General features: G+C 43.2%; 3 protein-coding genes across 3 annotated transcripts; 2 read left to right on the forward strand and 1 right to left on the reverse strand.

The window, feature by feature from the left end:
• The first annotated feature begins 18079 nt into the window (after positions 1-18079).
• Positions 18080-91004, forward strand: LOC120020682 (adenylate cyclase type 1-like). The gene is made up of 20 exons (XM_038964385.1): positions 18080-18688; positions 25877-26026; positions 26351-26469; positions 34222-34333; positions 49596-49723; positions 53920-54078; positions 54244-54385; positions 76241-76396; positions 78237-78431; positions 78619-78716; positions 79127-79211; positions 80319-80408; positions 80576-80841; positions 83594-84343; positions 84901-85030; positions 86431-86547; positions 88599-88745; positions 88836-88934; positions 89071-89310; positions 90597-91004. Exons 1-20 carry the CDS (start codon positions 18080-18082, stop codon positions 91002-91004), a joined length of 4200 nt encoding a protein of 1399 aa, XP_038820313.1.
• A 5915-nt stretch (positions 91005-96919) lies between these two features.
• On the forward strand, positions 96920-99925 carry LOC120020299 (insulin-like growth factor-binding protein 1). Its single transcript, XM_038963864.1, has 4 exons — positions 96920-97415; positions 97752-97891; positions 98448-98576; positions 98803-99925. The coding sequence occupies exons 1-4, from the start codon at positions 97067-97069 to the stop codon at positions 98926-98928; spliced, it is 744 nt and encodes a 247-aa protein (XP_038819792.1). The 5' UTR covers positions 96920-97066; the 3' UTR covers positions 98929-99925.
• Positions 99926-106399: 6474 nt separating this feature from the next.
• LOC120020194 (insulin-like growth factor-binding protein 3) lies at positions 106400-118284 on the reverse strand. Its single transcript, XM_038963692.1, has 4 exons — positions 117907-118284; positions 116147-116403; positions 114659-114778; positions 106400-106703 (listed from the first exon to the last, which is right to left on the reverse strand). The coding sequence occupies exons 1-4, from the start codon at positions 118268-118270 to the stop codon at positions 106578-106580; spliced, it is 867 nt and encodes a 288-aa protein (XP_038819620.1). The 5' UTR covers positions 118271-118284; the 3' UTR covers positions 106400-106577.
• Positions 118285-139635: the final 21351 nt, after the last annotated feature.

Consider the following 139635-nt stretch of genomic DNA (forward strand, 5'->3'; position numbering starts at 1 on the left):
ATGGCTGAATCATGTTGCTTTTCCTCTGCCTTTGTGAAATATTGTGCTCGCTCTGTGTTCGTATTGGACATTCACGCACTAATATGACAGATAGAACCAAAACAAAAGTAGTTTTACTCACCACCTTCTAACAGCTGCCATCAGCTGATTTGCACTATGCTTCAGGCTCTCTCTCTCTCTCTCTCTCTCTCTCTCTCTCTCTCTCTCTCTCTCTCTCTCTCTCTCTCTCTCTCTCTCTCTCTCTCTCTCTCTCTCTCTCTCTCTCTCTCTCTCTCTCTCTCTCTCTCTCTCTCTCTCTCTCTCTCTCTCTCTCTCTCTCTCTCTCTCTCTCTCTCTCTCTCTCTCTCTCTCTCTCTCTCAAGCATGGCTTTTCTGTTTCATTAGGATGATGTTGACACAAACTGTCTCAGATTATACCAGAGCTGTGTTCCAAATGGCATCCTATACCCTACAGTGCATTACTTTCAACTAGAGCCATTTGGGCCCTAGTCAAAGGTACTAGGTAAGGAATAGGTTGCTATTTTGGACATAACCCAGCTCTGCTTCTATCACGCCCGGACACCAATGGGACCTGCATGCACCTCTATAATCACTGATGATCACTTGATGACAGATAGTATAAACACAGATTTAGCCTAGGGTAAAATGTACAGTGCATTCGGAAAGTATTCAGACCCGTTGACCTTTTCCACATTTTGTCACGTTACATCCTTATTCTAAAATCGATTAAATCGTTTTCCCCCCCTCATCAATCTACACACAATACGCCATAATGAAAAAGCTAATTTATAGAAAAAAATAACCCGGAAATATTACATTTACATAAGACCTTTTATTCAGTACTTTGTTGAAGCACCTTTGGCAGCGATTACATCCTCGAGTCTTCTCGGGGATGATGCTTCGCACTGTATTTGGGGGGTTTCGCACATTCTTCTCTGCAGATCCTCTCAAGCTCTGTCAGGTTGGATAGGGAGCATCGCTGCACAGATATTTTCAGGTCTCTCCAGAGATGTTCGATCAGGTTCAAGTCCGGGCTAGGTTTTGGCTAGGCCACTCAAAGACATTCAGAGTCTTGTCTAGAAGCCACTACTGCGTTCTCTTGGCTGTGTGCTTAGGGTCGTTGTCTTATTGGAAGGTGGACCTTCGCCCCAGTATGAGTTTCTGAGCTCTCTGCAGACGGTTCTCCCATCTCCACAGAGAAACTCTGGAGCTTTTTCAGAGTGACTATCGGGCACTTGGTCACCTCCCCTGATTTATCAGTTTGGCTGGGCGGCCAGCTGTAGGAAGAGTCTTGGTGGTCCCAAACTTCTTCCATTTAAGAATGATGGAGGCCACTGTGTTCTTAAGGACCTTCAATGCTGAAGAAATTTTTTGGTGCACTTCCCCAGATCTGTGCCTCGACACAATCCTGTCCCAGAGCTCTACGGACAATTCCTTTGACCTCATGGCTTGGTTTTTGCTCTGACATACACTGCCAACTGTGGGACCTTATATAGACAGGTGTATGCCTTTCCAAATCATGTCCAGCCAATTGAATTGACCACAGGTGGACTCCATCAAAGTTGTAAACACATCTCAAGGATCATCAATGGAAACAGGACGCACTTGAGCTCAATTTCGAGTCTCATAGCAACAGGTCTGAATACTTATGTAAATAAGGTATTTCTGTTTTTTATTTGAGATACATTTGCAAACATTTTTAAAAACCTGTTTTTGCTTTGTTATTAGGGTGTATTGTGTGTAGATTGATGAAGAAAAACAATTATTTCATCAATTTTAGAATAAGTAATGAATTAGGAAAAAGTCAAGGGGTCTGAATACTTTCCAAATGCAAGATTCTGACCATAGCTTTCTGCTTGGTTTTTTGTTGCCTTGTTTATTCCCACCTTTGTGTGCGTGCGTCCATGTGTGAGCCTACCCTAGTGCGGGGGATGTTTTTAGTCAGCTTGAGGGACTGTGACAGGCAGCTCAGACAACCAGTCTGTCAAAAAGATTTTCTCAGAAGGAGTTTCTCATGTATGTCTCTATCCACTTGCCAATCTCAAATGCTAAACTGACACCAGAAGCAACCAGGTAAATCGTCTGGTAAACATATTTTATTTTTTCGGACATCTTTTTTTTCCAGATACTTCTCTCCCAGTCAGAAACCATTTTTACACCCATCTACTGAACACATGGGGATTGTAATACAGAGTCTTTTTTCAATGTTTATTTAGATTTGTAATCAGCAGCACACGATCCTGGAACCATAAAGGAATGTTATGCTTGTCCCTGATTTTGGACAGTTTTTTGTCATAGTTTGTGACACATACTGTAAAGGAAACCTAAAGTATCAGATCATAGTGAACAAAGATCTTTATTATTGCATGAAACCCATTGAAAAGACAGGAAAGCCATTGATGCAATATTCATCAACTGTATACCAGAGACATCAACAGCAGATTCATCAGATACTGAGAGCTCAACTCTGTCTGTCTGTCTCTCAGTTTTTTTGCTAAACACTGAAGAGAGTGTTTGCCTGGGTGAAATAGTGTTCTGCTTCACGTAGGTGTGCCTATGGTAGAGGAGAGGAGAGAAAGACAGACATGAGTGGTAGGAGAGAAAGAAAGGAGAAGAGAGGAGTCGTCGGTTTGAGGGAGGATAATTGGAGAGAGCGCTGTGTTCTTGGCCCACTTCCCCGGTGGAGAGACAAGTCCAACAGTTGGACAGGTGGTGTGGGGATGGTGTGGGGACCGGCAGGACTGACGAGCTGAGACTCTGCCCGGTGGGCATGTGGCTTCGCCCGCTCCTCATCTGGGACAGGAAGAGACTGTGTGTGTGTGTGTGCCTCTGACAGATGACTAATCTTCTCTTGGTAATGACTGAGGAGGAGCTACCTTCTAAATGCCAAGCGGCTGAATAGGAAGAGGAGATGGAGAGAGAGAAGGAAAGAGGGCGGAGAGAGTGAGAGATGAAGCGAGAGTGAGAGAGAGAGAGACAGGCAGGCAGGCAGGCAGGCAGGGTGGCTGCAACGCTACCAAGCATTGCAAAGATGAGACACGTGTTTCTGATTCCTCTAACTGTGTCTGATTCAGACTGATGTTATCTAGATCTCCTGTTTACAACATGAGCTTTCATATTTAATTACTTTTGACCATGTAATACAATACACACATACAAGGGTGCAATAGCAGAAGGGGCTGCTATAAGGAAATGATTATCTTCAATCAGCTAGCTTAGTGCAGTAACCGGATATGGTGTTTATATCATACTGTATCTACACACTCGCTTAGAGATAAATAATATGTATGTTCACAACCATGTCCAATATGGGAGTTTTTCATCTGGATTCACATTCCACAGTATCTTATGGATTCTCTGTGTGTTCAATGTGTATGATCTAAAGATAACAAAACATTGTAGTGTACTAGAGAGGGAAGAGGGGGAACTGTGGGTTCAGTCTAAAGTGAGCTCTGCAATATTGAGGGTTTTTTTTGTTCAAGAGAGGAGAGAGACAGAGAGGGAGAATGACAAAGCGATATTTTGGATTCACCATCCTCTCATGCGTCTGAACGCTTGGCTTTTTGCTATTTGCTCCACTTGTGGTCTGGAAACAGGTCAGGGTGTTCAGTCTGCCTCTCTTCACATCACAACTTTACTTTAAACTTTAAAGATGACATAGCCTTGAAAGAAAATGCTCTCTCTCTCTCTCTCCCGCCCGCCCTCCCTCTTTCTTTCAAACAAACACACAGGCCTTCAGATACGCACACACACACACACAATAGTTCACACAATGATTCACACATCCGATATTATTCCTGGTATCTTCCAAACAACTCTCTTCACCTGGCAGAGGTGATATGACTGTCTATTTAAAAAGACACCGGTGGTCTCCTCCCTTGTGCATTGCTATTTTGTCCAGCTGCTTACAGATGTGTGAACATGTCACTGTTCCTCTAATTGGGCAATGCACACAGTCTATAAATAGATATCATGTTATACTGCAATACAACCATTATACAGCATTTATTTTACTCATAGGCCTGTAGCTGATACATGTTATACACAGACTTTAATTGTGTTCTGTGCATGGGCCTCTAAGGGCCATACGTGTTGTAATTTGTATACATAAAACTCAGTAAGCTGCTTAAGTTTAAGCAAATTCAATTTTCTAAGATATATTCAAGATACCTATCTTTCTGACTGAAACCTACAGTAAATACAGTATAACCTAGAGAAAGATGTTTGCTGTGTGTGTGGACTGTAGTGCGACCTCTCTATGGAGGACCAAATCTGCCGTAATTAGAAATATATTAATAAATTAATAAATGCACACACAAATGGATAAACGCACACGTAAATAGCTAAATAAATCGATGGACGAATGTACATATAAAAAGATAAATCATTATTTAAATAATTAATCCCACTTGCTTTCTTTAATTTGATTAATTTATATTATTTCTTCATTTATTTATGTATTTCTTCCTCCAATATGATAATGAAGGGGTGTCAAGCAAACGTATGCGGGTGGTAAATCTAACACACCATTGGTTTATCAATGCCACGGCACATTGCTCAATTGCATTTGCCTGGGCTGCGTTCAGTATAGAACGGACAGAACGGTGTTCAACAAAGGCCATGTTTCACATTAGCACCCCCCAAACAATAATGTGTAGCGCATATAGCTACACTACATGACCAAAAGTATGTGGACACTTGCTTGTCGAACATCTCATTCCAAAATCATGGGCATTAATATGGAGTTTGTCAGTCTCCCCTTTGCTGCTATAAAAGCCTCCAAACTCCACTAGATCTTGGAACATTGCTGTGGTGACTTGCTTCCATTCAGCCACAAGAGCATTAGTGAGGTCGGACACTGATGTTGGGCGATTAGGCCTGGCTCGCAGTCGGCGTTCCAATTCATCCCAAAGGTATTCGATGAAGTTGAGGTCAGGGCTCTGTGCAGGCCAGTCAAGTTCTTCCACACCAATCTCGACAAACCATTTCTGTATAGACCTCACTTTGTGCACAGGGGCATTTTCATACTGAAACAGGAAAAAGCTTTCCCCAAACTTTTGCCACAAAGTTGGAAGCACATAATCATCTAGAATGTAATTGTATGCTGTAGCGTTAAGATTTCCCTTCACTGGAACTAAGGGGCCTAGCCCAAACCATGAAAACAGCCCCAGACCATTATTCCTCATCCACCAAACTTTACAGTTGGCACTGCATTCGTGCAAGTAGCGTTCTCCTGGCATCTGCCAAACCCAGATTTATCCATCGGACTGCCAGATGGTGAAGCGTGATTCATCAATCCAGAGAATGTGTTTGCACTGCTCCAGAGTCAATTGCGGCAAGCTTTACACCACTCCAGCCGACGCTTGGCATTGCGCATGGTGACACACAAGCCTTCTGTTTCCTGGTCTTCTTCTAGGTTCAAAACCATTATAGGCAAGAAGGTCTTGACCAGAATTTGCCAGGAAATCATGGTAAACTAACGTTACTGAGTGGGTATCAAGCTAGCTAGCTTGGCTACAACTGATAAAGTAGTGTTGGCTAGCTAGCTGTGTTTTACAGCCAGACTCAGTTTTACACTTAGCTAGCTAGATAATAAACTAAACTGCAATGATCATAAACCATTATTAGCTAGCTAGCTACGATAGAAAAATATCTGTCAGATGGAAAAGAAGCAGGACCATGGCATGTGTCAGAAGCAATGCATGTTGGCTAGCTCATGTTAGCTAAAGTAGATCACCTTTAAGCAAATAGTGGATACTTAATTAATAGGGTTGTCATTTAGCTAGCTTGGCTAATTCTCGACATCATTGATCTTTGAAGCAGTTTGTTTGCATAATTAGGTCTCAACAATCACATGCATCTAAGCTAATAGCTAGCTAACTACAGTCAAATAAGGAGGAGAATGATGTCATTATGTAATAAGTCACCTATGTGAAGCTAGTCACAATATGGATTAGCCATAATAATGGAATTTGCTTTTCGCCTTAGCAATTGTTAGTGAGATGTAACGTGGTGCCATAATATAAATAATAGCTTAGCTAGCTATAAATTCACGTATGCCATGTAATTTGTCATAGTCCTTATCAATTTTAATCAGCTCTATGAATTTAATCAGCTCTATTATTGTCATTTGTGGACATGAGTGTGAAGTAGGCCAACTGATACATGAACGCTAAATACAGCAGTGGTTGTCGGTGCCATTTAAGATGAGGGAAGCCGAAAAGAAAATATGAGCATGGCCTTAGTTCTATTACAGCATATTGGATGACTGCCATTCATATTCCATTTACCCAGCTCAATGTAACATCAATAGGTTTAGGCTACTACAAGAAACACATTTTCCCTATACCCATCATGAGGTTGCTTCAACCTAGCCTTTGAATGAAAGTTTACAATGTAGGCGAACAGGTCGGGAGAAATGACAGACATTGACACATTCAATACTGCCTGCATCTAGCTGATCTATGGTGTAATCATTAGTCCAACAGTTGCAAACGAGAGTTTCTATTGGACAAATTCATTTATGTTTATCCCCATTTCGTTCTATTTGCTTCCGTTTAAGAAACGTTTTTCAACAGAATCAGCAGAATCAGCGGAATTGCTTGTGGACTTTAGTGACAACACATCAGCTGTATGTGAACTAGCAAACAAACTTTCCAAGCCAAACCTTTCTATCATAACCGTTAACCGCTACACACAGCCTACATCGTTGTCACCATATTCACGTCAACATTGCTAGTAGAACTAATGTATTAGTAAACCCACTACAATCATGCAGTACAGTGTACAGTCAGCAGGAATTACACTGGTGGGCCAGGGTGGCAATAAATTAATAAAACCAAAAGCTTACCTTGACTTGGAAGAGTTTCAGTGTTGGATATCCATAGCCAGCTAGCTAACATAGCATCGCTCTCTGTTGAGCCGTGTGTTTCAATAGGCTAAACTAACTAGCTGCATTCACTAGCTAAGTGGGGAACAAATACAACAAAATATAGCTAGCTCTCTCTCTCCATTCCTTCTTCTTAATTTTTTAAGAAATTTATTTGTTCAACACTGTTAAGCTATTGCCTTTCTCTCTCTTTGAGTCAACTACTCACCAACTACTCTGATAGGTTGGAGGACGTCCTCCCGAAGTTGTCATAATTACTGTGTAAGTCTATGGAAGGGGGTGAGAACCATGAGCCTCCTAGGTTTTGTATTGAAATCAATGTACCCTGAGGAGGACTGAAACTAGCTGTCCTCCAGCTACACCCTGGTGCTACGCTACAGAGTGCCGTTGAGGCTACTGTAGACCTTCTTTGCGAAACAGTGTGTTTTAATCAATTATTTGGTGACGTTAATATATTTAGTATAGTTTTATCTAAAAAGGATCACTTTTAATTTTTCACTTTTAATTTTTATGAAATTCACTGAGGACGATGGACCTCCCCTTCCTCCTCTGAGGAGCATCTATTGAAAAACATGTACCATTTTCTTTTGTTAATCTCTGCAAGTTTATCATCTGATCTCTTAGAGCCTGGTGGAGATAGATATGCAACCATACTACAAGTCAGGACATTTCTCTGCATCCAGGTTGAGGCTTGCTACCAGCAAGAACATGGACCACTCCATGTCAGTAAGTCATAAAATGTTTGTTTTCCTTTATATTGCATGATACTAGGCCCTGGGCCAGTAGGAGGTCAGGGCTCTCTTTCTAGCACACTCACTACCTCTCTCCGTCTCTCTCCAGGTGCTACAGAGACCGAATGGTATTCCAGAGCCATCTGACCGACTACCTGCGATCACTCCAGAGCACAGAGATGTAAGCTACACGCATAATAGTATACTTGATGGTCTATGTAAGCCTCCTTCTCTATGGCAGTCTGCCTGTGTGACAACATTGTATATTATCAAGGGTCACTGGTTGGATTGGATTTATTGTATTCGCTCCAAAACTCATGCACTCTCCTCCCTGTAAAAGTCTCCCGGACTTTTATCAAAACGAACATGTCCATCACTCTATCCCCAGGTGAGTCTGCTAGGCTACAGAACTTTAGAGCAGCCCATCAAACCTGCCACCCTGTTGTCAGCTATCTGCAGACAGTTCCCTGAAGAAGGATGCAACTACCAAGGCTTTCAAAGGCTACATTTTGGGAATTACCAAATGCAATAAAATGTTGTATAAACAACTTTTTTATTTTATTATTAGATTACAAAACAATAACTTTTTCATGGCATGTATGTCACATTGGTCTTCACACTAACTTTTACTAACTTCTGTGGTAACTTAAACACAAAGACATCCCTTAGAGCTCATTATTCATCAGGTCTAAAATATGTATTATGTCCAGGGTGAACACTTTTATATTCATGTAAACCAGATACATCACAGAGGTGTCAACTTAAACATATACAGGTGAAGTCGGAAGTTTACATACACTTAGGTTGGAGTCATTAAAACTAGTTTTTCAACCACTTCACAATTTCTTGTTAACAAACTATAGTATTGACAAGTCAGTTAGGACATCTACTTTGTGCAGTGGCGTGCCGTGGGCCTGGGGCCTGGGCCTTCAGTGAGGTATTACACAGTCCCACCCGAATTAATCCACCTCATTATGATGCCATGGCTCTAGACACTATACATTTAGACAGAAACGCAGTATAACCAGGCGTTGCGTCACCTTGAAATTGACAAATTGACATTTTTGGGTAAACAGTGTTTACCCAAAAACATGACACAATCAATGAGTCTTTTCAATATTTCCCTTCACCTTTTCATTGTGCAGCTCCGTTGCCCTGCGCGCGTGTTCTTTGAGCTGTAGATCCACTCCGGTGTCCCCAAAAGTTTTCAAAAGCACCATTGCTTGTTAGTGCCCAGCCGTACTTTGGTGTCTCGTTGCTGCCTTGGTTAGACAACTCAAGTTTGCAAAGCCAGTGTGGCTCCAAACACCAAATCGATCACTTGCAAATAATAGGCATTCCCAGCAGTACAGTTTGCAGTGCTTCTCGGAGCCAAGGAGCCATTGACAGCGCTCGTAGTTGAAACTTTGAAAGTGGCGAGCGAACGAAGCCCTGTGACAGGCTTTGTGGCGTCGGGCGACCTCTCCTTACAATGTCTAACTTTTCTTGAAAAGTTCGTCTTGAGAATGGCGTTATAATTATATCCTCGACCAAATCGATATCTTCTCCTCCTTCCGCCATTGTGGGTTGAAAAAACAGCTTAGTAGTACGCAAATTAATTCGTTTATCAAATTCAGTTTCCTAGATCTCCATAGGACCTGCCTCTCAATATTGGTAATCCAATCAAAAGACGTGCACGCACTACGCCTGCTAGCTGGCTCCTGTGTAACACTGGAGCCAGCCAGCAGGCGTACAATAGCCAACTCTAAAGCTGATTGGTTGACACTAAATTTTCATTTCCATTCACTATAAGCGACAAGCGCCCGCACTGTTGATTCTGAAGGCCTGAGGGCAGATTTTAGACCCCTGGCAACACATGATGGCTGAATATGATTGGATAAAAGATCTAACATAAAAACAAGCCCTCCAAATCTCAACCTGGGGCTGGAAGCAGTGCAACCAAGAGGAAAGCTATGAAATGAAGAGTATAACTCTTACTCTGGGGAATAATTTAATACATATTTGTGGGAAAATATATTTAAAAAAAAATTATATTCTGATGATGTTTAGGCCAGCAGAGAAGGCCTTGCAGGCCCTGACGGCCCACCACTGACTTTGTGCATGACACAAGTAATTTTTCCAACAATTGTTTACAAACAGATTATTTCACTTATAATTCACTGTATCACAATTCCAGTGGGTCAGAAGTTTACATACACTAAGTTGACTGTGCCTTTAAAAAGCTTGGAAAATTCCAGAAAATGATGTATTGGCTTTAGAAGCTTCTGATAGGCTAATTGACATAATTTGAGTCAATTGGAGGTGTACCTGTGGATGTATTTCAAGGCCTACCTTCAAACTCAGTGCCTCTTTGCTTGAATCATGGGAAAATCAAAAGAAATCAGACAAGACCTCAGACAAAAAAATTGTAGACCTCCACAAGTCTGGTTCATCCTTGGGAGCAATTTCCAAATGCCTGAAGGTACCACGTTCATCTGTACAAACAATAGTACGCAAGTATAAACACCATTGGACCACGCAGCCGTCATACCACTCAGGAAGGAGACGTGTTCTGTCTCCTAGAGATGAACGTACTTTTGTGCAAAAGTGCAAATCAATCCCAGAAGAACAGCAAAGGACCTTGTGAAGATGCTGGAGGAAACGGGTACAAAAGTATCTATATCCACAGTAAAACGAGTTCTATATCGACATAACCTGAAAGGCCGCTCAGCAAGGAAGAAGCCACTGCTCCAAAACCGCCATAAAAAAGCCAGACTATGGTAAAATGATGTTGATATATTGAAGCAACATCTCAAGACATCAGTAAGAAAGTTAAAGCTTGGTCGCAAATGGGTCTTCCAAATGGACAATGACCCCAAGCATACTTCCAAAGTTGTGGCAAAGTGGCTTAAGGACAACAAAGTCAAGGTATTGGAGTGGCCATCACAAAGCCCTGACCTCAATCCTATAGTTTGTGGGCAGAACTGAAGAAGCGTGTGCGAGCAAGGAGGCCTACAAACCTGACTCCGTTACACCAGCTCTGTCAGGAGGAATGGGCCAAAATTCACCCAACTTGTTGTGAGAAGCGTGTGGAAGGCTACCCGAAACGTTTGACCCAAGTTAAACAATTTAAAGGCAATGCTACCAACAACTAATTGAGTGTATGTAAACTTCTGACCCACTGCTAATGTGATCAAAGAAATAAATGCTGAAATAAATCATTCTCTCTACTATTATTCTAACTTTTCACATTCTTAAAATAAAGTGGAGATCCTAACTGACCTAAGACAGGGATTTTTTACTAGGATTACATGTCAGGAATTGTGAAAAACTGAGTTTAAATGTACAGTATTTGGCTAAGGTGTATGTAAACTTCCGACTTCAACTGTATATCCCAGATAAGATTGAAAGTAGACAAAATGAATATAAGTCGGTGATTGCATCCTAATCAGTTTGTATACGTTTGTGTGGTTACATACAATACATGTTGACAGAACGGCTGTGAGACAGAGAGTGTTCCTGTACAGTCAGGTAAGGCCCTTGCTTTTGGTACCTCTGAAGGCCACAGTATTCTATCAGGCAACTTTTGACCTTTATTTAACTAGTCAAGTCAGTTAAGAATAAATTCTTATTTACAATGAACAGTGGGTTAACTGCTTTGTTCAGGGGCAGAACGACAGCTTTTTACCTTGTCAGCTCTGGGATTAGATCTAGCAACCTTTTTGGTTACTGGCCCAATACTCTAACCACTAGGCTACCTGCCGCCCCTGAAGATGTCACCATCCAGGCCCATGTCACAGCATGCAGTGGCATGATACCAAATACATTATGTACCTTTCATCACCAAAGCCATGTTAACATTTACTGCACATGTTGAACAATTCAACCCTTTTGTTAGTGTCATTGATGTTTGGAAATTAACATATAAACTCAGCAAAAAAAGAATTGTCCTCTCACTGTCAACTGTGTTTACTTTCAGCAAACTTAACGTGTAAATATTTGTATGAACATAACAAGACTCAACAACTGAGACATAAACTGAACAAGTTCCACAGACATGTGACTAACAAAAATTGAATAATGTGTCCCTGAACAAAGGGAGGAGGGGCGGGGGTCAAAATCAAAAGTAACAGTCAGTATCTGGTGTGGCCACCAGCTGCATTAAGTACTGCAGTGCATCTCCTCCTCATGGACTGCACCAGATTTGCCTGTTCTTGCTGTGAGATGTTACCCCACTCTTCCACCAAGACACTGCAAGTTCCCGGACATTTCTGGGGGGGAATGGCCCTAGCCCTCACCCCTCACTCTCCAATGCAACAGGTCCCAGACGTGCTCAATGGGATTGAGATCCGGGCTCTTCGCTGGCAATGGCAGAACACTGACATTCCTGTCTTGCAGGAAATTACGCACAGAACGAGCAGTATGGCTGGTGGCATTGTCATGCTGGAGGGTCATGTCAGCATGAGCCTGCAGGAAGGATACCACATGAGGGAGGAGGATGTCTTCCCTGTAATGCACAGCATTGAGATTACCTGCAATGACAACAAGCTCAGTCCAATGATGCTGTGACACCGCCCCAGACCATGATGGACCCTCCCCTTCCAAATCGATCCCGCTCCAGTGTACAGGCCTCGATGTAACGCTCATTCCTTCGACGATAAACGCGAATCCGACCATCACCTCTGGTGCGACAAAACCGCGACTCGTCAGTGTAGAGCACTTTTTGCCATTACTGTCTGGTCCAGCGATGGTGGGTTTGTGCCCATAGGTGACGTTGTTGCCGGTGATGTCTGGTGAGGACCTGCCTTACAACAGGCCTACAAGCCCTCAGTCCAGCCTCTCTCAGCCTATTGCGGACAGTCTGAGCACTGATGGAGGGATTGTGCATTCCTGGTGTTACTTGGGCAGTTGTTGTTGCCATCCTGTACCTGTCCCGCAGGTGTGATGTTCGGATGTACCGCTCCTGTGCAGATGTTGTTACACGTGGTCTGCCACTACGAGGGTGATCAGCTGTCCATCTTGTCTCACTGTAGCACTGTCTTAGGTATCTCACAGTACGGACATTGCAATTTATTGCCCTGGCCACATCTGCAGTCCTCATGCCTCCTTGCAGCATGCCTAAGGCACGTTCATGCAGATGAGCAGGGACCCTGGGCATCTTTCTTTTGGTGTTTTTCAGAGTCAGTAGAAAGGCCTCTTTGGTGTCCTAAGTTTTCATAACTGTGACCTTAATTGCCTACCGTCTGTAAGATGTTAGTGTCTTAACGACCATTTCACAGGTGCGTGTTCATTAATTGTTTATGGTTCATTGAACAAGCACGAAGATCTGTGAAGTTATTTAGATTTTTACGAATTATCTTTGAAAGACAGGGTCCTGAAAAAGGGACGTTTATTTTCTTGCTGAGTATAGAATTGGACCATGAATAAAATGCATCCTCCAATTGCAACGTCTTCCTACTGTATGCCCACACATATTGTCAGAAATTGTTTTTCTATTTTTAATACTCTCAAACACGAAGTTAGGCATACCTTATTTCAAAATGGGCCATTATCACTGTCATTCGTGAGGGATAATTCTTGACGTTTTACAGGTGAAATGTCCAAACTACGTGCAAATCATTTGATCTCAATCAGTTCCATGGGACTATGCATTTTTCGATCTTCTTGAATGACTGTTTCGTGAGCGAATTAGAGCAGATGGTGATAACAAACTATAAGTCTTTCTTGTAGGCCTATTTTGTTTCTATCAAAGCATATATCCAGCCTAGTTGCATGCACTGTTACATTTTGGCCGCATGAGAAAATAAATGTGACTATTGAGCTTCAAATAAGAAATAACTGAGGTGTTTTTAGTGTGACAATGTATTATAGGACTGCTATGCTATAGTAGCCTTTATACTATTATATTTAGTTATTTTATGTAAAATACGAATGAATCATTATGTGATCTTGCAAGACATTGATTTAGCTTTGATCTAACTTTACTAAATGAGCACCATTGTGAGGAGTGATACTCTTCTATTTGTATTAATAAGTGATGGGTACGACTATTAGACGTAGACAACAGAGGGGTCCTGTGGAGTTTTATGAACATCAAGGCAGAAACGCTGAGAATTTAGTTCCTAGATCTCGTTGATGTGATAAGGTTCATGAAGTGGATCGGTTTGTCTGCGTTTCTGTAAGCTAAGCAATCAGACACTAGGGCGAGTTCAAGTGTGATTTAGGCCTACATGAGCCCCAATTCCTTAACAAACTGTTATGAGGACAGCTGTTTTAGCAACCTCTGGTAGAGTTTTCTGTCTGTGACTGTTATGTCAGATTTGGCCAGCTCAAAGTGGTCAAGCCTCTGACAGACGGGCCTCAGCACACATGCCAATAGTTATTCATCATTCACGCCACCGCCAGAGAGAGAGGAAATGGAAGAAATCTCTATTTACCTACCTATAGGCAGCCATAGCCTACATATTTATTTAGTTTGTTAATCTATCGTTTTCATGGATTTTTTTTTTTACAGAAATATTTTTACAGCTCCGTGTATTTTCAAATTTTAAAAAAAAGTGAGGGAGCGCTGCTCCACTGCGCTATTGCAGCGCATTTCATGGACCCAAGATCCATAGGCAGACTGTACAATGCAAACAAAGGGCTCCCGAGTGGCCGGTCTAAGGCACTGCGTCTCAGTGCTAGAGGCGTCACTACAAACACCTTGGTTTGAATCCAGGCTATAGCACAACCGGCCGTGATTGGGAGTTCCATAGGGCGGCACACAATTGGCCCGGCGTCGTCCGGGTTTGGCCGGTGTAGGCCGTCATTGTAAATAACAATTTGTTCTTAAATGACTTGCTTAGTTAAATAAAGGTAAAAGAAATATATATATTATAAGAAATATAAAAAGATATATATATATATATATATACATATGCACAGTATGCCCCCAATTCAAATCTGAAGTCTAACGCACCCACAGTGCGATTTCAACTGATTTAAATGTTTTGTCAACTTAACGAATTATTGTCTTTTGTTGAATTTGTATAACAACATTCCAAGCTTGTTAAGCATTTACTAGTCCAAATATGGCATGATTCCACTATTTGTGTTGGTTTGCATCAGTTTCACTGTGGGACTTTTATTTTGAAAGTGAACTGCAAATTCCACAATTGTGGCTAATTGTTATTGTGGCTAGCTTCACCGTGCAATGCTGACATTGATCAACCAATGGTGTGTTAGATACCACCCACAGATGTTTGTTTGACACCCACCCATTATCATGTTAGAGGAAGAAATACAGAAATACATATCTATATATATATATATATATACATATATATACACTACCTGTCAAAAGTTTTAGAACACCTACTCATTCAAGGGTTTTTCTTTACGTTGTAAAACATTTCTACATTGTAGAATAATAGGGAATACATCAAATCTATGAAATAACACATATGGAATCGTGTATTAACCAAAAAAGTGTGAAACAAATCAAAATATATTTTAAATTTGAGATTCTTCAAATAGCCAACCTTTGCCTTGATGACAGCTTGGCAATCTCTCACCAGCTTCATGAGGTAGTCATCTGGAATGCATTTCAATTAACAGGTGTGCTTCTTAAAAGTTAATTTGTGGATGGAGAGTGATAGAGTGCTGTATCAGATGACCTGGCCTCCACAATACCTCAACCTCAACCAAATTGAGATGGTTTGGGATGAGTTGGACCGTAGAGTGAAGGAAAAGTAGCCAACAAGTGCTCAGCATATGTGGGAAGTCCTTCAAGACTGTTGGAAAAGCATTCCAGGTGATGCTGGTTGAGAGAATGCCAAGAGTGTGCAAAGCTGTCATCAAGGCAATGGGTGGCTACTTGAAGAATCTCAAATATAAAATATATTTACTACATGTTTCCATATGTGTTATTTCATAGTGTTGATGTCTTCACTATTATTCTACAATGTAGAAAATAGAAAAAAGAAAGAAAAACCCTTGAATGAGTAGGTGTTCTAAAACTTTTGACCGGTAGTGTGTGTGTGTATATATATATATACAGTGGGGAGAACAAGTATTTGATACACTGCAGATTGTGCAGGTTTTCCTACTTACAAAGCATGTAGAGGTCTGTCATTTTTATCATAGTACACTTCAACTGTGAGAGACGGAATCTAAAACAAAAATCCAGAAAATCACATAGTATGATTTTTAAGTAATTCATTTGCATTTTATTGCATGACATAAGTATTTGATTACCTACCAACCAGTAAGAATTCCAGCTCTCACAGACCTGTTCGTTTTTCTTTAAGAAGCCCTCCTGTTCTCCACTCATTACCTGTATTAACTGCACCTGTTTGAACTCGTTACCTGTATAAAAGACACCTGTCCACACACTCAATCAAACAGACTCCAACCTCTCCACAATGGCCAAGACCAGAGAGCTGTGTAAGGACATCAGGGGTAAAATTGTAGACCTGCACAAGGCTGGGATGGGCTACAGGACAATAGGCAAGCAGCTTGGTGAGAAGGCAACAACTGTTGGCGCAATTATTACAAAATGGAAGAAGTTCAAGATGACAGTCAATCACCCTCGGTCTGGGGCTCTATGCAAGATCTCACCTCGTGGGGCATCAATGATCATGAGGAAGGTGAGGGATCAGCCCAGAACTACACGGCATGACCTGGTCAATGACCTGAAGAGAGCTGGGACCACAGTCTCAAAGAAAACCATTAGTAACACACTACGCCGTCATGGATTAAAATCCTGCAGCGCACGCAAGGTCCCCCTGCTCAAGCCAGCGCATGTCCAGGCCCATTTGAAGTTTTCCAATGACCATCTAGATCACAGGTGTCAAACTCATTCCACGGGGGGCCAAGTGTCTGCGGGTTTTCGCTCCTCCCTTGTACTTGATTGATGAATTAACATCACTAATTAGTTAGGAACTCCCCACACCTGGTTGTCTAGGGCTTTATTGAAAGGAAAAACCAAAAACCTGCAGACACTAGGCCCTCCGTGGAATGAGTTTGACACCCCTGATCTAGATGATCCAGAGGAGGAATGGGAGAAGGTCATGTGGTCTGATGAGACAAAAATAGAGCTTTTTGGTCTAAACTCCACTCGCCGTGTTTGGAGGAAGCAGAAGGATGAGTACAACCCCAAGAACACCATCCCAACCGTGAAGCATGGAGGTGGAAACATCATTCTTTGGGGATGCTTTTCTGCAAAGGGGACAGGACGACTGCACCGTATTGAGGGGAGGATGGATGGGGCCATGTATCACGAGATCTTGGCCAACAACCTCCTTCCCTCAGTAAGCGCATTGAAGATGGGTCGTGGCTGGGTCTTCCAGCATGACAATAACCCGAAACACACAGCCAGGGCAACTACGGAGTGGCTCCGTAAAGAAGCAACTCAAGGTCCTGGAGTGGCCTAGCCAGTCTCCAGACCTGAACCCAATAGAAAATCTTTGGAGGGAGCTGAAAGTCCGTATTGCCCAGTGACAGCCCCGAAACCTGAAGGATCTGGAGAAGGTCTGTATGGAGGAGTGGGCCAAAATCCCTGCTGCAGTGTGTGCAAACCTGGTCAAGAACTACAGGAAACATATGATCTCTGTAATTGCAAACAAAGGTTTCTGTACCAAATATTAAGTTCTGCTTTTCTGATGTATCAAATACTTATGTCATGCAATAAAATGCAAATGAATTACTTAAAAATCATACAATGTGATTTTCTGGATTTTTGTTTTAGATTCCGTCTCACAGTTGAAGTGTACTTTGATAAAAATGACAGACCTCTACATGCTTTGTAAGTAGGAAAACCTGCAAAATCGGCAGTGTATCAAATACTTGTTCTCCCCACTGTATATATATATATATAAATGAATTAAGGTTAGAATGTTTAGATAATACATAGATAAATAATTAAATACATGTAGATATGTAGAGAAAATTAATACATTTTAGTCACTATTTTTCTGTTAACTTGCTCATTTATTTAATTATGTGTGGATTTATTTATTCATTTATTTATCCTTTTATATGTGCATTTATGTATTTCTAATTTTGGCAGGTTTGGTCCTCCATACCTCTCAAGTCTGTTTTGTCTTGTTGTCTGTTGAGTTACTGAGACGTGTCTTATCTCTACCTCATATTGCGCATGCGTGATCCAATCTGAGCCTTGCGAAAAGCTGTTCGATTCAGAACTCGACCGTCGTGTGCGGGACTCTGTTTCCATGATGTTGTCCTTGCCCAAGTGAAACGAAAAATACTTTTTGGAGTCTTGGTCAAGGGGAGAACATGCTTGCACGTTTCCTTGGTGACTGATCTCGACGAACAACGGATTTCAACCTGTGGATAGTGCATGTCGCGCGTCAGGAGATTACAGTGGGAGGCCAGTCCTCCAGCCTTAGTGATCCGGGACGCTCTCCTCTCTAGACTGCTGCGTGCTTGATTGTTTCCCGGCATCGGTCTGTGGCGCGCTGTGTGGTCCAGTGTCTAGTTTATGAATGGCCCTGACATGGAGGAAATTCCGTTTCAGAAAGTCAAAACCCGGCGGAAGAAAAGCCATTGTCCACCAGGCGTCCCTCTGACTACCATCGCATGCGAGGATGAGTTCGACTGCAAGGAGCTGGAGTCTCTGTTCCAGAACTACAACCTAAAGCTGGAGCAGACGTCCACTCTCAAAGCCCTGGCAGTGCTCATCGTCATGGCATCGACGCTGGCGGTGGTGGAGTTGCTGTCCGGCCCCAATCTGACCATCTCCAAGGGGTCCCATCCGGTACACTGTATCGTCTTCGTGTCCCTCTTCATTGTCACCAATGTCAAGTACCTTCAGGTGACCCAGCTCCAGCAGATCGTCAACCTGACCTTGCTCTTCGGCTTCACCTTCTCGTTCCTCTGCTGTCCCTTCTCCCTCGGCGCGGTGGGGCTGGAGCCCCCGACCAACCCGGAGCAGGGCATGTGGCAGCTCATGCTGGTTACATTCGTTGCCTACTCGCTCCTGCCGGTGCGGACTCTGTTAGTAGTAATGTTTGGAATAATGATTGCCATCTCTCATATAATTGTGACAGCCACCTCCGTGACAGTTGAGACGCAGAAATTATGGAGAACGGTAAGTAGTGGGTGCATGTAGGCTATACATAGTTAACCACCAGGCTAGGCTATTCGAAGCATGGATAATGGGGCTTTAATCTAGAACAGATAAGGGAAAAGCGAGAGGAAGCTATGAGCCTGTCAATATGAAGTTCAGCACCATCAAGTGGACAGCGACCGGCGGGGGTCACCGACTGGCGCGCGATTCATACAATGTCTGAGCACTGCTTGTCCGTCTGCTTTGCTTTTGAAAGACATACAAAGAGAACATTCTAAAATGAAATATGTTTCGGTTTTATATCTGTAATGCCCTAGATTTATGTAGAATAGAAACCTCAGTGAAATCAAGGCATGCAGTTTTTTATAACGAGCGCCTGCTGGATGTATGATATAGTAGAAAGTGCAACGCCTTGTGCGATAACGTGCGGCGAGGTGCTCCAGTAGTTCAATCTAAACACGGACTTCAATGACGTGTGGCTGATTGTGATCACAACTACAGACAGGAGAGCAGGGCCTGGAATTTAGGTTTACGAGTGTTTTAACGGTTCATCTTTCCTACAATGGCCGAACATGTAACATGCTTTTCCCAAAACACCACGCAGAGAGAATGGTCGCTAAGTGCGTTGTTGGAGCATGTGTCAATATCCTACTGATAAAATCAAAAGAAAGGGAGAGCTGCTCTCATATAAGCTTTCTCCAATCAAATCTTCCCTCATCATTAACATTGTTTCACAATACCGACGACGGATCAGCTCATGTTACCATCTACGGCTGCAGATATTGAGGCTGCAGATATTGAGGCGGCTTATTCCCACTCGGCACACAATGGTTGAATCAACGTTGTTTTAACGTCATTTCAATGAAATTACATTGAACCGACGTCAAATTGACATCTGTGCCCAGCAATAAATCACCGATTTTAGGCTACACATCATATAATATATTGAGACTAATTACAGACAGTAACCTACAAGTATCAACATATAACTTAATTGATTGAACTTGAAATGTATTTCAATATGATTGAAATAGACCTATAGCCTACTGTTTAGGCTATGTTTTAATGCAGTCATCTCGGTTTTCATTTGAAGTGTATTTTTATACTTTGCTTGTTTGTATCAATTACAAAGACATTGGCAACTTTGTATTTGTAGTCAACTTTGTTCTGAAGTTATCGGCGGTCACAGAGAGACGGACGAACCATGTGATTCTATGTTTAGCAGCGACCTTTCTGTGTATAAAGTGACGCAGGAGGGCAAAAAACGACGCGAGTGGTCTGAGGCAGGCGTTAGATCACGAGTGTTTTCAAGAGCAACGTTAATAACGATGGCTTTGGGGAACTGCTCGGATATTTAACGATTCTCCTACGAAGGAAGGTTCTATCGATGAACTTAGCCTTAAGATGCTTTTGGGAAACCGGGCCCATGTCTGGTCAGTCAAAGTATAAGCAGGATTTCCGTGTTGACATTGCTTCAGATCTAGGCTAATAGTATCATGTTACTGAGGTAGGGGGGACATACAAATAGGCAATAGAGCTGTATCTGTCTCACACCATTGACTTCAAAATAGCCTACGTGACTGATTTGACTTGGGTCCGTGATGTGTGTGCCTAAATGATTGACACCCTTGATAAAGATGAGCAGTAATGACTGTAGGCCTATAAAATAAATAATTAAAATACTAAGCTACAGTATATTGTATGCAAAAAATGGAAAATTATATGATTTATAAATCTCTAAGGTATCTGTTTTTAATTTTTAATAAGTTTGCAAACATTTCTAAAAACCTGTTTTCGCTTTGCCATTATAGGGTATTGTGTGTAGATTGATGAGGGGAAACAATTATTTCATCCATTTTAGAATAAGGCTGTAAAGTAACAAAATGTGGGAAAAAGAAAAGGGTCTGAATACTTTTCGAATGCTCTGTATATCTAATAATATGACCCAACCTCATATCATCCTATACTGCCAACAGAGTGGAACAAAACAAACAGGACCACACAGAGAGACCAGAGAGAAAGTACTCAGACAGGATTCCCATACAGTGTGCCTCTGTTTCATAGGGAATATCTGGTCCATTTAGGCTGAAAGTACTTGATGCAGAAACAAAGTAGGCCGTGGTTGATGACCCCAACCAGATACTAGACAACCAGACAGTTAATAAAAGGTCAAGCAAACCCAGAGAACTTAATACCAAAAATATCTTCACAGTCTCAACAAGTTCTCTCTCTCTCTTGGTCTTGCTCTCGCTCGCTCTCTCTCTCTGTCTGTCATGGAGAGGTTTAGCCCTCAATCATATCAGCTCTAGTTTGCTTTCTTCCTTTAGCATGTGGCATATAATATCTTGCTCGTGTAGCCTATACGTGTGTCAGGAGGACGGTGTGTGAAGGACAGCGCTAGCAGTAGCAGAGTACAGCCTAGGAAGGGAAAGCTAATCCATTAAGCCTGGAGATTAGCTCAGTGGTATGACCGTAAGGGACCTGTGTTTCAACCAACCAACAACCACCAAACAAGCCTATAGGCCCCCTTCCCTTCAGGGTCACAGTGAGGCTATGTGTGGTGTAAACAAACCAAAAATAACCAAACCTCAGTCAGAGAGAGAAGGACATACAATTATTATTTTCCCCCTCCTCATTATCCACTACAGCATTGCTAAATTCTGTTATAAGAGTTCACCAATACACCAATCATGTTTGATCATGATATTTGAGTCTCGTCGTCTGCATTGCAGTCTCATGAGACAATTGATTGCTTGTGCCTTGGAGATCAGGTCAGATCCCAGCTTATGCCATTTGCTATTCATGTTGACAATATAAGCTTGTCCTCATCAAATACAATCACACACCCTACAGTACAGTACAGTATAACTAATTAACTTATTGGATGCTGTTGCCTGTATTGTGTTGTCTAAATGAGCTGCTTGTTCTTACTAGTCTATCATTGATCTATAGTGTACAAAATATAAACGCAACATGCAACAATTTCAAAGATTTTTCTGATTTACAGTTCATAGAAGGAAACAGTCAATTGAAAATTAATTCATTAGGCCCTAATCTATGTATTTCACATGACTGGGCAGGGGCACAGCCATGGGTAGGCCTGGGAGGGCATACACCCACCCACTTGGGAGCCAGGTCCACTCACTGGGGAGCCAGGCCCAGCCAATCTGAATTCATTTTTCCCCACAAAGGGGCATTATTACAGACAGAAATATTCCTCAGCACTCCGCTTCCCATCCTGGAGGTAGAAGCCGGATGTGGAGGTATTGGGCTGGCATGGTTACACGTGATTTGCGGTTGTGAGTAGGGCTGTGGCGGTCACAAAATTTCTTCAGCTGGGGATTTTCTAGCAAATAACTGTCGGTCTCACGGTAATTGACCGTTAATTAAAATAAACACATTTAGCATCTCCTGGCTTCCACACAAAGCCTACACGCCACTGATACTGACCTTTGGAACATCTACATTTTAATAAGTTTAATAAATCCATGTATTATAGCCTACACCTTCACAATATATCCCTTATTCATTTTAGACAGGTCTAAAAAAGCATGATATGAAGAAAATGTAGTCTATTTCAGATGAACAGAATAGCATACTCTGACTTGTCCTGATCATGCTATGCCATATGGCTGTGGGCTACACTAGTTCATTTAGCAGACAAGATTTGCTTAGAATTGCGTCGCATTATTTTATAGTATGAAGAATACAATTGAACATAGCTGAATAAAATAGAAAATATATTTTCTCCAAACGATTTGAGGGAGTGTGCACATGTGGCTACTCTGTGTTGAGCAGTTAACAAAGAAACAGGTACTCCTATATGCTTAATTTAGAGTTATTAATAAAACTTTAGTTGTGATACAAACGTTGGGCTATATGTTTTTATTTTTAAAACATTCTAAGGCTGCATGATGAGACTAATGATGATTTGAAAAAAGTAGCTTGAAAGGCATGAACTCTGCTTTGTTTTTTTGCGCAGGCTGTACACACTACATCAGTTACTCATTCACAATTTGACAAGCACTTGATAATGCCTAGAATTTCACAGTGGCATCCCCTTTGTGTGGCCGTAATGCCCCCTAAAGGCATAGTCAACGTAGTGTATATAAACCTCTGACCCACTGGAATTGTGATACAGTGAAATAATCTGTCTGTAAACAATTGTTGGAAAAATTACTTGTGTCATGCACAAAGTAGATGTCCAAACTGACTTTCCAAAACTATAGTTTGTTAACAAGAAATATGTGGAGTGGTTGAAAAACAAGTTTTAATGACTCCAACCTAAGTGTATGTAAACTTCCAACTGTATTACAGCAGACCTTGTAAACACCAGTGGTGAATCACCAATCAGGGTCTATAGATCAAAATTACTCCTGGTGAGGAAGGCAGGCTGACATACAGTGTGTGTGTCTGTGTTTGGGTGTTAAAGGTCACATCTCCAGGCCCAGTCATGCTCAGCCACATGGAAAACACTCAGTTTACACATCAGGCTCTGTCTATCTGTTGTTCTCTCCTACCTGACCTACACTCAGCTGGAAGCATAGCCGCTCTGTGCTTTTTCTCAAACACACACACACACACACACACACACACACACACACACACACACACACACACACACACACACACACACACACACACACACACACACACACACACACACACACACACACACACACACACACACACACACAGATTGATTGCTTCCAAATGTGTATTGACAAGACAAAGCAAATACTTAATTTTTGGCTTCAAATGAATGGTTGTGAAAGTGCATCTCTTTTCTCTTCCTCTATCTATACTATGCATCAGTCCGTCAATGTGTAATGTGTTTAGGCCAGGTGGTTTCTGATCCCTCAGCTTCACTTGGCACTTTATGCATTAAAGGGGCAATCAGCAGTTCAAAGAATACCAAAGCGGAGCACCCGGCCACTGATTTGGTAAAGAGCTGAGGAATGGGACTGGAAAATGTAACCACTGTAAAATTCATAGACAGAGCTATGGATGCAAGGACTGACCATCCATGAGATACAATTATACTTTTAACCATGTTTTGAGGCTATACAGTGTTTGTTTTCAATTATGTTGTTTACCAACAAAGGGGAAAACAAGCTTATTAGAAAATGGCAGTAATTTGAAAACATATAGGTCCATTATCATTTATTTTATGTTTAACCTTTATTTAACTAGGCAAGTCAGTTAAGAAGAAATTCTTATTTACAATGACGGCCTACACCGGCCAAACCCTAACCAGAACCATGCTGGGCCAATTGTGCGCCGCCCTATGTGACTCCTGATCACAGCCGGTTGTGATACAGCCCGGGATCAAACCAGGGTCTGTAGTGACGCCTCTTGCACTGCGATGCAGTGCCTTAGACCACTGCGCCACTCGGGAGCCCATTTCTCCATACTTTCTATCTTGTCGTAGACGTTTAAGAGTGGCCTGGAGTGTTTTTTTAACCCAAAATAATAATTTCCTATTAACATTACATTTTTTATTCAAACATCCCCTGGGCCAGATTGATTGGGTCCGGCCTGCCAGTCGTTCTGCTAACGGTAGTGAAACTACCTTCAACGTCCTTCAAACTTCACACAGAGACATAAATGGTACCCATGTGTTCATCTGACTCTGGGTAAGTACAAAAAGGGCTTGATTGCAAAAATGTCGCAATGTCCCTTTGAGATCAGAGTGACAAGTTAGGCTACAACATATTGGTAGCAAACAGAGTGAGCAGTGGTGTGAATTAGAGGCACAAGCGCACAGCTTCTTCCTTATCATCCTACCACAGCGCAGTGGCGCGCGTCAGTAAGTCTATATTTCAGATGATGTCAACATAATGGCTTTTTAACACTCGGAGCGCTGGAATTCCATAACTACTAGAATGGCCATGACAGTCATTTTGACCGTTGATATTTCCATATTTCAATTTTGTAGATATTCCATAATAAATAGATAAACTAATTCATTTTTTTAAATGTTCAAATAGCTAACGGCCAACCCAGACCATACCTAAACTACAGTATATTGAAACAAATTTCACACATATAATAATAGATGTGGTCCAAAGACAAGATTAAATAGATACTGGTCTGATGGGTGACAAAATGATTAATTGCCAAATTGAGACTGATGACCAGCGCAGCATACATTGACAGCATCCACTGACAAAGAGCTGACCAAAAAACACCTTTTCAAATCATCCTGCAGAGGTCCATGCAGGCAAGATGTTTTGATTGCTATACCCTATCGGAGAGAGCAGATTCTAAGCTTTCCAAATTCACCTAGTTTTGCCAAACAACTCTCAAAATGGCACAGAATATGGTATATATAACTTTTTCCTAGTATAACCACGGCTCCACTCTTCCTCTTGTGAGTACTGGTGGCAAACAGCAATTAATTGTATTCTGTTATATTCCTTTATATTCTTACTGTAAAATACAGTATATGTGTTGACTGTGGTTGGGCAGGGAAATGAATACAAGCGTGTTATGTATGCTAAATTGACAAGTTGATTTCATTGGCATGGCGAAGCCATATAGCCTCGGCAAATACTGTAAGTACCTATACATAAAACTCAAAACATGCTATTCTGTTCTTTTGAAATAAATTGTCTTAGTATCATGTTTAATATGACCTTCCTAAACTAAATATTAATAATTTCTCTGTGATTGTGGATATTACATTGATTTATTTGGCTGCCGGCTATTCTACTGTTTAATATGCATACGGTCATTTTGACCGTCATGGTGCTTTGAGGTAGAAATGCCCCAAAAGTTTTTGTATTTTATGATATTTATCTCAAAGGACTGCTAGAGTGTTAAAAACAAATCATTTGGTAAAGTCAGAGACAGGTCGGTTCAAGGTTTTTATTGAAAGGAAGTTATTAAAATTCCAAAAATTCAAAACAGTCAGATTGACATCTTGACAGTTGTGGTAATAAAAAATCACCAAAAGTGACCTTCTCGTTCTACAAAAGAAATGTGCCAGTGTTTCCCCTAGGATTTTGGAAAAAGTTGCATCATGTATTTGGTATCTAAGACAGTCTTAACTTGAGAGCGTAGTCCTGTGTAGCTCAGTTGGTGTGAGAGCATGGGACTAGCAATACTAAAGTCACACGTTCAATTTCTGCAGGGATCCTAAGTCACTTTGGATAAAATACTATGAAGTGTATGCTAAGTGGCATTATGTTGTGTTTGTGCTTGCAGCTGGTGGCCAACACAGTGCTGTTTACCAGTGTGAACCTCTCTGGATTGTTTGTGCGCATCCTGACTGAGCGAGCACAGAGGAAGGCTTTCCTACAGGCACGCAACTGCATCGAGGAGAGGCTACGCATGGAGGACGAGAATGAGAAACAGGTATAAACACACACACACACACAAATTCACACGGACACACAAGCATGCAGACACACAAACACACATTAACAGAAGGCATAAGGGTAAAATCAGGCTCCTATATTTCTCTCATATTATTTCTTTAAACACACTTGGTGACTCATTCACACTTTTTTTCAATTCTGTTTGTTCCACCACCTTTTATCTCTCACTTTTCTTATCTGCACCACCACCAACACTCTCTCCTCTCATATTCTCAAGTCTGATTGACTTTTAAGTATACCTCTCTTTCCTTCTCCTCGCGCTGTCCTTCTCTCTCTCTCTCTCTCTCACCCACCCACACAGGAGCGACTTCTGATGAGTTTGTTGCCCAGGAACGTGGCGATGGAGATGAAAGAAGACTTCCTGAAGCCTCCTGAAAGGATCTTCCACAAGATCTACATCCAACGCCATGACAACGTCAGGTAGTACGCCCATCCAAACTCCAAAACTCCCAACCCAGCATCAGGGGTAGAAACTTGGCATTGGTTAGCTCCGATGATCATTTTAACGGAATGGCTGCGTTTTAGAATTCTCTGGAAGTCTCTTGCCGATAGCTTAAAATATGATGATTCTGCGCATGTGCAGGATTCTCTATTTTACATAACAGTGTCTGCTCTACTTGTTCGGCTGCCCAGATAACAAGTTACTTTGGCGAAGGGTGCTTGTTTAATTAGATCAAAGCTGAATTAATGTCTGCAAGATCACATTATGATAGTATTCTACATACAGTTGAAGTCGGAAGTTTACATACACTTAGGTTGGAGTCATTAAAACTAGTTTTTCAACCACTCCACAAATTTCTTGTTAACAAACTATAGTCGGTTAGAACATCTACTTTGTGCATGACACAAGTAATTTTTCCAGCAATTGTTTACAGACAGATTATGTCACTTATAATTCACTGTATCACAATTCCACTGGGTCAGAAGTTTACATACACTAAGTTGACTGTGCCTTTAAACAGCTTGGAAAATTCCAGAAAATTATGTCATGGCTTTAGAAGCTTCTGATAGGCTAATTAACATGATTTGAGTCAATTGGAGGTGTACCTGTGGATGTGTTTCAAGGCCTACCTTCAAACTCAGTCCCGCTTTGTTTGACATCATGAGAAAATCAAAAGAAATCAGCCAAGACCTCAGAAAAAAATTGTAGATCTCCACAAGTCTGGTTCATCCTTGGGAGCAATTTCCAAACGCCTGAAGGTACCCGGTTCATCTGTACAAACAATAGTATGCAAGTATAAACACCATGGGACCACACAGCCTTCATATCGCTCAGGTAGAGACGCGTTCTGTCTCCTAGAGATGAACGTACTTTGGTGCAAAAAGTGCAAATCAATCCCAGAACAACAGCACAGGACCCTGTGAAGATGCTGGAGGAAACGGGTACAAAAGTATCTATATCCACAGTAAAACGAGTCCTATATCGACATAACGTGAAAGGCCGCTCAGCAAGGAAGAAGCCACTGCTCCAAAACCGCCATAAAAAAGCAAGACTACGGTTTGCAACTGCACATGGGGACAAAGATCATACTTTTTGGAGAAATGTCCTCTGGTCTGATGAAACAAAAATAGAACTGTTTGGCTATAATGACCATCATTATGTTTGGAGGAAAAAAAGGTGATGCTTGCAAGCCGAAGAACACCATCCCAACCGTGAAGTACGGGGGTGGCAGCATCATGTTGTGGGGTGTTTTGCAGCTGGAGGGACTGGAAGGAAAATTATGTGGATATATTGAAGCAACATCTCAAGACATCAGTCAGGAAGTTAAAGCTTGGTCGCAAATGGGTCTTCCAAATGGACAATGACCCCAAGCATACTTCCAAAGTTGTGGCAAAATGGCTTAAGGACAACAAAGTCAAGGTATTGGAGTGGCCATCACAAAGCCCTGACCTCAATCCTATAGTAAATTTGTGGGTAGAGCTGAAAAGCGTGTGCAAGCAAGGAGGCCTACAAACCTGACTCAGTTACACCAGCTCTGTCAGGAGGAATGGGCCAAAATTCACCCAACTTATTGTGGGAAGCTTGTGGAAGGCTACCGGAAACATTTGACCCAAGTTAAACAATTTAAAGGCAATGCTACCAAATACTAATTGAGTGTGTGTAAACTTTTGACCCACTGGGAATGTGATGAAAGAAATAAAAGCTGAAATAAATCATTCTCTCTGCTATTATTCTGACATTTCACATTCTTAAAATAAAGTGGTGATCCTAATTGACCTAAGACAGGGAATTTTTACTAGGAATATATGTCAGAAATTGTGAAAAACTGAGTTTAAATGTTTTTGGCTAAGGTGTATGTAAACTTCCGACTTCAACTGTAACTAGCGTTTGGCATATTACTTGAAAATGTGATTACAGTGATTTAAGGTAACCAGTAACGTTATTTCAATTTACATAATATGTACATAAACTTTTCAATTTACATTAGCAACGGAATGTCATGTGCCGAGAGAGGGTTCGGGGGCTTGGCAAAGGATATTCTTGCTATGCAGCTGAAATGTACCATATACAGTGCATTCGGAAAGTTTTCAGACCCCTTGACTTTTTCCACATTTTGTTAAATTACATACTTATTCTAAATTTTAAATAAAAAATCTTCTCATCAATCTACAAAATGGTTTTTAGATTTGTTTGCAAGTGTGTGTGTGTGTGTATATATATACAGTATATATATATCATTGAAATATATAATTTACAGAAGTATTCAGACCCTTTACGCAGTACTTTGTTGATGCACCATTGGAAGCGATTACAGCCTTGAGTCTTCTTGGGTATGACGCAACAAGCTTGGCACACTGGTATTTGTGGAGTTCTCCCATTCTTCTCTGCAGATCCTCTCAAGCTCCGTCAGATTGGATGGGGAGCGTCGCTGCACAGCTATTTTCAGGTCTCTCCAGAGGTGTTTGATCAGGTTCAAGTCCGGGCTCTGGCTGGACCACTTAAAGACATTCACAGACTTGTCCCGAAGCCCCTCCTGCGTTGTCTTGGCTGTGTGGTTAAGGTCGTTGTCCAGTCTGAGGTTCTGAGTGCTCTGGCGCAGGTTTTCAGATCTCTCTGTACTTTGCTCCGTTCACTTTTCCCTCTATCCTGACTAGTCTCCCAGTGCCTGCTGCTGAAAAACATCCCCACAGCATGATGATGGCACCAACATGCTTCACCGTTATGGAACACACCGTAGGGATGGTGCCAGGTTTCCTCCAGATTTGACGCTTGGATTTGCTGTTGTAATAGTTAAATTGGCATTGAGCAAAGCTTCTTGTGAGCTGACAGAGGGGCATTGTGTCTCAGTCAGTGGTTGGTGTTAGTGTTTGCCAGATGGCATTAGCTTGCACAGAATGTTACCGACCAACACACTGGTTTCGCTGGAGGGGGACCAGCGATTTATTCAGTGGGTTGACTGAGTGCTTCTTCGTCAGTAACTCTTCCACTTCCAAAGAGCTTTTTTGGCTCCTTCCCTCACTCCTTTCCTCCCTCTCTCTCTCCACCTTCCTCTCTCCATGCCTCCGTCCCTCCCTCCCTCCCTCTTTCTTTGCAATTGAATTCAAAAGGCTTTATTGGCATGGTAAACATATATTTACATTGCCAAAACAAGTGAAATAGATAATAAACTAAAGTGAAATACACAATCAAAAATGAACAGTAAACATTACATTCACGAAAGTTTCAAAGGAATAGAGACATTTCAAATGTCATATTATGGCTATGTACCGTGTTACATCTCTCTCCCTCTCTCACTCTTTCTCTTTCTCTCTCTCCCTCTCTCTCTCCCCCTCTCCCACCCTCCTGTTGCTACTCTTCACTTGATTATCAACCCCTCTTGTCTTCCTCTCCCCCACTCCATCCTCTCTATCTCTTTCTTCCTCTATCCTCCCTCTACTCTCCTCCTCTTCCTCATTTTCTTTATTTCGCCCTCTTTCACTTTGTGTATTTATTTCCTTCATGTTGTCAGAGGGGTGTTGACGCATGAGGTGGGAAGTTTGCTTAGCCTCGGGATTAAGCCTCTGCAGGAGATTAAATGCAATGGACACTAAACTGTTTAGCGTAAGGCTGTGTGTGTATGTTTGTTTGTGCATTTGTGCGTGTGTGTGTGTGTGTGTGTGTGTGTGTGTGTGTGTGTGTGTGTGTGTGTGTGTGTGTGTGTGTGTGTGTGTGTGTGTGTGTGTGTGTGTGTGTGTGTCTGTGGTTAAATATGGACACGTCTCAGTGGAGTGCTGCTGATTGCTCTGTGCCTCTCACTGCACCGAAGGGCTTTAGGCCTTGTTCACATGCAGTTAGTGCCCACTGACGATCTACTGGAAGAGATCCAAGCCTATTGCAAGGGGTGAATAATATGATTAGGTCGGCTATAATTGAAAAGGTAACAGTGGTACAGTAATTTAGTTAATACTTTGTTATTATGTTCCGCGACTGGATTTGAAATAAATGAAATGATTAAGGTAGCTTGGATTATTATGATACAGTGCTGGTGTGGGAAGTTACTAAACACTTAAATATTATGCCGTACTAATAAACGTCTCTAAATTCAAAAAAATGAAACATCGCCAAAGTTAAGCTAAGAAAAGCCATAATATGTTACAGAGCATTACCTCACATGAAATGCCAGCCATAGAGTATAATGCTCCATGATAAGGGAATCTTCTTTGCAAACTAGATAAGTTAATAGATGTTTTCGATTGTATTCATCTCTCAATTTACATCACATTAATCTGTGTCTGTTTGTGTTGCACTGAGAAGGAAAGAGGGAAAAGGAGGAAGGTAATATGCAATGGTGTGTGCAGAATTATACTGGGAAAAGAAATGGGGGAAACATAGATGGGAAGAGAATTAGAAAAGCAATGCATCAGAGCCTTTAGCTCGTTTGTGTACTAACAATGCAGTAACAGTAAAAAAAAAACTGTGTATCTAAATCTGTCATGCCATACTATTCGCTAGACAGCATCAGATACATGGGCTACATATACAGGACATATCCTCTGCCTCCATGACGATGGCAGTATGATCAGCAGCACCTGTGTTTTTACTCCAGAAATGTGTTGTCTTTCTTTCTTTTTCTTTTCCCTGCCCAGCTCTGAAAGTGCCATAGCAAAGAGGTTGAATACTTACTGACTCAAGACATTTCAGCTTTTCATTTTTCATTAATTAGTAAACATTTCTAAAAACATAATTCCACTTTGACAATATGGGGTATTGTGTGTAGGCCAGTGACCAAAAATATCACAATTTAATACATTTCAAATTCAGGTGGTAACACAACAAAATGTGGAAGAAGTCAAGGGGTGTGAATACTTTCTGAAGGCATTGTAAGACCTGAGCTGGCAACATGCCCAATCCTACTGACAGTCTGCTATTGTTGCGTAACCCCAGACAGACAGGCAGGCAGGTTGCCTCACAGCCATCTCCTGAATCCCACCTGACACATTCTGGTCTGGCTTGACAGGTCTAGATCTCCTAGAGCACGGCCCTCTGGGGACTTTACACCTGTTGATGATGTGCTGTCTCTGTGTGTGTGTGTGTGTGTGTGTGTCACAACACCGCCTGCCTCCCTGTCCTCTCACACAGAGAATCAGCAGAATTATCCATCCAGGAAGTAATTGACCCTCTGCTCAGGGGGGCTTTTATCACTGCGACCCACACGCCATCTCATCAAGCAGGCTCTTTACCACCGCCACCAGTCTCTACAAGAGCCTTGACGTCAACAACTGCTCCTCTCTCTCACACACACACACACACACACACACACACACACACACACACACACACACACACACACACACACACACACACACACACACACACACACACACACACACACACACACACACACACACACACACACCTCTAGCCTTGACTCCCTCTGAGTTGCTTTGCAAGCCTTTTCACACACAACATTACATTTACATTTAAGTCATTTAGCAGACGCTCTTATCCAGAGCGACTTACAAATTGATTACATTCCAATCACGAGCTAGGCTCGCCTGGCTGCTTCAGAAAGGCTAGGCTACATTACGATACAATACAATGTTTATTGGTCCATTATACACTGAATACAACATAAATGTGTTTTGGCAGGTTTTTTTGGGCCGTCACAGCAGTACTCTGCCCCACCACACATTAGTATAATAGGGAGATGGCAGAGATGTCCCCTGGAATGTGATGAGATCTGGCTGGGTGAGATGATGGAGGATTACATGGCGAGGTCAAATACAGTATGTCTGCCTGGCCTGGTGATGCGGTCTTGTGGGTGCAACACAGACTGGGAGACAGCGCTGTCTGAGAGGCTCGGTCCAGGGCTTAAATGCCCCATGAGCCCTGGCGCTGGGGCGCCGGGGGAGGATATTACTCAACACTGGGCTAATAACATCTGCTCACAGTAATTGCTCTAATAGGATGATTTGTTTATTGGGGTCAGGGCTGGAGGGAATACGGCTGATCTGGGATATATTATTGGCACCCTTGATAAAGATGAGAAAAAAATATGGTAGGCCTAAAAAATACATAATAAAATATACCGTAGTTTATTGTATAGCGGTTTATATGCACAGACCGGTTTGGGTTTTTACTTTACCTTCTATAATGGTATTTCAATGTTTGGTTTGTTAAATGTAATGCACCACTCCGTTTTTGTAGTTTACTCCACTACTTGAGTCATCTCTCTCTCGCTGTCTGACTAAGCCCCGCCCCTTGTCACTCAAGGAGCGCAGTTGTTGTTGCTCGACCACTAGATCATATGCCGATTGCTCACTATTGTGAATCCCAAACCACCGCCTCGCCCCTACCAACTCGCTTAGAGGGTTCTCTGTTGTCATGTGTTGCTGACAAAACTCAGAGGGTGACTTCCAGAGAATGGCGAGGATCAAAAAACGTTGGGGCACTTGTGACTTCAATGATGCAATTCATGTTCCACTTTTAAATAATAAAATGAGCATGAAATTCAAATTAACACATCCTCCCCCTGTCGTTTTACAAAATATAATCCTTAACAGTTCAACATTTAATTTGGGAGGTATTTCATATTTTACGTGTCAAGTCTCGACATCAGCCATACAGTAAACAAATGCACGTGTCATAATTAGGCACGCTTCTCCATTCTTTTGTGTGAAATTGCAAACTCAAAAATAATGTGGCATTTATGGCATAAATGATTCCACTTAGGTATGAAGCCGGCAGCGTTGCAGGCTCAGTCGAAGTGCCATTGCAATTGTAATATTTGGTCAAAAATAAGGCCTAGATCTTTTGCACACATTGTGCAGCCCTACGTAGCAGTGTGTAAATTGAAATCACTTATGTTGTGTTGCCACCCTAGGGTCATGCACAACTCGTAAAGCAAATTTAGAACTTATTAAAAAACCTACAATACCGTCATGTAAAAAATGTGAAATATTTTGTGATACGATATTTTGGCCATATACTGTAGGTCAGCCCTATACTGAGCTATATTGTATGCTAAAAAAAAGTTAGAATTATATTATTTTATACTAATACAATTGCTCAGAGAAAGAGATTTTGTTTAATACAGGTTTTTTTTTAAAGAAAAAATATAATCCGAACATAATCCGAAACACAACCAAAACAAACTGCAAATGCATCCAACAATTTTGTAGCTTGATGTAGTCATTAGTGGAATATGGGACCAAATACTCAACTTTTGACTACATTTAATACACTATAGGTGAATGACTTCTTCAAATGGGGGGGACTGGATACATAAAGTGCATTCATTTCTAAATGGTAAAACAGATACTAACTACTTAGGGAGGTGTATGTTGTCTGTCTAACTCCTAACAGGGCATGGCTCTGCTTTGATCCCTATGAGAATGATCTAGGGAAGAACAATCCATGTTGCTATTCTGAGTCCTGCTTGATTTCACTGCCTGTCAGGCAATGGAACAGAACATGGATCATCTCATTGGCTGTCACCGTTCAATCTCATTCTAAACACATTATCAAAAGAGACAATGCTCACGTCAACAATCTGACCTAGCACCCGATGCTCATCTCTATCCCTTGTTGGCACGATCTAACATCTCACGTCTGAGATACTGTTATATCAGGAAGCTTATGCTGTACCTGTCATCTTGGAATGTATTTTAGTATTTCTATGTCTCTCCTCACCCCCAACTCTCTCTTTCTCGCATTTTTCTAATCTCTCATCTCTTCTCACTCTCTTCCAGTATCCTGTTTGCTGACATTGTGGGGTTTACCAGCCTGGCGTCTCAGTGCACAGCCCAGGAGCTGGTCAAACTTCTCAATGAGCTCTTTGGGAAGTTTGATGAGCTGGCCACGGTAAGTCTATTATCTTTCCTGTTCTCACTTTAAGCTTCTACTTTTGACACTTACTGTAGGTCTACTTTTCCTCATGCTCACCCTATTCTAAAGGCTGTCTCCGAGACATGCTAGCATGGGTAATCGGTTGTTTAGTTGTTATACTGTAGCATAGTTTATCGTCATCTACATACTACCCTGGTGCTTGTTGTTGAAGTATGAATACCAAGTCATATACTTTGGTAATTTTTGCTTTGATACATTCATTTAAGTAATTGCTGGTGCATCATTGAGAAAAATGTTATCTGTTTATTTGTCACAGACAATTTTGATCCCCTTCTGACCTACAATTGCCCAATGTTTTCAGTTTGTCTTTGACCAGAGGACTGTCCTTTTGCTCCCTGGTCTGTATAGGCTTTGGGTCTGGTTTTGACCCGTAGCGATATGGATCGTGTTTATCTTCATTTAAGGATGTGAGATACGGTTGACTGGCTCTCACAGCTGTCATTCCAGCTTTCCAGAATGTCATCAGTGGCATCAGGGCCACATATGTTTAATATGATTACACATGCTCTCATCTGAGGAAGAGATGGCGGGACTCTTAATCCATTCCAGATGTCTCGTCTGTGATCGTTTTGAATGATCTGAATGGAGGGGTAAGCGGACTGGTATGAGTTATATCTGTCCCAATGTTTCCATCCAGTGTCAATGGAAACAGATGCTCCTTCTGTCAATATATAGTGTTTCATTCTTAGCAACTCTCTTGCTATGTTGGTGCCGCGAAAGTCCATGCAACTTTTGTCTTGCTTTGGGCAAAAACATTTACATTTTAGTACTTTAGTACTATTTTTGCCGGGTTTTGCTGTTGCAGTTATCGTTAATTAATATATTACAACATTATAGTGTATATGTAACGGATGTGAAATGGCTAGCTAGTTAGCGGGTACGCGCTAGTAGCGTTTCAATCAGTTACGTCACTTGCTCTGAAACCTAGAAGTAGGGTTGCACCTTGCTCTGCAAGGGCCGCGGCCTTTGTGGCGCGATGGGTAACGATGCTTCGTGGGCGACCGTTGTTGATGTGTGCAGAGGGTCCCTGGTTCGCGCCCGAGGTCGGGGCGAGGGGACGGTTTAAAGTTATACTGTTACATTGATGCTGTTGACCCGGATCACTGGTTGCTGCGGAAAAGGAGGAGGTTGAAAGGGGGGTGAGTGTAACGGATGTGAAATGGCTAGCTAGTTAGCGGGTACGCGCTAGTAGCGTTTCAATCAGTTACGTCACTTGCTCTGAAACCTAGAAGTAGAGTTGCACCTTGCTCTGCAAGGGCCGTGGCCTTTGTGGAGCGATGGGTAACGATGCTTCGTGGGTGTCAGTTGTTGATGTGTGCAGAGGGTCCCTGGTTCGCGCCCGGGTCGGGGCGAGGGGACGTACTAAAGTTATACTGTTACATTAGTGTAACGGATGTGAAATGGCTAGCTAGTTAGCGGGTACGCGCTAGTAGCGTTTCAATCAGTTACGTCACTTGCTCTGAAACCTAGATGTAGTGTTGCCCCTTGCTCTGCAAGGGCCGTGGCCTTTGTGGAGCGATGGGTAACGATGCTTCGTGGGTGTCAGTTGTTGATGTGTGCAGAGGGTCCCTGGTTCGCGCCCGGGTCGGGGCGAGGGGACGTACTAAAGTTATACTGTTACATTAGTGTAACGGATGTGAAATGGCTAGCTAGTTAGCGGGTACGCGCTAGTAGCGTTTCAATCAGTTACGTCACTTGCTCTGAAACCTAGATGTAGTGTTGCCCCTTGCTCTGCAAGGGCCGTGGCCTTTGTGGAGCGATGGGTAACGATGCTTCGTGGGTGTCAGTTGTTGATGTGTGCAGAGGGTCCCTGGTTCGCGCCCGTGTCGGGGCGAGGGGACGGTTTAAAGTTAGTACTGTTACATTGATGCTGTTGACCCGGATCACTGGTTGCTGCGGAAAAGGAGGAGGTTGAAAGGGGGGTGAGTGTAACGGATGTGAAATGGCTAGCTAGTTAGCGGGTACGCGCTAGTAGCGTTTCAATCAGTTACGTCACTTGCTCTGAAACCTAGATGTAGTGTTGCCCCTTGCTCTGCAAGGGCCGTGGCCTTTGTGGAGCGATGGGTAACGATGCTTCGTGGGCGACCGTTGTTGATGTGTGCAGAGGGTTCCTGGTTCGCGCCCGTGTCGGGGCGAGGGGACGTACTAAAGTTATACTGTTACATATATTCACCTCTCAACAGGCATGATTGCTGTAGTAGCCTCACCCCACACCTCCCCTTCTACAGGGAATCCCAGATGTTGATATTAGGCTGAAACATATATGTGTTGTGTTGGAGTTAGAGGTGTCGGATCCGTCACCCGTCACCCCTCACCCCTCACCCGTAGCTCTCCAACCCTAACCACACACACCCAGCAGATCATCCTCCCACCTCTCTTAACTACATGTAATCTGGCACCAATTATATACACTGTGCACATGTGCCTGTGCAATCCCTTAATCCACGGGATTACACCCAACCCTTTTCTGCTTTCATAGAACATTTTCTTGGCCATATCGGCCCGGCTATTTTCAGTCTTTGTTTACATGCAATTAAAAACAAAACCAGACAAGACGACTGCAGTTTGTCTAAAGGTGATGAAGGGCGGTCATGATGGTACAGTGTAATTTTCAGATGGAATTTCTAGAAACTGTGACATTGGTAATTTTGTGATTATTCCCAATTGTATGTATTTCCATGCCTTCAATGCTCTTGGCCTACAGTATTCATATAAGAAGGTCATGGCCAGCCTGTCGGCACAGATACAGTCCTACAGCCTAATGCCTCACAAGTCAGAGTAACTGAGAGAGAGAAAGAGAGATTATATACAGTATATAGTAGATGCTGACATGCAAGAACCACATTTCACATCAAGCTTTAAGCTATCTCCCATAAGCTTGATGTGTATTGTGTCACAACTGTCACATTTTCACACTCCTATCTCCCCAGTGGCAGTGTCCCCACAGATCACAGTGACAACTGTCCCCAGACTTTAACTCCCTCACCAGAGGTTCCACCCTGTGTCCTGACCCATAGTCCCAGTCACTGTGATAAGTGGCACCGCAAGTGATTCATTCTGCCTGGCCACAACAGGCTGCACACACTCACACGCACAAGCACACACGCACAAGCACACAAGTTGAGACACACACACACACACTGTCTCTCCCTGTCAAAGACGAGGAGCGGGCGAAGCCACATGTCCACCGGGCAGAGTCTCAGCTCGTCAGTCCTGCCGGTCGCCACACCATCCCCACACCACCTGTCCAACTGTTGAACTTGTCTCTCCACCGGGGAAGTGGGCCAAGAACACAGCGCTCTCTCCAATTATCCTCCCTCAAACCGACTCCTCCTCCCTTTCTCTCCCACTCATATCTTTCTTTCTCTCCTCTACTCTCCTCTCACCCACTACTCATGCTTCTTTCTTTCCCACCACCCCCCATCTCTCTCTCTCTAAGACATGCACAATGCAAATGAGCAATGACTTGGTATCACATTTGACTTTAGGCATGTAAGAAACGAGTTTGATCCCACTTCCCTTTCAGTCTGTTTCTTTGTAAACTGTGCCGACTGTTTCACGCTGGCTTCTCTCACAGCCTCTCTATCACTCCCCTCCCTGCGCCTTAGGGTGTATTGATGTTGCTCTGTGTTTGTGTCAAAATTAAAAGGACAAAAAGAACATTACTGTTGATTTGGTTAAACCCTTCCATCTTAAACTATGGGTTATCCCTTTTATTTAAAGCTGAAATATGTAACTTTTTGGGACGACCCGACCAAATGTACATAGTAATGTGAGTTATAGATCTGTCTCTTGCTTTCTCATTGAAAGCAAGTCTAAGAAGTGGTAGATCTGTTCTATGTGCCCTATTTCTATGCTTCCCGTTCTTAAGTTTTGTTTTTGAGTCTTTTACGTTCGGTTTTGTACACCAGCTTCAAACAGCTGAAAATACAACATATTTTTTTAGATGGTACAATGATTCTCTAAACTATACTTGCTTGTTTTGTCACATAAACTGAAATTAGGCAAACTATTACAATTTTAGCAACCAGGAAATGGTGGAGCGTTTTCTGCATAGTGCACCTTTAAAGGGCATCTAACCTAAATGAGGACTTCATAACACATTCGTAACCCATAGGGCCTTTTGTTTTTCCTTAATCATGTGACCTGATCAGGAAAAACTCCAGGCCCTATCATAGCCCATAACTAGGGCCTTTTCCTAATCAGTCACGTGGTTACAGGAAAAACTTCTGGCCCTAAGACAATTAGTATGTGATGAAGAAACACATTCCACTCATCCCTCTCTTCCTCTAGAACTGTTTAAACAATGTTTCTCTCGGTTTCTCTCTGTCTACCAAGCACCGGAATCAATAGTCTCTGTGCAGAGAGAGATACTCTGCTGATTTATACAGCATTATTATGCAATAACTTTTAATGACTCTGTCTCTGGGTGTGTGCATGTGCATGTGTGATTTTTCAGTTTCCATGGTAGAGTTTACACAGAGCTTTCTTATCCCCCTCTCTCTTCTTTCTCTCTTCCAATCTCCTCTCAATGCCACTTTGCATCTCAGCTCTTAGACCAGCTCCTTGTTTCTGGTCTGTTTAATTGACACACAGCAGCCTGCTTCCCTGAACTGTATATTTCATGCCCCTGTTATATTTCATGTTCCTATCCCTCTGTTCCCTGTACTTATTTGTGGGCTTCCATTTGTAATCGGACTCTTTGATATTTCTTCTTATGTCCTGTTTGATTATTTCAACAAGTCAGAGCTCCGTTTTGGCTCCAGCACGCACGCACGCACGCACGCACGCACGCACGCACGCACGCACGCACGCACGCACGCACGCACGCACCACACACACACACACACACACACACACACACACACACACACACACACACACACACACACACACACACACACACACACACAAACACACAGATCATCATCATTGTGTAAATGAGTGTCAGAGAAGCCAATGGACACAGCTGAGCACAGAAATCCCATGTCTCATAACGTCTTTTGGGAAGGGACTGACGCATACGTCATACGCCTTTTAGTTGATACCATAGTCCCTGTGCCCAAGAATGCCAAGGCAACCTGTCTAAATGAATATCGCCACGTAGCACTCACATCTGTAGCCATGAAATGCTTTGAAAGGCTGGTCATGGCTCACATCAACACCATCATCCCAGACACCCTGGACCCCACTCCTATTCGCATACCACCCCAACAGATCAACAGAGGATGCAAGCTCTATTGCTCTCCACACTGCCCTTTCCCACCTGGACAAAAGGAACACCTACATTAGAATGCTGTTTATTGATTACAGCTCAGCGTTCATCACCGTAGTGTCCTCAAAGCTCATCACTAAACTAAGGACCCTGGGATTAAACACCCCCCTCTGCAACTGGATCCTGCACTTCCTGATAGGCCACCCCATGTGGTGAGGGTCGGCAGCAACATATCCACCACGCTGGGCCCTCAGAGGTGCGTGCTTAGTCCCGTCTTGTAATTCCTGTTCTCCCAAGACTGCGTGGCCGCGCACAACTATTACAACTATCTACCTCAATTACCTCAAACCCCTGCACATCAACACAGTACTGGTACCCCGTGTATATAGCCACGTTATTGTTACTCATTGTGTATTTATTGCTTGTGTTACTATTTTTCAATTCTTCAATTATTTATCTTTTTTTCCCTCTGAATTGCTGGAAAGGGCCTGTAACGAAACGTTTCACTTTTAGTCTATATCCATTGTTTACAAAGCATGTGACAAATACAATTTGTTTTGATTTGATACAATGACAGACCTTAACATAACACAATATTGATGTGCTAGAGCCATGGTCAGGCCGTCTTGTCTGGATGACATTCTCTACTACACCCAGTCACCTTGACGACGGACGGAACACACAACGTTTAGGCAGTGGTGTAAAGTACTTAAGTAAAAATACTTTAAAGCACTACTTAAGTAGTTTTTTGGGGGTATTTGTACTTTACTTTACTATTTATATTTTTGACAACTTTTACTTTTACTTCACTACATTCCTAAACAAAATAATGTACTTTCCCTGACACCCAAAAGTACTAGTTACATGTTGAATGCTTAGCAGAACAGGAAAATGGTCCAATTCATGCACTTATCAAGAGAACATACCTCGTCATCCCTACTGCTTCTGATCTGGCAGACTCACTAAACACACATGCATCATTTGTAAATGATGTCTGAGTGTTGAAGTGTGCCCCTGGCTATCCGTAAATTTAAAAAACAAGAAAATGGTGCTGTCTGTTTTGCTTAATATATAATCTCTCTCTCTCTCTCTCTCTCTCTCTCTCTCTCTCTCTCTCTCTCTCTCTCTCTCTCTCTCTCTCTCTCTCTCTCTCTCTCTCTCTCTCTCTCTCTCTCTCTCTCTCTCTCTCTCTCTCTCTCTCTCTCTCTCTCTCTCTCTCTCTCTCTCTCTCTCTCTCTCTCATATCATGGCCATACAGTTTGCGCATGGGTGGTATGGTAACGTGACAGGGCCAGGGTAATCCTGCATGGCTTGGGTCTGAATCAGCCTCCTAAGCCCTAGCTCACTGGGCAGATCAGATGAACTAACACAGGGACAGGAGAAGAGACGCAGCACAGCACAGAGAGAGGACTGAGAGGAGAGGAGGCTTTCTAAGCACCAGGGCTTTCCTCTCCCTCACGTATCCACAACTCCAGACTCTATCTACTTATTATAGCCTCACTATAGCCAGACTCTAGTGTACAACCCACCATCTGTTATAGCCTCACTGTCTTAACCCACACCATGGATGTTTCACCCTGGTTTCACCCTAGTTTCATCCCTGCTTGCTCACATTTGTTTATATTAAAAAGATAGAGTTTAGGTGTTTATATAGTGGAGTACATTCATAAATACTCACTAGCAGGGAGCCTAGTTGCGCCTCTCCTTTTAACAGAGGGTGTTCATTTTTGGAGCTATATGTGATCTCTGTCTTTCCAGTAGTTTGAACACTCAGGGATCATATTAATGGATTTGTCCTTGTAGGTGGCTTGGTATAGTAGTACAGTACCTCTCCTGTTGTACAGTAAGACGATGTCTTCCCCCAGTTAAACCAGTGCTAGCAGACAGAGTAGCACCTTGGAGTGTTACACTTAAAGAAAACTAATTATTTATTTTCTTTTTAAAGCTAAATCCCAAATGGCTGCCTATTCTCTATGTTATGCACTATGAAGGGAACGGGGTGCCATTTGGAACGTAGACAGAGGGTTACCTGTTAGTGAATAGCTGGCACGTAGCCTACGTTCTTCACGCAGGTGGCTTAACTCTGTGGCTTGCTCCTTTGGCACAGTGTAATTGCTTAAGCTGTCTATTTGAAATGGCTGTGTGAGTAGGAGCCCGAAGGAACAAAGGAAGTGAAGGGGAGTCTCCCAAGTCCTGATGAAAATGTATAACTTCTGTTATTTGTGCATTCACACAGCTATAAAGAACTAGTGAAATAGCTAGAGAACTCAAACAGAACCCAATACTCTAGCTCTCCTCTGAAGTTTCAGAACTTTCATTATGTGTTCCACTCTTTATTATTTGATTTACGGTGTTCATTCTACCTGACTGTGTCTGAGTAGTTAGCCGAGATTACCTTTGGGCTTTGGAGGGTTGATGATGTAAGTTTGAGTGAGTTTTTATTTGTTCTATATGTGGTTCGATTGTTCAATCAACACTACTGTCTTATTAGAAATTAGGTGTCACCTATCTCATTGGCTTGTGTTTACATAGCTAGGTCATAGATTTTCCTGGCATTGTATTTATTAATAAAAAAAATGTTGCGGTGATCTCATCAAATTGTTAAGAAATAGAAATGGTTTATAGCCGAAATGATGGTGGATGATTAGGGCCTATGGAGAATATCTTTTCTGGAATTCCACCTTTTTTTTAATGTTTTTTTTTTAGACAGATTAGAAACAGGAGGAGACAGAAAAAGAGTGAAAGTGGGACAGGTGGAAGCGGGTGTCACGTTCCTGACCTGTTTTCTGTTATTTTTGTATGTGTTTAGTTGGTCAGGGCGTGAGTTGGGGTGGGCATTCTATGTTTTGTGTTTCTATGTTTAGGTCACTTGTAATTAGCCTTATATGGTTCTCAATCAGGGACAGGTGTTTGACGTTTCCTCTGATTGAGAACCATATATAGGTTGGCTGTTCACACTGTTTGTTTGTGGGTGATTGTCTTCCGTGTCTGTGTCTGTGCACCACACGGGACTGTTTCGTTTGTTCGTTCGTTTGTGTCGTCTGTACCAGTTCATGCGTTCTTCGTGTTATGTAAGTTCGTTTGTTCGGGTCTGTTTGACTTCGTTTATTATTTTGTATATTCTCAAGTATGTTTAGTTTTCGTCTTGTTTAATAAATATTCATGTCGTATCACAACGCTGCGTTTTGGTCAAATCCCTACTCCTCCTCTTCGTCTGAAGAGGAGGAGGACACCCGTTACAGCGGGACTTTTTTGCTTACTACATGATTCCATATGTGTTATTTCATACAGTTGAAGTCGGAAGTTTACATACACCTTAGCCAAATACATTTAAACTCAGTTTTTCACAATTCCTGACATTTAAAATGTAAAATTCCCTGTATTAGGTAAGTTAGGATCACCACTTTATTTGAAGAATGTGAAATGTCAGAATAATAGTAGAGAGAATGATTTATTTCAGCTTTTATTTCTTTCATCACATTCCCAGTGGGTCAGAAGTTTACATACACTCAATTAGTATTTGGTAGCATTGCCTTTAAATTGTTTAACTTGGGTCAAACATTTTGGGTAGCCTTCCACAAGCTTCCCACAAAAAGTTGGGTGAATTTTGGCCCATTCCTTCTGACAGAGCTGGTGTAACTGAGTCAGGTTTGTAGGCCTCCTTGCTCGCACATGCTTTTTCAGTTCTGCCCACACATTTTCTATAGGATTGAGGTCAGGGCTTTGTGATGGCCACTCCAATACCTTGACTTTGTTGTCCTTAAGCCACTTTGCCACAACTTTAGAAGTATGCTTGTCCATTTGGAAGACCCATTTGCGACCAAGCTTTAACTTCCTGACTGATGTCTTGGTGTTGCTTCAATATATCCACATAATTTTCCATCCACATGATGCCATCTATTTTGTGAAGTGCACCAGTCCCTCCTGCAACAAAGCACCCCCACAACATGATGCTGCCACCCCTGTTCTTCACGGTTAGGATGGTGTTCTTCGGCTTGCAAGCCTCCCCCTTTTTCCTCCAAACATAATAATGGTCATTATGGCCAAATAGTTCTATTTTTGTTTCATCAGACCAGAGGACATTTCTCCAAAAAGTACGATCTTAGTCCCTATGTGCAGTTGCAATCCGTAGTCTGGCTTTTTTTATAGTGGTTTTGGAGCAGTGGCTTCTTCCTTGCTGAGCGGCCTTTCAGGTTGTGTCGATATAGGACTCGTTTTACTGTGGATATAGATACTTTTGTACCCGTTTCCTCCAGCATCTTCACAAGGTCCTTTGCCATTGTTCTGGGATTGATTCACATTTTTTGCACCAAAGTCCGTTCATCTCTAGGAGACAGAATGCGTCTCCTTCCTGAGCGCTATGACGGCTGCGTGGTCCCATGGTGTTTATACTTGCGTACTATTGTTTGTACAGATGAACGTGGTACCTTCAGGCGTTTGGAAATTGCTCCCAAGGATGAGCCAGACTTGTGGAGGTCTAAATCATTTTTTTTGAGGTCTTGGCTGATTTCTTTTCCCCCATGATATCAATCAGAGAGGCACTGAGTTTGAAGGTAGGCCTTGAAATACATCCACAGGTTCACCTCCAATTGACTCAAATTATGTCAATTAGCCTATCAGAAGCCTCTAAAGCCATGACATAATTTTCTGGAATTTTCCAAGCTGTTTAAAGGCACAGTCAACTTAGTGTATGTAAACTTCTGACCCACTGGAATTGTGATACAGTGAAATAATCTGTCTGAAAACAATTGTTGGAAAAATTACTTGTATCATGCACAAAGTAGATGTCCTAACCGACTTGCCAAAGCTATAGTTTGTTGTGGAGAAGAAAGTTGTGGAGTGGTTGAAAAACAAGTATTAATGACTCCAACCTAAGTGTTTGTAAATTTCCGACTTCAACTGTAGGTTTGATGTCTTCACTATTATTTTACAATGTGGAAAATAGTAAAAATAAAGAAAAACCCTGGAATGAGTAGGTGTGTCCGAACTTTTGACTGGTACTGTATATTTACAAAAAATGATTGCAAGTCATTTCAATTATTTTTTAAACTTAAGTATCCTGCAGTGCTTGCTATATAGCCTCTAGTTACCGCTGGTAGATTGAGCACTGTGCTCAACAATGCCTGCCAAAAATGGGTTAAACTGGAAAGTTATCATATACAGTGCATTCGGAAAGTATTCAGACGCCTTCACTTTCTCCACATTTTGTTACGTTACAGCCTTATTCTAAAATTGATTCAATTGTTTGTTTTTTCTCATCAATCTACACACAATACCACATAATGACAATGCAAAACAGGTTTTACGATTTTTTTGCAAATTTTTTAAAATTTAAAAAACTTGTATTTCCATAAGTATTCAGACCCTTTCCTCAATACTTTGTTGAATCACCTTTGGCAGCGATTACAGCCTTGCATCTTCTTGGGTATGACGCTACAAGATTGGCACACCTGTATTTGGGAAGTTTCTCCCATTCTTCTCTGCAGATCCTCTCAAGCTCTGTCAGGTTGGATGGGGAGCGTCACTGCACAGCTATTTTCAGGTCTCTCCAGAGATATTCTATCAGGTTCAAGTCCGGGCTTTGGCTGGGCCGCTCAAGGAAACTTGTCCCGAAGCCACTCCTGCGTTGTCTTGGCTGTGTGCTTAAGGTCGTTGTCCTGTTGGAAGGTGAAACTTCGCCCCAGTCTGAGGTCCTGAGCACTCTGGAGCAGGTTTTCATCAAGGATCTCTCTGTACTTTGCTCTGTTAATCTTTCCCTCGATCCTGACTAGTCTCCCAGTTCCAACTGCTGAAAAACATCCCCACAGTATGATGCTGCCACCACCATGCTTCACAGTAGGGATGGTGCCAGGTTTCCTCCAGACATGACGCTTCGCATTGAGGCCAAATAGTTCAATCTTGGTTTCATCAGACCTGAGAATCTTGTTTCTCATGGTCTGAGAGTTTTTAGGTGCTTTCAGGCAAACTCCAAGCGGGCTGTCATGTGCCTTTTACTGAGGAGTGGCTACCATAAAGGCCTGATTGGTGGAGTGCTGCAGAGTTGGTTGGCCTACTGGAAGGTTCTCCCATCTCCACAGAGGAACTCTGGAGCTTTTGCGGTGCTCCAAAAATATCTGTCCCCATCAACCTCATTAAATAGATGCTTTGTAAAAGACACATCAGGAAAAAAAGAGAAGTGAGAGAGTGTCCTCAATCAGGAGACCCAGTAAGGGGAGAGTGTGGGGAGCAGAGACCTGAGATAGACATACATCTCCCAGGGTTTCTCAAAGAGTTTCTCCCATCTCCACAGAGGAACTCTGGAGCTCTGCAATAGTGACCATCTGGTTCTTGGTCACCTCCCTGACCAAAGCCCTTCGCCCCCGATTGCTCAGTTTGGCTGGGCGGCCAGCTCTAGGAAGAGTCTTGGAGATTTCAAACTTTTTCCATTTAAGAATGATGGAGGCCAGTGTGTTCTTGGGGCATTCAATGCTGCAGAAATGTTTTGGTGCCCTTCCCCAGATCTGTTCCTCGACACAATCCTGTCTCGGAACTCTACAGACAATTCCTTCGACCTCATGGCTTGGTTTTTGCTCTGACATGCACTGCCAACTGTGGGACCTTATATAGACAGATGTGTGCCTTTCCAAATCATATCCAATCAGTTGAATTTACCACAGGTGGACTCCAGTCACATTGTAGAAACATCTCAAGGATGATCAATGGAAACAGGATGCAACTGAGCTCAATTTCGAGTCTCATAGCAAAGGGCCTGAATACTTATGTAAATAAGGTATTTTTTTCCTTAAAACCATTTTTTTCTTTGTCATTATGGGGTATAGTTTGTAGATAGATGAGGAAATGAAATAATTTAATCCATTTTAGAATAAGGTTGTAATGTAACAAAATGTGGAAAAAGGGTTCTGAATACTTTCCGGATGCACTGTACACAATGTTAAACATGAAAATACACCAGAACAAGTGACCTAATTCTCCACTAGATCGGATTTGAAACAGCATAATAGTGTTTAGGAGCTATAGAGAGAGGAAACGACACCGTAGAAGAAGGTATCTAATTCTGCATTAAACAGAACTCGAAACACCAAAATAGTGTTTTCAACCATTTCCGGTACTGTTCCCAGTCCCTGGCAAGGTGTGGAACAACACTTTATTTAAACCTCTTAATGGTCCGGCCCTTTTTTTCAATTTTCGCCTAAAATGACATATCCTTGCTACAGGCAGTTAGATTTGGGTATGTATATTGTTGATACCATTTGAAAGGAAACACTTTGACGTTTGTGGAAATGTTAAATAACACTACTTTGTATTTTTTTTGTACCATCATCTTTGAAATGCAAGAAAAATGCCATAATATATTATTCCAGCCCAGGCGCAATTTAGATTTTGGCCACTAGATGGCAGCAGTGCATGTGCAAAGTTTTAGACTGATCCAATGAACCATTGCATTTCTGTTCAAAATGTTGTGTCAAGACTGCCTAAATGTGCTTAATTGGTTTATTAATACATTTTCAAGTTCATAACTGTGCACTCTCCTCAAACAATAGCATAGTATTATTTCACTGTAATAGCTACTGTAAATTGGACAGTGCAGTTAGATTAACAAGAATTTAAGCTTTCTGCCAATATCAGATATGTCTATGTCCTGGGAAATGTTGTTGTTACTTACAACCTCATGCTAATCACATTAGCCTACGTCCCGCGGGGGACCCACCGATCCTGTAGAGGTTTTAAGTGGTGTTACCACACACCATATAATGTTTCAAAACATCTCAGGATGATGTGTTTTAATACTCCAGAAAAGTTAAGGTTTCGACTCCTTCGCGTTGGTGGATGCTCAGTTGCCACTATTTTTGGTGTTACAAAGCAGTTCATTTTAACAGTGTAAGACGAATCAGAGTTGTCCCCTTATTATTGTTATCATTCACCATGGCATTTAAGCTCATATCAAAAGACATCATTTCCTTTAAAATTATTATAATATATATTTTTAATTTAAGACAATATCTTTTAATAAATATATATCTGACTTGAAAGAAATATGCCCTCAGTACTATTGAGCAATAACAAAGCGAGTGTAGCCTGTATGTAAAATAATGTGAAGGAAACTGTATTTTATGATGCTAACAAGCTCTCTCTCAACACCAATGGACTTGCACGTTAAAATAGAGCATCTATTACGCACACCGCGAAGCTATGAGTCTTTCAGTTCACATGCTCTGCTCAGCCCACGATCACATCTCTTCCATGAAGTAACAATGGGACCCGGGTGATGTTATCACCCCCTAGCAGCTCAGCCCACCAACCCATAGCTCACTGTGAACTCTGTGGCTCACAGATCCCTAACGATGGGTTACAATTCCACAGCTCCTTTCATCCCAGAGCAGAGCTTCACATCACGCCAGGCAGCGTTACTCACTTCATGGACGTTCACACTTATTTATTGTTGTTGTGTTTTGTATGCTTATTTGATGGAGAGAGAGTGCTGAAAGAGCAGTGGGCTGGATTTGGACCTCGGCTGGCAGTGGTACACATGCTCCACAGGAAGCTGCTTAGACGGCTATACCACCCCGGGCCACACATCTACACACTTCTACAACACTGATCCGATGATATGATGGAGTAGGGGCCGTTATGCTTCTGCACTCAGACACATTTCCTTTTTTAAGTTGGATTTGTACTGTACAGTACATCTTGCAAAGTTCACATTAGTGTGTACAGCTGTAGCCTATAGTAGCCTACAGGATATGTGTAACTGGTGTGAAATGGCTAGCTAGTCAGCGGTGCGTGCTAGTAGCGGTTCAACCGGTGACGTCACTCGTTCTGGGAGCTTGAAGTAGTTGTGTCCCTTGCTTTGCAAGGGTCGTGACTTTAGTGGAGCGATAGGCAACGCTGCGTCGTGGGAGGCAGTTGCTGAGGTGTTCAGAGGGTCCCTGGTTCAAGCCCAGGTTGGGGCAAGGAGAGGGATGGAAGGAAAACTGTTACATACTGTATGTTATAGAGAATTTGCACATTACTGCATGTATGAATGCACAAGACCTAATTCAGATGGGCGGAGTTTCTTGATGTTACAATATGTGCCCTGAATGGTTTAGGCGAATGGATATTGGATAGAGAGGGTTTGAATATGAGGTAGAAAGCACAAGGCAATCTTGTCAGCAATCCCTCGCTGCAATCTAACATCGTAGGTCTGACATACTGCTCTGAATATTGGAAAGTGTATGTGATATTTATGTGTATATACACTCCCCTACGTATTTATTTGGACAGTCAAGCTAAAGCTTTTTTATTTGGCTCTATACTTCAGCATTTGGGATTTGAGATTGAATGTTTTATACGAGGTCACAGTACAGAATGTCACCTTTTTATTTGAGGGTGTTTTCATACATATCTGTTTTACCGTTTAGAAATTAAATGCACTTTGTGTCTAGTTCCCCCACACTGTCTGTGTCAGTCTATCTGTCTCAATATTGCTCTGAATATCAGAAAGCTCTCTCTCCTCTCTCCCTTTCTCTCTCCTCTCTCTCCCTTTCTCTCTCTCTCTCTCTCTCTCTCTCTCTCCCTCCCTGTCTTTCACTTTCTCTCCCTCCCTGTCTTTCACACTCTCTCTCTCTCTCTCTTTCTCTCTCTCTCTCTCTCTCTCTCTCTCTCTCTCTCTCTCTCTCTCTCTCTCTCTCTCTCTCTCTCTCTCTCTCTCTCTCTCTCTCTCTCTCTCTCTCTCTCTCTCTCTCTCTCCCTCCCTGTCTTTCACTTTCTCTCCCTCCCTGTCTTTCACACTCTCTCTCTCTCTCTCTCTCTCTCTCTCTCTCTCTCTCTCTCTCTCTCTCTCTCTCTCTCTCTCTCTCTCTCTCTCTCTCTCTCTCTCTCTCTCTCTCTCTCTCTCTCCCTCCCTGTCTTTCACTTTCTCTCCCTCCCTGTCTTTCACACTCTCTCTCTCTCTCTCTTTCTCTCTCTCTCTCTCTCCTTCCACCCCCCCCCACCCCCCCCCCCCCCCTCTCTGATTGACAGGAGAACCATTGTAGGCGTATAAAGATCCTGGGAGACTGTTACTACTGTGTGTCAGGTCTGACCCAGCCCAAGACTGACCATGCCCACTGCTGTGTGGAGATGGGCCTGGACATGATTGACACCATCACGTGAGTCTATATGTTTATGGTGGACACTCACTCTCTCACTAATCTTTGCTAGCTCCTTGGACATTTGTCTCTCCACGCCGTCCTGTTCTGGGCCAGGTCCCGGACTGATGTGGTGTTATGTTCCAGTTTGTGTAGGTCACACATGGTAAACACGTCACTTGTATATGGTACTGGTTGCCTGATAAACCACATGAATCATCGTGATGTTAGGGCCAGTGTTGGCGCCTGTTGATTTGTGATGGACACCATATCACATATCCTTTTATCTCTGTATCAAATCAAATTTGATTTGTCACATGCGCAGAATACAACAGGTGTAGACCTTACCGTGAAATGCTTACAAGCCCTTAACCAACAATACAGGTTTAAGAAAATAGAGTTCAGAAAATATTTACTAAATAAACTAAAGTAAAAAATCATTCAAAATAAATAAATAACACAATAAAAGAACAGCAATGAGGCTACAGTATATACAGGGGGTACCGAATCAATGTGCGGGGGTACAGGTTAGTCGAAGTCATTTTTACATGTAGGTAGGGGTAAAGTGACTATGCACAGATAATAAACAGTGAGTTTAGCTAGGCAGCAGGAATGAGCCTGCTGCCTAGCTTTCAGCCATTATGTTGAATCATTTGGTTTGACCAGGGATAAGAGTGAGACTGATGACTGGGGATATTGATATTCTCAATTCTTCTAAACCACTGTGGTACAAGTCCAGGCTGAAGGATTCTATGTATACATGACAACACCGCAGATAGATGGGGTTGAGAGGGGTGAAATGTCATTTGAGGGAGAGGGAGTGGAAATGCATTTGGATGCTTCCTCATGAAGCTTGAAAGTGTTTGACTCCTTTGCATGTCCTGCACAATTTGGAGAAAGGAGCTCAACACTTCAATGAGCCTTATCCCGTTCTGTGATAAATGCATGGCCGTTGCCTTGGTGTTATTTAGCTACATTTGCCATATAGGGGTTGTACATACAGGCACCCATATACATATGGTTTTAAGAATGACAGATATAGGGCTACAATGCACAATAAAAACACCTTCTTATGTTAGCGGTAGATTCATATTCATTTTCATTCATATTCATATTGGTGACAAGTGTAGCATTTTGCCCTGTTTATTGAGTGTCTAGACTCTAGATAATGCTCTTAAACCTCACTTTTCTCTCTCGTTACGGGTTGAATTTTCCTCTGTCTGTACTCTCACATTCTCTTTAACTTTACTTTCCTAACAGACAGGAGTAGAGAAAAAACTATTTCGAATCTGAAGTAGCTACCATTTTTTCCTTCTGGCTTATCTCTCCAGAACAGGTGCACTTTTTCTTCCAGACAGAGAGGGAGAGGATGGGAGGCTGGGAGGGAGGTTAGAACTCAGTGCTGCCTGTCCTATCTGTATTATTACGTTTATCATGGCAGAATAAAATGTGTGGAGGCAAGAAATGATTTGTATACAGTAATGCTAGAGTGGACACACTAAGGTTGCAAATGGAGGGTATATTACTGGTAACTTTCAAAGTTTACCACTGAACTGACAGAATTTTGGTAACTTTCAAGGATTTTATGGAATTTTATCACATCTAGTGGCCTTTTCTGGGTACTTCAGATTATCACAGGTGCCTGTAATTATCTCTGGCCCTCTGTGTGGCCTTATCACATGTAACATATATAACATAATCAAATAAGATTATAAAAAAAAAATATATATATATATATAGAATGACAAATCTGTAAAGCATTATACTAAATATAAACCATCAATTTAGTAAATACCATTAGTGTTTAAAGGGACAATCTTCAGTTGCTACATACATTTTTGGACTTATAAATTAATGATATGTACCTATCGGTTCATGAAGAATATAATTTATAAATGCTTCAGAACCCAAAATGTAAGCTTTTTTACCTCAATGCTTGTGAACAAGGTAAATGTAAACAAACAATATATAGTACAGTGCCTTCAGAAAGTAGTCACACCCCTTGACTTTTTCCACATTTTGTTGTGTTACAGCCTGAATTTAGATTTTGTGTCACTGATCTACACACAATACCACATCATGTCAAAGAGGAATTCTGTTTGCAGAAAATATTGGAAAGATGAAATGTCTTGAATCAATAAATATTCAACGCCTTTGTTATGGCAAGCCTAAATAAGTTCAGGAGTACAAATGTGCTGAACAAATCCCATTATAAGTGCATGGACTCATTCCGTGTTCAATAATAGTGGTTAACATGATTTTTTTAATGACTACCCCATGGGTGTACCCCACACATACAATTATCTGTAAGGTCTCTCAATCGAGTAATGAATTTCAAGCACAGATTCAACCACAAAGACCAGGGAGTTTCTTCAATACCTTGCAAAGAAGGGCATCGATTGGTAGCTGTGTAAACTGAGCAGGAAACTGCTCAGGGATTTCACCATTAAGCCAATGGTGATTTTAAAATAGTTGTAGAGTTTAATGGCTGTGATAGGAGACAACTGAGGATGGATCAACAACATTGTAGTTACTCCACAATACTAACCTAAATGACAGAGTGAAAAGAAGGAAGCCTGTACAGAATAAAAATATTCCAAAACATGCAACCTGTTTGCAAAAAGGCACTTAAGTAATACTGCAAGAAATGTGGCAAAGAAATAAACATTATGTCCTGATACAAAGAGGTACGTTTTGGGCAAATCTAACACAACACATCACTGAGTACCGCTCTTCATATTTTTAAGCATGGTGCTGGCTGCATCATGTTATGGTTATGCTTGTAAGTGGCAAGTACTAGGTCGTTTTTTTTAGGATAAAAAGAAACAGAATACAGTTATAAGCACATTCAAAATCCTAGAGGAAAACCTGCTTCAGTCTTCTTTCCACCAGACACTGGGAGACAAATTCACCTTTCAGCAGGACAATAACCTATAACACAAGGCCAAATCGACACCTGGAGTTGCTTACCAAGACGACATTGAATGTTCCTGAGTGGCCTAGTTACAGTTTTGACTTAAATCGGCTTTAAAATCTATGGCAAGAATTGAAAATGACTGTCTAGGAATGATCAATTTTAAAAAGATGAATAGGCAAATATTGTACAATCCAGATGTGCAAAGCTCTTAAAGACTTACCCAGAAAGACTCACAGCTGTAATCGGCGCCAAAGTTGCTTCTACAAAGTGTTGAATCAGGGGTGTCAATACTCATGTAAATGAGATATTTCTGTATTTCATTTTCAATAAATTAGCAACATTTTCTAAAAACATTAGTTAAATTTGTCATTATGGGGTATTGTGTGTAGGAGGGTTAGAAAAATATATATTTAATCAATTTTGAATTCACGCTGTAACACAACAAAATGTGGAATAAGTCAAGTTCTTGCAAGGCATGGTAGCCTCAAAACATAGTTCAAATCATCATTTCGATATCTGGATGGCCAGTCCTTGCATCATAGCTTTGTCTATGAATTTGAGAGTGGTTACATCTCAATTATTATCTCCATTATTATCCATTATTGTTTGCTTTAATATGAGGGTTTAAGCATGAAATATCTTCTTCTTTTTATTTATTTTACTGTGTCAAATTGTCTTTGTTGTAAGTGTTTTGGCACCAAACTGGTGGCAGTTGTGAAAAAGTAAATTGTTGGAAGTTAAATAATGCCATATTTGGTGAGATGCTTTTTTCATTATATAGACTATTTTCACTTAAACCATATATATGGTCTATCCACTAGAATGTAATGGACAATATGGACATAGATACAACAAATGAAAGCTGTATATGAATACATTTTTTAAGAAGTTATTAAAGTATAAACTACCAAAGTTACCATAGATTGCAGTAGGAAATTCAGATAACTTTTGTTGTAAATTAACAGTGGTTTTGCAACCCTAGTATGCACACACACATAAACACATATACACACAGTCACACACACATGCATACAGGGACTTGGCACTGGGCACTGGGCACTGGGCACTGGGCACTGGGCACTGGGCACTGGGCACTGGGCACTGGGCACACACACACACACACACACACACACACACACACACACACACACACACACACACACACACACACACACACACACACACACACACACACACACACACACACACACACACACACACACACACAAACTCTGCCCCACAATCACACGCGTAGTGTCAATGATATAATATTGTAATTACCCTTCTCATGCTCCTGCAGATCAGTAGCGGAGGCCACAGAGGTGAATCTGAACATGCGTGTGGGTCTCCACACGGGCCGGGTGCTGTGTGGGGTCCTGGGACTGAGGAAGTGGCAGTATGACGTGTGGTCCAACGACGTCACACTGGCCAACGTGATGGAGGCAGGGGGACTGCCTGGGTTAGTACGAGTTATCGCCATGCCATGCCATTTGCTTTCACAGTACCCATCCTGACACACAACACAGCCTCTAGAGCAATTATTGGTTAAGTACCTTGCTTGAAGGCACAACGGCGGTAGGCAGCACCACATGATGCTGACTCTGTGTTTCTCCTTCTCCACCAGGAAGGTCCACATCACCAAGGCGACCCTGGACTCCCTGAATGGAGACTATGAGGTAGAACCTGGCAACGGCCACGAGAGAAACGCCTTCCTCCTCAAACACCAGATCGAGACCTTCTTCATTGTACCATCTCACCGACGGAAGGTCAGGGCTGCGTGTTTGTGTATGTGTGTGCACTTGTGTGCAAGCATGTATGTTTGTGTGTGTGTGTGTGCCTGCATGTGTGTGTAAAATATGGGAAATCTTCTGCATTAGAGAGAATGATCAAGAGTTTTTGCATGTGTGTACAGTATATACAGTATGTGTATCCTGCTGAAAGCATAGACATGATGACCTTCGAGGTGTTTTTGCTGGTGACCAGCCTTCATTGTGTTTTTGCTGGTGACCAGCCTTCGTTGTGTTTTTGCTGGTGACCAGCCTTCGTTGTGTTTTTGCTGGTGACTAGCCTTCGTTGTGTTTTGGCTGGTGACCAGCCTTCGTTGTGTTTTGGCTGGTGACCAGCCTTCGTTGTGTTTTGGCTGGTGACCAGCCTTCGTTGTGTTTTGGCTGGTGACCAGCCTTCGTTTTGTTTTCGCTGGTGACTAGCATTCGTTTGGTTTTGAAAACTGCTGACCAATGATTTCTAATTCCTATTAGAATCCAGCCTGAGTGGGGATATCCAACAATTGGAAGTTATATTCACCGACAATTCAGAATGACTGCCAGGGTTTGAAAGATGAATGAATTATACTACTTAACTTCTCTGCGCTATGGAACCCTTTTACGGGATCATTTTCCTAAACAACCGCTGAATTGCAGGGCGCAAAATATTACTAAAAATATTTATAATCATGCAATCACAAGTGAAATATATCAAAACACAGCTTAGCTTGTTGTTAATCCACCTATTGTGTCAGATTTTGTAAATATGCTTTACAGAGAAAGAAATCCAAGCTTTTGTGAGTGTATCAATCAATGCTAGAACAGCTAGCCCCAAATTAGCATGGTCACGAAAGTCAGAAAAGCAATAAAATTAATCGCTTACCTTTGATAATCTTCGGATGTTTGCACTCACGAGACTCCCAGTTACACAATAAATGTTATTTTTGTTCGATAAATATTACTTTTATAACAAAAAAATGCCATTTGGGTTGCGTGTTATGTTCAGAAAACTACAGCCTCGTTCCGGTGCTGAAAGGCAGAAGAAAATTCCCAAACATATCAGATTCATAAATATTACTAAAAATATTTATAATCATGCAATCACAAGTGAAATATACCAAAACACAGCTTAGCTTGTTGTTAACCTGTCTAGGATGAGTGTGCCGCTAGCGGCACTCCCCCCCCCCCCACTGAAAAACCAGTGCCGCGAAATTCAAAAAAAATATTTTTTTAAAATATTTAACTTTCACACATTAAAGTCCAATACAGCTAATGAAAGACACAGATCTTGTGAATCCAGTCAACATGTCCGATTTTTAAAATGTTTTACAGGGAAGACACAATATGTAAAGATGTACATCTATTACCTAAAAACACATTAGCATAATCCACCATCTTTTATTTGTCCACCAACACCAGTAGCCATCACCAATTCGGCTAAACTAAGATATTTATAGCCCCTAACCAACAAAAAAACTCATTAGATGACAGTCTGATAACATATTTATGGTATGGGATAGGTTTTGTTAGAAAAAAGTGCATATTTCAGGTAGATGGCATAGGTTACAATTGCACCCACCGTCACAAATGGAATAGAAAAACTACTTAGAGCAACGTGTTTACCTACTTACTAATCATCAAACATTTCGTAAAAATACACAGCATACACGAATCGAAAGACACAGATCCTGTGAATACAGACAATATTTCAGATTTTCTAAGTGTCTTACAGCGAAAACACAATAAATCGTTATATTAGCATAGCACATACCACATAGCAGCCCAGCATTGATTCTAGCCAAAGTGAGCGATAAAAGTCAACATCGCCAAAAGATATTAATTTTTTCACTAACCTTCTCAGAATTCTTCCGATGACACTCCTGTAACATCACATTACAACATGCATATACAGTTTGATCGCAAATGTTTATATTTAGCCACCAAAATCATGGTTAGACAATGTGAAATGTAGCTCAGCTGGTCAGAAAATGTCCTTGCGCCACTTAGACAGTGATCTACTCTTATACATAAATACTCATAAACGTGACTAAAAAATATAGGGTGGACAGGGATTGATAGACAATTTAATTCTTAATACAATTGCGTTATTACATTTTTTAATTTATCCTTACTTTTCAATACAGTTTGCGCCAAGCGAAGCTACGTCAAAAAACATGGCGTCCTAAGCCACTAAAATGTTTCGACAGAAACACGATTTATCATAATAAAAATGTCCTACCTTGAGCTGTTCTTCCATCAGTATCTTGGGCAAAGGATCCTTTCTTGGGAGAAATCGTCTTTTGGTGGAAAGCTGTCCTCTTGCCATGTGGAAATGCCAACTGCGTTCGGGATGAACTGAAAAGCGTGCCCAACTATTCACATCGTTGCAAAAATAAATGTCCCAAAATCGCACTAAACGGATATAAATTGCTATAAAACGCTTTAAATTAACTACCTTATGATGTTTTTAACTCCCATAACGAGTAGAAACATGACCCGAGTAATATTACCCCCTTCACTAATGCTTGGAAAAGGTGCGGGCCGGTGTCCTCTAGGCGCATGACGCAGCTCCAAAAGAATGACTAGCTTCAGGGTTTTTTCATTTGTAGGGCCTGTGAACGCGCAATCGACCCCATTGGAATCGTCATCACGTAAAGGCATCCAGGGGAAGACGTAAGAAGTGTCCGTATAGTCATAGCAAAATCAGTGCCCTTTTAACTGACTTCAGAACAGTGGCCAACATTTCTGAAATCTGAATCCATGTCAGGGAAATTGCTGTAGAATGGGCTCTGTTCCACTTAGAGACAAAATTTCAACTCCTATAGAAACTATAGACTGTTTTCTATCCAATAATAATAATAATATGCATATTGTACGATCAAGGATTTTGTGGGAAGCCGTTTAAAAAAAGTACCCAATTAGCATAAATAGCCTAAACAGCGCCCTCATCCCCAACAGGTTAATCCACCTATCGTGTCAGATTTTGAAAATATGCTTTGCAACAAAAGCAATCTAAGCTTTTGTGAGTGTATCAATCAATGCTAGAACAGTTAGCCTTATATTAGCTTGGTTAGCTTGGTCACGAAAGTCAGAAAAGCAATAAAATTAATCGCTTACCTTTGATAATCTTCGGATGTTTGCACTCACGAGACTCCCAGTTACACAACAAATGTTCTTTTTGTTCGATAAATATTCCTTTTATAACAAAAAAACGCCATTTGGGTTGCGCGTTATGTTCAGAAAACCAAAGCCTCGTTCCGTTCGACGAAAATTCCAAAAAGTATCCGTAATGGTCGTAGAAACATGTCAAATGTTTTTTATAATCAATCCTCAGGTTGTTTTTAACAAACATAATCGATAATATTTCAACAGGACCGTAACCTATTCAATAAGAGAGAAAAGGAAAATGGAGAGCTACCCCACTCGCGCGCAGGAACTATTCACAGGACACCTGACTACTTTTGAAAAATCTCGCTCATTTTTCAAAATAAAAGCCTGAAACTATGTCTAAAGCCTGATCACAGCCTGAGGAAGCCATTGGAAAAGGAATCTGGTTGATACCCCTTTAAATGGAAGAAAGACGGGCCAGGAAACACAGATAAAAAAAAAAATCACTTCCGGGTTAGATTTTCTCAGGTTTTCGCCTGCAGAATCAGTTTTGTTATACTCACAGACAATATTTTGACAGTTTTGGAAACTTTGGAGTGTTTTCTATCCTAATCTGTAAATTATATGCATATTCTACGATCTGGACCTGAGAAATAGTCCGTTTACCTTGGGAACGTTATTTAAAAAAATAATAATAATAATCTGACCCCAAGCGTCAAGAGGTATCTAAACCATCTAAACTGAAACAGTGATTCCAGTAACGGGTGCAATAAGTCCAACTAACATATTGGATTAGTTTAAGTGTGTTACTTTTTTCCAGACCTCAAGAATTGTCTTCTGATGTGATTTAAGCGTTGACATGCACTCAGAACATGCATTTTTGTTGTATGTCTATTAATAATTGTAATATTGATATTGAACAAAAAATCGTAAACCAAGAAAAATAAAACAGAGAGAACTAATTTTATGGGGCCCCTTTAGAGTTGCTTATTAACCATTATTTTATCAGTTATATTAACAGAAAACACATATCTTGTATACCGAGGATCTGGGGATGAGTTGCAGGGTAGATGAGAGAGATGAATGTGCCTATATAAGTCAAACTAACTTGCAGATGATTGTTGACACATCAACCAGGATCAAAGGGCAGGGCAATTTGTGACTTGTTTTGGTAATCAGTGGTTGTTTTGGAGGGGGAGTGGTTTCTCCTCTCCTAGGCAATCAGCAATTAGTACAGGGAGGTGTGCTCTTCACCTCTGCTAGGCAACTAGCAATTAGTGTTAGTACTTCAGTCTCCCCTGTTTTCTCAACGGCAGTTCAAAGCGGCGGTTGTGTCAGTAAGGCCGTCACCGAAACAAAGAAGTTTCTTAGAGGAAAGAAAGAGAGAAGGCTCCACACTGCGCTCTCACTTGAGTATCTTACCTAGTCATTTTTTCTGATGATCTCATTTTGCTCGTTTGTGTCTTTTGCAACTGTGTGTTTTTCTATACCTGTTCGCACCTCTCCCTGTAGGCTTTACAGATGCTCCCACCCCTTGGCTGCAACCCTTCTAATTTAGTGTACCCTGCGCGCACAACCCATGTGGAATTCTGGGTCTCTAGCAGCATTTGGAACTGCTGATCTGCGGTTAAGAACGCTGAGTTCATTTCAGCCTATATTGCCCTTCAGTCCCATGACTTTTTGGCCCTGGTGGAGACATGGCTCACCCCAGAGAACACTGCTACTCCAGCTGCTCTCTTCATCTGACTACGTTTTCTCTCATAGTCTGAGAGCATCTGGTCGTCGCGGTGGTGGCACAAGGCTACTCATTTGTCCTAACTGGAGATTCTCTTTTCTCCCTCTCACCTGTCCATCTGTTCATTTGAATTCCATGCTGTCACTTGTCCACTCAAGCTTAACATAGTTGTCATCTATCACCCATCAGTTAGCCTTGGAGAGTTCCTCAATGAGCTTGACACCTTGATAAGCTAACTTCCTGATGATGGCTCACCACTCTTTGTACTTGGTGACTTCAACCTCCCTGCCTACTAATTTCACTGCAACCCCACCTCCAGGTCTCTGATCACTACTTTCTTTCCTTTTCTGTCTCCCTTTCCTCCAACCCTCCTCCAACCCTAGCCACTAAGCCCCTAAGATGGTCATATGCCATTGCAATCTTCACCCTCTCTCCCACTACTCTCCTCTTCTATCCTATCATCTCTCCCTTCTGATAAATACTTCTCCCTCCTGTCTCCTGATTCTGCCTCTTCGACCCTACTCTCCTCTCTTTCCGCATCATTTGACTCCTCACACTGTCCCCTTTCCTCCTGGCTGGCTTGGCCCTCCCCTCCTGCTCTGTGGCTGAGTGATTCAATAAAAGCTTACGGAACAGGGCTGCAAGCAGCTGAGTGAAAATGGAGGAAAACTAAACTTCTGGAGGACTTATCATCCTTTCACTTCCTCCTCTCTACCTTCTCTTCCTCAGTATCTGCTGCTAAAGCCACTTTATATCACTCTAAATTTCAATCTTCTGCCTCTAATCCTAGGAAATGCTTTTTTACCTTCTCCCTCCTACCTCTCTGCGGACTACTTTGTCAACCACTATGAAAAGAAGGTTGACGACATCCTCTACTCATTCACTCGGCCTATTGAGTCCACTGGTCCCACTCACACAGAACTACCCTACGCCTTGACCTCCCCCACCCCCCAGATGAAATCCTGCGACTAGTGAGGTCTGGCAGCCCGACAACCTGCCTGCTCGACCCCATCCCCTTCTCCTTCATCCCTGACCACTGGCTGCGTCCCCTCTGACTTCAAAATGGCTCGAGATGGTCCTCTCCACTAGAAACCAAGATTCGACTCATCTGATGTCAAACTATAGACCTGTATCCCTTTATTTTCTTGAGTGTACTGACTCTCGTTATCTCTCTCAGAATGAACCAGTCAGGCTTCAAGACGGGTCACTCAACCTAGACTGCTTTTCTCTGTCACTGAGGCTCTCTGCACTGCCGAAGCTGACTCTCTCTCCTCTGTTCCCATCCTCCTAGATCTATCCGCTGCCTTCAACACCATGAGCTATCAGATCCTCCTCTGGGAGTCTCAGGCTCTGCACACTTTTGGATTGCATCGTACCTGGCAGGCCACTTCTACCAGATGACATGGAGAGGATCTGTGTCTGCACCACGTACTCTCACTACTGGTGTCCCCCAGGGCTCGGTTCTAGGCCATCTCCTCTCATCTCCTCTTCTGTCTATACACCAAGTCACTCGGCTCCGTCATCTCCTATCATTGCTATGCGGATGACACTCAACTACCCCCCCCCCCCCCCCCCCCCTTCTGACACCCAGGTGGTGACACACATCCCTGCGTGCCTGGCAGATATCTCAGCTTGGATGTCGGCCCACTACCTCAAGCTCAACCTCGACAAGATTGAGCTGCTCTTCCTCCCAGGGTATGCCTGTTGGCTCAAGGACCTCTCCATCACGGTTGATAACTCCAGTATTCCCTGCCTATAGTGAAAAGAACCTTGGCATGACAATGCAAACATCAAAGCAGTGACTCGCTCCTGCAGGTTCATGCTCTACAACATCTGTAAAGTACGACCCTACCTCACACAGGAAGCGGCACAGATCCTAATCCAGGCACTTTTCCCACTCAATATTTTGAATATAAGGTACAATCATCAATGCACTTTGAAATATAGGTGGGGGCAATGTACCGGTGGGGTGGTCTAATTGGCATATTTGGTGGCATGATCCAAAAATGTGTATTTGTACCAACTGTCAGTGGAAGTTGTTGATGGCTATGTTGTCAAAGATTGAGCACCTCTTAACACTGTCAGTTCTGCAATCTTTGTAAGGGCATATGAGCTGCACTGTTAAGAGGTTACTGTGCATTTAGCAGTACCTTAATGGAAGTTAGTTGCTGTGAATTTTGCTTTACCTAATTGGCAACCAGCTGTAAAATTCAGTCATGTAAGAGCCAGCAACCGCAAGCAACTCACTGGCAGTAGCTCACTGTACCTTCACTGAACTTTTCTGATAGTGTAACGTCCTGACCAGAGTTCTTATGTGTTGTGCTTGTTTTAGTGTTGGTCAGGACGTGAGCTGGGTGGGCATTCTATGTTGTGTGTCTAGTTTGTCTGTTTCTGTGTTCAGCCTAATATGGTTCTCAATCAGAGGCAGCTGTCAATCGTTGTCCCTGATTGAGAATCATATATAGGTGGCTTGTTTTGTGTTGGGATTTTGTGGGTGGTTGTCTCCTGTGTCAGTGTTTGTGCCACACGGGACTGTGACGGTTAGTACTTTTGTTGTTTTGTATTCTTGTCTAGTTTTCATGTCATTAAATTATGGATACTTACCACGCTGCACATTGGTCCTCCGATCCTTCTCGCCTCTCCTCGTCTGAGGAGGAGGACGACTTAGACTGCCGTTACAGAACCACCCACCTAACCCGGACCAAGCAGCGTGGAAACGGGCAGCAGCGACAGCAGCAGCGGTACAAGGAGGAATGGACATGGGAGGAAATCCTAGACGGTAAAGGACCCTGGGCAGAGCCAGAGGAGTGTCGCCGCCCCAAAGCGGAGCTGGAGGCAGCGAAAGCGGAGAGGCGGCATTATGAGGCGCTAGCAAGGCAGAGCGGCTGGAAGCCCGAGAGGCTCACCCAAAAATTTCTTGGGGGGGGGGGCTAAAGGGGAGTGTGGCGAAGTCAGGTAGGAGACCTGCGCCAACTTCCCGGGCTTACCGTGGAGTGAGAGGGCGTCGTACTGGTCAGACACCGTGTTATGCGGTGGAGCGCACGGTGTCGCCAGTACGCGTGCTTAGCCCAGTGCGGGCTATTCCACCTCGCCGCACTGGCCGGGCTAGAGTGGGCATCGAGCCAGGTGCCATGAAGCCGGCTCAACACATCTGGCCTCCAGTACGTCTCCTCGGGCCGGTGTACATGGCACCAGCCTTACGTAGGGTGTCCCCGGTTCGCCAGCATAGCCCAGTGCGGGCTATTCCACCTCGCCGCACTGGCAGGGCTACGGGGAACACTCAACCTGGTAAGGTTGGGCAGGCTCGGTGTTCACGAGCTCGTGTACTCCTTCACGGTCCGCTATATCCGGCGCCACCTTCCCGCCCCAGCCGAGTACTACCAGTGCCTACACCACGCACCAGGCTTCCAGTGCGTCTCCAGAGCCCTGTTCCTCCTCCACGCACTCTCCCTGTGGTGCGTGTCTCCAGCCCAGTACCTCCAGTTCCGGCACCACGCACTAAGCCTCCTGTGCGTCTCCAGAGCACTGTACGCACTGTTCCTGCTCCCCGCACTAGCCTTGAGGTGCGTGTCTCCAGTCCGGTACCACCAGTTCTGGCACCACGCACCAGGCCTTCTGTGCGCCTCAGCAGGTCAGAGTCGGCCGTCTGCCCAGCGCAGTCTGAGCTGCCTGCTTGCCCAGCGCAGTCTGAGCTGCCTGCCTGCCCAGCGCAGTCTGAGCTGCTTGCCTGCCCAGCGCCGTCTGGGCTGCCTGCCTGCCCAGCGCCGTCTGAGCTGCCTGACTGCCCAGCGCCGTCTGAGCTGCCTGCCTGCCCAGCGCCGTCTGAGCCGTCCGTCTGCCCAGCGCCATCTGAGCCGTCCGTCTGCCCAGCGCCGTCTGAGCCGTCCGTCTGCCCAGCGCCGTCTGAGCCGTCCGTCTGCCCAGCGCCGTCTGAGCCGTCCGTCTGCCCAGCGCCGTCTGAGCCGTCCGTCTGCCCAGCGCCGTCTGAGCCGTCCGTCTGCCCAGCGCCGTCTGAGCCGTCCGTCTGCCCCGAGCCGTCAGAGCCGCCCGTCTGTCCCGAGCCGTCAGAGCCGCCCGTCTGTCCCGAGCCGTCAGAGCCGCCCGTCTGTCCCGAGCCGTCAGAGCCGCCCGTCTGTCCCGAGCCGTCAGAGCCGCCCGTCTGTCCCGAGCCGTCAGAGCCGCCCGTCTGTCCCGAGCCGTCAGAGCCGTCCGTCAGTCAGGAGCCGTCAGAGCCGTCCGTCAGTCAGGAGCCGCCAGAGCCGTCCGTCAGTCAGGAGCCGCCAGAGCCGTCCGTCAGTCAGGAGCCGCCAGAGCCGCCAGCCAGTCAGGAGCCGCCAGAGCCGCCAGCCAGTCAGGAGCCGCCAGAGCCGCCAGCCAGTCATGAGCTGCCCTCCAGTCATGAGCTGCCCTCCAGTCATGAGCTGCCCTCCAGTCATGAGCTGCCCTCCAGTCATGAGCTGCCCCTCAGTCATGAGCTGCCCCTCAGCCCGGAGCTGCCCCTCAGTCCGGAGCTGCCCCTCAGCCCGGAGCTGCCATTAGTCCGGAGCTGCCTCTCTGTCCTGAGCTACCTCTCTGTCCTGAGCTGTCTCCTCTATCTAGGAGGGACCTTTGTGAAGGTTCCTAGACCAGGGTCGGGGGCGAGGGTCGCCACTCAAAGGACGCTAAGGAGGGGGACAAAGACAATGGTGGAGTGGTGTCCTCGTACTGCGCCGGAGCCGCCACCGCGGACAGATGCCCACCCAGACCCTCCTCTTGAGTTTTAGGGGTGCGTTCGGAGTCCGCACCTCAGGAGGGGGGTACTGTAACGTTGGGATTTTGTGGGTGGTTGTCTCCTGTGTCAGTGTTTGTGCCACACGGGACTGTGACGGTTAGTACTTTTGTTGTTTTGTATTCTTGTCTAGTTTTCATGTCATTAAATTATGGAAACTTACCACGCTGCACATTGGTCCTCCGATCCTTCTCGCCTCTCCTCGTCTGAGGAGGAGGACGACTTAGACTGCCGTTACAGATAGCTTATAACAACTACTAAGCTTCCTTTGTGGTGAGCACACTTGGGCTCCAGCCTCACCTGGCCTCAACCTCTTGGTTGGCAACTAACTGATCTTTCTGTCAGGTCAGTGAGCGTGACAGACATCAGCCACAGTCAGTTATTGTGAATTTTACAAAAACTACTCGCAGCAAGCTGACAGTAAATTATTGAAAATTGAACATGAACTTCCCGATGACCAACTACCTTTCAAGTAACTGGAAAATCCACAGTAACATCTTAACAGTGCAGCTCTTGATTGTAGAATTTGGAGTGGAAAAATGAGATGCTAAACATAACAATGAAACCACTTAAACTAGTACAACACTTCCACTAATGGAAGTGTTGGGCATTTAGACCATGCCCCCAAATATGCTAATGATCCCACGCCAGCACATTGCCCCCAATGGCCTTCACAGGAAAGCCAAAAAGAATATCACGGACATCAACCACCCGAGCCACGGCCTGTTCACCCCGCTGTCATTCAGAAGGCGAGGTCAGTATAGGTGCATCAAAGCAGGGACCGAGAGACTGAAAAACAGCTTCTATCAGACTGTTAAATAGCCATCACTAGTCGGCTACCACCCGGTTACTCAACCCTGCACCTTAGAGGCTGCTGCCTTTATATAAACTCAGCAAAAAAAGAAACATCCCTTTTTCAGGACCCTGTCTTTCAAAGATAATTTGTAAAAATCCTAATATCTTCACAGATCTTCATTGTAAAGGGTTTAAACTGTTTTCCATGCTTGTTCAATGAAACATAAACAATTAATGAACATGCACCTGTGGAACGGTCGTGAAGACACTAACAGCTTACAGACGGTAGGCAATTAAGGTCACAGTTATGAAAACTTAGGACACCAAAGAGGCCTTTCTGCTGACTCTGAAAAACACCAAAGAAAGATGCCCAGGGTCCCTGCTCATCTATGTGAACGTGCCTTAGGCATGCTGCAAGGAGGCATGAGGACTGCAGATGTAGCCAGGGAAAGAAATTGCAATGTCCGTACTGTGAGATGCCTAAGACAGCGCTGCAGGGAGATAGGACGGACAGCTGCTCGTCATCACAGTGGCAGACCACGTGTAAGTGTAACAACACCTGCACAGGATCGGTACATCCGAACATCACACCTACAGGATGGCAACATCATCTGCCCGGGTTACACCAGGAACGCACAATCCCTCCATCAGTGCTCAGACTGTCCGCAATAGGCTGAGAGAGGCTGGACTGAGGGCTTGTAGGCATGTTGTAAGGCAGGTCCTCACCAGACATCACCGGCAACAACGTCACCTATGGGCACAAACCCACCATCGCTGGACCAGACAGTAATGGCAAAAAGTGCTCTTCACTGACGAGTCGCGGTTTTGTTGCACCAGGGGTGATGGTCGGATTCGCGTTTATCGTCGAAGGACTGAGCATTACACCGAGGCCTGTACTCTGGAGCGGGATCGATTTGGAGGTGGAGGGTCCATCATGGTCTGGGGCGGTTTGTCACAGCATCATCGGACTGAGCTTGTTGTCATTGCAGGCAATCTCAATGCTGTGCGTTACAGTGAAGACATCCTCCTCCCTCATGTGGTACCCTTCCTGCAGGCTCATCCTGACATGACCCTCCAGCATGACAATGCCACCAGCCATACTGCTCGTTCTGTGCGTGATTTCCTGCAAGACAGGAATGTCAGTGTTTTGCCATGGCCAGCGACGAGCCCGGATCTCAATCCCATTGAGGACGTCTGGGACCTGTTGGATCGGAGGGTGAGGGGTGAGGGCTAGGGCCATTCCCCCCCAGAAATGTCCGGGAACTTGCAGGTGTCTTGGTGGAAGAGTGGGGTAACATCTCACAGCAAGAACAGGCACATCTGGTGCAGTCCATGAGGAGGAGATGCACTGCAGTACTTAATGCAGCTGGTTGCCACACCAGATACTGACTGTTACTTTTGATTTTGACCCCCCCCCCCCCCCCCCCCCCCTTTGTTCAAGGACACATTATTCCATTTTTGTTAGTCACATGTCTGTGGAACTTGTTCAGTTTATGTCTCAGTTGTTGAATCTTGTTATGTTCATACAAATATTTACACATGTTAAGTTTGCTGAAGATATACGCAGTTGACAGTGAGAGGACGTTTCTTTTTTTTTGCTGAGTTTAAATAGACTTGGAATCACTGGCCACTTTAATAATGGAACACTAGTCACTACACCGGAAACTAGTCACTTTAATGTTTACATACTGCTTTACTCATCTTATATGTATGTTCTGTATTCTATTCTACTGTATTTCAGTCAAAGCCACTTCCGACATTGCTTGATCTAATATTTATATATTCCTTAATTCCATTATTTTACTTTTAGATTTGTGTGTATTGCTGTGAATTGTTAGATACTCTTGCACTGTTGGAGCTAGGAACACAAGCATTTCGCTACACCTGCCATAGCATCTGCTAAATATGTTCATGTGACCAATAACTTGATTTGACCTACATTTCAAAGTTCAGTGAAAGTAAGATAAAAAAGTCATTTTTCAACAATGAGACCTTAATTTAACTGTAAAAATACTTTATTTGTACTGCAACTCATTAGCTAGTAACTTACTGTGAAATTACAGGTCATTTTTAACAGCGTGTGTAATAAGCACATCTGAAGTATCCTATAAGTATAACTGTAGAACCTGTCATTGGTTCTTCCTGGAATTAGAGGGTTCTTCAAGAGAGGGTTCTAAATGGGACTCAAAGGGTTCCTATACAGCAGGGTTCCCCAACTGGCGGTCCGGGTGCCGGATTTGGCCCGTGGGTGATTTTATTTGGACTGTCATGTTTTCTGAGCAAATTTGTTTTTTTAATCACATTTTTTGATGGTTGGACATAAGAGACACCAGCAAATCAGCTCCAACTGATTTACATTTTGGAACTCTGTTCCAAAGTATTCCCACGCATAATGGAGATATACAGTATGAGATCATATACAAATGTAAGCAAGGTTTGAAAAGATTGTTGTAGTCAAATATTATATCTGTTTCTTGCTGTCAATTTGCAGTCTACAAATCATTTGTAATTATGTTCTGGACCACTGACCATCTGCTTAAAAAATAATTGTCCCAAGTCTGAATCTAGTTGATGATCTCTGGCCTACCAGTGACAAATTACAGAATGTCTATCGGTTCTAATCTTTTAACAATCTTTATGATACCCACAGAACCAGTGGCGGAGCAGAAAATTCAGGTTGTGGAAACCAAGAGGTTGTGAGTTCAAATCCCAAGCGAGGTTGACTCCCAAGTCATAAGATTTTGCTAGTCTCTCAAACTACGCCCGTCATTATTGTAGTCGGACTTTACATACACTTAGGTTGGAGTCATTAAAACTTGTTTTTCAACCACTCCACAAATTTCTTGTTAACAAACTATAGTTTTGGCAAGTCGGTTACTTTGTGCATGACACAAGTAATTTTTCCAACAATTGTTTACAGACAGATTATTTCACTTATAATTCACTGTATCACAATTCCAGTGGGTCAGAAGTTTACATACACTAAGTTGACTGTGCCTTTAAACAGCTTGGAAAATTCCAGAAAATGATGTCATGGCTTTAGAAGCTTCTGATAGGCTAATTGACATCATTTGAGTCATTTGGAGGTGTACCTGTGGATGTATTTCAAGGCCTACCTTCAAACTCAGTGCCTCTTTGCTTGACATCATGGGAAAATCAAAAGAAATCAGCCAATCACCTCAGAAAAAACATTGTAGACCTCCACAAGTCTGGTTCATCCTTGAGAGCAATTTCCAAACACCTGAAGGTACCACGTTCATCTGTACAAACAATAGTATGCAAATGTAAACACCATGGGACCAAGCAGCCATCATACCGCTCAGGTAGAGAAGCGTTCTGTCTCCTAGAGATGAACGTACTTTGGTGCGAAAAGTGCAAATCAATCCCAGAACAACGGCCAAGGACCTTGTGAAGATGCTGGAGGAAACAGGTATAAAAGTATCTATATCCACAGTAAAACGATTCCAATATCAACATAACCTGAAAGGCCGCTCAGCAAGGAAGAAGCCACTGCTCCAGTACTGCCATAAAAAAGCCAGACTAGGGTTTGCAACTGAACATGGGGACAAAGATCGTACTTCTTGGAGAAATGTCCTCTGGTCTGATGAAACAAAAATAGAACTGTTTGGCCATAATGACCATCGTTATGTTTGGAGGAAAAAGGGGGACGCTTGCAAGCCAAATAACACCATCCCAACAGTGAAGCATGGGGGTGACAGCATCATGTTGTGTGGGTGCTTTGCTGCAGGAGGGACTGGTGCACTTCACAAAATAATGTCAGCATGAGGCAGGAAAATGATGTGGATATATTGAAGCTTGTGGAAGGCTAACTGAAATGTTTGATCCAAGTTAAACAATTTAAAGGCAATGCTACCAAATACTAATTGAGTGTATGTAAACCTCTCACCCACTGGGAATGTGATGAAAGAAATAAAAGCTGAAATAAATCATTCTCTCCAATATTATTCTGACATTTCACATTCTTTTTTACAAGGATTAAATGTCAGGAATTGTTACAAGGATTAAATGTCAGTAATTGTGAAAAACTGAGTTTAAATGTATTTGGCTAAGGTGCATGTAAACTTCCGACTACAACTGCACATTGATTAATTAATCAATCTTATGCTACACAAAGATAAAAAAACATAATTTTTTAGTTGGACTGTTTGGATTATGGCATATCTTTCAAATAGGCACATTCTTCTCTTTTCCTCTACCCTGCAACTCTTCCCCCAGGTCCTTGATGTGAAAGAGATGTGTTTTCTATTAATATGCCTGATAAAATAAAGGTTAATAAACAAACCCTGGTTTCGGGTTTTTTATTCAATATTACATATATTAATAGACAAACAACGGAAATTGATCTTCTGAGTCCATGTCAATGCTTAAATCACATCAGAAGACAATTCTTGAGGTCTGGGGGAAAAAATGTTTTAGATGTTTGAGTGTAATTTCCCTTTAATTGTGCATCCAACAAGAGAGGATGTGTGGTTTCTGCTGGTAGGCCTACTGCTGCAGCGCTTCATGGCAGGGTTTGCTAAACAATCACCACTCAATTTATACAAATAAATAATCATGATGTGGTGTGGTCAGGTAAGCCTACTTTCCCGAAGTCTTTAACTACCCAAAAGACGGTTAACATTAGCAACGCTAACTGGTTACATACAGAGTAGACAAACGCACACACCAGAAGGGAAATATTGCTGGAATTGAATGGGTAGATATTATGGTACATTTGGCCATTTAAATAGAATAGCGGCTAGCCAGGGGTGGGATAATGTCAATGTGACTTTAATTGGATAGTAGCCGGAAGCTTTTCTGTTTATCACAGTTTGCGATGGAACACATGAAAACATTTATGTACACTGAACAAAAATGTAAACTCAACGTGTAAAATGTTGGTCTCATGTTTCATGAGCTGAAATCAAAGATCCCAGAAATGTTCCATACACACAAAAAGCGTATTTCTCTCATTTTGTGCACAAATTTGTTGACATCCTTGTTAGTGAGCATTTCTCCTTTGCCAAGACCTTATGCCTGGGACAATAAAAGGCTACTCTAAAATGTGCAGTTTTGTCAAACAACAAAATGCCACAGATGTCTCAAGTTTTGATGTCTCAAGGAGCGTGCAATTGGCATGCTGACTGCAGGAATGTCACCAGAACGTTTGCTGGAGCATTTAATGTTCATTTCTCTACCATAAGCCGCATCCAACGTCTTTATAGAGAATTTGGCATTATGTCCAACTGGCCTCACAACCGCAGACCACGTGTAACCACGCCAGCCCAGGACCTCCACATCTGGCTTCTTTACCTGCGGGATAGTCTTAGACCAGCCACCCGGACAGCTGATGAAACTGAGGAGAATTTCTATCTGTAATAAAGCCCTTTTGTGGTGAGAAACTCATTCTGATTGGCTGGGCCTGGCTCCCCAGTGGGTGGGCCTCCCCACCCATGGCTGTGCCCCTGACCAGTCATGTGAAATCTATAGATCAGGACCTAATTTATTTATTTCAATTGACTGATTTCCTTATATGAACTGTAACTCAGTAAAATCTTTGAAATTGTTGCTTGCTGCGTTCATATTTTTGTCCTGTATACTTTGAAGGAAAAAGGAAACCGCACAATACTCTTGATAGTATCACCGATATTTAATAAGCTTACGTATCGGCCTATGTATAAGCTTGACGAAGGCCGTGTGGCCGATACGTAAGCTTATTAAATATCGATGATACTATCAAGAGCAGTGTGCGGTTTCCTTTTTCCTTCATCTTGTTCAATTGTTGCCATGCACCTGCAAATAAGATTGCTCAGTGCCTTTTGAATTTTGTCCTGTATACTTTAAAAATCGATTGGTGAATTACTCATACAGTAGGCGAGCTACTCTACCTGTTGGAGACCCCTGAGTTAGACCATGCTGGTAAGACCAGCTAGACCATTCTGGTCAGGCCAGCTTGACTAGCGTCCGACCTGCACTGGCCAGCATAGACCAGCATGGACCAGCTTGAAATTTATGCTGGTCTATGCTGAAGTAACTGATATATAGTACTGGACATGAACTTGGTCATACTGTATGTGGACAGATATAGTTTGACTGCTAGAACATTTACATTTACATTTAAGTCATTTAGCAGACGCTCTTATCCAGAGCGACTTACAAGTTGGTGCATTCACCTTATGATATCCAGTGGAACAACCACTTTACAATAGTGCATCTAACTCTTTTAAGGGGGGGGGGGGGGGGGGGGGGGGGGTTAGAAGGATTACTTTATCCTATCCTAGGTATTCCTTAAAGAGGTGGTGTTTCAGGTGTTTCCGGAAGGTGGTGATTGACTCCGCTGACCTGGCGTCGTGGGGGAGTTTGTTCCACCATTGGGGTGCCAGAGCAGCGAACAGTTTTGACTGGGCTGAGCGGGAGCTGTACTTCCTCAGAGGTAGGGAGGCGAGCAGGCCAGAGGTGGATGAACGCAGTGCCCTTGTTTGGGTGTAGGGCCTGATCAGAGCCTGAAGGTACGGAGGTGCCGTTCCCCTCACAGCTCCGTAGGCAAGCACCATGGTCTTGTAGCGGATGCGAGCTTCAACTGGAAGCCAGTGGAGAGAGCGGAGGAGCGGGGTGACGTGAGAGAACTTGGGAAGGTTGAACACCAGACGGGCTGCGGCGTTCTGGATGAGTTGTAGGGGTTTGATGGCACAGGCAGGGAGCCCAGCCAACAGCGAGTTGCAGTAGTCCAGACGGGAGATGACAAGTGCCTGGATTAGGACCTGCGCCGCTTCCTGTGTGAGGCAGGGTCGTACTCTGCGAATGTTGTAGAGCATGAACCTACAGGAACGGGTCACCGCCTTGATGTTAGTTGAGAACGACAGCGTGTTGTCCAGGATCACGCCAAGGTTCTTAGCACTCTGGGAGGAGGACACAATGGAGTTGTCAACCGTGATGGCGAGATCATGGAACGGGCAGTCCTTCCCCGGGAGGAAGAGCAGCTCCGTCTTGCCGAGGTTCAGCTTGAGGTGGTGATCCGTCATCCACACTGATATGTCTGCCAGACATGCAGAGATGCGATTCGCCACCTGGTTATCAGAAGGGGGAAAGGAGAAGATTAATTGTGTGTCGTCTGCATAGCAATGATAGGAGAGACCATGTGAGGATATGACAGAGCCAAGTGACTTGGTGTATAGCGAGAATAGGAGAGGGCCTAGAACAGAGCCCTGGGGGACACCAGTGGTGAGAGCACGTGGTGCGGAGACAGATTCTCGCCACGCCACCTGGTAGGAGCAACCTGTCAGGTAGGACGCAATCCAAGCGTGGGCCGCGCCGGAGATGCCCAACTCGGAGAGGGTGGAGAGGAGGATCTGATGGTTCACTGTATCAAAGGCAGCCGATAGGTCTAGAAGGATGAGAGCAGAGGAGAGAGAGTTAGCTTTAGCAGTGCGGAGCGCCTCCGTGACACAGAGAAGAGCAGTCTCAGTTGAATGACTAGTCTTGAAACCTGACTGATTTGGATCAAGAAGGTCATTCTGAGAGAGATAGCAGGAGAGCTGGCCAAGGACGGCACGTTCAAGAGTTTTGGAGAGAAAAGAAAGAAGGGATACTGGTCTGTAGTTGTTGACATCGGAGGGATCGAGTGTAGGTTTTTTCAGCAGGGGTGCAACTCTCGCTCTCTTGAAGGCGGAAGGGACGTAGCCAGCGGTCAAGGATGAGTTGATGAGCGAGGTGAGGTAAGGGAGAAGGTCTCCGGAAATGGCCTGGAGAAGAGAGGAGGGGATAGGGTCAAGCGGGCAGGTTGTTGGGCGGCCGGCCGTCACAAGACGCGAGATTTCATCTGGAGAGAGAGGGGAGAAAGAGGTCAAAGCACAGGGTAGGGCAGTGTGAGCAGAACCAGCGGTGTCGTTTGACTTAGCAAACGAGGATCGGATGTCGTCGACCTTCTTTTCAAAATGGTTGACGAAGTCATCCGCAGAGAGGGAGGAGGAGGGGGGAGGGGGAGGAGGATTCAGGAGGGAGGAGAAGGTGGCAAAGAGCTTCCTAGGGTTAGAGGCAGAGGCTTGGAATTTAGAGTGGTAGAAAGTGGCTTTAGCAGCAGAGACAGAAGAGGAGAATGTAGAGAGGAGGGAGTGAAAGGATGCCAGGTCCGCAGGGAGGCGAGTTTTCCTCCATTTCCGCTCGGCTGCCCGGAGCCCTGTTCTGTGAGCTCGCAATGAGTCGTCGAGCCACGGAGCAGGAGGGGAGGACCGAGCCGGCCTGGAGGATAGGGGACATAGAGAGTTAAAGGATGCAGAAAGGGAGGAGAGGAGGGTTGAGGAGGCAGAATCAGGAGATAGGTTGGAGAAGGTTTGAGCAGAGGGAAGAGATGATAGGATGGAAGAGGAGAGAGTAGCGGGGGAGAGAGAGCGAAGGTTGGGACGGCGCGATACCATCCGAGTAGGGGCAGAGTGGGAAGTGTTGGATGAGAGCGAGAGGGAAAAGGATACAAGGTAGTGGTCGGAGACTTGGAGGGGAGTTGCAATGAGATTAGTGGAAGAACAGCATCTAGTAAAGATGAGGTCAAGCGTATTGCCTGCCTTGTGAGTAGGGGGGGAAGGTGAGAGGGTGAGGTCAAAAGAGGAGAGGAGTGGAAAGAAGGAGGCAGAGAGGAATGAGTCAAAGGTAGACGTGGGGAGGTTAAAGTCACCCAGTACTGTGAGAGGTGAGCCATCCTCAGGAAAGGAACTTATCAAGGCGTCAAGCTCATTGATGAACTCTCCAAGGGAACCTGGGGGGCGATAAATGATAAGGATGTTAAGCTTGAAAGGGCTGGTAACTGTGACAGCATGGAATTCAAAGGAGGCGATAGACAGATGGGTCAGGGGAGAAAGAGAGAATGTCCACTTGGGAGAGATGAGGATCCCAGTGCCACCACCCCGCTGACCAGAAGCTCTCGGGGTGTGCGAGAACACGTGGGCAGACGAGGAGAGAGCAGTAGGAGTAGCAGTGTTATCTGTGGTAATCCATGTTTCCGTCAGTGCCAAGAAGTCGATGGACTGGAGGGAAGCATAGGCTGAGATGAACTCTGCCTTGTTGGCCGCAGATCGGCAGTTCCAGAGGCTGCCGGAGACCTGGAACTCCACGTGGGTCGTGCGCGCTGGGACCACCAGGTTAGAGTGGCGGCGGCCACGCGGTGTGAAGCGTTTGTATGGTCTGTGCAGAGAGGAGAGAAGAGGGATAGACAGACACATAGTTGACAGGCTACAGAAGAGGCTACGCTAATGCAAAGGAGATTGGAATGACAAGTGGACTACACGTCTCGAATGTTCAGAAAGTTAAGCTTACGTTGCAAAAAATCTTATTGACTAAAATGATAGTGCTGCTGGCTGGTGGAGTAGGCTAGCTAGCAGTGGCTGCGTTGTTGACTTAGTTTGAAAGTGTAGCTGGCTAGGTAGCCTCGGTAACTGGCTAGGTAACCTTGACAATTACTCTAAACTACACAATTATCTTGGATACAAAGACAGCAAAGACAACTATGTAGCTAGCTAACACTACACTAATCAAGTCGTTCCGTTGTAATGTAATAGTTTCTACAGTGCTGCAATTCGGTAGACGGTAGACGTTGGCTAGCTGCTGGCTTGCTAGCAGTGTTGCCTACGTTAGGACGAAAATAGCTGGCTAGCTAACCTCGGTAATTACGATAATTACTCTAAACTACACAATTACCTTGGATACAAAGACAGCAACGACAACTATGTAGCTAGCTAACACTACACTAATCAAGTCGTTCCGTTGTAATGTAGAAACTAATGTAATAGTTTCTACAGTGCTGCTATTCGGTAGACGGTAGACGTTGGCTAGCTGCTAGCTGCTGGCTAGCTAGCAGTGTTGACTAGGACGAAAATAGCTGACTAGCTAACCTCGGTAATTATAGATAATTACTCTAAACTACACAATTATCTTTGATACAAAGACGGCTATGTAGCTAGCTAAGATCAGACAAGTCAAACCGTTGTACTGTAATGAAATGTAATACTATCTGCGGAGCGAAATGCGACCACTCGCTCCAACAGTGCTGCTATTCGGTAGACGGTAGACGTTGGCTAGCTGCTAGCTGCTGGCTAGCTAGCAGTGTTGACTAGGACGAAAATAGCTGACTAGCTAACCTCGGTAATTACGATAATACTCTAAACTACACAATTATCTTTGATACAAAGACGGCTATGTAGCTAGCTAAGATCAGACAAGTCAAACCGTTGTACTGTAATGAAATGTAACGGACAGATAATACATTTTAAAGGAACTACCTGGTAAAATGTAGTCCAAATTTAAAAAAGACTTAACCTCTCATTAACTTTCGTTTTCAACATAAGGTGAAACCTAATCGATCTGAACAGTATTTTAGTCCTGTACTACTGTAGGCCTACATGTTCAATATGCTGTGTGTATTGTAGAAAGTGTTGGGTATGTTTTTCATTGAGTTGTCACTCAGTCACGGTTGTTCAGATCCGATGGGTTCCCTTACAGTCTCCCTGATGTTTGGCCTCAGCTCTGACACTGTCTTGTCAACAGCCTGTGGCAGCAACACACACACACACACACACACACACACACACACACACACACACACACACACACACACACACACACACACACACACACACACACACACACACACACACACACACGACCCCCCGCCCCATCCCCTTCTAGTCTTCACATCTCCAACAGATGTGCCACTAGCAGCATTCTTACATCCGTGTCAGTTCATAATCATCTCTCCTCTCCTGCTATCCCCTTCTCATACCCTACCCTTGCCCTGCAGACTTTATTCGGTCTGGAGAGGGGGTCTAACTTCCTGATGCCTGTGTATTTATGCAGTGCTGCTTGGCTATTCATCTGGTACACTGTAAAGAAATGCACAATGCACACTCTGGTGAGGTGCTGAAAAACGGAAGATAAACAACCAAGGCTCTGTAGCCGAGACGTTGGTTAATAAATCCACAAGCAAGGAGAGATGAGTGTATGATTTTTTTGTTGTTGCGTTGTTGTCCGTCAGGTTTCAGATTATGTAAGAGCTTTGTGTGATCCTTCACAGTAGTGTCACTATTGTCTCAGGGGGCCGTTCAGCCGCCCAGCCCTCTTCTACTCTCCTCCTCTGTGAGATGTGGGACACTTGACTAAGGTTACGTCCCAAATGGCTCTCTATTTAGAGAATTCCTTTTGAAGTAGTGCACTAAATAGGAAATAGGGTGCCATTTGAAACACATGCTCGGTTAATCCTCTTGATAGACGAGCCGACAGCTCTACTTCATCAAAGAGAAGAGACCGAGAAGAGGCGCCGTAGGGAGAGTTAGTGTTTGTGTGCTGTAATCTGAGATGAAAACGTAGTTATCCGTGAACGTATGAAGTGTATCTACAGTACATTTCCTGTAAGTATGTATCATAGTGTGTATCCTAATCCCTGCTCTCACTGCTTGTTTGTTGACAGATATTCCCAGGATTGATTCTATCGGATATAAAGCCTGCCAAAAAGATGAAGTTTAAGACGGTTTGCTACTTGCTTGTGCAGCTCATGCACTGTAGGAAGATGTTTAAGGCTGAGATCCCCTTCTCAAATGCCATGAACTGTGAGGACGGTGACAAGGTAAGATCTTTGAGTGTCTGTTTGTGTGTGTATGTTTGTGTGTGTTGTCTATGTGTGGGTGAGTTTGTGTGTTTGTGTGCATGCTTGTTTGTGTGTGTGTGTTGTGTAAGGGAATGTAGAGACAGAGAGAGAAGGTATGTGTGTGTATACATGTGAGTACATGTGTGTGTACATGTGTACATCCATGTGTACGTGTGTGTGAGCATGCATGTGCGTGTACTTGTCTGCGTGCAATGTGTGCTTCCCAACCAACCAGACTTTGTTGACCTTCATCAGTTTACTTTCAATTCCTTTGGTAATATGGCTGATTGTCAGTGTGTTACCTTGACCTGCTGTCCCTGTAAAGATATCCTGAAGTCTGTCTTCAGTTCAACTCTGGCTCAGGATATTTAAATCCAGATACTCAGGTCTGTGTGGGTGTGTGTGGGAAAGGAGATGTAACCTAAGAGCCAAAAGAAATCTCGCCCTTTCAGATAAAAACATAAAACTTAGTACAATCATTCCGTAAAGGGCATAAGAATCTCTATGTGGTTACATTTATATAATATGTCATAGAGCTCTGATGCTTCGTGAGAACCCTGGATGAAAGCATGTAAACATAGCTTTCAAAAGAGAGGGGATTGGAGTGAAGTTAAAATATACTCGACACAGACTGAGATATTCAGATTCAGGCCACACACACACTCTCTCCAGGCTGTCGGAAATGACAAATTAACTCCGAGAGAGAGGGAGAGGGAGAGTGGGAGATGGGAGAGTGGGAGATGGGAGAGTGGGAGATGGGAGACGAGGAAGGAGTGAAAGGATGAGTGCGCTCGGAGCAGCCGTGGGTGTATGATGTGATGAGTGTCCAATGCTCCTCGAACCATCTCCAAACAATTGGGTCACATGCAGAGTGGGAGAGACTAAAGAGAGAGACTAGAGGGAAAGTGAGAGGGCGACGGGAGAGGAAAGGGGTGAGAGACAGGCTTACAACACAGCCACAGAAACACTCATTAGCGTAATCAATGCACACACGCCACCAAAGCAACCAAGAGAAAGTGAGGGGTGATGAGGATGAAGTCAGTGGGGAGTGTGTTTGTTAACCTTCCTCAACCGTCCTCATTCGCTCTGTCGCCCCCCCCCCCCCCCCCCCCCCCCCATCCCCATCCCCATTATGAAGCCACTCTTTTCAGCCGCTCCTCGCTTACCCACTGTCTCTCACGCTGTGACACTGATGGGCATCAGTCTGTACAGCTCACTGGCTTTCTTCCTTCATCCAGGAAGACTCAATCAGGCTATATCCCAAATGGCACCCTGTGCCCTATATAGTACACTGCAAGTCAAAAGTAGAACACCACGAAGAGCACCATTTGGGACACGTCCTCATTCTCTCTGGTGTCAAATCACTGCTTTTGCTCTGCTGCTCCACATAGCCTACTGTACAATAATGACGCTTCCAAAGAACTATCAAGACAAGGGGGTTCAGTTGGGGTCAGAGAATCAATGTTAACTGTAGAGGAAATCATTTATGTTTTGTTTGTTGTGTGAAGATGAGCATTTAATATGTTGATGCCCCTTATCAATTCATATGAAGTCAACCACAAGGATTGACTTTGTTTGATTTCCCTTGCTCACATTTAAAGATTTGAGAACTGTTAGAACACACCTCTTCTTACTCCATGGTGAATTTTGGTGTTTGTAGTTAAGTATAAACTTTCTCTCACCCACAATGATACCCAACAGTGGACAGTAGAGGCCCAGCAATCTATTTCCTCCGTGACCCATTGTTTTGAACAGCTGGTATAAAACCCTCTGAACGTAGTTAAGTCAGGATTCCGTTTCCCACAATTCTGTGCCACAGCGGAGGGCCCTGCGGACGGCTCCAGAGAAGCTGCGGAACCGGACGTCGATGTCGGCTAACGTGACCCAGGCCAGCCCGGGAACGCGGGTCAACCGCTACATTGGTCGTCTAATCGAGGCGAGGCAGACAGAGTCAGACACAGCTGACCTCAACTTCCTCACACTCATGTATAAGTGCTCTGAGCGCGAGCAGAGGGTGAGTAACTATACTACACTTACAACATACATGCACAGACATACACACGCAAACATTGCAACGTAAGGAGTGACTTTTGAATCAGACGAGTGACTTTTGAATCAGACGTTTTGATAGAGGTAGCACTCAGAAGATGCTTTAATAATTATTTTATCTGAGACATCCCTCTCTCTGGTTGCTCTGCCAGTACCACCAGCTCCATGATGAGTACTTCACCAGCGCCGTGGTCCTCTCTCTAATTCTAGCTGCCTTGTTCGGCCTTGTCTACCTTCTCATCCTACCACAGTATGTACTAGATTATTATAGGATATCTGAGAGCAGCACATTCTGTACCTCTATCTCTTTCTCTGTGCCTGTCTCTTTATCTCTCTCTCTCTCTCTCTCTCTCTCTCTCTCTCTCTCTCTCTCTCTCTCTCTCTCTCTCTCTCTCTCTCTCTCTCTCTCTCTCTCTCTCTCTCTCATTTTAGTATATGATATCTGACAGCGACACACTGTCTTTCTAGCTCTGTCTCTTTCTCTCTTTCATTTCCCTGTATGATATCTAACAGCAACGTACACTCTCTCTCTCTCTTTTCTTTTGGTCTGCTGCCTCTTGAGTTGACTTCCACAGGCTCTGTCCACTAACTCACTACCTCTTCTTCTTCTCCTCCTCCTGTCTTTCCCCTATTCCTCCTCTCTCCTGCTGCTGTCACCAGGGGAACAGTGGTCCTGGTCCTACTGGTCTTCTGCATCTGTTTCCTAGTAGTTTGTATCATGTACCTGCATGTCACAAAATTACAGGTAAATGCCTGCTTGATGCCTTGGTCCAACTGATTTAACATGTCGTTCTTTTAGTTATTCACTCACTTTTTGTTATGAGAATTTTGTTATCAATGTTCATAAACTTCAAATAATCTACTCAGTCTGCTACCCAGAGTTTGTAAGATTCTGGTTTAAATGAAACAGACACATTTCTCAGCTTACAATAGTCAAAATGTTTATTCACGAGGACGTGAATACAAAGACATCCATTTTATAGCTGCGCACATACTTCCACACAAACAGTAGGTATCCTACGCACATACATACACACAAACAGTAGGTGAGTTTTATCCTTCTCCAGAGTTCTCACCACTGTGTATCACTACCCAGCCGACAGTTCCGTTCCCCTGAGATTAGGGAAACCTTAAGAAGTACTCCCTATGCTATCATAAGTTTCTCAGAGGCCTAGCCAGGTCGGTCCAAACACAGTTGAACTGTTCTCGTTTTTTTTCAAATCCTAAGCTATGCCTTGCTCAGACAGTCTGTGTTTTTCCACTATACAGATACATTGTTTAACCTAATTCTGACTAAAACTACACACATCATCAGATTATAATTTTATGATTCTAATCAATTTCATACAGTTATAAGGTTTCAGAGTGGAATTATTTTATCATTATCTTTCAACATATACATTATTTTATCACTTTTCTGATGGGTTGATTAGCTGTAAGTGATTTTCCATGGGTAGGTCAAACTCTTGGCCCAAGCTATAAGTCACTTTTGATAATTTAGTTAATTTAGCAAATATTACGTTTTTCTGCATATCTGCAAATATGAAATAATATTTTAGTCGGTAGTTGAAAGTAATATTATGTATGAAATTGATGTCAATGGCCTTCAGAAAACTTTTCAAAGTTCACTCAGTTTGTCTTCAAACTCAATGCTAAGTCTATTAATTTCAGCTTTTGTTGAAGTTGACAGATTGACTTTTTCCAACTTCCCCAACCCCCTCAGCTAATATTACATAAATTAAGTTATAATTCTTTTCAAATTCAAATTCTGTGTGGTAAGCTTTTTCTACTCTCCCTCCCTTTTCATCCTTAATCTGTTTCTCTTTGTGTCTATTCTCTCTCTCTCTCTCAGTGTTTTCCAGGCTGCCTCACCATTCAGATCCGTACCGTTCTGTGTGTTCTCATAGTGCTCTTAATCTATGCTGTAGCCCAGGCCTGTGTGGTAAGTAGGGTTAACAACAAGGCACTAAAACAACAATATTCATGATATTCATTGCAATACACTTGAAATCATAAATGTAAATGTCATGCAAATCAAATATGCAAAGAACCAACCTCTGAGTTACTGCTTGAGGGTTTTTGCCATTCTCTCCTCTGTTTCTCTGCCAGGTGGGCTGCATACCATGGCTGTGGGGCAGTGCCCACCACTCTAACAGTTCCATTGTCATCATTGACACGAGCGACGGTGCCAACCGCACCATGATGGAGCTGCCGTGCGACGGCGTCCGCTACGCCTTCCTGTCGTGCATTGTGGGCACGCTGACACTGGCGCTCTTCCTGCGCGTCTCCTGGATGCCAAAGATGGCCCTGTTGCTCCTGCTGGGGGTGCTGTATGTCACCGTGCTGGAGCTCAGCGGATTCAGACGCACCGCCGGGTAAGAGAGAGGACAGAACATACATATATATACACACACACAGGCACACATACACCGCCGGGTGAGGGAGAATACACACACACATTATGTATATAAACAAGCACACACACCAGTGGAGGCTGCTGAGGGGAGGACGGCTCTTAATAATGACTCTAATGGAATAAATGGAATGGTATCAAACACATGTTTGATACCATGCCATTCAATCCATTCCAGCCATACACTCAATTCCAGCCATTATTATGAGCCGTCATCCCCTCAGCTGCCTCCACTGACACAAACACAGGAGGGCGAGAGGGGAAAAAACGAACGGACAAATACACCCACCATCCTCCCACTGTCAGTCCTGAAGCTATAGTCCTCAGATTTACTCTGCTCCCCCTGCCACTCACGTATCTAAAGCCATGATTGATTTTACATGACAGTAGTGTCAGCTACGGTTTCCTCTTGGTTTGATTTGGAGTGGGAACAAGCAAACAACAGTCACAGGGATATTTCCATTTTGTGGGGACGTGTGTAGGAGGAGAGGAGTCTTTGCTTGTCCCCGACCTGCGCACTCTCACATGGGAACTGTTTGAAGAGGAGACACACAGTACATGTTCATTAACTCTATACCAAAAGGCTGAGCTGACAATGTAGGCTTTTGCTTGATTCAGCCGTGCATGTTAGCTACTCCTACTCAGTACCCAGGACCTAGTGCAGCTCGGCGCACAGACCCATTGTATCGATACAAACAGATCACTTACTGCATGAATCATCAACTATATTCAGCCACGGGGCAATTTTTTTCTTGAGCAGATGGTCAAGGGGCTGGAACATAATTACAAATAATTTGTAGGCTGCAAATTGAGCGCAAGAAGCCCAAACAGATAATAATATTTGACTAAAACATAACAATTTCAAACCTTGCTTACATTTGTATACAATCACATTATTGTTGGACATGAAAGACTGTGAAAACACCAGCAAATCAGCTCCAAGGGATTTTAATTCAGGAAATCTGGTCAAAGTATTCCCATGCAGTATCTCTCTATTATGTGTGGCAATACTTTGGAAATGATTTCCAACAATAAAACTCTTGTTCAGAAAACCTGAACAAATAAAAACTTGGGGGCCGCCGGTTGGGGAACCCTGGCTTACTGTATAACACTGGAATACTCTGATATCATTGAGATGGAAAACTACTTGTTGTTCTCCAAAGGGGTCTTATTATCCGTAAATACTATATCTGTGCTGAGTGAATGGTGTTTACATCACTGCTGGTTTAAGTCACCCTGTCTGGGTTTTCCTGCGGTTGTGGCTGACATGGTACAGTTGATGATATCACTGTTGGTTCTCACTGGTGGTTTCATCCACAGGCCACCCCCTTAATTGTTTGTGTAGTGGTCCAGACCTAATGTATGTTGCTGACATCAAATTTGGTTCTCACAAAGTGGGGGGTCCCTGTCCCTCCACGTCTCCCCTGTGAAGTTGTAATCCCCACTGTATTTATGTGGTCCCCCACTCCCCCTTTTATTAATGATGTGGTACAGTCCTACTGTATTATGTTGCTGACATCTATGTTAGTTTGTTCCCACAGTGGGGGGGGGGGGGGGGGGGGGGGGGGCGCGTCGATCCACATCTCCCCACTTTCACTATTAATTAATGATGTGGTACAGTCCTACTGTGTATGACTTATATTGCTAAGATTTCTGTTGGTGGGGTTCCATACAGTTACATGTACAGTGCATTCAGAAAGTATTCAGACACTTTGACTTTTTCCACATTTTGTTTTACATTACAGCCATATTCTAATATGGATTTAGAAAACAATCTCCACACAATACCCCATAATGACAAAGAGAAAACTGTTTTGTAGAAATGTTTGCAGAAATACCTTATTTACGTAAGTATTCAGACCCTTTTGCTATGAGACTCAAAATTGAGCTCAAATGCATCCTGTTTCCATTGATCATCCTTGAGATGTTTCTACAACTTGATTGGAGTCCACCTGTGGTAAATTCAATTGATTGGACATGATTTGGAAAGGTACACACCCGCCTATATAAGGTCCCACAGTTGACAGTGCATGTCAGAGCAAAAACCAAGCCATGAGGTCGAAGGAATTGTCCATAGAGCTCCAAGACAGGATTGTGTCGAGGCACAGGTCTCGGGAAGGGTATCAAAAACTGTCTGCAGCATTGAAGATCCCCCAAGAACAAAGTGGCCTCCATCATCAGTTCCTCTGTGGAGATGGGAGAACCTTCCAGAAGGACAACCATCTCCAACTCCACCAATCAGGCCTTTATGTTAGTGGCCAGAGGGAAGCCACTCCTCAGTAAAAGGCACCTAAAGGACTCTCAGACCATGAGAAACAATATTCTCTGGTCTGATGAAACCAAGATTGGATTTTTTGGACTCGTTTTTACTATGTCATTATTGGGTGTTGTGTCTAGATTGATGAGGGGGGGAAACGATTTAATCCATTTCAGAATAAGTCTGTAACGTTACAAAATGTTGAAAAAGTAGAGGTGTCTGAATACTTTCCGAATTCACTGTATGCACTGAACAGGTCTACAGAGGACGCCATCTCCACAGCTTTACACTCTGTCCTGACTCACCTGGGCAAAACCAACACCTATGTGAGAATGCTGTTCATAGACTTTAGCTCATTATTCAATACGGTCATTCCCTCTAGGCTGGTCACCAAACTCCATGACCTAGGGATCAGCCCCTCTCTCTGTAACTGGACTTAGGACTTCCTGACCAACAGACCCCAGTCTGTCAGGTTAGACAATTTCACCTCCTCAAACCTGAACCTGAACACCGGTGTGCCACAGGGCTGCGTGCTGAGCCCCCTCCTGTACTCCCTCTTCACCTACGACTGCGTTCCTGTACACGGTTCCAACACCATCATCAAGTTCGCAGATGACACCACGGTGGTAGGCCTGATCAGTGACAATGACGAGTCAGCCTACAGGGAGGAGGTCAAGCACCTGGCTGCATGGTGCTCTGACAACAACCTGGTCCTCAATGCAAAGAAAACCAAGGAGCTCATTGTGAATTACAGGAAGTCTAAAAGCTGCAGCCACGCCCCAGTTCTAATTGATGGCACTGAGGTGGAGCGTGTGCCCAGCGTCAAATTCCTGGGTGTCTACATCTCCGAGGAGCTTTCCTGGACCCTCAACACCTCAACCCTGGTCAAAAAGGCGCAGCAGTGCCTGTACTGTTTGAGGAGGCTGAAGAAGGCCCACCTGTCTCCCAAGATCCTGGTGAACTTTTACCGCTGCACGGTCGAGAGCATTCTGACTAACTGCGCCACAGTGTGGTTTGGCGGATGCTCTGTGGCCGACCGGAAGGCCGTGCAACAGGTGGTGAAAACCGCCCAGCACATCACTGGTGCCCAGCTCCCTGCCATCGTAGACCTTCAGCGTAAGCGGTGTCTGCGTAGGGCGCGCAGCATCATCAGGGACCCTTCACATCCATACCACAAACTGTTTTCCCTCCTATCATCAGGCAGAAGGTACAGGTCTCTACGTTCCCGCACTAGCAGGCTCAGGAACAGTTTCTTTCCAGCTATTTTAACCCTGCTGAACTCTGTGACACGGCACTAGCCATATCCACCCGCCCACCGCTTAGTACTGCCTCTCAGGGACCTTGTTTTACTACTCTCCTTGCACTCTTTACTGGACTCTACTGCTTTGCAAAGTCTGATTAAGGACATTATTCAGTTGTACATGTACATGCCTACCTCGGTAACCTCATTGCTGCTATCCCTGCATTTCAGTTGCATGCCTCCTTGCACTTGCCATTTGCCTTCATTGCACATTTATACATCCTACTTAATTGTTTCACTTGTACATTTTTTGTACTCAGTTATTTGCACTTCTGGTCAGATGCTAACTGCATTTCGTTGTACTGTATTATTCAATGACAATAAAGTTGAATCTAATCTAATCTAAAAATATCTCTGTGGGGGGGGGGGCTCTTTCCATATACCTCAACTCTCCCTTTTAATGAATGATGAGGTACAGTCTTTTTGAAGATTGTTGCTGATGTCTCTGTTGGTTTGTCCCACAGCGGAGGGTCTAATCTCCAGATCCAGGGCTATGAGCCCATCCTGTCCCTGTTGCTGTTCACCAGTGCCCTGGCCCTCCACTCCAGACAGCTGGACCTCAAACTACGACTGGACTTCCTTTGGGCCACACAGGTGTGTGTGTGACTGTGTGTGTGTCTGTGTATCTGTGTGGGCTGTTGTCCTATGCATAGATCTAGCTAGCTGATGAACACCATGCTTTACTCATCATCCGACCTTCTGTTGTGACCATATCATGCCAAGTCATATTTTGAGGCTTTTGGCTGCCAAGTGCCAGGCTATTGGCTGTTAAAGCTGCTGGCAGATGCTAGCATGGTGATGGCTGATATTGGCATTGTTGGTTACGATAGGACAGTGCTGATATTGGCACGGTTGTTTACGATAGGACAAGGGGCTGATATTGGCCTGGTTGTGTTGGGTTAGAGTTTGAAATACTTGGTATAGTAGAGGGTAATGGTTACATGTATGAGGAATGTATGTGGTGGGGTCAATGGAGGTTGGATAAGAAATATGGGCCTGGAGAGTTACTAAGTAAGGGAAAAGGCAATCACATGGTTACAGTCACTGATAAGGGTGGATAGCTGTGGATTTGTGAGGAATGTGGGCCCAGGTCAGGTCACATGAAGGGAGAAGGAACAGTTTCATTACACACATCTGTAACGGTTGTCGTCTAGAGGAGAAGAAGAGGACCAAGGTGCAGCGTGGTAATTGTTCATCTTGTTTAATGAAGGTGAACACTCAAAATACAAAAAACAACAAATGTGAAAAACCGAAACAGTACTGTCTGGTGCAGACACACAAAGACAGAAAACAACCACCCACAAAACCCAACACAAAACAGGCTACCTAAATATGGTTCCCAATCAGAGACAATGACTAACACCTGCCTCTGATTGAGAACCATATCAGGCCAAACACAGAAATTTGAAAAACATAGATAAACAAACATAGACTGCCCACCCCAACTCACGCCCTGACCATACTAAATAAAGACAAAAACAAAGGAAATAAAGGTCAGAACGTGACAACATCACTTAACTTCCTGCCTAGCAACAAATATGTTTTCTCCATATTTCGGTTGGAGGAACAAGGAATCAACTAATCAAATAAGCAGGAAATCAGGAATCTTCCATCCAGGATTTATGGAAAAACAGGGAATTTATTGAAAGTTCACAGAATTTTGTAACCCTAGATAGGACACGGGTGATATTGGCATGGTTGGTAAGGATAGGTCAGGCCAAGTCACTGATGGTTTGGTACAATAGAGCCACTTGGCTGGTAGGACAGTTATAGTGTCTAGTACGGTTTGGCTTTAGGTTTGGACCTTTAACTATTGATTCTACCAAATGCTCCTTGTCCACAATGTCAGGCTAACATGGTGCCTCAGTCCTGGTGTACATTTAGAGCTTATACTGACACCTTGTGGTATGAGCTTTGAACTGCAGGCTTGAGTTGTACTTTGGGGAGAATTATTTTATTCAAGTTGATGTGTGTGTGTTTTTGTGTGTTGTCAGGCAGAGGAGGAGCGGGACGGCATGGAGAAGGTCAAGCTGGACAACAGGAGGATTCTCTTCAACCTGCTTCCTGCTCATGTGGCTCAACACTTCCTCCTGTCCAACCCCAGAAACATGGTGTGTCCTACATAGACGGACAGACGGACAGATAGACAGACAGACAGACACAGGCAGGCAGGCAGTCAGACACAAACAGTGTTGTTTCATAAAGGATATTACCTTTCCTTCAAAGGATCAATAGTACCTTGCCATATACAGAGCCTTCGGAAAGTATTCAAATTCTTTGACTTTTTCCACATTTTGTTACGTTACAGCCTTATTCAAAAATGTATTAAATTGTTTTTTTCCCTCATCAATCTACACACAATACCTCATAATGACAAAGCACATTTTTTGGTGGGTAATGTTTTGCTTTAAAAAAAAAAATGTAAACCTGGAAATATCAGTCTTTACACCCTTTACTCAGTACTTTGTTGAAGTTTGTTTGGCAGTGATTACAGCCTCGAGTCTTCTTTGTTATGATGCTAAAAGCTTGGCACACCTGTATATGAGGAGTTACTCCCATTCTTCTCTGCAGATCCTCTCAAGCTCTGTCAGGTTGGATGGGGAGCATCACTGCACAGCTATTTTCAGGTCTCTCCAGAGATGTTCAATCGGGTTCAAGTCCGGGCTCTGGCTGGGCCACTCAAGGACATTCAGAGACTTGCCCCGAAGCCACTCCTGCGCTGTCTTGGTTGTGTGCTTAGGGTTGTTGTCCTGTGGAAGGTGAACCTTCGCCCCAGTCTGAGGTCCTGAGTGCTCTGGAGCAGGTTTTCATCAAGGATCTCTCTGTACTTTGCTCTGTTCATCTTTAACTCAATCCTAACTAGTCTCCCAGTCCCAGCTGCTGAAAAATTCATCAGAACAGAGAATCTTGTTTCTCGTGGTCTGAGAGTCCTTTAGGTGCCTTTTGGCAAATTCCAAGCGGGCTGTCATGTGGCTTCCATCTGGCCACTCTACCATAAAGGCCTGATTGGTAGAGTGCTGCTGAGATGGGTGTCCTTCTGGAAGGTTCTCCCATCTCCACAGAGGAACTCTGGAGCTCTGTCAGAGTGACCATCAGGTTCATCGTTACCACCCTGACCAAGGCCCTTTTCCACCGATTGCTCAATTTGGCCAGGCGGCCAGCTCTAGGAAGAACCTTGGTGGTTCCAAACTTCTTCCATTTAGGAATTATGGAGGCCATTGTGTTCTTGGGGACCTTAAATGCTGCAGACAGTTTTTGGTACCCTTCGCCAGATCTGTGCCTCAATACAATTCAATCTTGGATGTCTAGGGAAAATTCCTTCGACCTCATTGCTTGGTTTTTGCTCTGACATGCATTGTCAACTGTGGGACCTTATATTGACAGGTGTGTGCTTTTCCAAATCATGTCCAATCAATTGAATTTACCACAGGTGGACTCCAATCAAGTTGTAGAAACATCTCAAGGATGATCAATGGAAACAGGATGCACCTGAGTTCAATTTTGAGTCTCATAGCAAAGGGTCTGAATACTTATGTAAATAAGCTCTTTCTGTTTTGTATAATTTTTTATTAGCAACATTTCTAAGAACCTGTTTTCTCTTTGTCATTATGGGGTATTGTGAGTAGATTGCTGAGGAAATATTTTTATTTAATCAAGTCTGTAACGTAACAAAATGTGGAAAAAGTCAAGGGGTCTGAATACTTTCCGAAAGCACTGTATACTGAACAAAATAAATACAACATGCAACAATTTCAACAATTTTACTGAGTTACAGTTCTTATATGGAAATCAGTCATTTGAAATACATTTCTTAGGCCCTAATGTATGGATTTCACATAACTGGTCAGGGGCGCAGCCCACTTGGGAGCCAGGCCCACCTACTGGGAAGCCAGGCCCAGCCAACCAGAATCAGTTTTTCCCCACCAAAGGGCTTGAATTATCTTGGCAAAGGAGAAATGCTCACTAACAGGGATGTAAACAAATTTGTGCCCAACGTTTTAGAGAAATAAGATTTCTGTGCGTATGGAAAGTTTCTGGGATATTTTATTTCAGCTCATGAACCATGGAACCAACACTTTACATGTTGCTTTTATATTTTTGTTCAATACACAGTACATCTATTTGGCCTAGTGACTAAGGTTGGCTATGTGTTTTTCTATAGGATCTGTATTACCAGTCCTATGCCCAAGTCGGAGTGCTGTTTGCTTCCATCCCCAACTTCAATGACTTCTACATTGAGCTGGATGGGAACAACATGGGAGTGGAGTGTCTGAGACTACTCAATGAAATCATCGCTGATTTTGACGAGGTGAGGATGTTGGCTGCTACAGTTTACTGGGATATTAACATTATTTGTTGCCTTCTCCTGTGTGTAGGTGTAAATCTAATTTTTCCTCAGCTCATGGATAAAGAATGCTATAAGGACATAGAGAAGATCAAAACCATAGGCAGCACCTATATGGCTGCTGTGGGTCTAGTCCCCACCATCGGAACAAAGGCAAGTGTGTGTGTTTGTGGTGCGGTCTTGAGTGTGTTTGTTAAATAAATAAAAATATATATGAATATAACGAGGACAATGAATGAATGTGATAATTAAATGTAACCTTTGTTTACGTCCTTGCTCCCTTCTATAGGACAAAAGATCTGTCTATGATCACCTGAGCACAGTGGCAGATTATGCTATTGAGATGTTTGATGTACTGGATGAAATCAACTACCAGTCATACAACGACTTTGTCTTGAGAGTGGGTATCAACGTGGGTCCGGTGGTGGCAGGGGTGATCGGGGCCAGGAGGCCTCAGTATGATATCTGGGGGAACACAGTGAACGTGGCCAGCCGCATGGACAGCACCGGAGTACCTGGCAAGATACAGGTACTGTCAGGGCTGTGCACAAACATACCGACTGCCTTTGTAGGCAAAATGTCAACATTCATAGGCCTATATATTTCCTGCAACAACACACTCACTCATCACATATTGTAGGCAAGCTAGTGACAGTGACTCCTAGGCGAAGAGATGACATGAGATGATTGACATGGGGAGAAGAGTGGCTATCAGCTGACCAGAGAGAATGAGAATGGGGCAGCTGGTAGCCTAGTGGTTAGAGCGTTGGACTTGTAACCAAAAAGTTGCAAGATCGAATCCCTGACCAGACAAGGTAAAAATCTGTGGTTCTGCCCCTGAACAAGGCAGTTAACCCACTGTTCCTAGGCCGTCATTGACTTGCCTAGTTAAATAAAGGTAAAAAAAAATGCTAGTGTAAGCTAAATATGCTAACTAATTAGATAGGCTGTTGGAACAAACTTGTTTTTACTTGATTTGAGTTTGTTATGCTGCTGACATCTGCCTCTTACTAACAAGCAGTCAGATTGCCCCATTCTTTGTCCATAACAGTGAGAGACACGAATGACAGATCCAACTCAAAAGTAGCCTCCTACCTACCAGTAGCCTCCTACCAGTTGGCCTATTCATGTCTCCCCACCCAGTGCCCGCAGCCAGTGGCCACGCATGCAAGTCAGAGGAGTGTGCTCTGAGCGGGAAGGCAGGGGAGAGGGTATTTTCTGAGATTTAAGAGCTTATAAAATCAGATAGTTTGATGTTTAATTTGTTACATTCAAAATTAAACAAAAATTAAAAGACTACTTTTTTAAAAACCACAGAGCTGCTAGGGCACTTTATCAAAGGCGGGCAAGTGCTCAGGCACTGGTTGAGCCCTATCTGTGCATGTGCCTGTGTACTGGTTGAGCCCTATCTGTGCATGTGCCATGTGTACTGTATTAAATAATGTGTTATGATTGAGGCCTGTTGATTGGCCTAGAGTAAATCTCATTGTATGACAGTGGTATAATCTCTCTCTCTCTCTCTACCTCTCTCTCTCTACCTCTCTACCTCTCTCTCTCTACCTCGCTCTCTCTCTCTCTCTCTCTACCTCTCTCTCTCTCTCTCTCTCTCTCTCTCTCTCTCTCTCTCTCTCTCTACCTCTCTCTCTCTCTACCTCTCTACCTCTCTCTCTCTCTCTCTCTCCCTGTCTCTCTCTCTCTCTCTCTCTCTACCTCTCTACCTCTCTCTCTCTCTACCTCTCTACCTCTCTCTCTCTCTCTCTCTCTCTCTCTCTCTACCTCTACCTCTCTCTCTCTCTACCTCCCTCCCTCCCCAAGGTAACAGAGGATGTGTACCGGATCCTGGGGGATAACTATGACCTGGTGTGCCGGGGCAAGGTCAGCGTGAAGGGTAAGGGTGAGATGCTCACATACTTCCTGGAGGGCAAGGTCCACAGCACTGGCTGTGCCCCCACGTCCTCCGTGGTGCGCTCTGCCAGCCTGAACCGCCGTGCACACTCCTGCGGAAAGGCCAGCGTTCCCACCAAACTGGGCAGCGTCAACTCTGTCGCCAGCTTCACCGTCCGGGCTAGCATGGTTAGCCTCGGTGGCATGGGTAACAGCAGCTCTAGCCCCAGTGTCAACGTCCACCCCACGCAATGCTTACCCTCGCACTATGTGCCTACTCTGGGAGAGGAGGAGGAAGAAGAGGAGACAGAGGTAGATGTGGGAGGAGTGGCTGTGTAGGTAGGTGGAGAGAAGAAGCGCTGCACTATTGTAAACTTGAGCTCCAGGGTCCTGGGCTATAACATCCATCAGGACTAGATCCACTGAGGGTCCCACTACAGAATGAACCAAGGTCTCCTGTGGGTAACTGGTACACTGGGATACTGGGACAGTCCACTGCACAATGGATCAATGGAGGGATGCTCCTCCAGGAGCTACCTGGTTCTGAGGATGGTCAGATTGGATATCTGGACAATCACACCAAGTATAAAATCCCGATTGCAATCAACCTGCGGACTTGATTGGGTTTGTGTAAGTTTTTGTGACAGTTGTTGTGACTTGCCACCATTTGGAACCACATACAATCAACTGAAGAATTCCAGCTTCCAGGATTGGAACACCATGCTCCTGATGACTTAAGGGTGGCAGCCAGGTGACAGTGTGTCGTCCCTCTGTGTGTGCACAGTCCCAAAAAGGGGTCATGCACACACAACCCAGTATTATCCACATATAAGAGGACTGATCATGTTATTAATACTTTTCTATGTCTTCTTCTGATTATGCCAAGGATACATTCCATCCTTCACAGTGTAAATACAATCTGTGTACTGTACGTATGGTATGCATGCAAGTGTGTATTTCTACACAAATATTTATATGTGTGTATGCATGTGGGTGTTCTTAAATCTTAAACGAATTAGCACAAATACGTTTTTATACATTCAAAGAGTTCTCAAAATCTCAAAAGGCTTTTGAAAGGTTTTCGGCAGTTCATGAACTGTTAGTGCTGCTCATATTGCTAGGATAGATTGACTGGTCTGGTTCCCCATCGAGCGCAAACCAAAGCTATGAGCTCCTTTAAGATCCTGTGGTTTAGTACATCGTCCTTCACAACAGGAGCACAAATGCCATCTAGGTCTCTGGATTTCTAGAGCAACGACGGAAAAAGTCATTCAGGCAAAACAAATCTGAAACACTCAATAGGCAGGATATATGGTTTACTGCATATGACATTTTTTACGTCTCATGGATCCAAACAAACATGTATCGGATGAGGGTAAGTAACATAGTATTATTTCTAATGTAGGCAGCCGGGAGAAATACACACCCTTTGTTTGCTTCTGTGACCTTGTTGAGCTCGTGTATTGATCAAGGCTTGTTATTCGTCCATTGCTCTGCTCTGATAAGGATTATGTGTGGGAGTGTGTGTCCTGTGTCGGCTACACATGCAGCAGGCTTTGAAAGTGAGGTCGGTACGAGAGGTATTGGGTAAGGTACATTGGCTTTGACCCACAGAGCGATAAGGATGCCCTTATCCCTGAGTCCGACTGACGTGCGATGTAGAACTCTAGTGAATGCCAAACCTGGTGCGGCCGCGTTAGTGTGAACGGTAAGTTTACACACGTTCTGTATGTCTTACACACACACACACATCCAGCGACATACACATACTCGCACCTTCACACATGCTTTTAAACAAACCCACACACACACAGACATGCACCCCTGCGCACATCACACACACACACACACACACACACACACACACACACACACACACACACACACACACACACACACACACACACACACACACACACACACACACACAAAATCAGTATTCTGCAAATAAGTACAGACTTAGCAACCTACGTAGGGTAGGAGCTGTAGAATCACAGTTTCCAGCTCCCATACCGTAGATTAAGCCTGGCCATTAGACAGATACAGTAGGTGACGAATTTCACTTGATCTGCAAAAATGTACATCCAGTTTCAAGTATTTTGCCTTACTTCTATGAAAGCTTACAGTGATTGAAACATGCCTTTTTATCTGATCACTTTGATACACAGACAGTGGTACTTTTGTAAATAGATTACTACGGCTATAAACAACGTATCTTGTACAGTTATCTCAGATTTTGTAATAAACACATTATTGATGTACAAAATACATGATCTGAAGACTCCAATCTTAAGTTTCTTGATGTAATGTGTGTGTGTGTAGGAATGAAATGAGGAATTAGGTCAAGATTCTGGAATGCTGGCGCCCTGGGATGCCGAGTCATGTTCTTGATGAGGTTAGTCCTCGTTAAGTATGTTATTTTTCTCCCGGAAAAAGGAATCCTCAAATCACCTTCCTAATATTGAGTTGCACCCCCCCCCCCCCCCCCCCCCCCCCCTTGTCTTCAGAACAGCCTCAATTCGTAGAGGCACGGACTCTACAAGGTGGCGAAAGCGCTCCACAGGGATGCTGGCCCCTGTTGAGTCCAATGCCTCCCACAGTTGTGTCAAGTTGGCTCGATGTCCTTTGGGTGGTGGACCATTCTTGATACACACGGGAAACTGTGTGAAAAACCCAGCAGTGTTGCAGTTCAGTGTGTCCATTCACAAACCTGTGCATCTAACATACCACCATACCCCGTTCAAAGGCACTTAAATCTTTTGTCTTGCCCATTCAACCACTGACACACTCCATGTCTCAATTGTCTGAAGGCTTAAAAATCCTTCTTTAACCTGTCTCCTCCGCTCCATCTACACTAATTCAAGTGGATTTAACAAGGGACATCAATAAGGGATCATAGCCTTCACCTGGATTCAACTGGTCAGTCTATGTCATGGAAATAGCAGATGTTTTTATGTTTTGTATACTCAGTGTTTGTGTTCAATGGGGTTTTCCAGCTCCATTTGTTAACCTTTGAACCAACATGGTTCTTACAATAACAACTTCCCTGCAAAGCTTCAGCTGCCCAAAGTCACTGACAATGGCAAATTTACTGAGTCTGTGTTACTTTCCACAGATAAACCTAGAAATATCCCAAATGTTGAGCGGCGGCCAATGCTTTCCAATGTTTTCCCAGTGTTTTGTGGTTTTCCAGGGGCTTAATCAGTATAACAGTTAAGTCAATACAGAGCTGGCCTGGCCTGCTCAACAGTACTCCCTGGTTTACCCAGTCTGTTGTGGTGTTCTGTTATAACCTGTTATATTGGAGGATGACTAGCCTTTCGGGGGTTACTCTAACCGTAGTTGATAATACTATCGACCTCATTAGGTAATCCAGTTGTGTGTCAGTCACTCACAGCTCTGCTTATATGGATCTGTGCCTGTAGGATTCCCAAGGTAAAAACACTGGCTACATACTGTAAGTAACTGGGTAGCATTGACAGTGGATGTTGAATATTTGCGTCAGGTAGCCTAGCGGTTAGGAACATTGGGCCAGTAACCGAAAGCTTGTTGGTTCAAAACCCCAACCCGACTAGGAAATAAAATCTGTTTATGTGCCCTTGAGCAAGACATGTAACCGTAATTGCTCCTGTAAGTCACTCTGGATAAGATCGTCTGCTAAATGACCAAACATTTTACATTTGAACCAAAATAGATTATTTTAGGTTCATTAAGATAATGTGATTCTAATATTTGCTGGTCCTAAAGGCATTGATGCTATGGACTGGCCCGCCCGTTCCCCAGACTTGAATCCAATTGAGCACATCTGGGACATCATGTCTCGCTCCATCCACCAACGCCACGTTGCACCACAGACTGTCCAGGAGTTGGCGGATGCTTTAGTCCAGGTCTGGGAGGAGATCCCTCAGGAGACCATCCGCCACCTCATCAGGAGCATGCCCAGGCGTTGTAGGGAGGTCATACAGGCACGTGGAGGCCACACACACTACTGAGACTCATTTTGACTTGTTTTAAGGACATGACATCAAAGTTGGATCAGCCTGTAGTGTGGTTTTCCACTTTAAGTTTGAGTGTGACTCCAAATCCAGACCTCCATGGGTTGATAAATTTGATTTCCATTGATAATTTTTGTGTGATTTTGTTGTCAGCACATTCAACTATGTAAAAAAAAAAGTATTTAATAAGAATATTTCATTCATTCAGATCTAGGATGTGTTATTTTAGTGTTCCCTTTATTTTTTTGAGCAGTGTATTATATATAGCCCTGTTCAGTTCATCAGGTTCACATGATCTATTTGCTAAAACTAATCAGCTCATGAAAAACGAATGATACAGCTGCTGGAACCTATCCAGGAAGAAGAGGAGGAGGAGGATGAAGAGGAAGAGTCTTCAGGTGCGGAGGCCTTGTCGGGACTCCAGTTCTCTGGATCAAAGTAGTGCTGCCCAGGTGGAGATCAACTATCTCTCTGTAGGCCTACCATATCCAACTCCTTCCCAGACAACAGGGGACGTCTGGGATGAGGAGACCCGACCAGGGTTCATCCTCCCTGGGAAACAGAGAGGCTAAAGGGGAAGAGGATGGAGCTCAGCTCGAAGTAGAGGAAAGTAGGCTGCTGTCCCCAGCCCTCTTCTCACTTTATATTTTTTGTCGACGTTCGGTGCAAGTATTTCAATTTATTCCAGTCTCAGCTACCCACCAACAGGAGAGGGAAACAAACACATTGCACAAGGAGGAGACTCCTGGTCATCGTCAGATCGTCAGATGAAGAGCAACCAACTACACCACAACGACCACAGAAGAGGAGAGGGAAGGACGAGCTACCACCACCACAGAAGAAAAGAGGGGCTAGAGGACGAAGAAAGGTGCCAACTGCACTAAGTACCAATAATAAGCCTGTAGTCATGATGGTCTGGACAAACAAAATATATCAAATGTACATTTCCCTCCAGACAGTAAATGTGTTTATAGAGATTGAATAATTCAATTACAGTGATCAAACACACATTTTGATAATCTGTCCATGATACTTTTTTCAATTTATCCTCCTAGGATGATCCTTTCCCACAACGTCTGGTGAATCTTATGCATTGAGGAGGCTACAACATATGAGCTGGTTGTTGAGTAGACTTGAAAAGGGCACATGCAACATTGCAAGACAAAAAAGTCTGTGTCACCAATTCACAAAAAATAATGTTGATTCATGACCATGAATTAGGACACTGAGAACAGGTGACACTCCTAACCAACCTATTGTGTTTGTCAACATCTACATATGACATGGTAGCTTCAGTTGGTGTGACGTGACACACTGACCAATAGTTCAATAATTACACAAAGTCACCATGCTTCATCACGTGACGAGAAGCATGGGGTATCTCATAGAGGGAGAGAGAGAGAGAGAGAGAGAGAAAGTTTGTGTGCAAGTGTGTATCGAGGTATGGGGAAGGGGTGTTCAGTGTTTACCTTAGATAAAGTGTGATGAACTAATACTTAACCAGGAAATGACCATTTACAAAAGGCTTTCTCCAGACAAACATGTTATGGTTGCATGGTTATGCAATTGAGAGGATGATCGTGTTTATGTGACCCACAGATGACCCCTATTTCAACCACATGGACTGACCAACAAATATGTTTAAGTAAAATAGAATCAAGTCATAGCCAGTTCATGACTTACCTATAACTTCTGACCCTATCATGAATGAATCTCAATGCACAACATCATCAATCCCTCATTAATTTGTCTACCACATCATACAGTATGTATTTGTCATTACATTTCAATAGATACCCTTCTTAAATATATTCTTGCATCTTCATTATGATACAGGTCATAAGATAAGACCACAAATAACCGTCTATGGGTCAAAACACACACACACACGCACACACACACACACACACACACACACACACACACACACACACACACACACACACACACACACACACACACACACACACACACACACACACACACACACACACACACATATGTTTTCCAACATCACCTTGTACAATTACTGTACTCCTCGTCCCAGAGTAAATATTGACGACAGGGCAGGCAGGCAGCTCCAGTGAACCTCAGTTCAGATCTACGCACTCTACCAGAGGTCAACCACCCATCCATCCACCCTCCAACCCAATACAGATGCTGCTGCTGCTCTGTCCGTCCAAAATATTGAATATCTGGAGTGACTGGTTCAAACATTAACCTCCCTGAGGGTCAGAGTTCTGTATAAATACTGCAGCTCTTCTGTTTGGAGAATTCAGTGCAGAAGGATAGAAGGAAACCTAGAACTACCCATCTACAGTATATTGTGCTAGTCAAAAGAACTCGAAAACTAAGCAAGAACTATACTTGCAGATTCTTCCTACACCTGAAGATTTCAGATTCAAGATGCTTGGATTATATGAGAAGTTGACCCTGCTGGCAGCGGTGTCATTGTCCCTTCTGGCCTCTCTGGCCCTGTCTTCCCCCGTGGTGGGTCCAGAGCCTATCCGCTGTGCCCCCTGTACCCAGGAGAAACTAGATGAATGCCCGGCCATCTCCCCAGACTGTAAGCAGGTTCTAAGGGAGCCGGGATGTGGCTGCTGCTTAGCATGTGCCCTGGCGAAGGGGGCCTCCTGTGGGGTGTACACGGCCCACTGTGCTGAGGGGTTAAAATGCAGCCCTAGATCTGGAGACCCCAGACCTCTCTACTCTCTCACCAGGGGACAGGCTATCTGCACCGAGGACGAGGGACAAGGTAGACTCAGCTTTCTGTTGTTGTGTTTTAGTTTTTAAATAATTGATTAAAAAAAAATATATTTTTCACATGCTTCATAATCAACAGGTGTAGACTAACAGTGAAATGCTTACTTACTTACTTAATGCTTACTTCCCAACAATTCAGAGAGAAAAATAGAAAAATTATAGAAAGTTAATAACACAAGGAATAAATACACAATGAGTAAAGATAACTTCCTTCCTTCTTTCCAATCTACAAATTAAACTTTTTTTGACAACATAATACAAAATATATAATGTGAACTAATGCTAAAAATTCTATACTTACCCACTCAGTTCTCTCTCTAATCCACAGAGGAAGTAGAGTGTTTGACAGACCACAGCTCCCTGCCCTACCTCCTGGGACTTAACACCCCCTTTGACCCCAGAGATGAGGGGGATCAGGAGAGCATCAAGGCCAAGGTCAATGCCATCCGCAAGAAACTGGTGAAACAGGTACGCACAGTATTCAATCTGACTTTCTGTTAGAGTTAGTTAGGTGACTTACTGTTAGAGTTAGGTAGCTAGGTCATCGGACTGTAATGGTGGAACAGGTGGGCACAACATACCACTGGGGACTATTGTATAAAGCTTCTCAGAGTAGGAGTTTTGATCTAGGATCAGGTCTCCCCCTCTCCATGTAATATTATTAATTGTGATCTAAGAAGGCTGAACTGATCCTAAATCAGATGCTTTATACGGCCTTGACTTACTTTCTTCTTCTTTACCTTTAGCTTAATGCAGCAAAGGGCCTCTAAAACCTGACTTACAGTTCAGGTCAATTTAGCTCCTAGCCACCAGAGGAAGCTGTTGCCATTTTAACAAAAACCACCAAGCCTCAGTGGGAAAGTGTTATTCTCTTGAGATTAAATTAGCTTTGAATTTAATCACGTGGTGATTTAATCTGTTTCAGTCAGATATAACTACTTATTTCATATGTATTCTGTGTCCATATTTCTGTGTGTATTATATGTGTTAGATGTTCATTGCCCTCTCTCTGTCCTACCGCTAGGGGCCCTGCCACATTGAGCTGCATGCAGCGCTCGACAGGATAGCCAGCTCTCAGCAGGAACTAGGAGAGAAGTTCACCACCTTCTACCTCCCCAACTGTGACAAACATGGCTTCCACAAGGCTAAGCAGGTAAGCAGCCTATGTGTCTACTTCTGGAGCTGCCTCGATAGAGAGGGGTTGGTGTGTTTAGCAAGAGCATTTGCTCATTGGTGGTTGATAGTAGGGCCAGGTGATCTGATCAAGAAGACTCTGGTTCCTAGTTGAGAGTTCAATCAAAAATAGCAATGTACTTAAGTTGATCCATGTCGTTTAACATCTTTCTCTCCCTTTTCCCCCCTCTTCTATTTTGTTTTAGTGTGAGTCATCTCTGGTGGGACCCCCTGCCAGGTGTTGGTGTGTATCCTCCTGGAATGGGAAGAAGATCCCGGGGTCAAATGACCTACTAGGAGACTCAGAGTGTCAGCAGGAGCTCACTCACTAAAGCATGGACGCTCCGACATACATTTACAGTATGCATATAATCGGGCACATACAAGCACTTGCACAAACACACACTCACACTCACATACCCCTGCACGTACGCAAGCACAGTTCCATGAATGCACACGCACACACACACACACGTACGCACGCATGGACACACGGGTATGGACATATACTGTGTAATTTTTTACTCATCTTAAACACTACTTAACACATACCTACACACATCAACATCCACCAAATGTACTGACTTTCTTTCTACAAATCCGTACAAAAACACTCTGATTCACATGAGCACACAACATAACATTTTATTTAAAAAAAATAGAAATTACTCTTAATTTATTTACATGACGTATCACGCCTTATTTATTCAAAACGTGTATGTGCTTACTAGTATGAACCATTTGTAATTTTTAGATTATTTATATGTTTGTCTATTTTCTGATTGTAAATAGGGCAACAGTGTATACATTTGTGTTTCTGACTAAATAACTCCATCTCTGAAGACCACAGGTCTCCAGCTCTGCCAAACCCAGTTCAGGGTCTTCAGAATCTGTTTTTGATTCATTCAACCCGGTGGACTTGTGCACTGTAAATGAAACAACATATCCATTCATTCAGTCAACATGTTGACAGTGTCGGAATGTATTCTCATTGATATTTCCTCAATGGGCATCGGGGAAATACTTAAAGTGCCACAAGTATGCATCTGCTGGCCAGGCACAAACATGTCACTGCTCATCCAAGCCACTGTTTAGTCTTTATCTACCTCTACTGGTCTGTGCAGGTCTTCTGGTTTAGCAGAGGTTTGTTGTGACACTCGTCGGCACATACACAGACTCCTCATGTAAAGTCATTGTTTTGTTTGTCTGAAATTACGTCTTATCTCTTTTGTTTCATTTGATGCCATGATTAAATGTCTATTTATTATATGTCAAGCCCCTGTTCCTGACAGTGAGTCAGAAATAAACTCAGCAAAAAAAAGAAACGTCCTCTCAGTGTCAACTGCGAATATTTTCAGCAAACTTAACATGTGGAAATATTTGTATGAATGTAACAAGATGCAACAACTGAGACATAAACTGATCAAGTTCCACAGACATGTAACTAACAGAAAAAAGTAACAGTCAGTATCTGCATTAATGCAGCCACCAGCTGCATTAAGTACTGCAGTACATCTCCTCCTCATTGACTGCACCGGATTTGCCAGTTCTTGCTGTGAGATGTTACCCCACTCTTCCACCAAGGCACCTGCAAGTTCCCGGACATTTCTGGGGGGAATGGCCCTAGCCCTCACCCTCCGATCCAACAGGTCCCAGATGTGCTCAATGGGATTGAGATCTGGGCTCTTCACTGGCAATGGCAGAACACTGACTTTCCTGTCTTGCAGGAAATCACGCACAGACCGAGCCTTATGGCTGGTGGCATTGTCATGCTGGAGGGTCATGTCAGGATGAGTCTGCAGGAAGGGTACCACATGAGGGAGGAGGATGTCTTCCCTGTAATGTACAGCGTTGAGATTGCCTGCAATGACAACAAGCTTAGTCCGATGATGTCTGAGCACTGATGGAGGGATTGTGCGTTCCTGGTGTTCCTGTAGTTGTTGTTACCATCCTGTACCTGTCCCGCAGGTGTGCTGTTCAGATGTACCAATCCTGTGCAGGTGTTGTTACATGTGGTCTGCCACTGTGAGGACAATCAGCTCTCCGTCCTGTCTCCCTGTAGCGCTGTCTTAGGCGTCTCACAGTACAGACATTGCAATTTATTGCCCTGGCCACATCTGCAGTCCTCATGCCTCCTTGCACCATGCCTAAGGCACACCTACGCAGATGAGCCGGGACCCTGGGCATCTTTGTTTTGGTGTTTATCAGAGTCAGTAGAAAGGCCTCATTAGTGTCCTATGTTTTCATAACTGTGACCTTAATTGCCTACCGTCTGTAAGCTGTTAGTGTCTTAACGACGGTTCCACAGGTGCATGTTCATGAACTGTTTACTGTTCGTTGAACAAGCATGGGAAACAGTGTTTAAACCCTTTACAATGAAGATGAATGAAGTATCTTGATTTTTACGAATTATCTTTGAAAGACAGGTTCCTGAAAAAGAGATGTTTCTTTTTTTGCTGAGTTTATGTCACGAGATATGCTGCTAATAATTTTTGTTTGCTTTTTTACAAATCATGTATAGCCTCCCTTACGAAAAATAATTGCAGTAAGTTTGCAGTGTAACTGCAGTTAAAGTGCAGTACACTGCAGTCATTCTGCAATTACTTCGTCCAAAATACCACAGCCGTCTGCAGTTACTGCACTTTTATGTCAGTTTCAAAACTGCAATCTTTTTTTTGCTATGTTAGTTACTCTGTTGTAATTCTGTGCTTTCATTAAACATGTTAACCTCAATGGTTATTGTGTACATGTTTCGGTAACATAGGACAAGTAAGGATACGGCAAATGTGGAGAGAGTTGAATGAAGACAACAATGCCAATAACTTCATAAAATTAAGTATTTATTTGAAGTGAGGAAATGTACAAAATCACTCTGCCATATACCAGAGGTCCTTATATATCCCCTGGCTTTAACCCCAAGGCAAGGAGAACAGTTCTTTCTCAACAAATTATTATAAAAAACTTACAAGATAGTGTTCAAGATCCTGAGTCTAGAATAGTACCATATTATCTATAGTGTGCTACTATAGACCTGGTCAATAGTGGAACACTGCATACTGAATAGGGTAACATTTTGGACAGATCCCTTGTTTGAACCCAAAACACTTCCAGAGCTAGCAACATGCTAATATCTCCAACTTCCTCTAACAAAGATTCACCCTCAACAGAATCTCTAGTGGCAAAATTGAGGGTTATCATCAAGTTAATTTGTAAAAAAACTATTCAGAATCTCAGCTTCATTAATAACAATCATGGACATTTAGAAATTCAGACAACACACAAATATAAATCACATAGCAATAGAAGCTGGCGTCAGCTTTAATGCATTTATTTGTATACAGCATATTGGCCTTGAACCTAGACACAACTAAATGGTGAAAATGTATTTCTTAAAAACAGAAGAACAGGCTCAAAAACATGTGGGCACACACACGCACACAAATACACATGCACACAGTCGTGAAAGACTTTATCCCAGTAACCAGCTTATGCAAACTGACAAAGAGGAGGAAGAACGACCACACCATTGACTGTGGGGAATGTCCCTCCCCTCTCTCTGTACATTGAAATCCAAAATAAATATGTTCCACTGGTAGATGTGTAGGGAATGTACTTAGATAGTGTACTAAACATTAGGAATACCTTCCTAATATTTAGTTGCACCACCTTTTGTCCTCAGAACAACCTCAATTCGTCAGGGCATGGACTCGACAAGGTGTCGAAAGTGTTCCACAGGGATGCTGGCCCCTGTTGTCTCCAATGCTTCCCACAGCTGTGATAAGTCAGCTGGATGTCCTTTGGCTGGTAGACAATTCTTGATACACAAGGAAACTGTTGAGCATGAAACTCCCATTCAAAACGGTGCGCCTGGCACCTACTACCATACCCTGTTCAAAGGCACTTAAATATTTTGTCTTGCCCATTCATCCTCTGAATGAACACATACACAACCCATGTGGCAAGAGGGTTGGCATTGACAAGATGGCGCCGGACAACAAGGCTGACGTTTTACGTATTCCTAACCAATTGTGTTTTTGTTCATTTCTTTGCATTGTTTGTAACTAATTTTTTTACTCATTTTGTACATAATGTTGCTGCTACCGTCTCTTATGACCGAAAATCCCTTCTGGGCATCAGAACTGCGATTACTCCAACGGACTGGCAAAATCTTTTTTTCCTTTAAACGAGTCCGACAAGCCCGATGTGAATGATATACTGCTTTCCCGAGAACAGGCCCAGATCCCCGTCATTTGAGTGAAGAGAAGGTGGAGAAAAAGGGGCCAGAGGGCAGGCTGCCTTCTGAGAATTCGTGGGCGATCGAATAAACCCCCACTTCCTTCCATTCTGCTAGCAAATGTGCAATCTTTAGAAAATAAAATTGGCGACCTATGCGGATAGAACAGCGGCGTCTGGTAAGACAAGGGGCGGCGGACTATGAATTTTTGTAAATAACAGCTACTGCACGACATCTAAGGAAGTCTCGAGGTATTGCTCGCCTGTGGTAGAGTATCTCATGATAAGCTGTAGACCCCATTATCTACCTAGAGAGTTTTCATCTGTATTTTTCGTAGCTGTCTACATACCACCACAGACTGATGCTGGCACTAAGACCGCGCCACATGAGATGTATTTCGCCATAAGCAAACAGGAAATTTAATGCAGGGAAACCTAAATCCGTCTTACCAAATTTCTATCAGCATGTTAAATGTGCAACCAGAGGGAAACATACTCTGGACCACCTTTACTCCACACACAGAGACACATACAAAGCTCTCCATCACCCTCCTTTTGGCAAATCTGAACATAATTCTATACTCCTGATTCCTGTTTACAAGCAAAAATTCAAGCAGGAAGCACCAGTGACTCGATCTATAAAAAAGTGATCAGATGAAGCAGATGCTAAGCTACATGACTGTTTTTCTAGTACAGACTGGAATATGTTCTGGGATTCCTCCGATGTCATTGAGGAGTACACCACATCAATCATTGGCTTCATCAATAAGTGCATCGATGACATCGTCCCCACAGTGACCGTCGTCCCCACAGTGACTGACCGTACATACCACAACCAGAAGTCTTGGATTACAGGCAACATCCACACTGAGCTAAAGACTAAAGCTGCCATTTTCAAGGAGCGGGACTCTAACCTGGAAGCTTTTAAGAAATCCCGCTATCCCCTCCGACGAACCATCAAACAGGCAAAGCGTCAATACAGGACTAAGATCGAATCGTACTACACCGGCTCTGACACTTGTCGGATGTGGCAGGGCTTGCAAACCATTACAGACTACAAAGGGAGGCACAGCCGAGAGCTGCCCAGTGACACAGCCTACCAGACGAGCTAAACTACTTCTATGCTCACTTCGAGGCAAATAACACTAAACATGGATGAGAATACCAGCTGTTCCGGAAGACTGTGTGAGCACGCTCTCCGCAGCAAATGTGAGTAAGACCTTTAAACAGGTCAACATTCATAAGGCAAGTGTCTTCACTGACATTTTCAACCTCTCCCTGTCTGAGTCTGTAATACCAACATGTTTTAAGCAGACCACCATAGTCCTTGTGCCCAAGAAAACTAAGGTACCCTGCCTAAATGATTGCCAACCCGTAGCACTCACATCTGTAGCCATGAAGTGCTTTGAAAGGCTGGTCATGGCTCAAATCAACACCATTATCTAGAAACCCTAGACCCACTCCAATTTGCAAACTGCCCTAACAGATACACAGATGATCTCTATTGGACTCCACAATACCCTTTCCCACCTGGACAAAAGGAACACCTATGTGAGAATGCTATTCATTGACTACAGCTCAGCGTTCAACACCATAGTGCCCCCAAAGCTCATCAATAAGCTATGGACCCTGGGACTAAACACCACCCTCTGCAACTGGATCCTGGTCTTCCTGACGGGCCGCCCAGGTGATAAGGGTAGGTAACAACACATCCGCCATGCTTATCCTCAGTCCCCTCCTGTACTCCCTGTTCACTCATGACTGCATGGCCAGGCACGACTCCAACACCATCATTAAGTTTGCAGATGACACAACAGTGGTAGGCCTGATCACAGACAATGACGAGACAGCCTATAGGGAGAGGTCAGAGACCTGACCGTGTGGTGCCAGAATAACAACCTATCCCTCAACGTAGCCAAGACAAAGGAGCTGATCGTGGACTACAGGAAAGGCGGGCCAAACATGCCCCCATTCTCATGGACTGGGCTGTAGTGGAGCAGGTTCAGAGCTTCAAGTTCCTTGGTGTCCACATCACCAATAAAGTAACATGGTCCAAGCAACCCAAAACAGACGTGAAGAGGGCACGACAAAACCTATTCCCCCTCAGGAGACTGAAAAGATTCGGCATGGGTACTCAGATCCTCAAAAGGTTCTACAGCTGCACCATCGAGAGCATCCTTACTGGTTGAATCACTGCCTGGTATGGCAACTGCTCGGCCTCCAACCGCAAGGCTCTACAGAGGGTAGTGCGTATGGCCCTGCACATCACTGGGGCCAAGCTTCCTGCCATTCAGGACCTCTATACCAGGCGGTGTCAGAGGAAGGTCCTAAAAATGGTCAAAGAGGCTTCTAAACAGGTTCTACCCCCTAGCCATGAGACTCCTGAATATCTAATAAAATGGACACCCAGACTATTTGCATTGCCCCCCCTTTTACACTGCTGCTACTCTCTGTTGTTATAATCTATGCATAGTCACTTTAATAACTCTACGTACATGTACATATTGCCTCACCTAAACCAGTCCCCCCCGCACATAGATACTGTACCGGTACCCCACTGTATATAGTGTCACTATCGCTATTCTACTGCTGCTCTTTTATTACTTGTTACTTTTATTTATTTTAAACTGTATTGTTGGTTAGTAAGCATTTCACTGCTGTATTCGGCGCATGTGACTAATACAATTTTATTTTATTTTATTTGTCTCAATTGTCTCCAGACTAAAAAATCCTTCTTTAACCCATCTCCTCCCCTTCATCTACACTGATGGAAGTGGATTTAACAAGTAACATCAATAACGGATCATAGCTTTCACCTGGATTCACCTGGTCAGTCCATACCATGGAACGAGCAGCTATTCCTAAAGTTTGGTACACAGTGTATATGAGTTGCAAAGGAAAGATGAGAACAACATCCAAGCTTTATAGTCAACTCCCTTAAAGGGTCCTGAGGAGACGACAGTGATCCCACAAGAGAGATACTGAATGGACTAAAATCTGAGTTATGTACCCTCCGGCACAAAGTGGGAAAGCATTTTATGACATTGTACTGTGCCACAGGGTGGTCGCACACCAGCACCCCATAGCATACGGTTACACGGATAGACAGAGACACTCTTGTATTGTACACACAGACACATACAAACACACACACTTAAACAAATACATACAGTAACATATCAAATATACAGAACCACACACATACAAATATAATCATACCATGCAGCCATACAAACACGCACACACATGAGTATAGTGCCACCTAGCTGTGCGTTGGTGTACGCCTCTCGTTGAGGGTCGAGACGAGCACTGTATATGATCCTCTGTCGTCAAGTCTGTAATCATCAAAGCTAGCCCTGTGCTATGGAATGAATGATTACATCTCATGTGTCCTTAGAGTTACATATACCAAGTCTGGTCTGCCCTTTCAGTCTATGGAGAATCCATCCACACACTGTTTACAGTACATAGGAGCAGCACATAGCATAGGAGGGAGTTTGCTGGACACAAGGAGTGTGATTGGATGAGTCCTGTCTTCTTCTCAAGCCACTCCCCCTGCTCTGCCCTCCATAAGGTCCCATGGGCCAAAGAGTCATCAATGCTAGTCAACAAATGTCCAGGCCCAGCCATTTTGGAATCTTTTGAATCCCGATATCCTCAGTTTCTCTGTGTATTCATGGGTCCTTTTTCTTTCTCTCACCCTCTCTCTCTCTCTCTCTCTCTCTGGCTCTTTCTCGCTGCTCTTGTCTTATTGGCTCTCTGAGTTGTAGCACTGAGCGTCTCCTCTCTCCTTCCCGTTGAAACCTTGCAATGGCTGCCCATACTTATCGACACACCAGCAAAACCCTCGCTTTCTGCCCTTGGATGGACGGCACTGTGTGAGAAAGAGAGACATACAGGGAAAGAACATATTAGAAAAAGATTTAGACTATTAGATAGACACCGGAGATCATCTCCAGGTATTCCCAATGCAGTCGGGGGTACGCCAAATAAAAATGTTATTCCCATTTAAAAAACAATTTTTTTTTTAATACCAAAGAATCTTCACATTTTCAAACAGTCCATTTAGTAAGGCCTGCGTCCATCGAGACACATACAAGCTCTACTGGTAGTACTGCTACTACCAGCAGTACTACACCTGCACCTGACAACGACACAAGTTTTTCTGCTTCCATGAGCACATCCAATGCTAGCATCAGTAATTCTACATTTGTTGTTAGCCCAGCTAGCATGGACACTGACAGTTGTGAAGATCTACTGCCCCCTTACCCGGGAAAGCACTGAACATCAGACAGGGACATTGGACCATCGAAGAGGTGCAAATATAATGAGAACTACATTGATTTGGGGTTCACTTATATTGGGAGTAGTGCCTTTCCTCAGCCACAGTGTGTTATATGTGCAAAAGTACTATCTCACAACTCGATGAAACCTTCACTCTTGTGCAGACATTTAGAAACAAAACATGCCAATTTGAAAATAAGCCACGGGAGTTTTTGAGTGAGAATTAAGACAACTTTTGAGTAAGACATGTATAAAAGCAACAGATACCATTAATAAGAAGGGTCTAGAAGCGTCTTATATGGTGAGCTACTGAGTGGCTAGGATAGGCAAGCCCCATACTATTGTGGAGGAATTAATTCTTCCTGCTTTTGCGGATATGGCTGGGATAATGCTGGGGGAAAAGGCAAAAAGAACTAGACAGACAATACCTTCGTCAAACAACACTGTTTCACGACACATCAGTGACATGGCAGGAGATGTTTTATGCTTCGCATACAAGCCAATTAATTCTATGCATTACAGCTGGATGAGTCAACAGATGTGGCGGGCCTGGCACAGCTCCTGGTATATGTCCGTTACGTTTATGGGGGGTCAATTAAGGAAGACATCCTCTTCTGCAATCCACTGGAAACCAGGACAACAGGAGAGGATATTTTAAAGAATGGACAGCTTTGTGACATCAAATGGACTTTGGTGGTCAAGATGTGTCGGTATCTGTACTGATGGCGCAAAAGCCATGAGAGGGAGACATAGTGGAGTGGTAACGCGTGTGCAAGCAGTTGCTCTTGATGCCACTTGGGTACATTGCAGCATCCACAAGAGGCTCTTGCTGCCAAGGGAATGCCTGACAGCTTAAAATACGTTTTTGACACGACAGTGAAAATGGTTAACTTTGTTAAAGCAAGGTCCCTGAACTCTCGTGTATTTTCTGCACTATGCAATGATATGGGCAGCGACCATGTAACGCTTTTACAACATACAGAAATGCGCTGGTTATCAAGGGGCAAATTATTGACATGTTTTTTTTTATTGAGAGACAAGCTTAAAGTTTTCATTATTGACCATAATTTTCACTTGTCTGACTGCTTGCATGATGATGTGTTTCTCACACGACTGGCCTATCTGGGTGATGTTTTTTCTCGCCTGAATTATCTGAATCTAGGATTACAGGGACTCTCCGCAACTATATTCAATGTGCGGGACAAAATTGAGGTTAGGATTAAGAAGTTGGAGCTCTTCTCTGTCTGTGTTAACAAGGAAAACACGCAGATCTTTCCATCATGGTATGATTTCTTGTGTGCAAATAAACTCAAGCTTACGGACAATGTCAAATGTGATATAGCGAAGCACCTGAGTGAGTTGAGTGCGCAATTACGCAGGTACTTTCCTGAAACGGATGACACAAACAACTGGATTCATTATCCCTTTCATGCCCTGCCTCCAGTCCATTTACCGATATTTGTACAAGAGAGCCTCATCGAAATTGCAACAAGCGGTTCTGTGAAAATTTAATTTAATCAGACGCCACTGACAGATTTCTGGATTGGCCTGCGCTCAGAGTATTCTGCCTTGGCAAATCAAGCTGTTAAGACTGATGCCCTTTGCAACCACATACCTATGTGAGAGTGGATTCTCGGCCCTCACTAGCATGAAAACTAAATACAGGCACAGATTGTGTGTGGAAAATGATTTAAGACTGAGACTCTCTCCAATACAACCCAACATTGCAGAGTTATGAGCATCCTTTCAAGCACACCCTTCTCATTAACCTGTGGTGAGTTATTCACAACTTTCATTTAACAAATAAGGTTTTATATGTAAGATGGTTAAATAAAGAGCAAAATTATTGATTATTATTATATTATTATTTGTGCCCTGGTCCTATAAGAGCTCTTTGTCACTTCCCACGAGCCGGGTTGTGACAAAAACTCACACTCATTCTTATGTTTAATACATGTTTTGTATAGTGTGTGTGTGGCAGGCTTACAATGATGGCAAAAAAACAACATTTGAGAGTACGCTGACCCAGGTGCTAGAAGGGGTACGCAGTTGGAGGTTGAATGTTTGAAGGAGTAATGGACTATAAAAAGTTTGGGAACCATTGATCTAGCACAATGGCAATAAAAAAGGACGCAAGGAAGTGGGACAATAAATGGTTAAGGACATTAACGTCCATTTTGTGCTGAGGAGCGGAGGAGACTTGGCCATGGGACGCATGCTGGTGGTATTTTCAGCTGCTTTTACGGTCTACCTCCAGTTCCACACACATATAGAGAGCTTTAAGGTAAACAGAAACCTGGTCAAATATTTGCTTAGGCCCGTTTGTGAACAACTGAGACCCAAGATCTATTTTCAGTGAGCCGGTGGCCAGTACAAATCATCTGTTGCTGATTATACCCCACAGCTCCAAATTATGGGTACTACACATGACTTATAGAGTCTCTGGAGCAACCCAAGTGCTGTTATTTTACTGCCAATTTTTACTGAAGGTCAGAGTCCTCTCTAGTAAAACATGCAGGAATTCATTTGAAAGGCAGGAGAACAAACGGCATCACTCTGTAAAAGAGTAGATCAGAATGGAAGTCAACCTTTTTCTGCTTGATATTAAATTTGTCTTGGTATCTGACCCCAGAGACCATAAGATAATCTCAACCCTGTAAGAGTGATAGGGTACAGTAAAATGTATGTATTGGACTGTTCAGTCAAAGAATGACTATCATATCTACTGTACCTTAACCCTAATATTGACCCCCATTATCATTTAATTTCCCATATCTTAACAAATTATGTTTTAGGATAATTTAATCTATACAAACCATCAAGTAATATCATTTTAGTCAACTCCACATGCTGAGAGGTGCGGTCATATTTTTTATGGGGACTACGGGGCGGCAGGTAGCCTAGTGTTTAGAACGTTTAGAGCAGACTAGTAACCGAAAGGTTGCAAGATTGAATCCCCGAGCTGACAAGGTAAAAATCTGTTGCTCTGCCCCTGAACAAGACAGTTAACCCACTGTTCCTAGGCCATCATTGAAAATAAGAATTTGTTCTTAACTGACTTGCCTAGTTAAATAAAGGTAAAAAATACATACATTTTCGAGGCAAAGTAATTCAAAAGATGGACTTGGAGTCAAAGAATGACTCCACTAAACAGTAGCTTGGAATCTAATAAAAGTAATAAAAAGAAGACAAAAGCCAGACAAAAAATGCATTTAAAAGCTGCTTTAATCATAATCACTTTGCCATTTCCGTCATCTAACTTCAAAGGCTGCAAGTAAACTCGTAAACTCAAATCCAACTTTATTTGTCACATGTGCCGAATACAACAAGTGTAGACCTTACCGTGAAATGCGTACTTACAAGCCCTTAACCATCAGTGCAGTTCAAGAAGAGTTAAGAAAATATTTACCAAATAAACTAAGCAAAAAATAATATAAAGTAAGACAATAAAATAACAATAACGAGGCTATATACAGGGGGTACTGGTACCGAGTCAATTTGCAGGGATACAGGTTAGTCAAGGTAATTTGTACATGTAGACAGGGGTGAAGTGACTATACATAGATAATAAATAGCGATAAATAAGTAGCAGCAGAGTACAAAACAAATGGAGGAGGGGCGGGGGTTCTATGTAAATAGTCCGGTGACCATTTGATTAATTGTTCATCAGTCATATGGCGTGGGGGTAGAAGCAGTTAAGGAGCCTTTTGGTCTTAGACTTGGCGCTCCGGCACCACTTGTCGTGCGGTAGCAGAGAAACCAGTCTATGACTTGGCCTATTATATAGGTCTTGAATGGCAGGAGGCTTCTCCTCAGTGATGTACTGGGCCGTATGCAGTACCCTCCGTTGCGCGTTACGGTCATATGCCAAGCAGTTGCCATACCAGGCGGTGATGCAACCGGTCAGGATGCACTCGATGGTGCAGCTGTAGAACTTTTTGAGGTTCTGGGGACCCATGCCAAATCTTTTCAGTCTCCTGAGGGGGAAAAGGTGCTGTCGTTCCCTCTTCACGACTGTCTTGGTGTGTTTGGACCATGATAGTTCGTTGGTGATGTGGACACCAAGGAACTTGAAACTCTCAACCAGCTCCACTACAGCCCCGTTGATGTTAATGGGTGCCTGTTCGGCCCGCCTTTTCCTGTAGTCCACAATCAGCTCCTTTCTCTTGCTCACATTGAGGGAGAAGTTGTTGCCCTGGCACCACACTGCCAGATCTTTGACCTCCTCCCTATAGGCTGTCGTCAGCAAACTTAATTATGGTGTTGGAGTCGTGTTTGTCCACGCAGCGTGGGTGAACAGGGAGTACAGGAGGGGACTAAGTACACACCTCTGAGGGGCCCAGTGTTGAGGTTCAGCATGGCAGACCTACCCTTACCACCCGGGGGTGGCCCATCAGGAAGTCCAGGATCCAGTTGCAGAGGGAGGTGTTTAGTCCCAGGATCCTTAGCTTAGTGATTTTTAAAATTTATATTATTTTTACCTTTATTTAACTAGGCTAGTACGTTAAGAACAAATTCTTATTTTCAATGACGGCCTAGGAACAGTGGGTTAACTGCCTTGCTCAGGGGCAGAATGACAGATTTTTACCTTGTCAGCTCGGGGATTCGATCTTGCAACCTTTCAGTTAATAGTCCAACGCTGACCACTAGGCTACTTGCCGCCCCAGTGATGAGCTTCATGGGCACTATGGTGTTGAGCACTGAGCTGTAGTCAATGAACAGCATTCTGGTGTTCCTTTTGTACAGGTGGGAAAGGGCAGTGTGTCGTGCGACTGTGATTGCGTCATCTGTGGATCTGTTGGGGCGGTATGCGAATTGGAGTGGGTCTAGGGTTTCCAGGAGGATACTGTTGATGTGAGCCAGGACCAGCCTTTCAAAGCACTTCATGGCTACCGATGTGAGTGCAACGGGGCGGTAATAATTTAGGCAGGTTACCTTCGCTTCCTTGGGCACAGGGACTATGGTGTTCTGCTTGAAACATGTAGGTATTACAGACTAGGTCAGGGAGAGGTTGAAAATGTCAGTGAAGACACTTGCCAGTTGGTCCATGCATGCTTTTAGTACACATCCTGGTAATTCGTCTGGCCCCGCGTCTTTGTGAATGTTGACCTGTTTAAAGGTCTTGCTCACATCGGCTACTGAGAGCGCTATCACACAGTTGTTCAGAACAGCTGGTGCTCTTGTGCATGCTTCAGTGTTGCGTGCCTCGAAGCGAGCATAAAAGGCATTTAGCTCATCTGGTAGGCTCACGTCACTGGGCAGCTCGCATCTGGGTTTCCCTTTGTAGTCCGTAATGGTTTTCAAGCCTTGCCACATCCGATGAGCGTCAGAGCCGGTGTAGTAGGATTCAATCTTAATCCTGTATTGACACTTTGCTTGTTTGGTGGTTCGTCTAAGGGCATAGTGGGATTTCTTATAAGCGTCCGGATTAGTGTCCCGCTCCTTGAAAGCGGCAGCTCTAGCCTTTAGCTCCAAGCGAATATTGCCTGTAATCCTTGACTTCTGTTTGGGATATGTACGTACAGTCACTGTGGGGACAACGTTGTCGATGCACTTATTGTTGAAACCGATGACTGAGGTGGTATACTCTTCAATGCCATTAGATGAATCCCGGAACATATTGCAGTCTGTGCTAGCAAAACAGTCCTGTAGCGTAGCATCTGCGTCATCTTACCACTTCCGTATTGAGCGAGTCACTGTTACTTCCTGCTTTAGTTTTTGCTTGTAAGCAGGAATCAAGAGGATAGAATTATGGTCAGATTTTCCAAATGGAGGGCGGGGCAGAGCTTTGTATGCATCTCTGTGTGTGGAGTAAAGGTGGTCTAGAGTTTTTTCCCTCTGGTTGCACATGTGACATGCTGGTAGAAATGAGGTAAAACGGATTTAAGTTTCCCTGCATTAAAGTCCCCGGCCACTAGGAGCGCCGCTTCTGGATGAGCATTTTCTTGTTTACTTATGGCCTTATAGAGTTGGTTGAGTGCAGTCTTAGCGTCAGCATCGGATTGTGTTGGTAAATAAACGGCTACGAATAATATAGATGAGAACTCTCTTGGTAGATAGTGTGGTCTACAGCTTATCATGAGGTGCTCTACCTCAGGTGACCAATACCTCGAGACTTCTTTAATATTAGACATTGCCCACCAGCTATTATTGACAAATAGACACTCGTCTTACCAGACGTAGCTTCTCTGTTCTGACGTTCAGCCACGACTTGGGGAAACATAAGATATTACAGTTTTTAATGTCTCGTTGGTAGAAAAATCTTGATCCTAGGTTATTGATTTTATTTCCAATGATTGCACGTTGGCCAATAGAACGAATGGGAGTGGGAGATTACTTGCTCGCCTACGAATTCTCAGAAGACAGCCCAACTGTTCCCCCCCTTTTCTCCGTCTTTTCTTCATGCAAATGACGGGATTTGGGTCTGTTCCCGGGAAAGCAGTATATCCTTCGCGTCGGACTCGTTAAAGGAAAAAGCTTCTTCCAGTTCGAGGTGAGTAATCGCTGTTCTGATGTCTAGAAGTTATTTTCCATCATAAGAGACGGTAGCAGCAACATTATGCACAAAATAAGTAAAAAAATAAGTGACTTAATCCTTCAAACTATGTATACATTTATAGTTAATAAGAAATGTTGGGTCAGAGACTCACGGGAATGTCTGCCACTCCCTCCCTGCCTGCCATCTCTGAGGATACCCATACGTACATTTTAAATATACAAAGACAATCAGCCTGGCATTTTGGTAAAGCTGGTTACGAGATGACTGTAAAATGGAGGCACGTCCTTTAGGTATGAGACTCAGTGCCGTGGTGTGTAATATAAATGTTGCTTTGCTTTTGGTGGATGCCATGATGGCGCTAGTGGACTAAGTGCCTCCATATGAATGCGTCAGGGACACTCATTTATTATAAACAGATTGTGGGTGGACCAGGACCACGCAAATGTGGGAAATGGCTGAAGCTTCTATTTTCTGCACTGCTTTTTCAAAAGTCTGACAATTATGGGGAGCGAGCGACGGGTAGTGGCGGGTGCCGGCGGCCACCTTGACGTCTGTCTCCCTGGGAGGGTTCACGTTAAATGGCTGTCTTTCGAGCCGTGCAGGGCGCTTGCTGTGGTTTAGGGGTCTGTGGTTCCAGGTCTACAGCGCCAACCGTCTGTCTCTATGGTATACCCCAACTGGTGTGGCTGAGCAGTGATGAGGCTCTAATAACTAGTGAAAGATGACTGCAGCAGCGCTAGAGGAATGGATCCACTCCAGATATGAATATTGTATATATGATGAGTCAGTCACTGATTTTGGAGTCTTCATTGATGAAGAAAGACTAAGTGGCAAGATAATTAGAAATTATAGTAGTTACAATGTTCTAATGGGGGTTATTGTCCTGGCCTTTGTAACACTGTTCAAATAGGTGGGTCTGGAATCTGGGCTGGTCTTCCTTGGTGAAAGCATGATTGTGACATATTCAGTAATGCGAAGTAGCCTGGGGTGGCTGACTCATAAAATTGCATAGTTTTTCCTACAGTGTGTTTGTATGATTTCCATACCTGTTTTTTCTTGTAGAAGCCCTTCTTGTCACAGTTTGGGATGCGGAAGCCTCTGGGGTTGAGGATGTCTGTGATCTTCAGTCCATTGAGGATACTCTCCATCTCTCGACGACAGGGACCCTAAACACACAAGACGACACAAGCACAGACTATAATAACCCATATTACTCCTTCCAAAGCACTCTGCCCACTACAGCTCAGATAATTATGTCATTATGTCAGATAATTATAGAGCCATTACTGCATGTAACTCCGTTCCATCTCATATTGCTCAAGTGAACAGCAAACCTGGTTTCAGAAAACAGATAAAGCAACACCTCACGGCACAATGCCTCTCACCTATTTGACCTAGATAGTTTGTGTGTATGTATTGATATGTAGGCTACTTGTGCCTTTTGTAAAAAATACATTTATGTAGTTCTGTCCTTGAGCTGTTTTCTATGAATCTTCTGTATTATGTCATGTCTCATGTTTTGTGTGGACCCCAGGAAGAGTAGCTGCTGTTTTTGCAACAGCTAATGGGCACCCTAATAAAATACCAAAAGTAGTTATCTAATGGCATTACTCTATCCAATTCAAACAGTGTGCTAACACAAACCCCAACAGTGTGCTTACTTGGTACTGTAATTCAATCAAAATGCTCTAGGAACATAGACAGGGATGCTATCATTGGTATAAGGCAACACCAAGCTCCATCTGTAGCCTACAGCACTACCCTTCAGTAGTACGCAAACACTGGTGGTACTAGGGATAAGAAAAAAGAGGCAACTAATAGGAAATGAATTCATCTGACCACCTTGTGAGGGCTTACGCTTTGCTGTAAGCCGCTTAAAAACTCTAATACTTTACACAAAGGGATAGGCCAGGGGATAACCGCGCAATCAAAGAGGTCCTAGAAAGGAGCCGACAGGTCTTGTCCTCAAGTCCAGCTCCAGTCACCGATCAAAGCAAGGCAAAGCAAAGCTCATTCCTCGTGCTGCACTTGTTTTCCTGCCGCCGGGTCAAAGGCAGTATCAAAAATAGAAAGAGGAGGGAGGGTCCAAACAGGCACACGCAGAGGCCCAATCCATCATCAGCTTGTTTTGAGGCTCGGCGCTCCCCTCCAGCCCGCCAATGCTCCCCTCTGTGCCCCTGGGCGGCACTCGGACGCCTTGTGGCGAAACAGCCTGACCCGAAGTCAGCTGCAGAGGCAGAGCTACCATGTCCAAATTTGCGCCACGCCAATCTCCCGCCACCACCAATGCGCCACCGCCAGCAGTCAGCAACCATAACCAGAACATTTCATCACCTGCAGACGGATGGAGAAAAACACCAAAACACTGAGGAAAGGGGGAAGAAAGAGGGAGAAAGGATGAGAAAGGGGGAGAAAAACACCAAAACACAGAGCAAATGAGGATGAAAACATAACATAGAGCAAAGAAGGAAGAGGAGGAGAACATTCCCTAACAGACTGTTCCTAGAAAGGAAAACAGTGGACCTGGCACTTACATACTCTGGGTCCTGCTTGGATTCCAGGGAGAAGTTCTGTTGGTCTGTGCTGAGAGCTCCAGGGACTTCCTCCATCTTGTAACTCTGGGCCCTCTTCAGCTGCTCCCTGCGGATGACCTCTGCCTTGACGGGGTGGAGGAGAGGGGGGTGATGGGGGATTCTGGGGGAGCCTACAGGAGGTCTGCTGGTGCTGAAGGAGGCTTGGAGCACTGGCGCGGTGGTGTTACGCTCCTCCTCCTGAATACCACCATAATTTTCTGCCAAAAACAGAGAGGATTATTTTGTTTGTGAGTTCATGTTGTGGCACATTTGGAAGCATTCCCAATACTTAATAATTTTTTATTAAAATGTTTGTATTTTGTTTAGCCCACCAAGGGCTCGTCTTCCAAGAGTCCTTAAGAAATGTTTTTTTTTTTTAAATACAGTAAATGATTCATATATAATAATTCTAATGGATTGTGTGGGTGGATCACAAGAATCATGTGAATGGTCTAGATGTGCTGGTTCAGATGTTTTTTTGACAATCCCTTGATGTTCATCCAAGCTAATAATACACTGAACAAAAATATAAACACACACGCAACAATTTCAAAGATTTTACTGAGTTACAGGAAATCAGTCAATTGAAATAAATGCATTAGGCCCTAATCTATGGATTAAACATGACTGGGAATACAGATATGCATTTGTAGTTCACAAAAACCTTAAGATAATATATATATAACACATTTAAACGACCTCACAATGGGCCTCAGGACCTCGTGACAGTATTTATGTGCATTCAAATTGCCATCGATAAAATGCAATTGTGTTTGTTGTCCGTAGCTTATGCCTGCCCATACCATAATCCAACCACCATCACGGGGAGGCGGCTTATGGTAGAGAAATGAACATTCAATTATCTGGCAACAGCTCTGGTGGACATTCCTATAGCCAGCATACCACTTGCACGCTTCCTCAAAACTTGAGACATCTGTGGCATTGTGGTGTGTGATAAAACTGCACATTTTAGAGTGGCCTTTTAGGTAGGCCACTCTAAAATGGCAAAGGAGACATGCTCACTAACAGGGATGTAACAAATTTGTGCACAAAATTTGAGAGAGATAAGCTTTTTGTGAATATGGAACATTTCTGGGATCTTTTATTTCAGCTCATGAAACATGGGACCAAAACTTCACATGTTGCATTTATATTTTTGTTCAGTGTAGTTGCACATTAATTACTGATGAAGAAAGGAGGGTAGAGAGGAGAGTTTGATGGTCAAATATCCTTTAAAGATTACAAAATTGAAAAGCAGTTTTGATTTACAATTAGAAACCACAATATAGATGGTTGAAATAAATATTGACATCTGTCAAATAAGACTCATCCCATCAATAATCTCCATGAAACCCTTGTATCACAGTGTCACAGTTTTACAATTCCACAAAGTGACAATTATAATAGCCTAAACAGCAGTGATACAGTTAAATTACAAGGTCAAACATCAATATCAGCCAGATAATGGGTTACACAGTATAATTGTTTGTCAATCCAATTGTGTAAATATTGGACATATTTCGCGCAGACTGGCGTAATCCTACCGGATAGCTCAAGGTGATAAATTATACTTTAGGCTGCCTTACATCCAGATGTTTCAGATGACAAGCAAAAAAAAGTATCGATCTTTTTACAGCTCACATCATCATAATAATGTAATAATCAGTTGGCAAAGCGTTCTTAAAAAACTTTCCAAACTGCGTCATCATCTTGGCATTTACCTTGTCTCTCATTGATTAAAGTGGCAACAGGTCTTTTAATGGTCGCGTTTGCACACTGTCCTCGTCCTTCCAGCAGAGCTTGGAGAGGTTTCGTCTCGCCGGGCTGGTGCTGGCATGTCATCCCGGTGCCACATCTCCCGGTGTACACTCCGCACGGCTTTCCAAAGGCCAGCGCGCAAGTCATGCAGCACCCGCAGCCCGGTTCGCGAACTCTCTCCGCGCAGTCCTTGGGCAACGGCTTGCACAGGAGCCGGGCTCCAGCATCACATGGTTCGCACCGGATAACCGGCCCTACCGCGACTGATCTCCGCATAATCGATGCCAGAACAACTGTCATCCAAAGTCTGCGAAAACATGTCTCCATGGTGATGATATCAGAAGGGTCTTGGTGCGTATTGTCTTGAATTTAACTCTGCATTTCATACACATGAAGCCACTTTGGACTAAACGTCTCAATATATACAGCCATGAACTGCAAAGTCACACCCCCTCTGAGTTGCCTAAGTGAGGGATTGGAGGGATTGCTTTAACTTCCACTCTGATATTTTCTGAAAAAACTTCCTGAAAAGTTTTTGGTGTGCAAATAATTAATCAAATAAGCAATCCAAATAGGAAACAATCCATCTGATTTAAAAAAAAATATATATATAAATATATATATTTCACCTTTATTTAAAAAACAAAAACAACAACACAGAGTTACACATAAACAAACGTACAGTCAATAACACAAAAGAAAAGAAAAATAGAAAAGTCTATGTACAGTGTGTGCAAATGTAGAAGAGTAGGGAGGTGATTGAATGGCTAATTATTCTCAAACAGATTGTTTTGGATTTTCTCTTTAGGTACGCCAGCACAATGACTAGCTTTATTTTAGTTTTATGAAATCTTTTCTAACTTAAATTGGATGAACATAACAAAATATAAGAAGATGTTTGATGCTGTTCTAAGGGCTCTTGATTTCAGTCAGGGTATTTTATGTGAACTTCATAGAATACCAGTTTTAACAAGAATAAAAAACCTTACGCCAAGGAAATTGCTAGAACACTTACCTGAAAGACACATGTACAAGTGTGTATTAACTGCAGGGAATGCAGCTTGTCCTGACATCACAACACAACGATGATCGAATGGTATGTATATAGCTATTGAAATGTGCTGATGGTTTATGTTCATTCTATATACAACTATTTTAACAACAAACTAGAGTATGATACGTGGCTGTACACTGAGTGTACAAAACGTTAAGAACACCTTCCTAAAATTGAGTTGCCCTCAGAACAGCCTCAATTCGTCTGGACATGGACTCTACAAGGTGTCGAAAGCGTTCCACAGGGATGCTGGCCCATGTTGGATCCAATCCTTCTCACAGTTGTGTCAAGTTGCGCCCTTGGCAATGGGTGTGGCTGAAATAGCCGAATCCAGTCATTTCAAGGGATGTCCACATACTTCTGTAGATATCATGCATATGTTTGCATTTTATTTAAATAATGTGATTATTTTTATTGGGATTTTTGACAATTACCAAAACAGTAGGAAACGAGTGACAGGTCCTTGGGTAGCGCTAATCGCACATGCCTTGATATCTGGTGCTAAGCCACAACGTCAGTATTGCTGTATTAATTTAATATATGAACCTGTAATGACCTCTGCCAGTATCTATAATCCAATGTTTGAGAGTGAACAGGTCCAACTACCAGGGATTGAAGCTCTTGCTGATAGCCCATCCCCTGGATCCGTGTTTATACAGTACATGGCAACTCACAGTAGCTGTCCTTTATAAAATATATTAGGTGGCTACAGCTCTGGCCACATCCTCCCCCAGCTCTGATTGGTTGCTCCCTACCCCAACAACCGATTAGCAGGGCCTGCCTGACTCATAAAGCTTGCACACGGTAATAATCGCTTGTAACAGTAATAAAGCAATTCAACAAGGCCCAATATGTTTACAAGAATGGAAATCTAATCAGATTTGACATACAAATGTAAATCTTAATGTCCTTTTTTTTGAATGATTAGCAACAATGTAGTAATTTTAACAATGACACTTAAGCATCAGTCATTTTTTTATGTATGTTTCTTGTGGTGCTTGACATGGAGAAATGCATTTCAACAGGTGGACTTTATGGAACGGGAGGGCCTGTGGAGGGTGTTTAGCCGAGGCTCTGCTAGGGGTGGAAAATTAACTGACAATGAACTGATAATGAACTGTTCTACCTCCATTTCTGCACACGGAATCTAAACACAGTTTACATTTTTGGTTCAGGGATTACACTGTCAGTAAATACTTTAAATACTTCAATTATATTATATATATGGCTGTGTATGGTAGCTGTGTCCACGTAATCACCTACAGTATAACTTGTTATGACCTCTGTAACTGTTTACAATCCACAAGGCATGTTTGAGAGTGAACAGGTCCAGCTACCAGGGATTGAAGCTCTTCCTGACAACACATCACCTGGATCCGAAGAGAGACCCTCTCAACTGAACAATGATCAAATGGTATGAATTAAATAACTTCCGAAACCATGAACTATCCTTTTGGGTGTAATATGCAGCTAGATTAGGCTGATAATGGGCATTCGAGGGAATAAGCAACATTTGAATGAATTAACTTGTTGCTGTGCTCCTTTCATAGGCCTGTGCATGGAGAAATCCATATCTACTTACAATTGACAAATTCGACAGAAGCATAACACCTCACATAATTTCACTAGACATAAAAAAGAGCTACCACTGGATTATAATGGTTGCGTCTCAGGACATGTTGGTGCAGATCACCTCCCACAACAGGTCTCCAGATCAGTCCTTGAATTTCCTGTATCCATATTTGTGCCAAACACTGAAGACAAACAATACCGCAGGTACGAATTCAAAGAGCTTGTGGGATGTGTCATTGTGAGACATTTACCACAATTTGTTAAATGGCACTTACCTCACTCTGATATAATGGCAAGGAAATCTGATATAATTATTTTAGGGCTACTGGATGAAGATGAATGACAGTCAAAAGACATGATGGGGATGATCAAAGTACTTAATGAATGTTATGTCCCATATTTTTCAATAGAAGTAGATGCTAAGACTGTTCAGACCCCGCTTGTGAAGTTGACATTTACAGCTGATTAATTGACAAAACAAAATTCAGATGTAGCAATTGGATATTTGAAAAATGCCCTTACTGCCTGCTGTTGCAGACTTCCACTATGCAAGGAACTTTACTGAGCTTATATAAAGTGAGTTCTACAAGACAACATGGAATGGAGAATATGGGAACTCTACCAATTAAGGAACATGGTGAACAGAATAAATGTTATTTAAAGTGTAGTTGGAGACAATTACAGGTCATGTTCAGAATTTTTTAAAGATGTAACAGGTGCCTCAATCATCACAGCAACACTCCATTACTTTGGCATGGCTTCAGTGCAGGACACAATACACAGACATAGTCCAACAGAAGATGTCACATCTGCCACCGAAATAAAACAGAAGTAGTTGATGCTCAGATGTTTGCCATAGTAGACCGCTATGTCATGAACGATGACACAGAGATGTCCACCGCCAGGCCAGTGGAGAAGAGCCAAACACAGGGCAAACAACCACAGTCGTTGACCTGTCACTATCCTGGCTGTAGCCATCCGACCTTCTGAAGTCAGAAACAACTGAGTCACCATGAGCAAAAAGAACACCATATACAAATTGTCGATAATCAAGCTCAAATTAAAGCCAGCTCTAAAAGAAACACAGAAAACACAGTTGATGCACTTTTCAGTTATCTCAGTGGCCTGCTGAAAGTGTCACTCCTGGAAAGGAACTTTCTAGATTGTATACATGAGGGTGAAGGAGAGAGAACCTGCAGGCTGTGGAAATTCAAAAATGCTGCATTTGTGACAAGCCGGGAGAACAAAATACAGCCTAGAGGGTCTGAAAGTGCAGTCTGATCTAGCCCTACAAAGCCTCAGTGTGTCTCTTAGACTCCGGTGGAACCGCACAGTGAATACAGGGGGTGGATCAGGAAACAACATAGCGTTGGACTTGAACTACAAACACACCACGTGGCCTCACAAAAGACCTCATCCAAACATCAAGGGGCCAATCTTCAGTTTAACATGGCACAGAAAATCAGCAGGACCATTGGAGAGCAGACAGACCTCATGCAGCGATTTGATAAAGACTGTGAGATGAAGCCAGAGTCTGGAAAACACTCAATCTCAAGTAGATCTGAGGACATCAACTATATAGTACAGTAAGTGTGCTTCTTGAAAAGAAGGTGTTTGCTTTGACACCTGGCAGGTTCTACCCAAGCTTCCAGAACTTCCAAATAGACCTGTTGCACAAATTGGACTATGAGGAACTAGTGTTGTGGATCAACACCCACAAACTGAACTTACACCGTGAGAATAACAAACATGGCGCAAACAAGATGTGGCCTCACACCAATAGTTTACAGACAGTCTACAGCAGAGCACGGTGCAGTGGAATGCCAAACACTTGTTTCATATTCTGAAGAAGAGTGCTGATTTTCCTCCTCTTCACCCGGTCAGAGTTTTGGAAGGGGGTCTCTCAAGCACCTGCACATAGTCTGCATAGCGCAGGAGGAGAGCATTGGGCATGGGAAGTATGCTGTTAGAGGCTTATCGGTGGAATGTAGTCCCGCAGCCAGCCACTCAATAAAGATGGCGTGTGAAGAATGCACTTTTTTACCGACACAGGATATTACTGTACATGTGTTTAACATACCCCGCTTTCAGAAGCAATGTCAGCCAACCACAACAGTCTGTCAAATCCTAATCCCAGGCAATTTTTCACAGTTTTAAAACGATTTGGATGATTCCGGCTATGGTTTTTAGAGCACAAGGCCTACAGCAGAATTGCCCCCATTTCCTACTGGAACCACTACTAGCAACTGTTAGACGATGGCACTGCAGTGGATAGCAGCCATCTAATGGGCTCCTGACCAATTCTGATATCTTAACTCTTTTTGCACTTAATGGATGTGTCCCAATCCAAAGGCAGCTGCATGCTGCCTACCTGCCTCCAAAGGCACATTATCTTAGTAGGCAGCACTTTAACAGTAGATAACTGCCATTTGGGACGGGATTCGAAGGCAGCATCACGTGACAATGCATTCCACCGAGCGGGAGACATTTGTTTACATTGTAGCCACTGCAGCAGCATGATGAACTAGTGCTAGCAATTCAGTGAACAACTATCCCAAAATTTTAATATCTGATATAAATAACAATTTAACAAGCAACATAATCGATCTCCACAGTGCCTGTTCATGAATAAAGTTGACACCGACCAGAATAATTATCCTACAGTATAGCGTCCTCCTCTTGCATGTTGCTTGGTCTGCAGCTCCATCGATGTGGATAGACAAGAAGCCTTGCATGCATGATACAGGATAAACATTTTTGAAATGATTAAATAAGATATTTTACTGATTGTTTAAGAATGATTAATATCCAGAAGAGTGGTGTTTTACTGTGAAGCTAATACTGCATTAGAGCTGAATGTTTTTTTATGAGTAGGCTTACATTGTGATTAGTTTATACAACTATCATGCCCGTGCATAAATTACACTGATGATCAGGATAACATGGTTTTATATTCGTTGATAACTAATATTGAAAGGTGATATGATGCAATCTACAGTATAAGAAGGCATAGGCTACTTCATTCTAATGTAAGCTACATGCATTGGATACAAATACTGGAGTGTGATAAAGGATAACATGTCCAAAATAATTATACCCTATGTATACAAAAGTATGTGGGCACCCCTTGAAATTAGTGGATTCGGCTATTTCAGCCACACCCATTGCTGACAGGTGTATAAATTCAAGGACACAACCATGCAATCTCCATAGACAAACATTGGCAGTAGAATGGACTTACTGAAAAGCACAGTGACTTTCAACATGGCATCATCATAGGATGCCATTTTTGCAACAAGTCAGTTCATCAAATTTCTGTCCTGCTAGAGCTGCCCCGGTCAACTGTAAGTGCTGGTATTGTGAAGTGGAAACGTAGAGGAGCAACAACGGCTCAGCCGCGAAGTGGTAGGCTGAAGCGCGTTGTGCATAAAAATCGTCTGTCCTCGGATTCAACACTCACTACCGAGTTCCAAACTGCCACTGGAAGCAACGTCAGCGCAAGAACTGTTCGTTGGGAGCTTCATGAAATGCAAGCCAAGCTGGAGTGGTGTAAAGCTTGCCCTCATTGAACTCTGGAGCAGTGGAAACACGTTCTCTGGAGTGATGACTCACACTTCACCATCTGGCAGTCCAACGGACGAATCTGAGTTTGGAGGGTGCCAGGAGAACACTACCTGCCCGATTGCATAGTGCCAACTGTAAAGTTTGGTGGAGGGGGGAATAATGGTCTGGGGCTGTTTTTCATGATTCGAGCTAGGTTCCTTAGTTTCAGTGAAGGGACATCTTAAATCTACAGCATACAATGACATTCTAGACGATTCTGTGCTTCTAACTTTGTGGTGACAGTTTGGGGAAGGCCCTTTCCTGTTTCCACATGACAATGCCCTGTGCCCAAAGCGAGGTCCATACAGAAATGGTTTGTCGAGATCTGTGTGGAAGAACTGCATAGAGCCCTGACCACAACTCCATCGAATACCTTTGGGATGAATTGGAACGCCGACTGTGAACCAAGCAAGTCCCCGCAGCAATGTCCCAACATCTAGTGGAAAGCCTTCCTAAAAGAGTGGAGGCTGTTATAGCAGCAAAGGGGTTACCAACTCCGTATTAATGCCCATGATTTTGGAATGAGATGTTCGACGAGCAGGTGTCCACATACTTTTGGTCATGTATTGTATAAATGCATATCAAACAGGAATATATATATATTAAATTAAATGAATACAGCATTGTATACTGAACAAAAATATAAACGCAACATGCAATAATTTCAACGATTTTACTGAGTTACAGTTCTTATAAGGAAATCAGTCAATTGAAATAAATTCATTAGGCCCTAATCTATGGATTTCACATGACTGAGTGCCTCAAAAGGCAGCATCCTTGTTGATTGGGACAAAGCCAATGTCTCCACCATCATTTCCCATGATTGAAAACATGGACATCAGAACAGCAATCACTAACCTATATTTGGACAAAAATGTATACTATAAAATGTATACAGATGTATACAGAGTCGGCAGCTCTGGATGTTCTGCTTACTCTGGACCAGGCCCTATTCCTCAGGACTTCTCTGCGCTACGGATCCCTTTAGCGGGATCATTTTCCTAAACAACCGCTGAATTACAGGGCGCAAAATATTACTAAAAATATTTATAATCATGCAATCACAAGTGAAATATACCAAAACACAGCTTAGCTTGTTGTTAATCCACCTATCGTGTTAGATTTTGAAAATATGCTTTGTAGCGAAAGCAATCCAAGCTTTTGTGAGTGTATCAATCAATGTTACAACAGCTAGCCCCAAATTAGCATGGTCACGAAAGTCAGAAAAGCAATAAAATGAATCGCTTACCTTTGATAATCTTCAGATGTCTGCACTCACGAGACTCCCAGTTACACAATAAATGTTATTTTTGTTCGATAAATATTACTTTTATAACAAAAAAACGCCATTTGGGTTGCGCGTTATGTTCAGAAAACTACAGCCTCGTTCCGGTCCTGAAAGGCAGAAGAAAATTCCCAAACGTATCAGATTCAAAAATATTACTAAAAATATTCATAATCATGCAATCACAAGTGAAATATACCAAAACACAGCTTAGCTTGTTGTTAATCCACCTATCATGTCAGATTTTGAAAATATGCTTTGCAGCAAAAGCAATCCAAGCTTTTGTGAGTGTATCAATCAATGCTACAACAACTAGCCCCAATTAGCATGGTCACGAAAGTCAGAAAAGCAATAAAATTAATCGCTTACCTTTGATAATCTTCGGATGTTTGCACTCACGAGACTCCCAGTTACACAATAAATGTTATTTTTGTTCGATAAATATTACTTCCGTAATGTTCATAGAAACATGTTCATAGAAACATGTGAAATGTTTTTTATAATCAATCCTCAGGTTGTTTTTAACAAACATAATCGATAATATTTAAACCGGACCGTAACCTATTCAATAAAAGAGAGAAAGAAAATGGAGAGCTACCCCTCTCGCGCACAGGAACTAATTAGAGGACACCTGACTAGTTTTGAAAAACATTTTTTTAAATAAAAGCCTGAAACTATGTCTAAAGCCTGGTCACAGCCTGAGGAAGCCATTGGAAAAGGAATCTGGTTGATACCCCTTTAAATGGAAGAAAGACGGGTCTGGAAAATAAAATAAACTTGATTGATTGAAACACAGATAAAAAAAAAACTTCCGGGTTAGATTTCCTCAGGTTTTCGCCTGCAGAATCAGTTTTGTTATACTCACAGATAATATTTTGACAGTTTTGGAAACTTTGGAGTGTTTTCTATCCTAATCTGTAAATTATATGTATATTCTACGATCTGGACCTGAGAAATAATCCGTTTACCTTGGGAAGGTTATTTAAAAAAAATAATAATAATCTGACCCCTAGCGTCAAGAGGTTTTAAAGGGGAAGCGGTGGCAGGCAAGCCGGCATCCTGATAAGACTACGTCAGCGAGCAAATAGAATGCCATTGCCCTCAGTTCTATTGGCGAACGTGCAATCACTGGAGAACAAACTGGATGAAGTCCGTTCAAGACTATCCTATCAACGGGACCTGAAAAACTGTCATCCTATGTTGCTCCGAGACATGGCTGAACAAGGACATGGATATACATCTCACTCGTTTTTCTATGCATCATCAAGACCGGACGGCAGACTTATGTAAGACGAAGGGAGGAGGGGTTTGTCTCTTTGTTAACAACAGCTGGCGCACAATCTCTAATGCTAAGGAAGTCTCTAGTTTTTGTTTGCCTGAGTTAGAATTTTTGATGATAAGCTGCAGACCATACTATTAACCAAGATATATTTTCCGTAACTGTCTATTTACCACAACAAACGATGCTGGCACTAAAACCCCACTCAACGAGCTGTATAGGGCCATAAGCAAACAAGAAAATGCACATTCAGAGGTGGCGTTTCTCGTTGCCGGTGATTGTAATGCGGGTAAACTGAAATCCGTTTTACCTCATTTTTACCAGCATTTGTGCTGTGCAACAATAGGTGGCAAAGCTCTAGATCAACTTTATGCCACACACAAAAATGCATACAAGGCCCTCCCTCACCTTCCCTTTGTAAATCAGACCATAACTCTATCCCCCTGCTTCCTTCTGACAAGCAAAAACTCTAACAGGAAGTACCAGTGACGCGTCTGATGAAGTGGATGCTAAGCTACAGGACTGTTTCGCTAGCACAGAATAGAATATGTTCCAGGATTCATCCATTAACATTGAAGAGTTTAACACGTCAGTCACTGGCTTCAATAATAAGTACATCGATGACGTCATCACCAGAGTGACAGTACGTATACCAACCAGAAGCCATGGATTACAGGCAACATCTGCACTGAGATAAAGGTTAGAGTTGCAGCTTTCAACGCTTATAAGAAATCCCGCTATGATCTCAGACGAGTCATCAAATGAGCAAAGCATCAACACAGGACTAAGATCGAATCCTACTACGCTGGCTCTGATGCCCTACAGATGTGGCCAAGCTTGCAAACTATCACGTATTGCAAAGGGAAACCTAGCCATGAGCTGCCCAGTGACGCGAGCCTACCAGACAAGCTAAATGCCTTCAATGCTCGCCTCAAGGCATGCAACACTGAGCCATCCATGAGAGCACCAGCCGTTCCAGACGACTGTGGGATTTCACTTTCCGTAGCTGATGTGAGTAACCTTTAAATAGGTTAACATTCGCAAGGCCACGGGGCTAGACGGAATACAAGGACACGTACTCAAAGCATGCACTGACCAGCTGGGAAGTGTTTTCACTGACATTTTCAACCTATCCCTGACCCGGTCTGTAATACAAACTTGTTTCAAGCAGACCAGCATAGTCCCCGTGCCCAATAACGCCAAGGTAACTTGCCTAATGACTATTTCCCCGTAGCACACATCTGTAGCCATGAAATATTCTGAAAGGCTGGTCATGGCTCACATCAACACCATCATCCCAGACACCCTGGACTCACTCCAATTCACATACCGCCCCAACAGATCCACAGATGACGCAATCTCTATTTCACTCCACACTGCCCTCACCCACCTGGCCAAACGGAATGATGTAAGAATTAAAAGGAACCTATGTAAGAATGCTGTTCATTGACTACAGCTCAGCATTCAACGCCATAGTCCCCACCAAGCTCAAGACCCTGGGACTGAACACCTCCCTCTGCAACTGGGATTTTGGACTTCCTGACGTACCGCCCCCAGGCGGTGAGGGTAAGAAACAACACATCCGCCACACTGATCATCAACACGGGGGCCGCTCAAGTGTGTGTGCTGAGTCCCCTGCTGTACTCCCTGTTCACCTATGACTGCGTGGCCGCGCACGACTCCAACACCATCGTCAAGTTTGCTGATGACACAGCGGTCGTAGGACTGATCACTGTTGATGGTGAGGCAGCCTATAGAGGGGAGGTCAGAGACCTGTCAGTGTTGTGCCAGGACAACAACCTCTCCCTCATTGTCAGCAAAACAAATGAGCTAATCATGGACTACAGGAAACAAAGGGGTGAGCACGCTCATATACACATCGATGGAGCTGTAGTGGAGCGGGTCGAGAGCTCGAAGTTCCTTAGTGTCCACATCACTAAGGAAATAACATGATCCACACACACCCACACAGTTGTGAAGAGGCACAACAGCACCTCTTCCCCCTCAGGAGGCTGAAAAGATTTGACATGGGCCCTCAGATCCTCAAAAAGATATACAGCTGCCCCATTGAGATCACCTTAACTGGCTGCATCACCGCTTGGCATGGCAACTACAAGGCCCCTGACCGCAATGCGCTACAGAGAGTGGTGAGTACGGCCCAGTACATCACTGGGACCATGCTCCCTGCCATCCAGGACTTCTATACCAGGTGTTGTCAGAGGAAGGCCCAAAAAACTGTCAAAGACTCCAGCCACCCAAGGCATAGACTGTTCTCTCTGCTACCAGTGCAAGTCTGGAACCAACAGGACCCTGAACAGCTTCTTCCCCCAAGCCATGACTGCTAAACAAGATTGCTAAATCGCTAATCAAATGACTACATGCTGCTGCTACTGTCTATTATTGATCCTGTTCCCTGATTACTTTAATCCTACCTACAGTTGAAGCCAGTTACACCAGTTTCTATACACCTAAGCCAAATACATTTAAACTCAGTTTTTCACAATTCCTGACATTTAATCCAAGTAAACATTTCCTGTCTTAGGGCAGTTAGGATCACCACTTTATTTTAAGAATGTGAAAGGTCAGAATAATAGTAGAGAGAAGGATTTATTTCAGCTTTTATTACTTTCATCACATTCCCAGTGGGTCAGAAGTTTACATACACTCAATTAGTATTTGGTGGCATTGCCTTTAAATTGTTTAACTTGGGTCAAACGTTTCGGGTAGCCTTCCACAAGCTTCCCACAATATGTTGGGTAAATTTTGGCCCATTCCTCCTGACAGGGCTGGTGTAACTGAGTCAGGTTTGTAGGTCTCCTTGCTCGCACATGCTTTTTCAGTTCTGGCCACAAATATTCTATGGGATTTAGGTCAGGGCTTTGTGATGGCCACTCCAATACCTTGACTTTCTTGTCCTTAAGCCATTTTGCCACAACTTTGGAAGTATGCTTGGGGTCATTGTCAATTTGGAAGACCAATTTGCGACCAAGCTTTAACTTCCTGACTGATGTCTTGAGATGTTGCTTCAATATATCCACATAATTGTCCTTCTCATGATGCCATCTATTTTGTGAAGTGCACCAGTCCCTCCTGCAGCAAAGCACCCCCACAACATGATGCTGCCACCCCCGTGCTTCACGGTTGGGATGATGTTCTTCGGCTTGCAAGCCTCCCCCTTTTTCCTCCAAACATAACAATGGTCATTATGGCCAAACAGTTCTATTTTTGTTTCACCAGACCAGAGACATTTCTCCAAAAAGTACGACAATAATTTTAATGTCATTTAATAAATTAAATGTCAGGAATTGTGAAAAACTGAGTTTAAAACTTCTTGTCAATAGGGGGGCGCCATTTCGACTTTGTAAAAATTCGTTCCCAAATTAAACTGCCTCGTACTCAATTCTTGCTCGTACAATATGCATATTAGTATTACTATTGGATAGAAAACACTCTCTAGTTTCTAAAACCGTTTGAATTATTTCTCTGAGTGAAACAGAACTCATTCTGCAGCACATTTCCTGTCAGGAAGTGAGATTTCTGAAATCGAGGTCCCTCTTCTGAGGTCAGTTTATAAGTCCCCATGCAAGCTACGGGGCTACATGCACTGCATACGCCTTCCTCTAGATGTCAGTAAGCGGTGAGAATTTGAATGGAGTGGATTGCACCATCTGGGGCCCTATATAAGACATCACAAGGTAGTTAATTTAAACCGACTTATAGCAGTTTATATCAGTTTATTGCGATTTTCTGGGATTTCTTTGTGACGCGCTATCAGGAGTTGGACACCTTTCCGGCACATAGCTAACGTTAGCGGCTATTTCGACAGGAGAAGAGGACATCTTTCAACCAAAAGACGATTGTTCTGGAGAAAGGACACCTTGCCCAAGATTCTGATGGAAGCTCAGCAAATAGTAAGCAGTCTTTATGCTGTTAATTCGTATTTATGTTGACAAATGTCAAATAATAATTCCGCCATGAATTTCGGTGCGGTCTCGCTTTAGCGCACGCTGTATTGCGCAGTAACGTTAATTTTAAAAATATAACACAGCGATTGCATTAAGAACTAATTTATCTTTCATTTGCTGTCCAATCTGTATTTTTTAGTCAAGTTTATGAATAGTTTTCGATTAGATTAGGTGCCTCTCCAAGATGGCGCCGGACAGATTGCTTGAAGTTTTGGCCACTAATCACATTGTATAACCACGATTTGTGCCGCTAAATATGCACATTTTCGAACAAACCCTATATGCATTGTGTAATATGATGTTACAGGACTGTCATCTGATGAAGAATATCAAGGTTAGTCAAAAATTATATATCTTTTGCCTGTTTGTTACGATCGCTAACCTTTGCTGCTGGTAAATGGTTTTGTGTTTCTGGCTATTGTGGTAAGCTAATATAATGCTATATTGTGTTTTCGCTGTAAAACACTTAGAAAATCTGAAATATTGGCTGGATTCACAAGATCTGTGTCTTTCATTTGCTGTACGCTGTGTATTTTTAAGAAATGTTTTATGATGAGTAATTAGGTAATACACGATGGTCTCTGTAGTTATTCTAGTTGCTTTGGTGAGAGTTGTGATGGTGGCTGCAATGGTAAACTATGATTTATACCTGAAATATGCACATTTTTCTAACAAAACATATGCTATACAATAAATATGTTATCAGACTGTCATCTGATGAAGTTGTTTCTTGGTTAGTGGCTATTTATATCTTTATTTGGTCGAATTTGTGATAGCTACTGATGCAGTAAAAAAATGGTGGAGTAAGAAAAGTGGTGTCTTTTGCTAACGTGGTTAGCTAATAGATTTACATATTGTGTCTTCCCTGTAAAACATTTTAAAAATCAGAAATGATGGCTGGATTCACAAGATGTGTATCTTTCATCTGGTGTCTTGGACTTGTGATTTAATGATATTTAGATGCTAGTATTTACTTGTGACGCTATGCTAGGCTATGCTAGTCAGCTTTTTTACTGATGGGGGTGCTCCCGGATCCGGGTTTGGGAGGAATTAGAGGTTAAATGTATTTGGCCAAGGTGTATGTAAACTTCCGACTTAAACTGGAGCTTCCTCATTTACCTCGTATTACTGGCACCTGTTGTTTACAAAGCATGTGACAAATAAAATTGCTATTGCTGTAGGAGAGACAGCTATAGGCCTACTAAGGACTACTGCTGTCAGTCAGTACCATCATCATCATCATCATCATCATCATCATCATCATCATCATCAATATCATCACCAACAACAGTGTCATCCTTAGGTGTACAATTTCCATAATAAAATCTTTGAATGGTGCCTGGCTCTGCTTGTCTGAAGAATCAATATGGACAGTCTTGGAGCGAGTGTGGTGTTGTGCAGGGTGCTGTATGGGATTACTGCAGAGACAGTAAAATCCCAGGAATTTGCAAGGTGCGCCAAAGCTCACAGAGAGGAAAGCACATAGTTAAATCAGTTGGAGGTCGACTGAGCCAAACGTGTCTGAGTTTACCCAGGAAAGGGTAGTGTGTGTGTGTGTGTGTGTGTGTGTGTGTGTGTGTGTGTGTGTGTGTGTGTGTGTGTGTGTGTGTGTGTGGTGGGGGTTGTCCTGCAGAAAGGAGACGGTAGATCACATGACATGTCTGCTACTCTCTGTTTTTCTTTTTCCCTGACCAATCTCGTGACGGTCCCAGACAAAGGATAATTTACTCTGTCTGAGTGCCTTTCAAATTCTCTCTCTTAAGTGAACAAAATGTATATCTCTCTTACAACTGTACAGTACCAAACTGCAGAAGAAGATAGAAACTGTTAATCTAGGTTGGTGTTGGCTCATTCCTTGATTCCTACATTCCTACATCATATGTTATAATGATACTGTATTTCATTGCAGATTTTTCATCCAGCCAACCATTCCCTTTCATTTCAATCTCAGATGCACTACTAGTTTCAATATTCAATCCAGCTGCAACAATATCCAATCATCAGCCCAGTCCGACGACGGTAAACAAACAGACAGACGACATACATCTATTTCTGGAGGCTCTCCCTTCCCTCCCGTCTCGTTTTTGGAGCAGCCCATTCGTGTCGTGCGAGGAACAAGGTCCCTGCAAGCCTGCCTGGTCCTGGTGTAGTTACAGTAGTCTGTTGTAGTCGTTCGCCCCTCTAGTAGGCTAGCCCAGGCCAGGATGGAAGACCAGCCCAAGGCTTCAATTAGCCCAGAGTGATGGGGGAAGACGGAGGAGAGCGTGTGTGTGTGTGTGTGTGTGTGTGTGTGTGTGTGTGTGTGTGTGTGTGTGTGTGTGTGTGTGTGTGTGTGTGTGTGTGTGTGTGTGTGTGTGTGTGTGTGTGTGTGTGTGTGTGTGTGTGTGTGTGATATGGGAAGACGGGGAATAGAGAGTGCAGCTCTCAGGACCCTACCTGATGGATTGCAGAGCTGCAAGGAAGTGAGCTGAGACTGAACACTTATGGTAGCCTGGATATGTCGTTTAATCATACACACTTACAGTATGTGTACTTTGCATGCATGTATGCACACACTCGTGCGCACACATATGTATTTATGCAGGAATAGTCACCTCACGCACACACACACACACTCATACTAATGCACATGAATTCATAGCTTCATGTGCGTAGCCTTCGTTCTGTTGGTGACTTGCAATACACGCAACCACACACGTACAGTTTTCACACAGACACACAAAGACAGTGCTCTGCTGGTGGACAATGACATGTCAGGCCCCATGCAAATCATAGGTGGTGGATGGAATAACTCCACTTGGCAGTCGTAGGCCAGTCAATGGTTCACTTATTTTAGATGTGTTGGTGGTATGTGGCTGCGAGATGTGGTGTATTGCCTACGTGGAAAGGAAAGAACCAGAGTTATAGAGTAATCTTAGTGGGGAGCTGAGAGTTTCATAGAGAGAGTTATAATCATCTTTGACAGCTTGGGTGATCCGCTAATTTGTTGAGCTTATTTTCTATAGGGACTCTGTTCACATCAAATATTCCTATGACTGGCTTTTGTTATATTTCGGCATCACATCCCGAAGAAGGCACAGTGATGCCAAAATATTACTGGGAGTTTATATATGGAGTGTGCAACTCTCTTTATTTTGATAGTTTATAGTTTATTCGGCGTTAGTCAGCACCTCCACACAAACACATTTTTCAGGATGTGCGGCAGCTCATGTTTATTATGGCTTTTGTTATGTGACATAAACTGCTAAAGCTACTGTAGAAAGGGAATGGTAACTTAGTCAGGAGACAGAGCTTAAACACCAAGGAAACTTTGGAGTTTAGAAAGGGAGGCAGAAGACACAGAGAGAGTGCACATCCAGGTTAAATGGCACAACCACCAAACTACCTCTGATACTAGTGGAGAGTTCTATCTTTTGGGAGGGAGCTAGAATCTCTACACACTTACATACGTACACACACAAACACTCATTCACATGCATGTAAACACACACACACACACACACACACACACACACACACACACACACACACACACACACACACACACACACACACACACACACACACACACACACACACACACACACACACACACACACACACACACACACACACACACAATCAAACTCCGGCACCCTTCAATGCACTGCTCTGCTATTCCTGCAGTGTCCACTTAATGTAAGCTCAGTCATGGCTGAGCTGGTCTATATAATAGTGGCCTGGCCTTGTTGTGACCCTGAGGGCAGTCACTCAAGTCCATACAGGGTTGGTCCCAATACACCCTATTCCCTATAGGCCCTGGTCGAAATGAGTGCGCAATGAAGGGAATAGGGTGCCATCTGGGACGCAAAAACAGTGTTGTTGAGGTGGAGTGTGAGTTAGAGCGAGAGTGGTAGTGATTAGCAGTCTCTGTTGTCTGGCCTGTAACACACTCCCCCATGCATACAGTCAGTCTAAATGGGTCACCTCCTCCACTTTTAGCACAGTCAAGTGTTACACAGCAGCAGGCCCGCAGAACTGTAGAACCTCACCTTCAAATGACCGCAATCCATCAGATACCATCCCAGCCACCTCCCTCCTTCCTAACCTGCTATATGTTGGAACTGTTGATCCTTGTTGTTCTGTAGGCAGGTCGGCAGGGTACTGATGAAACATCGTATGGGTTTCATATGTAATGGTAAAAATGTCATCTAGGTCATTTTTGGGGGCATGGTTATTGGTTATATATGATTAGTTAAAGCTTTTGATCTGCACCCTGCCCTTTTACATCCATACAACCTCTAGTATGTAGGGTCATGTATAATCAGACAAGATCAGGACAAAGGACGCAAGTTACCACCAGGTATAAATGGGTCTACTACTAATATACTGTAGCTGCTGCAGAGTAGGGTAGATGGCCTCCAGTAACCCTAACAGGGTATTTACGTAGCCGCTGGGTGGCAAAGACGGCCCAAAATCAAACAGTGCGTGGCATTGTGCAGCGATCCCAAAATTGAACTTTCTATTTCTGCGCCCTACCTTTGTTCTTCCTCCAAAATGGGATCTCCCCTCCCCTCCCTCCTCCCCTCCCCTCCCTCCTCATCTCCTTCTCTCCTCCCTAATTAAACAACAAGTGAATGGAGGGAAGGAGGAGGGGAGCAGGCAAAAGCAGAGTTCTATAGAGAAGCTTGCCTCTGATGGCCGAAGCCTTTCATTCGAACATTGTTCCTGACACTAGTGGCGGGCCAAGGGCCACCACCGGCCAATCCAAACTTGAAGAGCTCCTACTCGAAACAGCCTTGTGTGAACTTCTGAAATTGTTTGGCAGAGCTGAGTTTATTATTACTGTACGTGTGACAGCCCTAATCAGTGTCTGTTACGGGCCCTTGAGCAGATCAGAAAACATGGGACAATTGCAGCGTTTATGCCCTGCCCCGGTTGAGACTCCCCACATGAAAAAAATACTGTAGTATATTATGGTATAAATACTTTAGTCCACAAAAACACAACAGTGAATACTAGATAGGTAGTTCAGCGGTTAGTTCAGCGCTGATGCTTTCTTCTGTAACCTTTATGGAACACAATATGGTCTATACATGGTATGTAGGTTTCTCACTTATGGGTGGCACAAATTGGGATATAGGGGAGGGGAATGTGTATATGCAAATTAAATACTGTAGTATTTACTAAAGTAAAAAAAAAAGTGTTTTTGCAGACTGGTGTTTTGGGAGATAATACTGTAGTATTTACTATTGTATTCTACAGGATAATACAACATTATATAGTAAGTACTACACATAATAAAGGGATACTACAGTGTGTAGTATAGTCTTATAAAGTATACTACAATTTAATACAGAATTCTATAGTAAACCGTAGTATTTTTTTCCCGTGTGGGTCATCAGTAGGGATTGGGTTTCTGTTTAGGGTCAGAAAGTAGTTTCAGAATAGTGGTGGTAGTTGAGGATTTTCTGGTCAGTATCCAGTGTACCCTGAAAAAATATTTTAAAGAAATCATTTTTCTAGGACAGTTTTTCCTAGAAGTTATGATGATACATGTTATTATTATTTTTGTACAAGAGACTACAGTATCTAATGAATGTATGTTGAATGCATTTAACCCAATATATTATGGACAACATGTTCAATACATTCTAGGAGGTCTATCTCTCTTTCTCTCTCTCTCTCCAGTTTATTCTGAGAATTTACTGTCATTATGCTGCATGTTATTCTGTACAAGAGACTATTGGATCAAATGAATGGTGACGCATTGAACCCTGTGATGGAAAGGTATGAACAGCATGCTCAATACAATATCTCTCTCTCTCTCTCTGTATGTTTGTCTGTTAAATTAAACTTCCCTGATACTTGCAATTTCATAATCTCTTCTCGTAAAATGTATTGCTTCTCTGTACTTTCCCCAAATTCCTTTTTCTCTGTGGGCCAGGGGGAAATGGGACAGCTACACCTGGCCCACACTTCCATTCTTCCCTCCCTGGGAATTCTTCACTTTCACCATCTGTCCAAGGACAATAGGGGGGTTCCTTCTCCTCCTCTCCTCCACTCTCCTCACACTGCAATTTGTGCCTCAGTCTCATCACCGGACCAGCCAAAGAAAGACCTGTCCAGACAGGTCAGCACCAACCAGAGAGAGCAGAGGAACATGTCTTGATTTCTCCAAGTGTTACATCACATGTTCCTGGATTGTCTTTAGGGTCCATCAACCAATAGACTGCTTTGTGACATCATCAACATTTGCACGATTTGCTGTCATAGTCATGCCAATCCAGGACGGGTACAGTTCACAAGACGATCCAGGACCGGCACAGTGCACCAGACGATCCAGGACCGGCACAGTGCACCAGACGATCCAGGACCGGCACAGTGCACAAGACGACCCAGGACTGGCACAGTGCACAAGACGACCCAGGATCGATCCAGTGCACAGATCATCTTCTAATCAATCATTCTTTTAATATTGATTTTGTGCTGCTGTCATCTACTCTCCTAATCTGTCACCTGTTTCATGTGAAGGTTAGCCGACTTGTTAGCCGACTTGTACTTCACCTTCCAATGCTGGTGTAGAAAATGTGTCCAGACATTGCGGTACACATCACCTAGAGCAAGCACAACAACAACCATAGAGCTAGGTCACAAAGGATCTTACAGACATGGATGTGTGTGTTACTAGCACCCTCTTCTGGTTTCCTGGCTGAAAAATAGACATAAATCATGCATACTGTCAAACTCAACAAATCTCCATCATATTCTCTCTCTCTCAAAAAAAAAATATAATAATAATAATTATAATTATAAGTGGACCAGTGACATAATTTTTCCCTTTTGTTTATTCACATTCAACATTGAAAATGCCGTTTCTCATATACAAATGAACTTTTTATGTCACTTGCTGCAAATCAATATGAAACATAAAAATATATAATTATTTTTTCAAATGTGAGATAGTAAAGGTATTATGAGGTACAGACTGTAAATCATATTAGTACATCATGAGCAAAATGGAAAAAAAATACAACTAAAATGTACACAAACAATGAATGTATAGTATATCAACAAAGTGTATTGGAATTAGGTGGTCCCTGCCCTGATTATTTGACATGAAGAAATGTGACCATGAAAAAGTTAATCTAGACAAAAAGGTGATTTAAAAGCTGCACCTCATTGAGCTCGCTCGATGCATTGGGTGGGTGGTGACACTTGACACTTTTCTTTTGCACTTTTCCATTGAGTTCAATCAAGCCCCAATGATCGCCTATTGTTCCAACACAATATTTCTTTCATAATTCCAAATGAAATATATAATACAAATGTCCTCTACTGAGTATAAAAACATTAAGGACTCCTGCTCCTTCCATGGACATAGACTGACCAGGTGAATCCAGGTAAAAGCTGATGTCACTTGTTAAATCTACTTCAATCAGTGTAGATGAAGGGGAGGAGACAAGTTAAAGAAGGATTTTTATGCCTTGAGACAATTGAGACATGGATTGTGTATCTGTGCCATTCAGCGGTTGAATGGGCAAGACAAAATATTTAAGTGCCTTTGAACAGGCTATGGAAGTAGGTGCCAGGTGCACCGGTTTGTGTCAAGAACTGCAACGCTGCTGGGTTTCAACAGTTTCCTGTGTGTATCAAGAATGGTCCACTACCCAAAGGACATCCAGCCATCTTGACACAACTGTGGGACGCAGTTGTGAGCAGGAGTCAACATGGGCCAGTATCCCTATGGAACGCTTTCGACACCTTGTAGAGTCCATGCCCTGACGAATTGAGGCTGTTCTGAGGGCTAAAGGGGGGGGGGGGGGGGGGTGCAACTACATTTTAATATTAATCAATACTAATGTTTGGTACACTCAGTGTACTCTATATATTTTAACACTGAGACATTTCAATATATAGTTAGTGCCAATAATATACCACCAAAAAGTCCATTTAAACACTTATTTGAGACTAGCCAAAGGAAAAACAAACAGTCATTTATCCATTTTAAAACAATCTTCCAGAAAAGCAGTACTGAACGAAGTAGTAAATGAGTTCAAAGTACATGTAATTAACAAATTATATAAAGAAATCATAGAATATATTAGGGTTTACATATATAATATTTTTCTATGGTCTGATTCATTCCAACGCTTCCCTTCCAGATCTTTACATTTATGTGTGTTATTGCTTTGATAGTGGTTTTCATTAGCATACATATCCAGAGTTGAGCAATATCAAAATTCAAGATAAATGATTGGGATGGTGAAACATCAGTTTAGGGAAAATATTTATATTTTTTTGTTCTAACATAAAGTCAATAGATATTACTTTTCAAATAGTATATGATGCATTTACAAAAATAAAGTTTTTGATAACATAAGGAGAAGTTATGATTTAGAGTATTTTTTAGTACCGTTTTTAATAGCTTGAATAATGCTTTATATAGTTTATTTATTTTTGGTTAAATATTAAACATGACAAACCCTTACATGCCAGGCTTCTATGCTTCCCTATAGTATAGTATCACACCATACAGAGCATGTTGAGAATAGGAATATGTAACTAACTTGTAGAGTTGGGATACATAAAACTGTAAACCCTTTTGAGACAGAAATGCAAACATCTGTATTAGTTCTACAACGATACATAAAAATGAAATGCACATCTTAAAACGTAGCTGTTGTATATTCTCCTTTTCCTTCCAGACACACCCCTAATAATCACCACAAGGAAAGAGTCTGTTAGAAAATGAAGTCAAAGGAGTTTTGAGTTTTCATTCGACTCAATGAAAGATGTCATTGAGTCTCCTGTCCTGCTGATGGTCCACAGTTCCCTCTGTGTTGTAAGCAGGAGATGACTTGGATAGGTTGTGGAGTTGAAAACGTGTAAGTCTTTTCATGCTTATTATCAATTGTATAAAGGAGAGCCGCACACTCTAGGAGCTCAGATGTA

Source organism: Salvelinus namaycush, chromosome 25 (genome assembly GCF_016432855.1).
Source record: "Salvelinus namaycush isolate Seneca chromosome 25, SaNama_1.0, whole genome shotgun sequence".
Classification (NCBI taxonomy): domain Eukaryota; kingdom Metazoa; phylum Chordata; class Actinopteri; order Salmoniformes; family Salmonidae; genus Salvelinus; species Salvelinus namaycush.

Bases quoted from the DNA above. Each gene is read 5' to 3' on its own strand.
- LOC120020682 (XM_038964385.1), top strand. From the start codon at position 18,080: ATGAATGGCCCTGACATGGAGGAAATTCCGTTTCAGAAAGTCAAAACC. The intron at 80,409-80,575 runs GTAAGTAGGGTT...TTTCTCTGCCAG, and splicing joins CTGTAGCCCAGGCCTGTGTG to GTGGGCTGCATACCATGGCT. The intron at 88,746-88,835 runs GTGAGGATGTTG...ATTTTTCCTCAG, and splicing joins TCATCGCTGATTTTGACGAG to CTCATGGATAAAGAATGCTA.
- LOC120020299 (XM_038963864.1), top strand. From the start codon at position 97,067: ATGCTTGGATTATATGAGAAGTTGACCCTGCTGGCAGCGGTGTCATTG. The intron at 97,416-97,751 runs GTAGACTCAGCT...TCTAATCCACAG, and splicing joins CACCGAGGACGAGGGACAAG to AGGAAGTAGAGTGTTTGACA. The intron at 98,577-98,802 runs GTAAGCAGCCTA...ATTTTGTTTTAG, and splicing joins GCTTCCACAAGGCTAAGCAG to TGTGAGTCATCTCTGGTGGG.
- LOC120020194 (XM_038963692.1), bottom strand. From the start codon at position 118,270: ATGGAGACATGTTTTCGCAGACTTTGGATGACAGTTGTTCTGGCATCG. The intron at 116,404-117,906 runs GTAAATGCCAAG...TGTTTTTGGCAG, and splicing joins TTTAATCAATGAGAGACAAG to AAAATTATGGTGGTATTCAG. The intron at 106,704-114,658 runs GTATGGAAATCA...TTTCTCACACAG, and splicing joins GCTTCTACAAGAAAAAACAG to TGCCGTCCATCCAAGGGCAG.